The following is a 144179-nucleotide window of genomic DNA, read 5'->3' as shown; positions in this document are numbered from 1 at the left end:
ACAGCATCTTTGAATTTTTTTAAAATCTTTTAATATCCAAACTGCTGCTACAACCCGGGTTTACGCGCACCACTGTGCGCACTCGGTGATGCGCAAAACTCAAAAATATTTAACTCACGCCACAACATAATCTGCCGCTCAGAAATATTTTTATTTAAGTATCAACATTTTTAAATAAATAAATATTTTTCAATTACACTGAAGATATAATTTCAGAGTGATGTGACATTGGGGGGATTTCTCTCCAGCTTTCCATATTTGAAGTCACAGTTCCATCCACATAGAATGAATCTAACCAGTATCGTCACCATGTGTACAAAATACTGTCTCCCCCAAAATACTAATAAACAATGTTGCTATTGTTTTGGGGGGTTTGTCTTTACAAATATGCCTATCATACTCATCGGATTGGCAACAACAAATGGACCGTTTTCAGAAAAAAACTACATACAAAACGTACAACATGTATACAGCTATACAATAATTCAGGGCAATTCCCTGATTAAATATTCTCTTTCTATGTACAGACGACTGAACACAAGTGGAACAGTCTTTTTTGGCTGTATTCAAAATCATGAGGACCAAAATATTTGAGAGAGGAGAGAGTTCAGGGGGAGACGGACAGGTCCACGTCCTCCTTTTCGGATGAGGAGGGAGATATGGGAATGTCATCGTCTTCTTCCTCCGAGCATCTCGCCGTTGACAGGGAAGAGCATTTGCAGTTATGTGATCCAGTCCTTTGGCCGCTGCTCTTGCCCTCCTTTTTGTGCTTCACTCTGCGGTTCTGGAACCAGATTTTCACCTGTTTCTCGGACAAGTTCAGGTATGTGGCGATCTCGATGCGCCTCAGTCTGGAGAGGTACATGTTGGAGGTGAACTCGCGCTCCAGCTCCAAAAGTTGTGTGCTGGTGAAGGCCGTGCGCATGCGCTTGCTGCTCTGAAGTTTGCTGTTGCTGTTTTCTGTGAAAATAGAGGGAGATTGTCAGCCACTGTGATTTAATAAAAACACATGAAATGCAGCTTCGTGCACAGTATTAGACGTGAAATGAGCCTCTACTTACCGATGGAGATGCAGTGGAACTGTCGCGGGTCCGGGACTGAGTACGCAGCTTGGTAAATCCCCGGTGCGTGGCTGAGGTTGGATGAAGAGTGTTGCCTGGACAGAGCTGAGTGACAGTACTGTGAGCTGAAGGGAGAAAAAGACGCCTTGAGGAGCGGCAGTGCTGGTGGAGACGGGTGGAGCTGGGACGCGGTCATGCACAGCGGGCAGAAGCACAGCAGCCCGGCTTTCCTGGAGTGGCAGGAGCCCGGCAGCCCGTGCGGGTGGTGCGGCGAGTGCACGGCGTACGGGAACAACGGTGGGTTGTTCTCGTTCCCCTTGTCGTTTGCCTCCCTTAAAATCAAGGAATCCACGAGAAAAGACCTCGGCATGTTTGCAAACTTGCACTGCAGTGTGGTTGAAGTTGAAAAGCCTGCGCGTGGTTTGTGTCAGCGTGCTCTCCTCGGGACGGTGGACAGCGAAGTGGTGCTGAACGCGCAGTGGAGCTCCTTAAATAGCCGCCGTGGACTCGGTTCGGCCATGTGACGGTTACGCTGTAAGCGGCCAAGAGCTCTCAATAGGGTTTTGTGCCTTTCTCTCGGCATTCCCACTGCACGCTTCCCCATTATTTCACTTGTTAACTAAATGAACTGCATAATGTAGTCTATTCTTGTCAGCCCCACCCACGCCGCAAGAGGCGGCACTGCCCATTCTCCCTTTTATCATCACTCTCATTTTATCATGGAGCACAGCTTAAATTCGCGAGAGAAAACGCTCCTGTCACATTTGGAAAGCCAGTGTATGTATTCAAGTTTTGTCTTAGACATTAAGCAGCCTATTAGGTATGTAAATAGTTATAATTGGGTCTGAATAACCAGGAGAAACTTTCAGAAATATTTACGCACATGCATAACTTTTTAATAACAGGTAAATGATGAATTATTTCCCACCATTTATTTAAGATTGAATGTTTATTATGCCTAATGAGATTATGAGACACTATCATGTGCATGTGTTTTTTTTTTTTTTTTTAATAAATATTAATTTTTGTACATGTATGCATTTGTGTGACTTGTGTGGCTACTTTACTGACAGTTGAGCGCAACACAAACGCAACAGCTGAATGTAAAGTTTATGCATATCCATTTTAAGGTTAATGTGTCATTTCTGGGCACAAAAAAAGGGACAAGTCATCGCCTGGAGGCAGCGCTGTTAAAGAGCAGTGATTAATTCCTTTGCTCGGGCCCCTGCCGAGTCGGGGGAAAGAATATGTAAAAATAACCAGGTTTTCACTCTGCGGCCCTTATTGAATGTCATTGTGGAGGGTTTTCAATGAGAGAGAAAGAGAGTCGAATTAAAGTGTGTGACAGCGGCGGATAGACGCAACAAAGGCGACTCTGTCATAGAGGAGCCCAGTGCGCGGCGCGTGAAGCCCCCGCCTCGCGCTCTGATTCAATTAAGTAATAGGAAAACATTTTCTTTCACTTTAAGGCTCTCTGAACAAGACCTTCAAAGGGACGGGACCCGTAATGTGTGAGTAAATAGTGGAATGTGGTTTCTCTTTCTCTCAGTTCTTAAATAGAGAAAATAGTCTGTGTGTGTCTTTAAATTAAGGATAGATATGACATATTTGAGTATTATTTTTAATGGGGCAATAATGAGCTGAATACAAGTTCTATCGAGACCCCTTTTTGCTTTATTATAATGGTATTGTAGCATATTTGCAAATTTAATGACTCAGATATTGTGGTCTGTTTTGGGCATATTACCTATGAACTGTCTGCTCCCCAGCTCCAAAACATCCCCACATGAGGGTGTGATGCTATCTGTTTTCTCCTCATTAAACAGGCCTAATGTGCTCAGCTTCACACCGCTAATCTTCCATAAAGGCTGGTCCTGTAATTAGGCCTGCGCCATTAAAGTAGGTACAAATTAGCAGCAGTTAAACCCTTTAACGAGACTAAATATCTGTCCGAATGACTGCCATTTTCTTTTTTTTCTATGCTTTCATTTACTGCCAGGAATTACCCATTAACTAGTCTGTCAATCTTGTTGCACTCTGTGAAACCTGTAAATACAAATCTATCGCTTTTATTCCGACTCCTAATGAAGTAATTATATGTTTTCATCGTACCTTAAAAGCTCTTTTATTCTCACAAAGAGTGTGCCATATTGTGCGCAAAAATACAAAATTAAATAGTATGTTTTTCTGCCCAAGCTCGAGTCTGAAATCATGCTTATTCCAGCAGCATGGCGCTGGCAGCTTGATGTATTGCTTAACATAAAGATGTTATCAAAGGCCCTAATTTTCAAATTATGTACAGCAGTCACCCCGTGGATAGGAATAGAGGTTTCATGGGTCGTCACGCAGGGAGGCTCATCCTAATTTGCAATCCCAACTGGAGACTGACAAATAGTTTTGACCTCCCTCTGGAGGCGCGGGCCAGAAGTGCAAAGAATCTCATTCTCCATAATCACTTGTTACTGAGATAAATAATCGAGGGAAATAGCCCACTCACATTATAACAACTCTATTACCTTTTTTTGCACCAGTCCCATGCTAAAAAAATATACATTTATAGCCACTTATGATAAGACTCATGCATCATCACATTTATATCTGTGCTTTTTCCCTACAAACCAGTAACTAGCATACAGCTGTGGGTTGGTAAAGCTTCTTATGTTTGACAGGGGTGAAAGCAATGCCCCTGAAATAGTAAATTATTTATAAGATATTAAGTTGGAACAATTGCCATCACTCAAGTTCATCCCTGATGATAACGCTGACCAGTGCCTGCTGTGCCGTTGGAGAAGCACATTTTCAGGGGCTTTTATGCAATTATACCCAAAGATCTCGTGCCTGATGACATAAAGAGAGCAGTCTGTTTATGGAGATGTAGTCAATATCTCCTTTTCTTTTTGGTATGAATAATTCATAGTTTAAGACACTATCCCCCCTCACTTAATATGTACACACACTTAAACACCCACACATCTCTAATACAAATGATGGTTTTAGCTGACAGTGTAACAGGATTTAAGGTCCCAGTGGGGTTTGGCCCAGCCGCGGATGGGCGCTGTGACTGTCGACGTGACACAGAGGGCCGGCTGCCCCTGCTAATCTCCCCCTGAGGCAACATCACAGACTGCGGATCCTGCTGCACCTCTATGGGCGCACAAAGGCCTGATTATCATTCATATGCTCACCAGAAACACCAGTCCAATAGATAACAGATGACACATAAGTACCAGCTGAATGGTGCAATATGTTGAGGCTGCTGGAGTCTATAGGGACTAATGAATCCTTAAGAGAGAGGGAGGCTGACAAAGAGCTGCAGTCAGTTGAGGTACCACAATGTGACAGATATAAGGCTCCACAGGTGAACATGGACTTGAGTGAACCAGGGAGGGAATTAAATGCTAAACATGTATTAGTCTCAGTGGTAAATATAAGGAGTTAAAGAACCTCTTGTGGTGTTTTATCATGCTGAACAGTATCTGATCGTATCTAGACAGAGAAAACCTTTCAAGGATTATCTGGAGATATTTAAGTGACTATTTCAAGATGATAATTAATAAAAAACTGCTTGGCCTCATAACAGACCAAAAAGCACAGGCGATATTTGTTGCAAACAAATTAAATGAAAGTAAATTGTTTTAAGATGTTCAGCTTTTTTAAAATGTGTATTATATATTTTGTGTCATGAAATGTGTACTTTTTATATTCAAAAAGGTTTCATGTTTTTCTTCTGTAGTGCTAAATTGTAACACAAACCAGCCTAAATGTAAGCCTGTAGTGGGTTTTGTTACTATTCTTTACTTTGACAAACTACAACACTTGAAAGCACAAAACATCATGATTTTAGCTTTATGAACTTTCTCAAGATCCCAGTTTCACTGCCAGAACAAACACTCATTTTTCAGTGTCTGTTATTGTTCCAACAGCAGCTAATATTTCTGGGCTTCTGATTCAAGACATGTCCATGTATTTCATCAATACTTTGTGTAGACGTTTTAGGGGCACACTGTAAAAAAAAGAAAGAAAGAAATAGAACCAGAAATGTACTGTATTATTTTACAGGGTTTTCCTTCTTTTTTTCTACATTAAGGGCAAATGCAAACAAATTAACAAATACAAATATTGACAATACAATGGACGTTAAATTCTGTATATCAATATAATGAGACATTATAGATTTTTTAAATTAAATTGCTTAATGGTCTTGAATGTTAAATAACAGTAAATTATATGTAAAAAAAAATACACATCATGTTGCTGAATGTAGAATTAAGGCAACTTTCTTTTTTCTTACAGCAAAACTTTAAATTTAATGTAAAGAAAAAAGTTTGAAGGTATCTTTAAAAAAAATAAAATGGAAAAAGTCTGGCAGCAAAAGTCATATTAAAGTAATAAAAAAAAGACATTTTCTCTAAAATAACTTACGGTTGTAATTTGATGGTAAGTGTTTGGCAACTTTGGCTGCTTTTTACCATTTTCTTCTACTATAATCTTCGTTTTTTGTATGTGGTTATGTACGTATTTGGAACACCATTAATAAAAGAACGCAGAGACACCAAATGCCCCATTGAATCATCACTTTCACTGTTATCATTACCAGTTTGATATCACAAGTCAATATTTAGCTTTTCTCACTCGCTTTGACTCATTTTCTTTAATTGTACCAGCTGTTTCATGGGAAATAACAACTGTATTGCATGTCTGCAAAACATAGTAACCCAAAACATTTCATTCAGGCTTTAATTCTGTTTAAAGTTTTTTTCTCAATTGTGCAATTGTACAGGTCAAAATGTTAAGATGTTTTTTCACCATTGCAGTCAAACATTGGATATATCTTTTCGTATACAGATCAGTTTTTTGAATGATAGTTTTCTCTGGCGAATGCTATTATGTATTCTTTGGAGATTTTTAGGTTTCAACAGTTGGGAAAAGTTTACAGGGAAAAGTCAATACTGTAAAAAACTGTAAAAGGATATGTACATTGTATGGATGTAGTAAATGTATAAGTGTAGCAACGTTTTACCTGTACTGTAAGCGGAAAATCCATCTTTAAGCTTTCATGTAGGAGAGAATGGGGCTGGCTGCCACATTCATCAGATCTCGCTCCTATACAAAGAAAGTGAAAGTGAAATTTAGATGTTAGATGTCACCTAAAGGGTAATTTCAGGAGTTTTACTGCATTTAAACCAAGAACAATGTTAAAAACCAGCCAAGCTTGATCAGCTGCATTGTCGCAAAGTGTTGCTCAAACGCTGGTTGGCACAGTTATGTCGTCATGGGCTTGTGTGTGTCTGTGAACATGGATGACCATTGAGAGCATCACATTTCACTGTGGATTCCAATAGAGACAGAGTGCCATGCGCATTATTTTAGCACTCTGTGTCTACCAGGAAGGACACACTGGCTGTTAGGAAGCTAATGTGTTAGCAAGCTAAATCACTTTTTACTGCAGACCTTTCTGAATTATCCACATTCTACTACAAAATGAGCTACATAATGTCAAATGCTTTAGCTTAACTTACAGAAATGTAGTCAGTCTGAAACTGACTTTGGACACATGACTTATTGACTAAATGCACTGCATATGTTAGTTAATGTTAAATTTACAGAATTTCAGGATCGCACAGTTTTCCACCTTTAAAACAGCTGATCTCTCATGTCTGTATTAACTTTTACACTTTTAGGGTATAACATTTTTTGTTGCTATCATAGCCGTTTCATTTGGCACTGCTTTTTTTCAACTGTAGAACTCAACCAAAACAAAAACTAGCTACTGGATTCTAAACCGCTGATCTGCAGTAAGCATGTAAGTGCACAAATGCGTAGGAACATGGAAGTTCTGTGGTTGAGAAAAAAGTAGTGCCAAATGAAACTGCTGTGGATAGCAACAAAAATGGTTGGACATATTCTTAATATAGCATACACAAAAAACGGGTACAATTTTTTTTTTTCAGAATGTGCCCTTGTTTAAGTGGTTAAGATAAGTCTTGGTGCAGTCTCCGTCTGCAGCTATACATTAATTTGTTTCCTGCATGGAGTGTGCGTCTAGTTCTCCAAAACTGGGAATGCACAGAGTAGACCATCATCTACTGCAGGTAATACATTGACTGTAGGTAAATAGCCTACCTCATACAAACCCACTTCAAAAAATCTGAACTATCCCTTTAAAATGGAACAACCAACCCTGTGATGGGTTGTCACAAGTGAACCAGAAGTATATGACAGTCAAAATCTTTTGAACGTAACCTATTGGGGATACAGTTTTTGAGGGATTTAAATGAAAGTAAGAAAGTGTGACAATCAACTCTGTTCTCCCCTAAAGTGATATACATGGAGCATAACATAACAAACATAGATATGCATGTAATTTCTGACAGAGTTTGATAACTTAATGGATCATTTTGCATGTGATGGTTTTAATGATCAAAGAATAATTAGTTTTGAAGATAATGACTCCTCATTTTTTATCAGAGATGCTTGAATGAAAAAGAATTTCAAACCTGTTGTAAACAACAAACCAGTTCAGAGAATTCAACATATTGTTCTCATTCAAGAATTGAGTCAAAGCAAATGAGAAAAACTGGAAAATACTACAAAATACAAGCATTAGATTTCATTAGAAACACTATGCCTCAGTTTTTGTGTTTATATATGCACTTTTCATTTAATTTGTAGGATTAATTATGCTACTATTGTTAAGTTACATTTGATATGCACACTGAAAAGCAAGAGGCCACGCTGCACACTGAAACATCTCCGCGTGTGTGAATATGACAAATGACGCATCATACGTCATGCTGACACGACTGAGCTGCGGTTCATTGAGGCGCTTCGTAAAAATCTCCTAGCAACCTCCGTCATGGAGGTCCATTAGAGAGTTGAACTCAAAGTCCCACAGTGTAAAAAGGATTATCGGAGTAATTACAAAAAGTCACATCTACAGTCAGCAGTAGTGGAAAATTCACCTTTAACAAAATGAAAAGATAAACATTATGGATCCCTACTAACAAAAGGTCTTACAAAAGGTTTTAACCTATATACTATTACTATTAACTATACAATTTTACTATTATATTATGTTGTAAAAACATATTTTAAAAAACCTATTATATTATATTGTAATGTTATACTTATACATAACGTTATCATCACACTAAACAGCACACTTTCTACTTTATATATATATATATATATATATATATATATATATGAATGCTGCACAGCAAATATGTTAAAGTAGAAAGTGTGCTGTCTAGTGTGATGATAACGTTATGTATAAGTATAACATTACAATATAATATAATAGGTTTTTTTAATATATATATATACACATATATACGTGTGTGTGTGTGTGTGTGTGTGTGTGTGTGTGTTCTGTATACTTTCTATATTAAATATCTGTTTTTTATACCCTTTACACCATACTGTGTACATCCTCATATATTTATTTATTGTTCATATTACAGACCCTGACTCCAACACCTGCACCATCTGATCATGTTGTAGTGTCTGTTTAGATCACCACCACTATCATAGCATTTATATAAATCTTGATCTGTATTTATTCACACCTTTTGCTTCCGTTATTGCTGCTGTGACAAGTGAATTTTCCCATTGTGGGATCAATAAAATGTAAGCTAATAAATCTATAATATATAACAAAAACAATCTATTTTTCTCTACTGAGCAATATCTATGAAATACAAATAAACCTCCAACAGTAGCCATGTAAGTTTAAAATAATGTGTGCATATGTCTTATTTTTTATATAATATTCAAATTTACTTTTATATCTCTGAAACTCCTGTCTGTATCTTAAACTGCTGTGATGACTGAATTTCCCAACTGGGGGATAAAGACAGTAGATAGGCTCACAGAAAACATACAGCACAAATACAAAATCACATTATACCATTATTCCTAATTATGAGAAATGACTAACAAGAAAATAATTAAAAAGAAAGCATCGATGTGACTGAAATATTAAAATTATTTTCCCCCTGATGGTAAATCTGGTTGCTAAATGTATGCCTCAGTCTGCTGCGTCGAGCCTCTCTGACGTGTTTGAGTCCAGGTCAAGTGCTGCTGTGAGGTGCGTCCTCAGAGCGCTGGCTGCCTCTACACGGCTGGCCACCTAAAGCCTCACTAAGGCTGACAACTGATAATCAGAGAAAAACAGATATCTGACAAAAAGCTTGTTTGGTGCTGGTTGTTAACTAAAAACCCACGAGTTGTGTTTTGGTTTCTTCTTTTGTTCAACATAAATTGCCATGAGTCAATCCTCTTGAGTCCATCTATTGATCAATGAGCTATGTTTTATTTACAGTAACATACGTAACAACTTTATCCATATATAGACAAGTGGAGGAAACCAATTAAAGTATGACTATGTGCAAATTATTCCTATTTTTTAGAGATTTATAGACTTTAAAATGCATAAAAACTGTACATGTAAATAGACAAAATTATCAGGTTTTTTTTTTTACAACAATATTTTGTACAACCTAGAGCTGTTTTAGAATAATACTTGGAGTGATAAGGACATTTTTATCAGTGCTTTTGTCATGTTTTTTGTCTTGGCAGCTGTGCACTTTGACAAAATGAATAGTCAGACTTATAACAGAGTTTGTACTGAATAAAGTATATCATGCATGCAACATTAGGACAGTTTCGAAGCTTAAAAGCTGCAAAAATAAATGCATAGAAAGTCTGCAAATTCAAGCCCTTGTCCAGTGACTGCAGAAACTGATGGACTGATGAACGTCCAGATCACAGCAAAATGAAAAAAATAGAGGAAATACAGGCGGGTGTAGACACCAAAAACTGAACTTTGTCAACAGCTGGAAAACATGTATGGTCATATGAATAGTAAATTCAATTTGCAATTAAGCCTACAAGACCGAGACAGTAATGTGCTTGACCTTTAGGCAAACAGCAGTGTTTCTATTGTAGAGGAAATTCAAGCTATTTTTTTTTTATTTTGCAAAAAAGAAAAGCAAACTAAGGCCAGTTTCCATCGACTGTAAACTTGTCTACATCTCAGTTTTGTCAGAAATTGGCGCCATCTGCAATGCATGACTGTAATCAGCCAGTAAACACAGTAGAAGAAATCAAGGCTTCAAACCTCGACTATCTAACCTAAGAGGTCTTCAGGAGTTTAGTTCAATTTGGCAAGTTTTAATTGTTCTGTCAAGTCAGGGATGAAGATAAATTATATATATTCCCAGAAGACAGCAACAGCAGAATCAGCTGTTCAGTCATGTGAGTTGGTGTTATGGCAGAATTTATTCTGCAAAGGAGTCCCATTTTTGTAATTAATTGTAATTATTTTTTTTCTGATTCTTTTCAGCTTTTTCAATGTGAGCCTTAAAAATACGTATAAAAATGAGTAAAATGAAACATGCCAATAAATTTAGTAAAATGACTGTGATAATGTTTTTTCAAATACTGAAAATAGTTTTATGATAAATCTATATATATATATATATATATATATATATATATATATATATATATATATATATATATATATTGCAAACCACTTATCCATTTGGGAACTTTTTCTACAAGAAAATATTTGTCATTACCCTTATTACCTTTGTTGCTGTAAATCTTAATTAGTATAAAGCTAGAAATCACTGGTATGTTGTTTTTAGCATTTGGAAGTCGCTTGAATTGATCTTACATTTAAATGTTAGCAGAAAACACATGCTGTGTGCCTTGGCCTGTTTTTGACAAGAATAAATGGGAAATAGATGCAAAGCTGACAGTCTGGCCCCTCTAATGAGCCCATTTACATCTAAATGTGATGATTTTATGGGAACTAAAATGGTCAAGTGTGTCTTCCATGAACGTTTTTCAACTTCAAAATAATACAAACAGTACAAAGCAATACTGTTTGCCATCCAGTGTCCATCATATTAATACACACAGTGTTTGTTGTTTGTTGAATTCTCCAACTGTGTATTTCACATGCAAGTCTCATCAATCCTCATGAATGGAAAATAGTTAGAAATTGGGTTTTTGCTTGAAAAAATTGTAAGAAAAACTAAACGGAGCCATTAGAGGTCTAAATATCTTTGGATGATTTCAAATTCCCTTTTGATGTAAATCCATTGGTTCTGCTATAGATATGTCTCAAACTTCCCCTTTGACCCTATTCATATAAAAGCCTTGAAATTCTCTTCAAAAGGGTTTGTTACCCTGCGAAGGTCAGTAGGCTATTACGTATGGCTGACTCACATTTTTCCAAATCAGCAGACTTTTGGCCTAGAAATAACAGGTCAAACCAATGAATTTAATGAACTCTCCCAGACACAATGAATGCCTCTTGCCATTTGAACCCCAATAAAGGGATATGGGCAGGTCAGCCAGCCCTTTCAAGGGGTTTGTACACAAATGTGACAGAATGCAGTTGCTTCAGTGTCTGCGCTGACAAGTTGTTCAAAGTGCTGGGGATGTCAGTGATAGTGCCTTCATCCACACTGCCCCCTTTGTTCCCCATTTTGTGTCTGTTGCTCTTTCATCGACAGTCCCACACGTACAAAAGCGAAAGAATGCAAAGCGTCTTTTGCGATGTTCCATTTGCCTCATTTCTCTCCATCGAATGTTCTGCTGTAGGCTAACATGCAGGAGACTTTATTGTAGGGAAAACAAAGCCGAATTACGGCGAAGAACAACTTCTGATGGTGACTCGCTACTCCTCCCTCCTTTTCACTGCTTTACTTTTCTGATCCTCCCCTCTTTCCCTCCCCTCATTCACTTTCTCCTTCATTCATTGTCACTTCTTTCTCTCTAGAGTTTTCATTTTCGATTCTCTGATGTTTCCAGTAGGTTTGATTTGAGAACGAGCGGATGAGGGGACAGACAAATCGAAGGAAAAACAGCTAAAATTCAGATTATTTCCACTTCTATCTTAAAGTTTTGGAAAAGTATCAGCATCAAGTGTCTCTCACGCCGCTGCCAAGTTGTTTTGTGCGTGGTCGAGAAAAAACATATGGTATTTGTGTGTTCACTTAATTGAATCAATTGGAGGGCCATGGGAAACCACCAAGGGGGGTAAGGGTTAGGGAGGAGGGAGGTCAGAGAGTTAGAGCAGGAGGGAAGGGGGGTGGACCACTCCAAAAACTACTCATGTAACCATTACTTACTAATTTTCAGCTCAGCAGTTCATTATTGCCTCTTTCTCAGTGTGATTCTCTAAACAACAGGATGAGGATGAGCTTCAGGAAAGAGTCTTAAAGGAAGCCAACTCTTTAGACCACTGACTCCTTTAACTTTATGGTTTTCTCATTAATGACCTCCTGTGGTTTGGCCCATTTCCTCCCCATTCAGCTCACATTAGCCTCCCTTCGGAGGTTGCTATTGTTTTCGGATTGTTTTCATTTTTTAGTGACAAAAGTGTTTGAATGTCAACACAAATTTTCAGAACTTTTTGACTTTTTAAAGCTAAACTAAACTGATATTGTTTCCAGCTTTCAGGCACCTGGTGTGGAGAAATGTGAGGATACATTTTGTCCAGGAAAAAAAAAAAATTAGCTTTAACATGGAGATATTTTTTCTACATATCAGACTGTACCCACTCTTTTAAGTCTGTTTCCTGGGTGAGAGCAACACTTTCAGGGCAATGAATGAGAAATGAAGGGGCATTTGCATAAGTAAGAGCCGACCCCCTGTATGATTTTCATAACCCAATATCCCCTTTTCTTCTCAAATTTCTATTGCAGGCATTGTGATTTGGAGTCAGCTTTTGTTTGATTTTTTTCCCCACACTTTGTGGTTGTTGCATTTCACTTCTCTCCCCCCCCTCCCTCATCCTAATGACCTCTGTGACGGCTTTTTACTCCGTCTCACACACTGCTTTTGACTAAACGGGGGAATATATGGCTCGGTCTCAAATTTCTCTCAAGAGTTATGACGTAAGCAGTGTGAAAAAGAGGTTTAGGCTAATTCAATGTCTATATATGACCCATATATGTGAGAGCCGGTGTGATGACGGGTCACTGCCCATCTCAGGGTCCCCCAGTTTTCTGCAGATGCGCTCTATTCAGGAGGCGACACGCGGCGGGACGCTGCTGGGAGGTAGTTACTATTTCTCCATTACCATAGAAACTAACACACTGGCTTTCAGCTGGACTAGGCCAGGGGTCCACTGACACCAACTTTCACACTACTCTAAGTCCTGACAAAACCCCAAATGGATCTCAGCACTCTGAATAATACCCATTTGTACACAGTTCAATGACAGAATGAGCTGCCAGCAAAATGCTATGACACCAAAAAATAAAGAGGCCTCCTTTTAGGAAACTTTTTATAATAAACACAATGATGATGGAAAACACTCGAGTGAAGCAGTCAAGTAAACTACACCAGTTTAAATATTGTGATAGGAAATACAAGCAACAGGTTAATACTATCTAGAGTCATGTTTATCTGGTCCAAAAGCAGTGTAGTGTTGTCAATTTAAGCTGTGTCTCTCGTTTGTTTGACAAATGTGTTGGTGAAATGTCAGAAAATGTACAATTTAGTCCAACCTTAAGAAATAGATGATTTGACATTTTGGGAAATACACAATTGCTTTCTCGTTGAGGATTACATGAGGAGACTGATGACATTCACAGCATGAATCTGCAGCCAGCAGCCAGTTAGCTTAGCATAGTATAGTATAAAGACAAGAAACAAGCCAGAGCTAGTCTTGCTCTGTCCAAAGGTACTAAAAGCTCATACTGTCAATTACATTTTTACAAAAAATTAAGTGTAAAATCGAAAAGTTGTTGTTGTTTTATGGAGGGTTATGCCAGAATAACACTTCCAGTCTCTGTGCTAAGCGAGCTGTGGGCAATAGCTCTTTTATTGACCGTAAAAAAAATATCTAGATTAAAGGTTTACTTCACGCTTTAAGTGACCGTTTGTTTATCAGTTACTCACTCTGTGTTATCTTGAATTCTTGAAGTAAACTTGATTAAGCTTTGAGTAAAGTCTTGATGAATTTAAGTAAACTAGAAACGCATTTGACGACACCAAAACTCTATCGAAACTGCCACAAACTCGCACAAATTATGCTGTTTAATAAGTCTTGTTCATCCAGTCGTATGCTCATTACTTTCCAAACATGCATTTTTGCTGTAATCTTAAATCTATTTTATTTATTTACAACACTTCCGCCTAAACTGTCTGGAGCCCGTACGAGTAGCACGCCTGTTTTAAATAGTAAGAGTTTATCGAATATGCACGTTTTGAGGAAGTTTAGCCTACGACTAAATAAGTGAGATTTGGATTATGAGTTGTGTTAGAGTTTGTAACAGATATTCTGATAACATATAGTTTTGCTGTTGATAAATGCAGCCCTCATTTACTTAGTTAATCAAGAATTTAGTCTGTATTCCAATTTTCTGTTTTCTTCAAGAATTTAAGCTATATAAATGGTGATTATTTCCACAATGCTTATATTGTCAATAGTTGAAAAAAAGTATTGTTGTAGTCAGTTTAATTTCCTTCTCTGCAGATCTGAGCCCTTGTTTACATCTTTGCTTTCTACATGTGCAAAGTTGTGTTGTTGTGCAAAACAACAACGTGAGTTTAATATCTTTTCTTAATGTATTTTGAATGCATGGTATGGTACGGATAATAATATGGAACTTAGGGAGGAACAAGTCCACTGAAAAACTTACACTTTTACACTGATGGGGAGTGGATCGGTCAAGTAGAAACTATACTTTTTTTGATGTCAAAGACATGATAAAACAGTGTCTTTCCTTGTTAACATCCTATCTGCTCTCCTGTTGGTAAATTAGTTTCTGCAGCTGCACAACTCTACGGTTTTAATGTCAGAAACGTTAATTTTCTTGTCCATCCTCAATGTATGATGTATATATTACATGGTATGGGTAATAATTGGGCATTGTGGAAGGTACAAGGTCAGAGTTCACAATTGATCCTCTCACCCCTGGCAGGTGCAGCTCACAGGAGTGAGAGGAGGCGGCCCCTCATCTCTCCCACCTCTTCACGCTGCTCAGCGAGAGAAAGGGAGGAGTGTAAATGAGTGCACTCCAGAAAGCCATCACCTGCTCCCTCCACCCTAAAATCCCCACTAACTCTGCCAGACAGAGATATCCTACAAGCCCAGCTCAAATTTCTCCAACTCCGGTTAATGAGAGAGAGACTGACAGAGAGAGAGGGAAAGAAAGAAAGGGAGGGAGAAAGAGAAGAGGGAATTAAGAATTTTAACTATTAGCATCCATGCCGTGATTTTGTTTTTTCGCCTGTTTTGTTGTTTTTGAGTATGAACGCATTCATCTGCAGCAAAATGTACATTTGTCATGCCTATAGAGGGAACTGAATTGGGCTGGAATGGGTATTGAGTTTGTGCGCACAGAGAGCCCAAGGGTGAGGTTGTGTATTGATGGGTACCCCTCCCAGCTTCTCCCAGATTCCCCCTCCATTGTGACTTTGAGTGAATGTATCCTCTTGCTAAGGGCACTGGAATGTGTCTTCTCAACTCGTGTGATGGATGGGGCCTTGTTTTGCACTCCTCCGCCCCTCCCTCTGAATCCCTCTTTCTCTCCCTCAGCCTTTGACTCTTTCATCACATCCTTTTATTCGGCACCAATAAAAGTCAGTGATTCTTCATCAGCCGTTGTGCAGATCTGAGGGCCGCTGTTATTTTTCATCAGGAGTGTGTCACACATCACCATTCAGCCCCACCGTCACACAAATTCAGACACTGGCACAGAGGCAGAAGCAGGTGGAGATACACCATCAATGAATTAGTCAAATGAGACACTGGGCATATCCTTTAAATTTAATTTAAATACTTCGTTAATGTTGCTCAGTGGGTCTCTATTGCCGTTTATGCACAGGGGTGATATACTGTTTTATCCTGAATGAGATATAAAATGAGTTGTAAAGAAAATACAACTAGTATAATACTACTACTGCTACTACTACTATAACTAATAATAATACTAATAATAGTAATAACAATAATATTAATAAAATTAAAAGAGTAAAAACATAGACAGATGCAAAAGCACATGCTCATTGCTCTGTACCCCATTTTTAGCAAAACATTTGTCTCACGTTTTTGTAATTATCAGGTTATTAAAGAGATTTTTAAAAATACTTAAAAAGATCACATATCTCCTTAAAGATATACATACATATATATACAATTCCTTCATTTATATAAGCCTTATTATATCATATATTTGTAAAAATAGTTTGTTTGTTTGTATATTGTTTTCTATTTATGCTGCTGTTTTTCTGACTCAAAGTACTTGTTTCCTAAATCTCTACTTACATATATTTATTTCTTTGGCACCAACACACCACAACAAATTAAATTTATGTGAAAACCTGCTTGGCATTAACAATGATTCTGATTTCATGTTTTCTGAGACCATCCTAAAGTCTTGACTCTCATTTAGGGCTGACTTACGATAAGCCTCAAATTTCTTTTCGTAATATGAAAAAGGATGTTTTTATAGAGATGTCATTTATACAAATCACATAGAGGAAAATCACCCACAGAATAATTAAACAGTAAACCAATTAACTCCCAATATGTGTAAAAATACCGTTCACCCAGTTGGCACTGACCATCACAACATTACCTCATTACCTGTTTACTGTCGGCTCTCAAATAAAGGCAAAAACATACGCAATACATAACACTACTGCCGCTTGCTCAGAATCATACACTTGGACAACAAGTATAGTGTAGAACAACATAGTTATTCTAACCAACGATGTCTGTTACTAAGGTTTGACTAAGATCTTTTAACATTATGATTCTGCTGAAAATCTATAAATTACAACACTGATTTATCTCCAGCTCTTCACTCATGTTGCTCCAGTACTTTCCATTTTAACACCCTGCTGACTGAGGATTTGCTTCTTTTTTTAAATTTATGCTTCTCCTTGAGCAGAAGTTAAAAAAAGAAAAACGAGAAACCACTTGTTCAGCTCTAGCAGTTAAACATCTTAAACATTAAAACTCCTGTATGTATGTAAAACAACCACTTTGCATGTCATAACAGAGCCTTTATTGGGGACTACCAGGTCTATCAATCAGTGTGCACATCTTTTTTTTTTTTTTACTTTTTAACAATACATCTGAATCAACGCATGACTTGGACGAATAATTACCTGCAGCAAACACAGTCACTTTAGACAGTTCTTTAATAACTTTAAAACCTTCTACTTCACATTGCACATACTGTAAAGAAGTATCACAGATATGATATGTATGCATATTTATTTACAGCCTTTAACCCTAAAGTTGAACAACTCTATCCAATATACTTTCATACATCACGGTGCATTTTGTCCACTATGTATTTCGTATTTCCATTATTTCCCTCTTTGCAGCATAACATCCCAAGATACCTCGCACTCAGACATCATTTCCAGTCAGTGGCCTTGTGGAACGCGAGAGTGTCTCTATTTAAAAAGTATTATTCAACAGAGTGTTACATAAGAAGCTCCAAACAGGAGTCAGGCCTCGCAAATGAATCATCAGCTCAGTCATCATGTCAAACAACGATCCTCTGCCACTTACAGCACTTTATGACATTTTACACAATCTAAAAAGACTCATACACACCTAAATACAGACAGAAGTATCACTTAGATGAATATTAACACATTTTACCCTCAGCTTTATGTGTGGACATGCAGTCATGTCAATACAGATAGCCGTAATTGTAAGCAACCCATTGCAGTTATTGTAAAGGAAAACAGATCGGATGGTACTTGACGACGCATTTAACTGCTTCAAAAACATAAAAAATAATTTAGAGTGAGAAATGTAGTGTCAAAATAGAAGAGACCACGGACAAATAAATCCTGTTACTGAACTTAAAATACTGTTTTGCAGATAATATGCTGATTTTAGAATCACTTCCTTACTTGGAACAACATATTGGCATTGTTGGATTTACTGAATCAAGATTCTTAATTGCAGGAAACAATCTTTTGGGGATTTTCTTACAGATATTGAAATGTAATGTATCCAGTTAAATAATAGACAGATTTGCAGACACTTTTTTCTTGTGTCTCCTTCTTAAAATAAAACAATAATCTGCCTCCAAAGACAGTTTTACTGTTCTGATTTCTGTAAAGCTTTTGGACCGTGAAGCGCTGCATTCAGCCAGCTTGGCTTTGAGAGGAACATCACTCCATACTGCGATCTACTTTCATCTCAGTGAGATCAGCCAGCACCACTCCAGCAGATGCAATGACAAGTATTAAACATTGACGACCAGTTTATTAGGCCTGAATCATCTTTGTACTTATTTTTAATCAATTAGTATTGAAATGTGTATCTAATATTGTGCCCACCATCTTTTACCAACAGGGACAGAATATTAATAAAATATATTTGATGCAATACCATACAATATAATAAAGATATCAAACTCAGATGAGCTAGAAAAAAAAGACTCCCAATCTGCCATTTAAAGCTAAATTGAATGAATGGCAGTGGCTTTTCTCAACTCTGCAATATGCTTCATCAGATTAATTCAATAATAACAGAGAAACTGTAAGGTCGTTGGTGAGAGATGATACACAGTGCATCATTTAAAGCATCTTATTATTTTAAATACACTGAAAAAACAAATATTGTAGAATTTACTTTAAAAATCATTACAATTTTCACAAGTACTTTTTAAGTACATTTTTCTGCTTAAATATCTAGTAAATGTAACTTATTTTTCAAGTAAAATGAACTTACCACTAAACTATAAAGATATTAAGTCAATTCTACATAAAATTATGTTATATTTATTTTAATTAATTAAGTAAAGTCTATTTATTTTTTTCCAAAGGCAGATGGGTATCGCAGCTAGGGTCATGCAGTCATTGCTGATAAAATACAATACATATCAATAATGCATCTTCTTGCTTCTGTGATACGTTTGAAAATAGTATTTCCAGCAATTTCATTTTGTCTACTTCTGAATATTATTTCTTAGTTTCTTTTGTTCAGACAAGGGTAAGTAGGATGTTTTTACCTGACATGTTTCGACTGACAACTTCAGTCTTCTTGTCTGAACAAAAGAAACTAAGAAATAATGTGTTTGGTTGCAATAGAGTTGCTGTTACTGTTGACAGTGATATGGGAAAAAATTCCAGTCCTTTCATACAAAAATGTTGGCCCTTAGTTGTGCTTAAGTAGTTGTAACTTAAGTTTTTGCATGTATAAAAAAAACAGGAGCGACCAAGTGCAAAACATGCACAAACCGAATAAGATGACAAAATGAAAAAATGCCATTTTGTGTCAGAGGTGAAGGGGTGAACTGTATATCAGTGGAAAACCTGCAGGAGGTGATCACGGTGGAGAAGCCAGCCCAATATTTCCTTAAATGTCCATAAACCACATTGTCGTGTGTCCAGAGAAGTGCACGATGCTGCAGGTCAAATATAGAATTATAAAGATATCCCCTTAATGGTTATCTTTCTGTAATATTATGTATTGAGTGGAGTTGGAGGTTGTTGTGCAGTAAGTCAATGTACAGACTGACTTCATAAAGGAGAAAAGCATGTAAATACTCTCATAAAATGACTCATTTTAAAAAGTCATTGACAATGACCATCAGAAATTATTTGCAAAAAAAATGCATTTATTTATTATTCCCTTCAATTTTGTATGATTTAACTTATAAATACTGTATTCTCAAAATAATTTGAATATATTAAGATAGTTTCAAAAGGAATAGCTGTTTGAGTGTCTGTCATATGATTATAAAAAGGTAAATTGTAGGCTGCAACCTTATTGGAAAATGTAGGAATTTTTGAGCCCCTGCGTTACTTTGCCAAGTACCTAAATTTACATATTTATTCATGAGTTAATTTCATTTATTGTAATTTACGCAATTAATAGCAAATATTTTTTAATTTGCATAATTAATAACAATCTACAACAATTTAGTTTGCAAAAAAACAAAGAATAAAAAAAAACAATGGAGGGAAATTGTTAAATGTTCATAATTACAACACACATAAGCAGCCTTATTACTGTGTGATATTTTTCACTGGAAAATAATCATTATTTATTACCATCACATGTATTTAACCTTTTAAATACAAAACGAATAAAAAACATTTACATTCATTTTTCATACTGTTTTTAGTCATACTGAGAGTATTATAGACCCATACAACAGATATCTAACCTTCATTAGTATCTCATTGTGTTTTTACCAGCGCCCTCTGCAGGCTGTCAAACCACAGAGGGAGACACTCCACACTGGGCGGTGTCACAGAAACGTTTGAGAACAAATAAATTTAACTTCCTTACTAGTTATTCGCCTTTTTTAAAATGTTTTCTTTAAGATAACATTTGGGGAAAGATAGTTTAGAAATGTAAAAGCATGTAAAAAGCAGGATGAACATGACAATATGCATTTTTAGAGGACTGCAGCCAGAACAAAATCAATTCAAATTCTCAGTTTAGGAAAAAAAATTCTGAGGAAAAATACATTTTATATCAAAACTCCCTAATACTAAAGATGCCATTATTCTCAGACTCATGCAAATAAAACCACCATTTCCATTTTTCAAAAAATCTTCTTTTTTTCAGCATTTTAAAACTCCTTTTAACTCTTTGAGTCTTTTCTTAAAAAGATGTTAAAAACACAGCCCTAAATTATACCTGCACAATGGACTCTTATTAGTTTTGTTTTTATTGTGCTGTCATTCTGCTCTTGCTCCCACTTCACACTTCACGCTTTACTGACCGTTAGAGGTATGATGGAGAAAAGGAGAGAAATTGAGAAGTTGAGGATATTTGCTGTTGTTTTGTCACGGTGATGTGAGAGGGTCACATGGAGGCAGGGAGCCATCAACAGAGGCTGATTTAGTATCGCCTCCCAGCAGCTGCCTCTCCTGCCTCCAGCTATAACGGTGACTTTCTCCTCAAACTTCCAGTTTCCCATCCAGTTTAAAATTTTGGAAGTATGTATTTTTTAATGTTAAAAAAATAATTACAAATTCACATTCTGCTTTTCTTTCAATGTCTAATTTCAGGAGACAAAAAGACAAATCATTTTGACTTCTATTTCAATTACATTTTTTATTTTTTTTTTTGCTTTTTGCATGTTTCGGTTTATTGTTTATTGTTCACATGCATTTGTTTTAAAATCTTCACTGGACTTACTGTGATGTTTTTTAAATTATTAATTTGATTTATGTGCATTGTACAGTATTTTTTTTTAAATGTGTCTCATATAAAAATATAGACTTTGCTGTTAAAGATAAATGAGAATTAAGCATTAGTAAAGTAAAATATAAATTACTCTGTGGATAATAAGTCCTTCGTCTGCTACTTATTTTTTCAGTGATTTAATCTTTCAGTCTACATAATAACAAACAAAACAGAATGATCAGAACATTTTAGACAGTTTAGGAAATATATAATTCATTTATAATATACATATTTTTTACTTTCCTAAATTTTTATATTCAATTATTATCCTCTATTTCATCCCTGCAATGCTTGCGTGAACATTACCATTTCTATTGTTAGGTAATTATTTGAAAAAATATAGTGTCATCTTTTAAAATTTAAACATAAAATAAGTAATAATCAGTATTAAAAGTATCCTAAAATGTATTTAATCAGCTGAAGTTAAAGAGGAAAATTAATGTGAAAAGGGATTTTTCAGATTTACACAGGAAGTAAAACTATAATTGAAAGCAAACTCAAATTTCTGGAAAAAGAATTTCATCCTTTGGTGACAATATTATTAATTTATACAGATTATTTACAATTTTGACATTTCAAACTGATCTGGTCTGCATTATTGTTTGAATGTAACCTTTTTCTAACCAATTGAAATTATATTTTAACAGACACTTCAGTAGTTTAGAAGGATGACTCATGGCAGGCATATCTTACAGATGTTGTAAGTGATGTGGACGTGTTTATGTGTGTGCACTCGTGCGTGTTTGTGGGTGTGTGCGTGTGTGTATAAGGCAAAAGTCTAAATGTGCATTTTTTAATCAGTCCTGGTATAACCTCTTGAAGCACGGAAAAATGGCAGAGGCATTAAAAACATAAAAGGGAAAAAGGGCAGTAATGAATTTAGAGGAAAATGGACATTAATGGTATTAGCATTACTCATGTTCCATATAACAAATTATTGGAAATTTGACAAGCACACCAAATTATCTCCTCATGCCTGACGGGAGTGTGGTGAAGTCCTCTCTACCTGCTGAGGAAAGACAATTTCTGCTCATTTTACTATTTTTAACAATAGAACCAACCCATTAAGACAAATTAATGTCATTATCAAGTCTCTATGAAAATGACAAATACCACCGTTTCGAGCAGCTTTAGAGGCTATTGACAATAATGAAATTCGCTGTACAGGTACTGAAAAGAAACACTCCAAGTAATTATTTTCTAGTAGCTTGTTTGTCTGCCATCCGTTCATTTGCTTTCAGCTCAATTATCTGACTCTGTGAGCATGTGGAGGCGCATAGTGCTCTGCGGCCCACAGAGCGAGGGCCCTAATTGGGCAATTACCGTTCTGTTTCGGGGCTTTTAGCTCCAGTGGAGAGTGGAGGGAGACCGCGGTGTGTAAAACCATGAGGACCTTACATGCACAAAACCACACATATACACTGTTTAAACAAAAACAAAACCCCACGTCCTCTATACACATAACACAGACCTATACGGTGCAGCTTTAGTGCAGCTCGTGCAACAAACACTAAAAACATAAAAAGTGACAGGAGCTGCAGGCCAAAACACAGTCCATTCAGTGACACATAATGCAGGTGCAACACCGAATTATATGCAACTTTTCAATCAAACGTGATTATGTCATGTGCATATGCATTCTTCCAGGTTTCCCTTTAAACAACATCTCATCTGAGCATCCACCAGCTATAAATAGCTGAGAGTGCTTACTGTATAACCCTGCTGAGTTTTGGGGGGGGGACGGTGGGCAGAGGTTGCAGGTTGCCAGCAGTGTATAGAGGGTCAACAGTGGCTACCACTTAAAAGTGTTGTGCATCATCAGAAAGCTGGGAACTACACGATTCATTTCAGAGCTTAATAATCAGGTTGCAGCAATGCTTTTACCATTTGCAGTGATTTTAACTGCAAGTAAAAAGTCAAAGAAGTTTGATTCCTCTGTCACATCAAAACTGCAAAACTTAATGGACACAAAGGAGAACAACGGGAGGAACAAACTCAAGGAAAGACCAACTAAACGTGTGGAGAAATAAACTGAATGCTGATCCAGTTGCCAGGATAAAACGTTGGCATTAAACGCTTCTGCAAACCACAAACTGAGTGAATCAACGTTTTTAAACTGGTGTGACTCATTCTTATTCCCTAATAAGGTAATAAATCTTTGGTAAAAGAAGTAAAAAATTTGACAGCAAAAATAAACAAAAACTGGAAGCAGTTACAGTTTTTGTAGAGCGCGACGTAAGAATAGGACGTTATTACGTAGGAGATTTAATTTACAGGTGAACTTTTCCCAGTCTTCCGCTGAAGGAGGAGATGTCTGAACTTCTGAGATTCAAACAAACCTCGAATTGAAGAGCCAATCAAAGGCTGAAAAATAGCCGTTAACACTGTCAGGCTCTGCCAGTTAGAAGCAGAAAGGCTAACAAAAATACAAAATAAAGATGCTAACGCCACCATTCTGATCCGTCTGCTAATCGCTGATTTTGGTGCATGGCAAACTCCTCATCAGTAGTCTGGAGGCTCACTGATGTTTCATCTGACAACGAAAATAGACCGGATGTCGACACTTCAGCAGCAGTCTATGGCGGAGTCTGGGAAAACCACATTAAACAAAATATTAATCAAAGCAGGGGTATTTTTATATACTTTGAAACGTGTCTGAAAGTGGATTTTAAGAAAAGTAACTTCACGTTTCACACATGACACGAATGGTACCAGAACACCAGTCTCCTGGGTGAAAGTGACGTTGTAGCAACAAAGTCAAACCTTTTTGAACTCAATTTGGCTGACTGCAGATGTTGATACTGATATATGCATGTATTTATTTTCCACCTAAATGCAGAGAACATCAAGTATCTCCTGCAGTGAAATTATCATACTATTATGCCCTATTGGCAGATGGAGACATACTTTTAAAAATGTACATACTCACTGAGCAAAATAAGAAAACTACTTAGACTTAGGTTGAATATATAACTCTCTCTGCTACCCGTTACGGACACTTTAAAAAAAACTCTGCAGACATACAGTATTTGTTGCAACCGTTTTGTCAAGGGTTCATGTCGCACGATCCCGTTATTTCATTTTAAAGCTTTTATCAGTCGATGCCGATGCTGTGCCGATATCACTGTGCATCCCTACTGTAAATGGGATTAGAAATATGGATCTTCCTACTGGAGCAGAGAAAACTGTGATCGAAATGTGACCAAAATCTGTCGCCACAACCATACAAGTTCTTGTTGGTTGAAGCTAGCTTCTCTGATAGCAACTGTTGTGTCCATGTTGACTGGAAATGGTGTCTACAGGACTGATATAGCTTATAGCAACATAGTCTGACTGAATAATGATGTGAAACAATCAGACCATAGAGATTCTACAGTTTTGTTCAGAATTTACATTTTTGTAAAGCCCGAAAATAATCAGGTGGAAATGTGAACAATGGCTCCTGCACTTCTCTGGAGGGGAATAAAAAAGGTTTTTAATTCGATTTTACTTATTATCAAATCAAATATTATATGTATTATAAATATGCAAATGCATTCTGGTTCTAGCCGGTCTCATGATGATGTTTGTGACACAGTCGCTCCTGCATCTGTAGTAATGTGCAAAAACAGGAGCAAATTCTAGACTTTAAACCTGTGAGATAAAAGTTGGCACCCCGACCCCCCCTTCCCTCCCCATCTCACCCTCCTCCTCACTAATTTTCATATTATCCCTGTGCTGTGCGCTCTCCCCCTCACTTTAACATTCTGTCACGCGCTCCCTGGATCATGTAGCTTGTGTTAATTAAACCCTCTTTCAGATCATTTTCTTGCTCAAGTGGCCTCAGTGCAGCACCCATTAGGCAGAAAGCTCTGTTATCTGAATTTCCAAATGTAGCTCAACATTTATTAAAGTGAAATTCATCCAGTAATTGCCCGCCTCGGTATGCCCCATGTCTCCCTCTTACCTCCAGGGCCACCTGCTCAGAGACACCTCCAACTATTTACCAGCATGACGCAGGGTAATTAGACCTCTCTGACCCCGTCCACTAAGAGCTCGGTAATTGCGTTAATAAAAAAATTAACAGCAGCAGCATGAGGATCATTCTGTAAAAATACCCAGTAATGAAGCATTAGCCTTGATTTTATTTGGATTAAAAACAGCTATAGGTATTTAAAGGTTACAGTGTCTGCTAAAACAATATCAGAGGAGAAAGTTTTTTTTCTTTTTCATTAAATTTCTGTGTAACCAAGGAGCAGACGAGGTGAGTTTAGTACAAATATTTAGGATTTCCATACAGATCGATTTCATGTAAAAGGCTTGTTTTTCAAGCAATGACATATGGTTATTTTACTGCACCTTGCTATGCTTAATCTGCCACAACAGCAGAGAGTAGGCAGCATACAACAATGTTCACAACTGAACTATTAAGATGAAGATGATTAATACCTGGCAGGGCGCATCTATCAACACAGTTTGGTAATCAACAGCCCTTCACTTTATTTTCCTTGAAGAAAATTGGATCACATTATCAAGTTGTATGTTCACTCACAGAACCATAACTGAAGTTCAGCATCCCTCAGTTTATTTCGTGGACTCTGGTGTTCTGTTAAATCAACACAAGGATCTCAGAGTGTATTTGCTGTTCTCATTTTGTACTTTATTTTCACAGAAAAGTATATAATAATGGACTGCTGTAACTGTGAACTCAGTGGAGTTAGATGTTGGTCTATTCAACAAAGCATTGTCCTGTTCTGCAATGTTTCTTTCCCTGGTTATTTATCTGCACTTTGATGCACACAGGAATATAAAATCATGATTTTAAAAGTGCCTTTAAAACAATATGGTGATTAGTGATGGAAATAGTATTTTCATTATTTCACTTAAGTGTTATCTATTTCTAAATGTAATCTGAGTTAAGAGCAGATAAAGCATTAATAATGTAAATTATGTAAATGCAAATACCTCAATAAGAAACTTTTTTTACTCACTTGAGAGTGAGAAACTATGTAGTTTGATCAGCACTACATAAACATGCCAGACATAGATACTGTATGCCAAGAGATGTTTAAAGATAATCATCAATATAGTGACATCCGATGGGCAAATAGTGCAACTGCAGTTACTCAGTGATAGAGCTGATAATTGACACTATGTGCAGTCAGTCTGTCAGACTGTTAAGCCAATTATTCCTCACGGATACACTGTTTGGATCTGCAAAGACCGCTGCCTGCGTTGTTTTTGGTTGCGTTTTAATCTGTTATTAAAATGTTGGCGTAACAAAAAGCTATGCAGAGTTTTTATGCACAGATTATTGCAGTGCAGCATTTATAAAAAATATAAATTCTAGCAAACTTTGCCGGAATACTGTTGGTTATTTACAAGTATGGTTAAATGAACACATTGTGGTAGAAATCTCCTCTTTGAATGTGTGTTCGCCATTTTAAGTTCAGTCCTGACATGGATAAGCTGCATGTCCTCCTGGTTAAATCCTGTTGTCTGCATGACCATTAAGATTCTCGAGAGATTCAGCCTTTAGGGACAATCATTAAGTTACATTTTCTTTAAAACTTCCCCAAATGAAAAAAACCTGCAGTTAAATACCTAAAGCTGTCTATTTGATAAAATCAAGACTAATGCTTAATTTGCATGTGAAGGTATTTGTACATAATGATCATCACACTTCATTTAACATCAGCCCTGCAGATCTCCACAGGCTGCCTGTGGCTCCCCACATTAAACCACACACCCATGTGCTCCATCATCAAAGGGACTGTTCCCACACTCCACACAGGACATCACCGTTATTTGCCATCCTTTGGCAAAATACAAATTAATTTTATATGTTAACCCATTGAAGCCTGGAAAGCGGATACGTCGTTTTGTAGTATTTGTATAAGCTCTCAAATACTTTTTGAATTTCATTTCTATCTGCTACAGAGGCTGAAAAATCTATAATTTAGTAGAAGCGTTGACACTTCTGTTGAATTTCCAGAAAAACTTCAGGTTTTAGGGGCTTATTTTAAAATCGGCCAGAGGTTTTACAGGAAGTTTTAGGCGTCAATGGGTTAAATAATTTTTTTTTTCTTTGTCTTTATTTTTGTTGATAGTTTACAGTTTAGAGACAGAAAAAGGTACGAAGATGTTGAGGTTGACTCAAGAGACAAGTCCCCATGCATATTCCTCATGTGGTTTCCCTAATTCACGTTTGTTGTAAAATAAGGAAGACATCACATGAAACCCTGCTAACTAGGAACAGAGAAAGAGAACACAAACATCTATTTTAAAGTATTAACAATGGTTGCCTGTCCCGATCCTATTTTCATATTGTTTTTTAAATTATTTTATTAGTTTATGATGGTCTTGCATCAGCCTATTTCTCTCTTGATCTATGAACCAGGACACCAAGTGTTTTAGGTGTAAGAAAGGCAGGACAACTTTAAAGTAAGGCAGCGTTTAGTTTTTATGCTCGATGCCAGTGGAGCAGCCTGCACAAGGTTCAGCTGAAAGTGACTTATATTTTATTGTATTTCATATTAATTCTTGTTCTAAATATTTTTTTATTGTCATTTATCCATTTTGTAGTTGTTGTTTTATCTTTTATTTCACTTTCACAGGCTATCATTCAAAGTCCTGTGCATTACTTTTAACAGTAAATCATACACACCCATTGATGAATATTTTGTGTCGGCTACGTAAAAATATATATCAGGTACAAACATGCAAAGATCTGATGATGAATTCAAATCTAATAAATGTTAACGTCAAAATTCTCTTTGCTATACCAGTCATAAATTTAACTTTAAAGGCCCAAATAATTGTCATAAAAGTCCACAAACCCAAAGCAGCATTATCCAGTATCTTTAAATAAATATTGAAGCACAAATTTGCATTAAATATGTAAAAAGAGTTGTCAGTTACCATTTGCAACCAGTCTACTACCCTTGCTAATTTTACATACTACTAATGGCTTTTAATGCTAATTATTGAACAAAAAGTGACATTTTTCACATCATATTCTAAATGAGATAATATACCACATCCGCTTCTAACGCAGCCTTTTATTACTGAAAGGGCAGCTGTGCTCAAATGAAATATTATTTATTATGTATTATCTATTAATTATCTTGAGAAGTTCATCTCTTGTCATAGTCACATTATCGCAATTTCCTTCTAAAATCCCATAAAATTCCAACAGCAGCGGAAGTTTCAGACAAGATTAATGTGAGATCAATGACAATTAGTATCTCATTTTGTGTGTTGTAAATGTATCTCTTTTTATGTGTATCTTTGTTGAGGGACAACATTGTTCCCTGTTCAGTTTCTTTGGTTAAATGGTTGAATAGAGAGCTGGGCCGTGGCCTCGCTCATTACCAACAGGCCCTGTTAGTATTTACAGCATCATGGCGGGTTGACCTCACAGTATTCATAGCTTCACACCTCACACCCATTCACTGTTAGAAAATAAACACAGGCTGCATTGGCCCCCAATAAAGAACCGTTTCCTCTGAAAAGATACAGAAGGTTTTGTGGCTTAACTCAACTTTTTTGTTGGTTTGTTGCAACAATGCGGGATGCTGCACAAGGAAGCTGAATCCAAACGCTAATTGGGAAATGAGGAACATCGCCTTTCCCCATCTTGAATGCTCTTTCTGGCATCTTTTTATTTCCGATCGGTCAACCATGCACAATCATCCACCTGCTACCTCTAAATGATGGACATTTGGGTTTTTTTTCCAATTTCTTTCTAAAAGAATTCAAATGGGTTTTCAAAAATGTGTCACGGAAAGCACTGCCAGGCCACTGGGGTGCTGGATTGTTGTGTTTGGAGGCCTACAAAAACTCTGCAGTTTAAACGCTTTCGTCTATGCAAAGTTGCTTTGATGACCTAATTAAAAGCTCACAATTTAAGTCTTTGGAATTGATACAAAATTAGAAGATTTTATTTTAAAGAAATGTTTTATATCATATAATTACGACAAGATTCATTGCAGGGAAGGATCTTTTTTTTGCATCATTATTCTCATTTTCCTTGAAAAATATATTTAAATTATTTTGGTGTGATTTTTGCAAGAACCAAACCATTCAAATGAAATCACTTTTTTTCTTATATTTTTCTTATATCTGTAGAATACAATTTTAGGGCCGGGACATCTCTGCAGTACCACAAATGTTTTTTTACTTTAACAAATATTGTGCCTCCTGCAATTTGGATATTGCACTAGTCCATATTGTAATTTTGATAATATTTTGATTACAAATGCCTTTGCATGCTTAATAATCATGCTTTAATTTATCCACGTATGCTATTATAAAGTTGCTAAAAAACAAAAACATTTGGAAGTAAACCGATAAAAAAGATAAGATGAAAATAGACCCATTAAAACAACATAAAATTAATCGTCATGAAAATATTTCAGTTGATTTATGCCTGTTCTGACAACAACAAAAAGTCTGATACTATCTGAGCCTCAATCCAAAATGTTCTACGAGCTCAAACATAAATTTGTTATTATTAAGGAGTGGGGGCGGGGTGTAACATCGTAAGTATTATGAAGGAGACAAGCTGGGAGACCACATCAAAGGCCAGGAGCCAGAATCAGGCCAAAGAGCGCAGGGCAATTGTTAATAATTAAAATAATATATTATTATTAATAAATTCTCTGCCATTTTATTTAAGTAGTGTATTAAAAAAATGACCTAATTAAAGAACAAGGACCTTCAAGTCCACTGTCCAGATTTGAAAAGTTCTCCGAACTGAAAAAGTTTCCACTGTATGATTATTGTGCTCGTCAGCGAGAGAGATGCTTGTCCAATCAAATGTTGCATTACCTCCCTCTACCTTACTCCTCAGCAAACACACTGTAGGGCAGGGCTGTTTAGTTAGTTTGGGATGGGGGACAGTTAGAGAGAGCGGGCCCCAAATGAGGGGCTGGAGAAATACAGTATTAAATATGAGTACTTTAACAGCTACAGATACAGTACCGAATGTATGAAAGTGCATATGGGTGGTTGACGTGAACTCAAATTCAAAGTGAAAAAAAGAATAATTCAAAAATATATGTCAAATGACATACAATTATATTCCCTTATATGTGAATAATTCAAAACTGAATGTGTCCATTTCTAATTCTTCATATATTTAGCATATTATTAACTTTTTGGTGTGGCAGTCCTAAAATGTGTCCACCGGTTCAACAAAATAAAGAATGTCATTATTTAATTCAGAGAATGTTGGACAGATAAGACAGATAAGCCCAAGGCATATTAGTTATGAATATTTTTATCAATTTACATTATTTTCAATGATCAATCAATGTAAATTGATAAAAAATATTCAGATCAATACTTACCAAAGGACTACCTTAAGACGACCAGTTCCAAAACTGCACGGAAATAGTAATATTATGAAAATATTTGAGACAGAACTGATCTTGTGTGCAGTCCACAATATATGCATATTAAAACATTAATTTTAATGAAATATTATCAAATTTTAGTAATATTTGTCACTGGGAACACAAAAATTGAGCGTCACGTCAACCACCCATATATAGTGTATTTTAGATACTTCTCCATCCATTCTCCAAAGCCCAGCTGTAGGGTATATTTGAATATTGCTTTGAAACAGAGGTTAGGAAGTTTATAATTTCCAACTTACATTTTATACAAACTATGAGCCAGAACTGTGAGGAGAAACTGAGTGAGAGGACACCTGTGTGACGAGCAGGTGACGGCGCATTATTTAAAACAGTGGTTTAAGACACTCCACTGCAGGACGCTGAGGTTGAAGCCACAGAAGAAAGCAAAGATTAGACTACCTTTGTGTCAAGCAGCATTAAACATATTGATCTTTTGCTGTTCATTTGACTGTGAAATCTTTGGAATCACTGTTTCTAAAGACCAGTGAGTGAGGTTTATCATCAGACCTGCCTCCGAGAAAGTTCGACTCACATTTAGAGTTCAGTAAAAGCGGAAAACTGTAGACTGGTGTTTTACAATCATCTTTAAATTGTTAAATAAGATACAGTCTTTAAATGTTTGTATTTCAAAACATCTAAGTTAAGCTAACAACAATAGCCTCTTCATTCAAGTCTCTAAATCAGGGCTTTGCCTTTGAAGGCCAGGCTGAGAGAAACAATTCTGTTAGACCCCCACACTCAGCAAAGGCCTACAAAGGCCCATTCCTGAAAGGACAAGGAGTTCTGAGAAATAATAGAAAAGCAAATGTTGAGAAATGAGAGCTTAGAAGACCAGACATTTTTATAGAATCTGTAGGGATAGTATTAAATGAAATTCCCAGGAGAGAACATGAAAACAAAGACCAGCAGAGAGGGGTATCGGCTGAGGTCAAATTGTGTCAACCTGAGTTACGTTCAGATGAGCGCACTGAAGTTGACCTGTGTACCAAGTGTAAGCCTGCACCGGCCTGTTTAAAAAGCCCGCTTTCATTCCACTCCCTTGATGTCATTATATCTCCAGTGGGCCATGTGCTTTTAGTTGACAGCCTCCTGGTTTGACGACATTATTTTTTCACAGCCACCCATTGGTGAAAGCTTCCCCAAATCGGCCGCATTTGTGAAACGGCACATTAGTGATCTGGCAACAAATTAGGCTATTCATAAACAATGAACAATGACAAGAATTCCAGTGTTTGGACGATAACTTTCAATGGCCTGTTTGAGTGAAAGAGCACAGACATAAATGACTGTCCTCTATGTATGAGATAGTTTATCGTTACAATTTGTTTATGTGATCCAAAAACTAACATTGCGTTTACATTTTCTATAATATTGGACTGAATTTTCTCAACAAAAAAATAGTTGTAACGTTAAGAGATAAGACAACATATTCCTTTATAAGTCCCACAAAAGGGGAAATTGTCAGCGTTAAAGCAAATGTTATAGATAAAGGAAAAACATTTTTTCAGTGTTCAATTAAGATAAAAAATCATATTCCTACTATCTAAGGATGGACAGGTAGGATGATTACAAATTAAAATGGAGAAAATACCAGACCTACATATTACAATAATGTATGTTATTTTTAATACCTTTGCAGCAGAGAGAAAAATGTGTACATGTGTGTCTATATTTATTTATTTACTTATTTTTTCTTCCTTCTCCCCTATTATATATATATATATATATATATATATATATATATATTAACATGTTTTTCTTCTTATCAATTTTAATTTAAGTGCATTAATTTTATAATTATTTTGTTTTATTTTTTATTTAGGTAATTATTATCCAGAGCTGAATACAATATAGAATGCAATTAGTTTATAGAAGAAATGACAATAAATGTAAATCACAAAAAACAAAAATAATGACATTCCATTTAGATCCACAATAGGTGCATATCCATCTACATGTTTTTAGGCACATTGGTGCATAAAATAACGTGAATGGAAACACATTTGTTTTAGTTTTACATTTGGTGAAGGTGAAGAAGTTAGCCTTTGAAATAAAACAAAATGCGTCAAAGTCAGATGGAAACAGATTTTGCGAATATATGATGACGTACATGAAGCATGTGGTTTCACCGTCCAATGAAGCTTCTGTTCTTCTGAAGAGACAAAACATAGAGAAATATTAAAACTGTAATGTCACACAGATCTGACATCACATTAACACACGAAACAGAAATGTATTTTTGTTAAGTTTTCTACAGTACTTTTTAATTACATCATTTTGCTACACCCTCTTCTTCTGTTGTGGTATTCAAATTGGGTAATGGTTTTCCAATTGGAGAATTGGCGCCACCTACTGATGAACCAATTATTAATAACTTAATGATAGTGGCTAGAAACTAACATTTTCTTTCGCCAATTTCCTTGAAATTTGGTCAATCACGTAATCATAAAAACAGTTGTTGCGCCCTTATGAAAACGTTATGCAATAAGGTTCTCTTTGATTAGAGAACTACAATAACATTTTTGACAAAAAAAAGCACATGTGCAGAATGACACATACCAAATGTAGTGGAAGCACTGGCTTGCAGACACGGGGTTGTATCTGTAATAATTAAACTGTTGACATCTCATTATTTTAATGGTCATGTATAAAAATGCCAAACAGTCTCAGTTGCTGTTATTTAATTCTACCTTGGCTCAAAGAGGACACAAGGGCTGCACGCCTAGAATATTTGGCAGGAGCATCAGTGATGAAGACAGATAACATCTCCATAATGGAGACCATTTCAAGAGTCTGCATCAGGAAAGAGATGAGTGGCTCGAGAGATTTATATCTCTTACATGAGATGTATGGACATTTTATCCCACCTGAAACCCCAAAGCTGTTTATATATTAACTGAAGCCTCTTTTCCAGGCATTTCATGACTTAAAAATATTAATAACTGTAGTGGATTTATACTTTAACTACATACTATCCTAAATCCCCATGCATTAAGGTACATACATTATCCAATACATTACAATCCAGTACTGGAGTGTGACTCTTAAATATATTCATTGTGTATACTGGAAGTGCGAAAAAATAATAATAATTTAAGAGACGTATTCTAAAGAGTGCCAATACAATTGCATATATTATAAATGTAAAAAGAAAAACTGCACTGACTTTTATTAATATTAGTACATGTTTCTTAATCAACATATTACACAAAGCCAGGGACTGATTGTATAATATAGAAACATCTCCACAGGATAATAATGCCCAATTCATTTTGTTAGATATCCACCTTGTGGTTAGAAAGTAGTACAACACCATTTACTGTTTTTAGGAGGCTGCATTATTCAGTGTGTTCATCCGCTTTACACATCATGTCATTCCAACAAAGTGAAATTTTTGTAAATATTGCCAATAAAATATAACATGAAATTATTTTTATCTGCATCAAGGAATAATATAAGAACATTATGTTGCCGGGCAGAACAGTTCAGCAATATTGATCTATTCTGTGGGCTACCACATAATTTGACTTAAAGTCTAAAGTCTGATCTATTGATAACATGAAGAAATTGTCTCTCATCTTAATGTGCACAACAGAAGCAATAAGATGTTGTGTAAGAGCCATGTAGTATTGTTCACAGTTAAGTTAATTGGTCGTGTTAATGTAGAATGTGCTTTGGAGTTTTTATTAAATACCCAATATAGACTTGCACTCCACTCTTATGCAGATTGTTGACTCTATTTTAGTTATAGAAAAGTTACTTCAGGGTGAAGTCAGTTTATAATAATTGGCCCTTTGAATAAGCTGTTTTTCACCCACTACAAGCCTCATCGCTGGATAGCCGACCAACAGGAATGGCACATGGTACTTTTCATGAGTCAGAACCCTTTACATCCTGCAAGAAAGTGGCAGGGTTGATTTTTAACAAGCTACATGCTAAGTAAGCACATACATAAAGATGGTGGCTCTGCTATATGGTTTAATCACTTGCCACATTATCCAATATGCTTGCACAGCCTGCAAATGATAGGTTATTTATTAAATATAAAACGATGACACGCTTCAAGATTGTGTACAGTAAGACACCCAATGAACCCTGCTATGTCCTCATAATTTGTAGAGCAACTTTTCTAAATAAAATTAAGACCTATACCCAAACTGAGATTCTTTCCCTGGAGTCTGGCTCCATCTGTAGCTGTTTCTTCATTTTTGTCCTCTCTGACGGCAGACTGGACTCTACAGTGACTCACTATTACCTCGAGTTACGAATGGGATTACAAAACAGGATGGGTTGGGGTTACCTGGTTAGCGTGTGGTTTCACTAGATATCTCAAAGCAAAACAACACATCGACATCACTCACATAATGCGAACACTGTCACACTTGTTGATTTGTTGTTGTTAAAATATTTCATACTAAAATCTGGACATATCTTACAAATTGCACATTTAATTGATGTAGATGTTGAATGATTTTTCCTCCCACATGTAATTTGGTTAATTAATGTTACATAATGAGGCGTGACACATATGGCACTCAAATAAAAGGTAAACACAGGGAAATCTAAAAGTAAAAAGGTTTGATGTATGTTTAATTTTGTGAATATTAGTCAAATTATGCAATTGAATTGCTGTGGTGCTGCTGTTATTGGGACAATTTACAATTATTTAGGTAAACACACCTGTGGATGTCGTGCTAACTACTATATTTAGCTGCAAGAAGCCTCTAGGGGGTAAAGCAATTCATTTGTTAATAGTCCTCAGAGACAAGATTAGGGTAAAAATTTGGCTCTGGGGCTCAAGAAAGCTCAAGAGTCTGAAAACACGGCGGCTGCTTTAGATTCCTTAAGTTTACATTTTGATCAGATGAAAACAGAGTATTGTTTGTTTTATGATTGTATGAATACAACTCAAGTTTACCTGCCTAAACTAATCTGGATGGGGCAACTCATTCTCTCCTCTTTATATCTCTATTAGAATTGAAGTGCTTGAAAGTCTCTGAGGCCTCGCGTGGCTGCACTTTATGGCCTCGTCTACTTTGCAGCGATATCGTCCTTTCTTCCTACCACCCAACACACACGATGAGATTCCTTCGCGCACACAGTCACACAGGCTTTTAGACACTCATTAGCCCCTGCTAATACAATAAGTGTCACCTTCCATTACATGGTGCTGGGTTGGATATCAGGATTGGAAACCCACCAAATCTCCACACAAGGGGTGCTACCCCCCCATCATACCGTATTGTCTTTCAACTACAATGTCGAATTGTTTTCTCTTGGCTCTTTCAGGCCTAAAATATAAATATGAACACTAAATATAGATTTTCATGCACAAACCAAAAGATTTCACAGAAATATAAACAATCCTATAAATGATCTTTGAGGGTAAAAGTAAAGTGATGTAGATTCCTTCATGGTGAGGATCTTAACTGTTAACTTTGGGTTTTGTTTCAGAGTATGCAGGCAGCTGTTTAAGGATCCACCGCACCCCACCCTATTCAAGCCCGTTGTCTCGCATATGAACAGCACATGCAGGGTTGTAAAAAATCTTAATTAAGACTCCTAATTCTCCGTGCCGTCGCCTGACCAAGGCTGTGCGCTCACGTGAAGCGTTGCTGAACACAGCATGAGGATAGATGTTGTTGGACAGGGACTGTTGTTTTCCTGGCTTTCACAAAAACACGGTGTGAGGGAAATCTGTCACTAATCTTCAAAAACAAAAAAGAGCTTTGATTAGTTAAGCTTATATTTTTACTTGAAAATCTGGCTTTACATGCAAAATTTTCATGAAAAGAGCTATTTCTGAGTAGCCCAAAAAAAAATTATTTTGAAGAAAATATGGAAAGCATAATTATCGTAATATATTTTGTTCATTTTTTTCATTGGTGTTGAATTTCTCGCCAGAACAAGTATTATATTTCCCTTCTAGAGTCTCGGAGAGTCAGATCAATAGTTTTCATGCACATGTTAATGAATGTTCCTCATTATACCGAGAAGCTACAGTATGCTGTACATCACCACACATATAAAAATGTGAAGTGACAAGTGTTTGCCACTGTAAAGGTGATTTCAGCCCTGGGTTTTGTATGTAGCCCTTTGGTTTCGGAGGCTTCTCCCTCTGAGCGGTGGCAAAGGGCATGTGGTCCTCTGCGTGCAGCAGATGCCCCGAAGAAGACTTGCGACAGATGAGTCTAAAATGAGCGTGACATGTGTTAAACAGGCGAAGCCCCACAACACTGACATTTGACAAGATGATGGGCGTAGGCAATCATTATTGTCTCCACTTAAGCAAGCAGTAAATATTCAGGGCTGATGTCTGTGAAAGCAAAAGCCATAATACAAATCAGCCTGAACAGATTTTCATTAATGATTGAGTTGCTTGAATAGATCAAGATCAGACAACGGGCTGCTAACATAAAATCTAATGATGTGCAAATAGCCGGGTGGACCCATATTAAAGATTTTAAGACAGCTATTACTCTTTTGTTAAAATGGTTTCAACTATACCTTTATAATTTAAATGTCTAAGTGTCTGAGTTTTTTAATTCTTCCCTCAGCCACTTTTACTCGTCTCCACACCCTGACAGACCTTTGACCCCTGTCCTTCCTGCCTGACAAAGGTGGCAATGATGGCGAGTTAGGCATTGGGAGGAACATGCCAGGGAGGTGCCCCCTCCTCCCCTCCCCCCTCTACCCACCCTCCAGAACCATTTGGACCACAGGGAATGGGTTAATCACATTAGAGGCCCAGAAGAGAGATGGGAAGTAGACAGTACCGTGACAGCCGGGGTAGCACTGGCACGACTAATCCCGTTAGGCCGAGGAAAAAGGGGGACGCCATCGCGCCTACAAGGCTGAGAAAGAAAAAAACATTTTCCCAGGAATGAGTTCACCTGTATGGTAACACAGAGAAGTTGGCCTGTTGATGCCTATTAGAAGAAACAATCGCACTTGGCACATACAAATGTTTTTTTCATGCTGGGCACCACTTTATTGTCAGCGCGTGAAAAAAAATCAGCAGCAGACAGTGGCATTGCATGAGATCCTCTTTCATGCCGCGGTGAAGCAGCCGCTTTCAACTCGGTGCTATCAGTCTCCCAAACAGTGAGAAGATGGGGAGGGGTGCTGTAAGAAGGATAGAGCTTACTTCATCTGCCATTGTAAGTGCACCCGAGTTCAACCTTAATGTAAACCTTTGCAGGCAGGATATGAATAGGATGCTCTCTATAAAAATATATCCTGCTGGGTAATCCGGCAGATGGCCACAGCAGCGGACACTCCAAGCGCGGCTGGCCACTGCAGGGGTAACAGGGAATGTCCGATCAGCAGCCACTCTTCAGCCATGGGAGATGTGGAATCAAGATTCTTAACTCCCCTTAGCAACGCTGGGAAACAGAGCCGTCAGTTTAGATCCATCAAGTTTCTACTTAATCTCGCCCACCACTTTTTTCTCTCCATTTTCTCTTTTTTGTATCTTTCCCTTTTGTTGTGGGGATTAAGCCAAGTGGTAAAACAGTGATTTAATGATCTTTCCATGGCTATGTGCACCACTTAAACCATGAGACAAACAAGCTGAGGCATTCTAAGAGTCACCCCCTCTAAAGGCGGCTGTTCAGGAACTGTGAGGCTTTTGATACGGCCTTAAGCTCCGGCTGATTATTTTTCCCACTGTCGTGTGATGTGCTGCACACTGCTATGGGAAAATTTAAGGTTTTGTGTTTTGTAAAGGCCCATTGTAAACAGGATGAGAAGAAAACTGTTGGGTAAATACTTGATGATAGCTTTATAATGACAAGGTATGGTGAATTTTATTGACTTTTTAATGCAGCAGAGAAGCAGTACTGTTAAATCATCACAATAGAAAATCATTTGAAAATAAGGTAAATAACTATTTTTACAGACATAAATGTGCTTGATTTCTTTAATCAATGAACTTAACTTCAGTTTTGAACAGACTACTAAACAAACCTCCAAAAATATATATGATATAACTGAAAGCTCCCAAAAAAAGCAACAAGTTCTCACAACCCTTACAACCACATATCTTAGTGACAGGAGAGCAACATGTCCTCATACATTAACATAACGGTCGCAGTGTTACACACCGGGGTTAACATTGTCCAACAGTTTCAGTATGATTAGCTCTCGGCAACAAAACTATGTGGTTAGGCTAAGAAAAAGATAGTTTGGGGTAAAATAACTACTGCCAGATGTGAGGTTGTTACGTATATGACGTAAAACCTGACGCAGCTACGTAGTGGTTATGCACAACAGTTAATGCACAAATGTTTTTAATAACGTTGACTTTTGGTTTCACTTGACATGAGCATTATTCTCCTGGGCCATAGTCCAGTTTGTTTAATTCATCAACCACCACTCCTGGTGGACCACCTTAAGTGAACCTTGTTTTTCTTCATATGTCGTGACTTCACTTCCACCTTTGTCATAATTACTACAGCCACTAGAGGGCACCGCCTAACAGTAAAGGTAAATGTTCTAATAATCTGCTGTACAAATGCCATAAGGTGGAAGAAAAGCTAATAAGTAGACCTCGAGTTCAGTTGTGAATATTACTATGATTATTATAAACAAGTTCCAGAATAATCTGCAAATCTTAATTATAACAGCTATTGAGGCAACATGACAGAGCAAACTTGACCATGTGAATTGGTTGAAAGATCTTTAAAATCTAGGACCTTGGTTTGGAAATGCTTGTCATATCCCCATTTACGAACGAAAGATGTGTTTTTTTAATGGCAATAGTTTTTATAAATGTTTTTACAAAAACGTTAATGGATTATTTGGTTCTTTTGAAAGAAGATCTCTTACCTTGGATATCTAGTAGTAGAAGAAACGGACTCAACAGGGTTCTCAAGTGCTGCTCCTTAATTTCGTCTTCATCACCCACAAAGCTGATCAGCAGGATGAGCTGATGAATGAAAGAACATGTTCATTTAAAGATATTTGTCTTCATGCAAGCCTGTTATCATATATTTCACTCGACAAGAAAAACAAGTCAAGGAAATACATACATTACATTGATTGAGAATTTATTTGAACACAAAATAAAAGACGAACATTTAAAAACAAACGAACAACAATACATACAAGACGACAACACAAAACATTACATCAGTCAGTTAGGGCAACTCCTGTCAAAGATTAATACATATTCATAGAGACGTATATCAGATTGGATCACTTACAGCTGGCTTTAATTACATAATTAGAAATTCTTACAGTCATCTAAAATGACATCTATGTTTAACCAACATAATAACTATTCAAATATTCACATTACCACCAATACCCAACAGATGGCACCAAGTTAAAAGTGAAGGGGAAAAGTTTGACCATCAGAGGACCAATAATGGTGCCTATTGACAGACAAGTTAAATATTACAGACGTGTCATTTTTACATTACCTTCCAGTTTCAGTGAAGTTTGAAATGATTAAAGTATATAGGACTCAGAAAAGACAGATGAACAAAATGTCCATAGTCAACACTGAGATGTCCTCACTTGTAGTCCCGATGTATCAAGCTTAAAGAAGGCTGCAATCTACATTTTCCCTAATGCAATTTATACAATTAATGTTAGTATATTAAATTACGTCATAAGGGTTATTTTCTCAAACTTTGGAGAGCTGCCACCAGAGTCTCAGAAGACAAGGGTTGTTGCGGGATAATCTAAGTATAAACTTTCCATGGGAAATAGAAGGAATTTATGGGAATTAACAAGACATAACAGGAATGCAGATAGAAACAAACCATTTTCAATATCATAAACAGACATAATCCTTCAATTTGCCAAATTAATCCATTAATTTGCCAAATGCATACAATGTGAAATGTGCAATGTGGTTAGTTAGCCATCTAGCAAGTTAACTAATGGGGAACGGTGCCAATAATATGGGCTGTGTGCAAACTTGGGGTCTAAAGTGAACAACAAATCTACACAAGAAATGTTTTACAATAAACAATGAATAGAAACAGATATATTAAAGTTACTCAAATTATAATTTGCATGTCCAATCAAGCTGCTTTACACATAGTAACAGCTAGGTAGTTAAAACAAGTTATAAACTGTTTTGTTGTTTTTTTTGCAAAATATCATTTAAATACAAAATATATTCATGCCAGTATTTAATTGAGCAACTTGTACTCCTTGAAGTAGGGCTGGATGAAATGGCCAAAATATTTTTTAGACTTTTTTTTTAGACTGTCTCAATTTAGACAATGTATTTGTATATCAAAATATCTCAATTCATTATTCAATTATGCTATTTCCGCTGAAAGACAATAAATGATCACATTGCATTATTATCTAGCCCTAGTCACGGTTAAACTAAACTTTAACTGTCCCTTTCATTAAATGCTGGTACTTAAGCAGGGCTGTCATAGATACCCAACTCCAAAGACAAACATTTCCAACACAATAAATTAAGCATTTAAATTTTTAATGACTCTACCAGACATGGATACCTTAAGTAATAAGATCCCAAAATCCCTTCTTCCTCTGTGGGTGCTTGTCTAATTATAACCATTTTGCTTCTAAATGAAGTTTACAGACAAGAAGACAATGTGTCTCTTTCATGATTTGGAGTTAAATATTTAAAATCGTAAAGCTACACATTAACAAAAACATGAATGATTTATACACTGTTGCTAGTGACACAGTTCAGTGTGTGTAAGTGTGTGTGTTCGGCACACACTCAGTGGGTAATAACTGGCAAGGCATTGGCAGTGATCAATATGGAGGAGGACTAGAAAGCCATAATAGGAGGACAAATATCAGAGGAGAGGCAGTCTGTGTGTAATGGATGTTGGAGGTGTTGGGCCTGTGTGCAGTAAGTGGGTAAGCTGGTGGTTGGCCACATTGTATGAAATCAACAGGGTCAATGACGGTGATAATGGGGAGGGTAAGTACTGTATTGGGGTTAATACTTCTGAGCTGGCCAAGAGATTATGGCACTATCTAAAATATGGAAGACCCCTCAGCATAAGGCTTTGCTCCAAGGCTCAACAGCAAACTGACATTGTTGAGGGTACATTTAATGGAAAATATTAAGTCTGTTTTTTTTGTTTAATTCGTTTTGTGCACATAACTTTACTGTACATATGCAATCCAATGATCGGCCACGCTGCTCTTTCTTTCACTGAATTTGATTTCCTGCACCTGCCTTTTGACGGGAAAAATATGCATCCCATCATCATCATCATCTGCACCCTGATAAAAGTCTTATGTGTAAGCTTCTCCTCATGAATCCCTATCACTTTAAGGACCGAATTTTACTCCTTACATTCGAAGCACTCCACTGTCTGGTCCCACCAGAATAATTTAACATGTTGGAAAATACATTTGGAGCTGGTTAGCATAGCTTAGCATAAGGACTAGAAACCAAAACATATCTGGCCTAGTTCTTGAAAAGTCTTTAAAAAGCCATTATTTGTCTTTAACTTTTTACCGATGTTATAACTTTGATTTTGTGCTTCGTACACTTACTTCTGTTTTTACTGTCTCTTCAATCCCTCTTTCCCCCTTTACTCTTCCTGTAGCACACACTGTAACTTCTGTTTTGAAAACTACCCTGTAAATGAAGTGCTTTTAAAAAAATGCATACTCAGCACTCATGCAAATAAACTTACTTACTTTTCACTGACCTCAAATGTAGATTACAACAACATTAGTTGCATTAAATGATAATTCTATGAACCAAGCAATACTCTGACTTACAGTATCATGGCGTGCTATTTATTAAGATTTAAGCCCCCATATCTGGGTTACACTAGCCCCTCCTGCAATCCAGATGATGCCATCTGTGAGAAAAGAGCAGTGTGTTTATGTGTGTGTTGCTTTCAAATCTAACATTGAGTGTCTCTTTACACTATTAATGCAGGTCATCACAACTAAATGTTAATAGACCAGAAGGAACTGACATACTACTGTTAATGGCCACAAAGATTGTTGAAAACAAAAATTGAAGAACTGTGAAAGTTTAAAAAGAAATACTGTACTAAATAATACATTTTTTATATCAGCCGCAATACACAAGGAACAATTATGAGAGTACATGGGAGGTTTCAGAACAAGATGCACTTTTGAAGCTAAAAGTACTTAAATTAAATACAAAATTTAATTAAATTTTCGTGCTGAAACTGAAGTGAAATAATCAATTAGTTGATCAGCAGATAAGCTATCAAAGTCAGGAAAACTAGCTCTCTGCAAATGAGGATTTGCTTCAGTCTGTTCTATTACACTATAAACTATTATTGAGTTTTGGAGTCTTGGACAGTGAAGTCATTGAAAAACTTAATGTTAGGTTGTTGGGAATGATGATTGACATCAATATTTTTATGAATACACTCACCATTAAATTGATTGAGACACAAACCAAGAAGCCCATTAATCAATAAATTTAGTGTTCAGCAAAGCACAGCTTTCATTGATTAGTTGATAGTCTTAATTATTAGAAGTTGTCACATTAATATCCAATTCATAGAAGGCAACTAATGACTTGTAGTCCACAATAATAGGACTACATCCAGAAATAAAACGCTGGATGTCAAACGGCTGCCATGATGGCTGTGATTGGATGACAGGAGTAAATCTGCTGTAAATCCCCTCATGGCTCAAGCTGTGATTTGGATCAGAGAGATTTGTTTTCAGAGTGAACTCCGCCCTGCAGAGATGACTACTGTCAATATCCAACACAGGAGTGCAGCAGGCCAGCGGAGAGTTTGTTTAATTTGGATAAAACTGCTTGGACCTGACGTTAACTGCTCCTCTCGACGTGCTGACGTAAAAAAATAACGTCAACTAACAAGCTAACGCAACGGAAACTCTATGGTAAGTCACTTAAAAGCAGTGTTTTTCTAACATTTCTGGTGCCACTAACATGTTGTTGGATATCTAAATGTTTCGTTTATGTGTATTAAAAAAGTTACCTGCTGCTGTCAAACAGAATTAACAGCTTTGTGATTAACAACCGCTTCAGAGAAACTCCAAACAGAGAGTACTGTTAAGCTAGCATGTTCGTTGCCGAGTCACATTTTAGCGCCCGCGAAGTGGATTCTGGGAAATTGATGCTTGCGTGCCGCCCGGAAAACACGAATTTTATATTTTCATGTAGTTTTGAAAATATAATTACTATGTCAGCTGTGATTTTGTACGACGGCCACATTAGCTTATAGCATTACATTAACCTTTCCTGGTAACTTTATTCTTCTTTCTTTTTCAATGCTTTATTGAAAATTACAAAAACAAACATTCCTGGCACGTTTTTCACAGTACATATCTTGCATAAGTGTAGAAAGAATGCTAGGTGAACATCAATCAACAGTAAAACTTATAATAACATCAATATTGTAAATTCAGAGCAGTTGAAATAAAAATGAATACAAAAATAAATAGACAAAATAAAATACATATAATACAGTCTAAATGTTATTTTCAATAAGGGGGATTCAAATTAGTATTAACTGTTCATTTCAGTGGGAACATTTTTCAAGATATCATATAATTTTTGTGCCTTTGTTATTGTTAGGATTTTTAGAGATTTTAAGTACAATTTAAATTCATTCATGAAAACAATAAATTTGGGCGATGATTTCATAACTCTATTCTTGTGGATGAAAAATTTTGCTAAACAAAGGAGTACGTTGCAACATAGTTCATCGTTTTTGTTTTGCAAAAGCATACCGTAATTAATTAAATATTTTCAACTTTAATCTTGTAATTGATTAAATATTTACGACTTTATTCTTGTAATGAGGTCGATATTTGCAACTTTAATCTCGTTATTAACCAAACTATATTATTTTTACAGTTTATGTGAAAGGCTGGGCGATTTTATTTATATAGCACATTCACTTTTCATTTTTTGTTTTATTGTCCCTTATATGATGACGTGCATAACTGATTATTTATTAAATTGTCATCTTTTTGTCCTGGCTAGATGGTTACGACAGACCTGATTTATGTTTTAGGAAAGGCCCTTTCTTTTTTGGCAAACTTTAGTTGTAAATCAAAGGAGAAAAGACAAGCTGTTTATTTGTGATTTTGTCATTCACTCCAATGCAACGACTACATGTTGTAGTCATGTGAGTTCATGTGGTCTTGGCATCGGCAGTTTTTCACACTAACATCAAATCAATCAATCCTAAAAGAAGAAAAAGGCATCATGACATCAAATCATTATAAAAGTACATTTACATAAACATAAAGTTATGCAGTTGCAATGTATGAAATTAATGCTAATTTAGATTTTCGTCAAATGGCGTGATAGACCGAAAATTATTTAACCTTGATTTAAAAGTATGAGCAATTGCATATGCATAATATATGCAAATTAAAGCTGCATAATTGTAACTAGCCTTCTTGAAGAACAATTAATTGCCAAACGCATATCAGGATATATAACACATTAAAACAGGGTTGTTGTAGAACTGTAAATGGTAACTGTACAGATAATTACTTTACTCAAATGACTTTAAGTATCAGGAACACTATATCAGTCTGTGATTCCTTAACTCTCACATTGACATAGTTTCGACTAGTCTACAATATATTAACTGAAATTCATTCATTGCTTACCCATCTACCATCTGCTTAATACACAGGTGAAAACTGCGTGCTGTGGTTCTTAGAAACTGAGGAATTGACCCTGGATTTCATATGGTGCTTTATATTTATTTAAAAATGCTGAATAAATCTATATGTCCTATAGGGCGGGGCGGCAAAATTGTGTATCCTGATTCAGGTCATTTCATAACTCGATAATGATACCTATCACAACATAGCATGGTAGTTTAATATATTTTCAAGGATCAGAGCATAAAGCGTTGTCCGAATGACATAAATATTGCCGTTTTATTGTCAGTAAAGCAGCTCGAGGTACTCAGCTGGGTGATCAAACATTCACTGGCTTTCTGTGGCCACGGTGCATAGAATAGGAAAATTATGGCAGTTGTGGTAAGTTGATGTTCTTATTGTTGCTACTGTGCTGGCTCACCCCTACCTGTAATTGCTGGCAATCACTCAATCCTTTGTTTCAACTCCATGTAATAAAGGAGTGTAAAGTGACTTGCAAAATCAATTAAAATTTGCCACCTGTATTGTCTTTGCACCTCTTTTATCACATTAGGCTCACTGAATAAAACAGCTGTTGCTGAGCATGTTTAATCCTTTAAAAATACCCAATAACATACAATAGGTGCACCACTTTGATAGGTGGTGATAAATTGTGACATTCAAACAGCAAGTGACCCAATATTCAACACAGCAAACAAAATCATAAAAAGTTTAATTTTGATTTTGATGTTGTCCATTTCACTTTTTAAACTAGTATAATCAAAACACAAGGAGAACACACCGCTGACTTGAATAGGAAAATCCGTTTGGTAAAACAGTTTTCAAATTCACTATTTGTATATTTTATTGGCTGTTCATTGTATCTGACACCTGTGAAAATAAAGAGAAAGTGCAGAAATACTAGAAAACAATAACAGTACAGAAACAAGTGCAGGCATTATATTGGTATATTATGCAGCAACTGCTATAAGGTTTTATAATTCACAAAAATAACTTTGCTCTTATGTCTGTGTTGAAGCTGCTGTGACACTGTAATTTCCTATAAAGGATTAATAAAAGATCTATCTATCTATTAGACTGCATACTTAATGCACAGATAAGTGTGACCTGCATGCAGATTGGATATTTTGATATATTATGGCTATTTGTGTGAGTTGTACCCTGCAGGTTGTGCTGTTGTATCCAGTGAGCTGTCAGAGCTGTCCTCTGTCCTCCAGCAGGTGCTGTGGCCGCGATGTGAGAGGGGGTCATGCCTTTGGTCAAGAGAAACATTCAGCCTCGGCACCTGTGCCACGGCGCAGTGCCTGATAGGATTGGCAACGAGCTGGAATGTGTAACCAACAACACGCTGTCCGCCATCATCCGCCAGCTCAGTAGTCTGAGTAAGATAAGTTTCTCACTATTGGCTGTTTATATCAAAGCATGTTCTTTAAAGTTCGGGTAAAGCAAAAAAATATATGTTATCTGAGTTTTCCAGTGCGTCATCGAGCCCTGATTTTAGACATGCCCAAAAAATCCTGATCACAGAAATGGGGGAAACGGTTTAATTGTTTAACTAGTTTTTAAGTCTTTTTACATGATTTCAGATATTATTTAGTAAATTGTAAAAAAAATGTTTTTTTTATACAAACCTGTGATTTTACTTCACCTGGACTTTAAAGTGGATTATAGGAGGGAAGCGGTCTGACCTGTTTCAAGTTTTAAGCAAAATTACCCCAAATTCTTTTAAAACAAGTCAATTAAAAGTCAAGATATTCTGGATGGTAATAGTTAAAGCAACCAGGAGGTTGTTTGTCATCTGAGTTAATATTTTAACCCCATTTGGTGAAAGACAACACAAAATCTAGCACATTTTCATTTCATCAGAAGCTTTCTTGAGGGTTTTCAGAGGATTTGACCATGACATGTTGTCTTACTTCTACACTGTGTAAGGAGTGCTTACATTTTCTTAATCTATGGAAGGGGATTATCAGAAAACAATTATCATTTATCCCAATGTCACTTAATTTTAGGTTTCTTACAAGCCAAAAAGCACATTAAAGGCAAATTATTATTTGTTTATTAAATCAATGATTACCTGTTTGAGAACTAACTTCTATCTACTGTGCACTCTTAAGTAGCTAATTTAGACAGAAGCAGAGTGGTTTGAATAGTTAATGATGTGTGGAATTATCCTTATAAGCATTGTTGTGTACGTGTGACAGTTTATGCATTGTGAGACAGAGAGAAAAATGTAGTGGAAAAAGACTATTTTTGGAGCAAATTTACTCCTGGACATCTGGCCCGTGGGTGCTCTGATTAGTGTGTGTATGTGCGGATTTAGTGAAGTTGCAGGAGCTTAGAGCTTACAGTAAAGCTTTGTATCCCAGGCAGATAAGACGGAGAGTGAGTGGGCGGAGACACAAACAGAGGCAATCTAATGATAGCTTTCACATTAAGTGGATCTGAGCTGTTTGAGGTGTGCCATTAATGCTGTCATACGCAGGGACCAAACACTTAATGCATGTGTGTAATCCAGAGAAATAGACTGCAGAATCATCATAAGATATAATATTTACTGTGTCATGTAATGTGATACACTTCTTTCTTCACTGCAGAGCTGTGAAACAGCTTTCTATGTTTTAACCAGAGCCCAAATTGCACCAAAAAGGGTAAAAGGTGTGGGATATATTCATATTTGTACTAGGGCCGCACATATAATCAAATCACAATTGCACATCCCTCTCTGTTTTTACCTGTATTTTGTGTTTTTTACCTGCACTCTCTGTACTATTCCTACTGTTTTTATCAGGGACTTGATAGTTTTATTTATGTGTGAATATTTAAAGTTTTATGTGTGGGATGCCTGGGAAACGTTTTCCCATTTCCCACTGTACAACTGCTGCAAGATGACGATATAGATTTTGTAATTAATTGGATTGAATATGGACTAGTGCAATAACCAAATTGCAGGAAGGTACAATATTTGTTAAAGGCAAAATACTTTCACGATTAAGTATTGTGCTGCAAGATGTCCCAGCCAAGAAATTGTTTACTACAGACTTAAGAAAGACTTGTTTTAAGTACAGATCACACCATGATCATTTTAAAATAAAAGTTTCAATAAAAAATTGAAAAATTATGGAAACAAATATTCCCTCCAATATAATTTATCAAGTATATTGCATATTGCAATCACAATTGTTTTTCAAATAATCGCAATTATAGATTTTTTCCCAAATCGTGCAGCCTTCATATACTAGTGTATCTTGTAGAGGTGACCCTGAATAGTCACAAAGTCAACGATTAACGATTCAGTTTAAGTAGTCTCACAGTTGAATAATTGAAAAATTTGGTTATGAAACAAAAGATGATTCTATTCTGGCGATATGAAGTGCTGACTGTCTGATTTTACATAGAATTCCTTGCCTTCTACTCATGTGGACAACAATCAGAACTGAGTACTGGCACTGATATTAATGTCTCTTTTTCATCATTTAAATTTCTGTTCTTTGCTCTGGTTGCAGGTAAACAAGCAGAAAATGTTTTTGGGGAGCTTTTTAATGAGGCCAACACCTTTTACGTGCGTGCCAACTCTCTCCAGGACCGTATAGACCGCTTGGCCTGTAAGGTCACCCAGCTGGACTCCAGCGTGGAGGAGGGTTAGTTCACTGGAAATCATCTATTTGTCTACTGTGTGATTTTCACTCTCACATGCATTGTATTAAACTTTACATCCCTGTTTTACTGTTTGACAGTGTCTCTTCAGGACATTAACATGAGGAAGGCATTCAAAAGCTCTGTTGTCCAGGACCAGCAGGCTTTGTCCAAAGACAGCACTCCCAACTCTGTGGCTGAGATGCACGACGGCTGCGACCTGCCTCCTCCCCTCAGCACCCTGACTGCCTACAGGTACTGCATGTGATGTACAAGCTACTGTTAGAAAAATTGCATGAGGAAACCTTGAAAATTGATAATCTGTCACCAACAGAAAAAACCTCACCATTTTTCTGCGCAGTTCGTTGATGGGGAAATGAAGAGCTGGAGACGTCCAAGTTTCTCAGTTTAACATAGTTTTATTACAATACGTCAAAAAATGTGCACTATACAGAGAATCTCCAGGTTCAAAAACTCAAAAAAAATGTCCCTGAATACAAACAGACGTGTTTCAGTTCGTGAAGTCTGAACCACGACTCTCTCCCTGAACCCATTAAAATACTAACATTTGTTTACAAAACATGCTGGTCGATTTCCTCCAGGAAGTCCCGCCTTCTTGATCGCTGATTCGCCAGTTTTAATTAATACAACGCCACCTGGTTGCTTGCTGCCCCAGACAAGGCCATCCTGACGTGGCCTCTTCTCCAGAACATTCAACAAAAACCTCCTGCCTTGTTATGTCTTACAAAGATATTATGTCTACAAAGCCAAAGGATTTTCACTGTCTCACATAGATTCTAAAAGTCTAAAAAATATGAAACAGACAATGAAATATATGTTATAACATTAACACACAAACATAATCATTGTATCAAAATCATATTGCCTGATAAATATAAATGCATAGAGAGAGATATTACACCCAAGGTTTGACCTTTGATAGTGACCTGCGTCACTCATAGAGACAGAGAACAGAGACAGACAACAGAGAAGCAGAAATCAAGCATAAAATCATTTACCAATATAGAAAATAATCAATTATTTTAACACTAGAAACTCCTGAACAGTTAGGCTACATCTCTATTCCATGTGTGAAATTGTTTTTCAAATACAGAGAGGATTCCACTGATGCCATGAAATTCTACTCCGACCCGTCATACTTTTTTGACTTGTGGAAAGAGAAAATGCTTCAGGACACGGAGGACAAGAGGAAAGAAAGGCGGAGGCAAAGGGTGAGAGCACACTCTACTTCTCTACTTCTCCTGTTTTATTTCACATATTCATTTGTGGGTTTTGATGTCCTTTCCTGTGCCTCCACCCACCTTACACAGGAACAGAAGCGATGTGTGGAAAGCAGCACCCTTCAGCGTGAGGTCAAGAAGGTGAGGAAGGTGAGGAGTCGCAGACAGGAGTGGAACATGATGGCCTTCGATAAAGAGCTTCGTCCGGATCACCGCCATCCGCAGAGTCTCCGCCGAGGGGCGTCGTCTGAGGGCTCGCTTTCCCCAGACGGCAGGTTAGTGCTTCTTTTCTGATAGAAAGTAGAGGTGCAACAAGGGAATTTTTTAAAATGGAGTCAACATTTAAAATGCCACAAATGGCACAGTTTTGGAGACATTTTACAGTGATAACTTGCTCTTTCTTATACTGAATATTAGCATTGGGCCATATAGAGAAAATCAAATATCAAAAAAACATTTGAGCCAGTGCCTCAATATCGAGATTGTATAATTGACTTGGTGCTTTCATATTTTTTTTTATATAGAGATTTTTAATAAATATTCATTAGAAATGTGGATATAATGACCAAGTAGGTAAAAAAAGAATATATAACAAATATCAGTGTCTCGTAGCTTCAGAAAAATGATATGACATTACTGTAATGCAGCCTTTAAAACCATAAAAAGACAATATTTAGTCTCATGTCACAATATCAACATAAAAATATATCGCCCAGCCCTACTGCATGTGAAATGTTTTGAGCTAGTTTTATATTTACTGGAAAGTCATGCATGGCTCATGTTCTTCCATAATGAATGAAAAAATATTAGGAAAATATTGTAAAAAACAATTAAAATATCACATGGATTGTTCTGATGACAAGTGTTCTCTCCTCTCTGTCCCTGTTCCCTCTCAATTTTTAGTTTTAAACATTGAAGACAATAATCTTGAAAATGTATTTAAAAATTAATCTGTTATATGTGGAAACATTATAGTCAAGACAAAAAGCATTTTTTTTGTAAATTTTCAGTGGAAATTAAAGGCAAATATTTGGAAGAATAAAATCGGAGCTGTGCTTTAAATGGGTAGACATTAAAAGGAGACTCCTTTTCTTTTAAATGAACAGGGCCCGGTGGCTCAAAGAGCAATGTCTCTGTTGTGTAAAGCTTCAGTTTTGATTTTATAACAATAAATCCACCATCTGGATATGTGAATGCATCTGTATGAGAAGCTTTCAGTTTTTTTTCTGTTTTTCATTGTTTATCCAGGCCTGACCTCCCAGACTACCCCATCCCTCCAGTGCCTGCCCACGCTGCTTGTAATCATGCCAAGTCACATGATTATGTGCCCGGGAACGCACACCCCTCGCCACCTGTGGAGCATGAATACCACAGCATTGATGTCAATTACAAGAGGGTAACCTACGCCACAGCAGAGCCTCACCCCACAGACCGAATGAACGGTTCAATACGTCCACCTGCGGATTACAAGTACGTTTTTGTTGCGTAATCAGAGAGAGTATTCAATTTAATATTTCTTTTTCCACCACAGCATAATCCTCTTTCTTTTATTGTCCACCAGCTCTCTGCCGCCGCCTCCTGTTCCGGGCCCTCCCATCCCGTCAGCCCAGACAGCCTTTGGTTTTCCTCTGGGTGCCCTTCCACCAACACCACATAATGGAGTTCTGCTAGTAGGCCCGGGCTACCCGCTCCCACCTGTACCTCCTCCGGGGCCACACATGTTCCCTCCTCCCCCAGGACCCCCACCTCCACCTCTCCCTCCCCCCGCTGCACCCTTACACCTGGCAGGATACGGGGAAGGCGGTAGAGCTGAGAATAAACCTGTGAGAGACGCTAGAAGTGACCTGCTGTCTGCCATACGCATGGGTGAGTCAGGGGTTTTTTTTGTCAGATAAAAGCAAACATGATTGTATAAACTATAACCTGGACGTGACAGATTGTACTGTATGTGTACCATCATTAGGCATCCAGCTGAAGAAAGTCCAAGAGCAGCAGGAGCAGCAGAACAAGCGGGAGCCGGTGGGGAACGACGTGGCCACCATCCTGTCCCGGCGCATTGCGGTGGAGTACAGTGACTCTGAGGACGACTCTGAGCTGGATGAGAACGAGTGGTCAGACTGACCAAACACAGTGAAGTGCAGAAAATGGCTCAGGTTTTCTTTTATTGTATCCTAACTGCAAATCAAGCAAAAAAAACTAAGTGAACCACTCTTTGGCTCCACCTAGTGGACTCTAGGTACTAGCCCATCGCTGCCAAAGCACCTGAACTTCATCCTGTATTATTCATGTGCTGCCAAATGGCCAAAGGAAATTGTATAAGAAATTCTTCTGAAACACATGACTTTGCAGTGACGAACTGTGTAACTACATGTTTAGTTTCCTACCACTGATGAAATGTGAGTCGTCAGTTTTCTCACAGTTTGTTCTAATAAACTGTCCTCTCCTGAACAGACTGGCACCTTAAACACACTATACCCATTCATGAAATGTAGAATACCATGCAGTAGACCTAAAACTGATGTCTCAGTTCTAGGCCCTTTCAATGAAGGCATTTTGACATGTCGCAGTCGGAAAAACACACTCATTAATAATTAAATGATTGGCTGCATTCCATTTAGCTGCTTCAGTTTCAGGATCCTGGTACTGTGCAAGCTGGCTCATTGTCACAGCTTACCAGGACACTTAGACATAACATAAAGGAAGTTAAAATCTCCCTTTTTCTATTATGACATGTCAAAATTGTGTAGGAAAAAGGGCATTTTATTTATAAATGAAACCTTGTATTTAAGCAATCATTTAATCACAAAATTACACATCCCTGATGATATTTTGGACTAAATGTGCTCTTTCCTATTTTATGTTTGATCAGTAATTCCATTCAACATTTTGTAATTGCTACCTCAATTTGTGACCATTTCACTTCCACGCGCCCAGTCTGAATACAGTTTTGTTCTGCCAATTCAATTATTATTTTCTGTGATGTGTTTGAAAATGTTGACAGATCATTTAATTGTTTTCAGTATTAGCTTAGACACTGTATGAATCAACCTACCAAAATAACATACTAAGGCTGATCTCTGATCCTAACCATGTCCTGAACACTTAATATGAATTATTACCATCAAAACCTTCTGTGAATCGGTCAATCCTAAAACTAAATATGGAGCTTAATCTCAGATCAGATGAACCTTGAAGGGTCTTAAATATATCGTCTTCAGTGATTATGTTGTCTTAAATTGTGTGTATGTGACCTGACAATAAAGCATTATTATTATCACCATCATCAACAAAATCATGTTATGACTGTCTGCTCCTTTACTAGTTTCTTCTTTTTTTCCTCATCATTTTTTTTTTAACTAAAACTCTCAGATACAGAGATCCATAATCCTAACCTAAATTTAAAAAAAAAAAATTATGACGTTGGTAGTATTTTAGTTCATATGCAGAAGCCTGGGTCTGAAATTATTTTTCCACAATTTTGTTTTGTATGCTACTTCTGAGAACTATGTTGAATGCTTTTAAATATATATATTATTTAATATAATCTACTATGGTGGCAGGTGAGCTGAATTTCTATGCATAACAGCAAATCATTTTTTGATTATTATATTTTGGGGGTATTTAGTAACATCAAAGCAGATTATCCAATAAGAGATGCTACCCAATAGTTGGACAAAATTTAGTATAAATTAATTTATTCTACAGTTCATGTGATTTTTAACATTGATGTATGTGCATGTAGTTATGTTAGTATGTGTATTACAACATATAATAATAATATATAATATATATATAATATATAATATTTAACAAGCAACAATATATTTGCAATATCTGTGCAATACAAAAATAAAAATAGCAGCCGTTTAAGTATTTTATGTATATAATGTGTATATGATGCATGTATATTTATGTATGTATATAATAACTTTTTAATATGCAAATGTGTTGATGCTTTGAGGACTGAATTTCCCCACTGAAGGATAAGAAAAAAGTATTATATTTTCTTAAAAGCTAAAAGCTAGTAATTATTATCCAGTAAAAGGCGAAAATATAGTATAATATTTAATGTATATTTATATACGTATTATATAAGACGTTAAGATTGAATTTAATTGAATGTAGGATATATTTAAAGACTAGTTGGTTAGTTGAAGTGAACGTTTCATTTTTGTCCAGCAGAGGTCAGTAATGCGCCTGGTGGAAGTGTTAAACCGGCGGAACTTATCGTCGACTGAGAAACCGTTGAGCTTCGGACGCCATGTTGGCTCCACCGATAAACCAACCCGTTAGAACGGAGTGTCCTGTTTGAGCCACAATGGAGACGTTTTCTTCCCGTGACAGTCTGGTGCTTGGCAGGTGATTAACACAGCGAAGCTCCTCCTCAGCCTGCTACGGTAAACACAAACCTGGAGAACAACACATTAAGACAAGGTAAGCCGTTTAAATTAGCGGTAAAATATGAGGTTTTAGATTTAGATCAGTTTGCTCTTGAACCAAATATCGCGCGAATAAACGTTAGTTTAGCTCAACCTGTTTGTGATGGGGATGATAGCTAGTGATTGCTAGCTGGTAATCTGACTTAACGTTATGCGCACACACAAATCAGCTTTGCTGTGTGTATGTGGTTACAAACATGACACCATCTGGATAGCAAACATGTCCTCAGCGACGGACAGGAGTTAGTTTACGTTATCTTTACCTGCTGAAAGGGGAATGTATGAAATGCTGTGCAGCATCAGCTGAGTTAGCTTGTGACCTTACAGTGACAGTCATTTATTCAGTACAGAGTATTAGTGGCACTCTGTAATGTGGAAAAGTGGAAATAAATAGTATACATTTATATCTCAGGCTGCCATATTCACTCTGTATTTATCATTGATGTTGGACATTATAACATTGGATATATTAATGTAAACACTGTGCAATTTCTTGTGCAATATTTCTACACTCTGTTGCATTATTATCTCATGTTACCGTGCAATATGAACATTACAACCTTGTGCAATAATGCTTTCTACACCTTGTTTACATCATACCTATAACAATCTATTTCTGTCTGTTGAGGGGAAAGAAACCTTTTATTTATGAATGGAACTTTGAAGCATTTAATCACAGAAATTACACATCCCTGATAATATTTTGGACTGGATGTGTGTGTAAGTATTTTATGTGTTTGATGACTAATTCCATTCAACATTATATTAAAATACAGTTCACAATAGTACTGTGGAAAAAGTTTTAGGCAGGTGGGGAAAATGCTGAAAATAAGAATGCTTTCAAAAATTAAACATAAAGTGCATAGTGAATGAACAGAAGTAAAATCTAAAGCATCAATTCTTTGAGGTATTTTAAATATTAACAAGAATATAAAAGTATTAACAAGTTGAGCAAGAAGAAGTATAAAAAAGTAAAAACACTTTAAACAATAACAAATATTTTATTATGCTATTATACTTTTAAATTCTCCCCCTTTTTTATTTTAAATTTATGCAATTTTTTACACTACCCTTATTTATACTCATCACTGCTATACACCTGCTGCTGTAGCGGTGAAATTTCTTATGTTATTAGCTAAGATGAGGTTCTGCATGATGTAAGTTTTTGTCTGCTGGGTGTGTTGAATTTTAATGAACAGCATTTATGTCTCATATCTATCCCTCTTCTTTTTTACAGAACATAAGCTATTAAGATGGATACATCACAGCTCCCTAAGATTGCGGATGCAGAGCGAGAAAGCCAGTTTGGATATGTACATGGAGTTTCTGGACCAGGTCTGATTCATGACCATATTGCATTGTTTAGCATCTAATAGATGAAAAGTAAAGAAGCATAAATGTATTCACTGGAGAACAACCATTTTCCCTGTTTTTCTGCATTAATGAGATAATAATTTCAGACTTTCAGACAAAAAAGGTTTTAATGGGAAACAAAGCAGGATTTTGTTTTTCAGAATGAATTATCAAATATATTTACAAAACAAGAGCAAGACATTTTGCTTGAAAATTCTATTTATTTTCTGAATTAATGAGATAATTATCTCATTAATTCAGATAGCATTTATTATTTGCTTGAAAATTCTCCTCTATTTTCTGTGAAAACGTTTCACAGAACATTCAATCATTACGTACACAAGCCACTCACAGTAAGTCATTTCTCCAGCTTCTACAGGATATGTAAGACTAAAACGGTGAGTGTATTATTGAAAACCTTGCAAACTATCATGGCTTTGCCAAGGAGCAGACACTCTGGATACAATTTTGTGTTAAAACTTAAAGACAAAATTATACAGCAAACCACATTGTCGTCCTTGCTCCACAGAATGAATGAAAAATGCAAGTTATGTTCTTATTATGTATATTACTTTATGCTAGGTGGTTCACATGTGGTTCGATTTCTCATTATATTCTATTAAAACAACATTTTAAAAGCAGTTTGAATGTTGTGCAAACAAAAAACTGTAAAATCTGTGGAATTTTAGATTTTTAGAATATTCCTTGCCCAACAGATATGTTCATGCATCAATTATGTGTTCCTATAACAGTGGTGACAGCTACTGCGATGGCAGGAGCAGCCATGTACGAGCTGGTTCGTGTCGGTCACAGTGAGCTGGTGGGAGAAATCATCCGTTTAGAGGGAGACATGGCGACTATCCAGGTCTACGAGGAGACTTGTATCCTTTCCACTGCCACAGCAAATGGCAAATTTCAAGACAAGACTTGTGTGTCAACGTGCCTGTGTTTGTTTGGTTTTTTCTTAATTAATTGCCACAGCTGGTGTATCTGTTGGGGACCCTGTCCTCCGGACGGGAAAGCCCCTCTCTGTGGAGCTGGGACCAGGAATCATGGGCTCAATCTTTGACGGTATCCAGCGTCCACTAAAAGACATCAATGACCTCACTCAAAGTATCTATATCCCAAGAGGAGTAAACATTGGTGCTCTGAACAGAGACCTCAAATGGGATTTTACCCCTGGACAGAGCCTTCGGGTAAGAATATGACTGTCAAAGTGAAGGGAGGATGTGTTTTCTCTGCACCTGTTCTGACTAATTTCACATAATCTCTCCAGGTGGGCAGTCACGTGACAGGTGGCGATATCTACGGCATGGTGTTTGAGAACTCCTTAATAAAACACAAGCTGATGCTTCCACCTCGCAACAGAGGCACTGTCACCTACCTAGCCCCGCCTGGAAACTACGACATTTCTGTGAGTGTTTGTCCTGAAGCTTCTTTGTTGGATCAAGATTTACAGTACAGGCCAAAAGTTTGTACACACCTTCTCATTCAATGTGTTTCCTTTATTTTCATGACTATTGACATTGTGATTCATCAAAACTATTAATGAACGCATGTGAAATTATGTACTAAACAAAAAAGTGTGAAATCACTGAAAACATGTCTTATATTCTAGTAAGCAAAGGGTGGTTACTTTGAGGAATCTAAAATACAAGACATGTTTTCAGTTATTTTAAGTACATAATTCCATATGTGTTCATTCATAGTTTTGATGCATTCAGTGAGAATCTACAATGTAAATAGTCATGAAAATAAAGAAAAACGCATTGAATGAGAAGGTGTGTGTCCAAACTTTTGGCCTGTACTGTATATGGGACTTATTATCTAATCTTTATTTCTTTGTTCAGGACGTGGTTCTGGAGCTCGAATTTGAAGGCGTGAAGGAGAAGTTCACCATGATGCAGGTGTGGCCCGTACGACAAATCCGCCCAGTCACAGAGAAGCTGCCTGCCAATCATCCACTGCTGACTGGTCAGAGAGTTCTGGACGCGCTTTTCCCGTGAGTGGTCGAGCATCTTCAGCCTCGATTTTAACTTGTGAACATAATAAATATGTTTATAAAACAGTGAAAGCACAAATGTGGATCCACTAATTTTCAGAGTTTTTATGGGTGCTAGAAATCCTTAAACGCTTGAAATTTAGGGTCGTGTTTTCGAGGTTTAAAAAGTGCTTAAAACTCCTTAAAGTGTAGCATATATACAGTGCAGGCCAAAAGTTTGGACACACCTTCTCATTCAATGCGTTTCCTTTATTTTCATGACTATTTACATTGTAAATTCATCAAAACTATTAATGAACACATGTGGAATTATGTACTTAACAAAAAAGTGTGAAATAACTGAAAACATGTCTTATATTCTAGTAAGCAAAGGGTGGTTATTTTGAGGAATCTAAAATACAAGACATGTTTTCAGTTATTTCACACTTTTTTTGTTAAGTACATAATTCCATATGTGTTTATTCATAGTTTTGATGCCTTCAGTGAGAATCTACAATGTAAATAGTCATGAAAATAAAGAAAAACGCATTGAATGAGATGGGTGTGTCCAAACTTTTGGCCTGTACTGTAGGTTGCCAAGTCTACTTACAAACATGAAACTTTATAGTGTTTACATTTGTCACCCTTCTGTAGAATGCTGTCACAAAACATAATTTTGGTTGTTTACAGCAAAATAAAATCTAATTTAATGTGATTAGGTTAAATAATCAGTACTGTTAGGTGCTGGAAAAAGTCTGAAAATCCTTAAAGTGTTCTAATTTGACTTTGGAACAGGTGTAGGAACCCTGTGTTTTATGCTGAATCTATGCTGTGCTGTGTAGTTGTGTGCAGGGTGGCACCACTGCTATACCCGGAGCCTTTGGATGTGGAAAGACTGTGATCTCACAGTCGCTGTCCAAGTACTCCAACAGTGACGTCATTATCTACGTCGGCTGTGGAGAGCGTGGAAATGAAATGTCTGAAGTGCTGCGGGATTTCCCCGAGGTAGGCGGAGAACGGAAAAGTTTCAGATTTGTCATTTGTGATTTCTACTTCACTTTTAGCTTCTTTTTATACTTGAGGTGGGCCTATTTATATGTATACCTAATTATTGCAGATTTCTGCAAAAAAAGTTTTAATGGGGAACAAATTCTTATCATCTTTTTCTGAATTCATTTTATTATCAAATGTATTCATAAAACAAGAGCAGGACATTCTGTTTTTGAAAATTCTGACATTTTTCTGAATTAATTAGAAAAAAATATCTTTAATCAATAAGATAATTATTAATTATCTAAATTTGGAAACTTTTCACAGAACTCGTATCTATGTTTTTCTAAAGAATACATAAAATTAATTACTATTTCTACTTCACTTTTAGCTCCCTTTATACTTTAAGGGGACCTATTTAGCTTTGTTTTCTATCACTTATATAATTATATATAACAGCTGGATGTTCGTGTTAAACATGGCCAAATTTCAATGTGGTAAAAGTACACAAAACTAATCCCAGTAAGCAAAAAACCTGTTTCCAATATTTTTTTCTACTTGGATTTCTTTAAATTGTCATCTGCTCCAGGCGCATTATTGCTGTGTTAACATTAAATAAATTGCTACATGCTAACATCTTGGAAACCTGTAATCTTGGTTGCAGATGTTAATTTTGCCTCAATTTCGTTACACATCACATGCATGTTTGTTGGTGTAGTTTTTGGTTTTGAACCTTTTATTGTATTGTGTAGAAAGTGCTGCTATACTAATGTCCCGTCATGTCAAAAGCAGAAATGCGGAAGGACCTGGAAACACTGACCACTCAGAGCTGCAGTATGAGAACAATAGTGTTAAAATGTTTTTATAACATTAAAGTATGTAAACCTGTTCTGGTAGAAACCCAAAATACATGTATGAACTTGACAATGAGCATATATCCCTTTTTTAAGAAAGACCTAATAAGTAAATAGAGAAAAAGAAGAAAAAAGCTTTCATACTGTATTTTAGTGACACTGCTCTTGCCCAACAGCTTACTATGGAAGTGGATGGCAAAATTGAGAGCATCATGAAGAGAACAGCACTGGTTGCCAATACATCCAACATGCCTGTGGCTGCCAGAGAGGCCTCTATTTATACAGGTACCAACCACTCACTTTACACTGTTTGTTTTAAATGCTACTATATGATAATTAAGAGAATTAAAAGGAAAAAAACTAAGTTAATTTCTCGTTTCTTTGTCAGAAAAAAACTTAAGCACCCTTACATCTCAATTTGAATTATGTTTTAAGTAGCATTAGTAACATTAAAGAAAATGTTTCTTTCCTCTTTGTAATTGTTTGGAGAATCCAATCTGTAAATTGAATATACTTGCCTCTACAGGAATCACACTGTCTGAATACTTCAGAGATATGGGCTACAATGTGAGCATGATGGCCGACTCGACATCCCGATGGGCCGAAGCTCTGAGAGAAATCTCTGGAAGATTAGCTGAAATGCCTGCTGGTAAGTTTGTGATGCATGTCATTTATTAATGTGTTTTTGTGGGGACACTGTGAGACAGTTTATGTATGTGGTTGTCTGTAGACAGTGGCTATCCTGCTTACCTGGGCGCCAGGCTCGCCTCCTTCTATGAGCGCGCCGGACGTGTGAAGTGCCTGGGAAATCCAGAGAGAGAGGGCAGCGTCAGCATCGTAGGAGCGTGAGTACACCATCATATTAGCACAGAGAATTATGTGTTACTTTTTTTTCTCAACATCTAGATTCAACACATACATGAAACTGAAATCAACCTAAAGTAGATACATTAAACCCTCCAAATCCCACCATTCTGCCTGTAGGATTAAAATGTACATTTTCTTATAAAGATTGCCAAAAACAGTTTCTCCAAGAAAGAAAACTCTAAAAACAGGCATTATAATCAAATTTTTTACTTTCCGGCAGTCCTTAAACAGATAATAGGTTACAAAAGTTTCAGTTAGAAAAAGTCACCAAAATGAAACTTAAAATTGTGATATTCCTGTCAAAATCACTTTATTTCTACATGTCTCATTTAAAACGTTGCCAAAATATAAACTGTTTGGAATAATTAGATCCAGTTAAAAACATTAAATTCTGCTCCTCAGCACACTTTGAAGCCATGATTGATTCTGCTGAATATTTGTCACGTGACAAATATTCACTGAAAATCTGTTTACAAGGAGCGGAGAGGAGAGGACAGAAGAGGTTGTAAGTAGAGGTTATAAAAATGTAAATAGTTCAATTTGTATAATATGTGGAGACATGTTTTCCCCCAATATTCACAACACATGTGGACACTTGGTAAAGTGTTATATATATATATATATATATATATATATATATATAAAATCCATTCTATTCCAATTTGTTTTTCCACATGTTTTTTTGCACAAAAGACATATTTTTGAGTAATTCTCACTTTGAGCCTTGATTGCGCTGATTCAAAAAAAAAAGTGCAGGACCTATATCATGCAGTGAAATACCACAATGCCTGAAATGGCTTGGGATTCTGAGGGTTAAAATCACAGATAACACATTGAAACTGTATTCCATATCTTCCATACAGCTTCAGTTCTTTTTTCAATAGTAATTTAATTTAATTTGGAAATAAGAAAAGTAGGCAGCCTGAGAAAACAAACCTATACATGCAAAAGTATCAATTATTTTACTGACTTGTCCTTAAAAACTGTGAATTCCTCTTAGTGTGTCTCCACCTGGTGGAGATTTCTCAGACCCCGTCACTTCAGCCACACTGGGAATTGTCCAGGTAAGCAGTGTGTATTAGCTCCTCAGCCCTCTATCCTAACATTTGACTGTGCAGTCAGTATTTCTTTATTCAGCTTCATTTCTCTCTGGTTAGGTGTTCTGGGGGTTGGACAAGAAGCTGGCTCAGAGGAAGCACTTCCCTTCAGTAAACTGGCTGATCAGCTACAGCAAGTACACGCGAGCTCTGGATGAATATTATGACAAACATTTCCCTGAGTTTGTTCCTCTGCGTACAAAAGCCAAAGAGATTCTGCAGGAAGAGGAGGACCTGGCTGAAATCGTGCAGCTTGTAGGCAAGGTGAGGCGGTTAAGATTATAGAACAGTGGTTTCCTGTGAGTTTTTCCCAAACACACACATTTTTACAGCCAGTTAATTGATGCATTTCATTTGTTATACCTGTGTTTTATAGAAACAGATAGTTTGTGTTGGAGCTTTAGAGTAAATCATTTAACCCATTGAAGCCTGGAAAGCGTTTACGTCGTTTTGTAGTATTTGTATAAGCTCTCAAATACTTTTTGAATTTCATTTCTATCTGCTACAGAGGCTGAAAAATCTATTATTTAGTAGAAGAGTTCACACTTTTTTTTCCAGAATTTTTCCAGAATTTCCAGAAAATTAGAGGCTTTTTTTAAAATCGCCCAGCGGTTTTTCAGACCTCAATGGGTTAAATTGTTAGCATGCTAATTAAAAACTCAAAAATCTCATTTTGTTCACAGGCTTCTCTTGCTGAGACTGATAAGATCACTCTAGAAGTTGCAAAGCTGATTAAGGATGACTTCCTGCAGCAGAACGGTTACACCCCCTATGACAGGTGAAGACAGAAACACATAACGTTACCATTCTTAAATGGACCGTTTTTGTGTTCCTAAGGTTCTCTCAATCCAAACGATAACAGAAGACAGACTTTGTTGACGTCATGAAGTAGCGTGGGATCATGGGGGTTGCAGTAGGACATTTAGGAGCTTTTTATCTGGAGCCGAATTATCTGCAGAAATTTAATCTCCTCTCCAAAACTAATGGCCCTGATGTTAAAACCAGTAAAACCACTGAATATTGCTGTGTCATGAGAAAAATCTGTTTCTTTGAAGCTGTTTGGCTGCTGGCAACATTTTCTCGTTTGTTTCTCGGATAACTTCAGATCCATCATTCGGTAAAAATATATAATTAAAAACAAAGTTTAAAAATCTAAAGAGTGCATAGTAAAATGGATAAAAAGTAAATGTATAACTTATTACTTTGATTAATACTACAGATTTCTCTGTGTTTGAAGAGTTGTTAGAACTTTTGGGATAATCATTTTCACATATTTTAGAAGGTGTATAGAATGTATTGAAAATATTAAATACAGAGTACAGCATTAGATATTGATGTAATGTACATAACTTGTAAAAAACTAATCAGTTGCTATGAAGTCTGATGTTCAATTTCTCTAAAGATTTTTCCGTCACTTGATCACTTAAACTGTGAGCATGACACATTCTTCTGTCCTGACATGCAGGTTCTGCCCTTTCTACAAGACTGTCGGCATCCTCTCCAACATGATCTCTTTTTACGACATGGCCCGACACGCGGTGGAGTCCACGGCACAGAGCGACAACAAAATCACCTGGGCCATGATCAAAGAGCACTTGGGAGAGATCCTTTATAAAATCAGCTCAATGAAATTCAAGGTACATGATTGTTCCATAACCCTCTGAGCCTCATGATGTTTCAGGTTGTTTTTTTGCTCTTTTTACATTTTACTCTCTCTGGCCTTGTATTTCACTACAATATATAAGTTCTATGGAATTGGCACAATCCCGACTAGAAGTGGAAACAACTCAAATATGTTTTTGTGCAGAATAACACAATTATGACATAGATCGTTAAAAAAGATTCTGCAAAATTATTTTTTAAAAATTAGATTTTTCTCTACAACACCTTTCAAGTGCCCACAAGTGTCATGTATTTTGTAAAACAAAATGTGTCTCCACATGCTATACATATTGAACAATTTCCTTTTTACAACCTTTACTCACCTCTCCTGTCCTCTCCTCTCAGCTCTGTGTAAACAGCCTGCAGTTCTGTCAGATTTTCTGTGAATATTTGTCACGTGACCGTTCGTTTCAGCAGAATCAATCATGACTTCAGTGTCGCTGAGGAGCAGGATTCAATTTTTTAACAGGGTGTAGTTATTCCAAACAGTTTATATTTGGCAACATTTTAACTGTGACATGTGGAATAAAGTGATTCTGACAGAAATAGACAGAAATATCACCATTTTAAGCTTCGTTTTGGTTACTTTTCTAACTAAAACTTTTGTAACCTGTTGATCCGTTCAACGACTGTCAGAAGGTTCATTACATTACATTACATGTCATTTAGCAGACGATTTTGTCCAAAGCGACTTACAATAAGTTCAGTAATGTTTATTTTACTTGTACGATAAGCTGTATTTTTGCCAATCTTTTAAAGAAAACAGGTTTCAGAAGGGGGGGAGTTTAGAAGGTTAATTTGTGGGGGGAATTATCTTTTCCATGTTTGTTTTTATGTTATGTTAAAGAAATATCTTATTCTCTGTGTAGGACCCTGTGAAGGATGGTGAAGCTAAGATCAAAGCAGAATTTACCCAGCTGCTGGAGGACATGCAGAACGCCTTCAGGACTCTGGAGGAATGAGCTTCTACCTCTCTGTTCCTCTCCCCGGTGCAGTGCAACATAGTGCAGGTTGAATGGCCCGTGTTCTGGATGTCTGCCTCAGTCATGTGAACTCTTTTATTCCTCTGTGTTTACGTCCCCTTATACATTCCTGCACAAATTTCCATTTAATCTAGTTGATTTTTGACCTTGAAAACGCAGCACTGGAATCCCTTTTTCGAAACTTGAAAATACAGTTTGCTCAGCGGACGTAGCAAAACCTTCAGTCAGCACTCTGCATAGCACTTATAAATCATCATGGTGTGGTTAAAATCATTGAGCCCCAATCAGGTGATTAACTTGCACTCAAGCTGCAACAAAAAGTGGAAAGGGATCTTTCTTTTCCCCCAGATGTGTCGGTGATCAATACAGATTATTAATCAAATGGGAACATGCACATGGTTAAAGGGACAGACGTACTGTACCAGGGGGTTAAAGGCATTCTTCCACCTCTTACCTCTTAAGTGTGATAGTGATGTTGTGGACAATATACTTGATATTATGTGCAAAAATGTGAATGAATGAGTCAGTTAGAGTTGTGTTGTAACAGATGTGTCACTATTATATTCGTGGTACGTTGCTGTGTCCTGAAATAAATGTAAAGAAATGACTTAAGTTCATTGTGTCACTAAGATTTTATATATTTTAGTTTTTGGAGTGCCTAAAGGAAAACATCATCCCCAAAATTATCATTTGTATATCAATTACACACCCTGTGTTAATTTTTGATAAACATTTCATTTTTCTTGCATGTTTAAAAACAGAAAAAAATCTTTATGAATTCAAATAAAAGGGGACTGTGAATAACAGTAAAACTATATTTATAAATTATCACAAAACTCATACAGTATGACCCGAGACCCGCCTCTTTTTCTTCTTGAAGCTCAGATCTCTGGACATCTGTAGTAAGATGCTGCATATGTTTTATCAGTGTGTGGTGGTAGTGTGTTGTTTTTATGCTGCAGTCTGCTGGGGAGGCAGCATCACACACAGAGATGCAAGGCGGTTGGACAGACTGGTCTAAAGAGCTGGTTCTGTGGTTGGAGCCAGGTTGGACACACACATAACACTGGTTATTATCAAGAATGTTTGAAGAAGAATAAGAATAGATGTAAAAATGACCAAAAAGGACACAAAATGACCAAAAATGGATGTAAAAATGACCAAAAAAAGGACACAAAATTATCGAAATAGACACAAATTGACCAAAAACAGATGTCAAGATGACCAAAAAAGACACAAAATGACCAAAAATAGATGTAAAAATGACAAAGAAAGACACAAAATGACCAAAAATGGATGTAAAAATGACACAAAATTATTGAAATAGACACAAATTGACCAAAAACAGATGTCAAGATGACCAAAAAAGACACAAAATGACCAAAAATAGATGTAAAAATGACACAAAATTATCGAAATAGACACAAATTTCACTGGTCTAAAGAGCTGGTTCTGTGGTTGGAGCCAGGTTGACCACACTGGAGGAGGTGGTGGAGAGATGACCTGTCAACATGTTCTAGTCCATCCTGAAATACCAGATCATCCGCAACACAAAACCTTTTATGGACCAAAAAAATCAGCAGTGGACGGCTCCTCTCTCTCCGTTGCAGGACAGAGAGATTCAAAAGATCCTTCTCTCCTCCAGAAATCAGACTGTCTCATTCTTCAAGAGATTCTACCAGTCTAACTGAATTTCCCCTCAGGAATGAATAAAGTAATTTTGATTGATTGACAGATGCATTTCCACTAAAATCTTACCATTTAAAAAAACCTTCTTGGATGAGTAAACGTGGCCCACTTATTCTTCAAAAAAAGTTTTCTTCTTAAATTTATGGAGACACATTTTAATTTTGTGGTGAAGTGTTCCTTTAATGTATTCTACACATCACTTGTAAAATGTAGATTTTTCTCTCCAGAAATTTGCAAACTTTAATTCACAAAGCAACCTCCACTACTCTAAAGGCCTGCTCGATAAAGCAGGAGATAAATAAATTTGATCACAAATAGTAGTAATAATAAAATGACAGAGGAAGCAATCTATATATAGCCCTTTTTTGCTTTTGCCCATGCCTTTGAAACAGTTAAGAGTATCAAAAATTCAACTCTGCAGCTCATAAACACACAGATATTCAGTGAAGGACTCTCACCTCTAGGTGGTGCACATGCTTGAAAGCTGCAGGGTGATATTTTACAATCTACTAAACACTGTGCTACACTATAATATATAGTTTATATGTCTTCTAGCTCAAGCTACAGTATGTAATGCTTTAGACTGAGTGAAATATTTAAGTCCAAAACTCCCACGTGTTCATACGTCTGCACTGTCACATCAAATGCAAATATTCTAAAGTCAGCTTAAATTATACAGCACATTAATAAAACAATACACATTTGAAAAAGACTCAAAATTACATGAATAAAATGTCTCTCTGCAGAAATCTCTAGTTTGCAAGCATTTCTTATACTTTTTTTCCAACATGTTTTTTCTCAAAATGTTCCCCTTTGTTTTTTCCTCAATTTCTTTTCTCCTACTATAATGTTACTATATTTTGATTGGTGCACAGAAAAAATAGCTTTTTGTTACAGTTGCTGCTGTATAAGAATAGAAAGGATTACTACTGTAAACAAAGTGTTTTCCTTAAGAGATCGCCAGAATACTTATTGTAGAAAGAAAGTGTGAAAACAGACATTATCATCAAAATTTGAACTTTCAAATGGTTCTTGAACAGATCACAGGTAATGAACATTCCTGTTAAAAAAGAAACCACAACAAAGCTTAAAATAATTTAGATCAAAATCACTTTATTCTACATCTCTCATTTAAATGTTGCCATGGAAATAGACTGTTTGGAATGACTAGATCCTGGTAAAAACATTAAATTCTGCTCCTCAGTGACACTGTGAAGCCATGATTGATTTTTTTAGATGAACAGTCACTTGACAAATATTTGCTGAAAACACAACAGACAGAACTCCAGACTGTTTACACAGAGCTGAGAGGAGAGGACGGGAGAGGTTGCAATTAGAAATTGTAAAACTGCAAATAGTTCATTATGTATAGTATGTTGAGATACAATTTATTTTTCCAATATATATGACATATAAATTCCGTTTTATTCCAATTTTTAAAAAAATCATTTTTCAGAGAAATTCAACTTTTTTTTACGCTTTTTCATAACTGTATTACATAATAATAAAATACAATTGAGTTGTACCCACTTCTAGCCATGACTGTGCTGATTCCATAGAGGTGCAGGATTTAAATATTGTAGTGAAATACAATGACACGTGAGTAAAATGTAAAAAGAGCAAAAAACACCCTGATATGGCTTGGGGTTCTACTCCAGACTGTTTACACAGAGATGAGAGGAGAGGACAGGAGAGGTTGCAATTAGAGATTGTAAAACTGCAAATAGTTCATTATGTATAGTATGTTGAGATACAATTTATTTTTCCAATATTTATGACATATATAAATTCCATTTTATTCCAATAAAAAAAAAATCTTTTTTTCAGAGAAATTCAACTTTTTTACGCTTTTTCATAACTGTATTACATAATAATAAAATACAATTGAGTTGTACCCACTTCTAGCCATGACTGTGCTGATTCCATAGAGGTGCAGGATTTAAATATTGTAGTGAAATACAATGACACGTGAGTAAAATGTAAAAAGAGCAAAAAACACCCTGACATGGCTTGGGGTTCAGGGTTAAACTAGGACTTCTAGTACGCTCAAAGAGAAAGACCTGTTTTATCAAACGTGACATAAAAAAAAAAAAATCCCCTCTGTTCTCTCCATTTGTCATGCTTTGTTTTCATTGCAAGACAGAATCTGTTGTAGTTTGCTGATGTGTAATCTTCAGCACGCCTCCTGCTCCGGCCTGACTCCCGGCATTAATTCCTCCAAAATAGATTAGAGGCAGTATCTCGGGTTCCGGGCTCCATCAAGACTAATGGAAGCATAACCCACAGGAGCAAGAGCAGCATCTTTTCTCTGCATTGATTCAGTCCATCCAGACTCACACTGGTGCGGATGTTAAGAGGTTTCAGTGGTCTCAGGATACACCAGCCTAAAGCCTACAGTGCACCTGTCTTTTTTTCCTCTCATTGTTCACTTTGTCATGACTGATGGATGGATTTTTTCATATTTTGCTTCCAGATTTTGGGGGATTCTCCATCATCAGCGAACTCACTGTTGTAACCAAATGTGAAATTTTGTCTTTGGATGATATTCAGTGACACAGTGAAGGAAGCAGCAGGATAAAGATTGGATTCAAGCCCCAGTGTTGGCAAACAAGCTGTCTGCTGAAATGTTCATGAGCAAGAATCTGAATACAAATTCCTAACAACTGCAGGGGAGCTGACCTGTATTTAACCCTGTTCTCTAACCCACTGCAGGGCGGGGTTGCAGAGAGCACTTACCTATGGAAGCCAACTTCCTCCAGTAAAAGAAAAAAAAAAAGAAAGATCCTGTAAGTCTTCATAATGAGAACATTTCTGCAAAATATTAACTCTGTATTTTAAAAAAACGAGAAGTATCTTTTTGAAATAATGACTTATTCTGAAATAATGACAAACAATGAGTAACTTTCTCAAAGTATTGAATTAGCATCTCAAATTAATGACTAGAAATTATGACTAAGTATCTAAAACAATGAGCAACTTTCTCAATATGACTGACCTATCCCGAAATAATCTAAAAAATAATGACTTAGTTATGCAAATAATGAGAAACTTTTTCAAAATAATAACTTAGTATCTCAAAAAAGGTAACCTTCTTAAAAAATATGTCTTACTTATCCTGAAATAATGTTAGTATCTCAAAATAATGAGAAACTTTCTCAAATGAATCACTTATCCTGAAAGAATTACTTTTTATTTGAAAATAATGGCATTGTATTTAAAAAGCAATGACTTAGTATTTTACAAAATGATGGCTTAGTATTTCAAAAATAATGGCTTAGTATTTCAACATTATGACTTTGTATTTCAAAATAATGGCTTAGTATTTCAAAAGAATGGCTTAGTATCTCAACATTATGACTTTGTATTTCAAAAATAATGGCTCAGTACTTCAAAAATAATGGCTTACTTATCCCAAGATAATGACTTAGTATTTCAAGATAATGACTTAGTATTTCAAAATAATGGCTTAGTATTTAAAAAATAATGGCTTACTTATCCCAAGATAATGACTTAATATTTCAAAAATAATGGCTTACTTATCCCAACATAATGACTTAGTATTTCAAAATAATGACTTAGTATTTCAAAATAATGGCTTACTATCTCAAAATGATGATTTAGTTTTGCAACATCATGACTCAAATGAATGACTTATCCTGAAATCACTAAGTCATTATTTTAAGATACTTAGTATCTGAAAATAACGACTTGGTATTCCAAAATAATGGCTTACTTATCCCAACATAATGACATAGTAGTCTATCTCAAAATGGTGAGAAACTTCCTATAAGTTAATAATTAACTCATTATTTTTATCTTACATTGTTTGCCATTTGTGATACTAATCGGTCAAAAAGTTTAATGCATAAAAACACAGGGATCCCCTGGTTTTCCCTCTGATCACACACACGCGCACGTGCACACACACACACACACACACACAGTTCCAGAGTTTTCTGTGTGGTGTGTGAGCAGGAAGGTCAGGTTGCCTGTGGGAGGAAATGTGATCCCAGAGGGTGGGGCCGTCCTGTGGATCATTGCTCACTCTCTCATCTATGAGTGCCTGTCATGTTTCTCATATTCACCCTCGTCCAGCTCAGGGTGGATTGTCAGGGCTTCTGAAAACACCTCAACATAGCCTGTCAGCTGTGGACAGAGGCATGATAGACTCTCCTGGCTCTCCGCCTTCACCAACAAGTTGAGCTTGCACCTATATTTACCAAGCCACTATTCAAACTTCAAGCTGTGAAGAAGTGCAAGAGAACGACTTGTGAACTATTTAATGAGGAGGATAGTCTCGGGGGAAAGTGAGCCGGCAGATGCAACACAATATCAAACCACTTGTCAGGAAGGAATCCAAGTTTCAGCCTCATGTTTGGGACCCGTCCACCGTGGGAATCCAAGAAATGAAAACCATCTCGCTGCTCTGATACGGTGTCGTCGCCGCCACAGCAGAAACATGCCAATTTCCTTTTTCAACACAAATGAGTGATGAGAAAGTAGGCTGCTGTTTTTTTATTTTTGTCCCTCAGTCATTACAGGAGGAGCTCGCTGACAGAGGGGGTCGTCTTGACTTAATTTCCTCCTCATCGTTTGCTGAAGATCACATAACTTTTACTTGGAGAGAGTAAATGTGACATTTCAGCCCTTGTGTGTTGACGGTTTTGTATTTTGTTTGCGGAGACAAAAGGTAAGTTAAGAGAGAAAACTTATTTTGGCTTTGTGAAGGTGGATTGTTCTACTAACAACTAGAAAATTTGGATAAATAAAATAAGTTGTTGTTGGTTAATAATGATGATCATTACTAGATAATGCAGTCTCATATAAAGTGCAACATCTGTTCAAATAGGAGACTATAAGACAAACAAAATTCATATTTTGTCTTCCTACTTATTCATTTTTTTCCAATATGACAAAATAATTCACACTGACAATAACTCAAGTTCATCTCAAGTGTTGCGGACATGGTTTTGCTGGCCCAGATAGTCTGTCCCCCAGGACCCTGTGGCCTTGTTTCAAAAAATTACACTCAGATCTCTTGGGAACTGAGAATCCTCTGATTTTAGACATTATTAACTCTCATAACAACCAGAAGACTTTGTAGTAAGTGCCAGGTTCAGGTTGAGTGCACGAAAGACTTCCTGTATAACACTGTAATGTGATTTAGGGTGAGTTTTTCATATGTATGTGTGTGTGACTGTGTGACTGTAACTGTGTAGTTCATTGCTCAAGGAGTTTTTTAAGTAACGGCCTCTTTTGTTGAAACGACAGCTTGTAAACTTCAAAGTCATCGTTAGCAAGCCATAATGAAATGGGAGAAGTTAAAGCCTCCAGAGCCAGATGACCCTATGTGTTGCTGTGAGTGTGATAGCGACCCGTACGGATGTTGCTGTGACTGTGAAGATCTGGATGAAGCCTTTAACAGGTATGAAGGGCTTGAGGAAAAGGGTCAGTACTGAGAAGAATTTACTGAAGTGTTGTGCTGGAAAGTTTAAAGAATAAAATACTGGTAGGCTAAATGTCATTCAAATAGAAGTAGCACTTTTGTTTTAAAAGAAGGGTTCAGTATCACTTTTAATGGCTGCTCTAAGAAATAATAATAGATTGATGCCACTTCATTGTCTGTCAGGGAATATCTTGGAGCACATAACCCTACCGTCAAACGGCAAACTATTGTTTCTTCGCTCCTGACAATACCAATACCAATGTATTGATATGATATATTGATATTACGTACATGTTGTCAGATATGCACCAATATGACAACTTTTTTACAGAACATTTAGGACAAAAAACTATGCTTGGTGATTAAGAAATAGTAACATTATCATCTTTATTCCTTCCTCTATCACATTATGTCTGTTCCATGTAGCATTTGGTGCTACATTTCATGTATTAAAAGTGCCACACAAATACAGTTTATTATTATTATTATTATTATTATTACTTGCTAATGGCTGAAAAGCAACAGCAAGTGGACAAAAGGTGTGGGACTACTTCTCTAAAGCTGGTGATGTAGTCATCAATGTATGACATTGTATGTATGATATTTAATATTATGTAATAATGTTAAATAACCTTCAGCCTTCTGAGTACCTTTGCATATTCATATTGGTGTAAAATTGATGCACAATCCTCACAGAAAAAAGGTCCATTTTCATTCCAGCTCAAAATTCTGTATGAATATAATTGGAATCTGTGAATTTTTCCTCTCTTAAGTTGGTATTGGTCTAAAAAAAAATCCCATATCAGTCCAGGCTTATTCCTGTCTGTAGCTTGGTATTTTACTGGCAGACATCAGAGTGGCACCAATCTTTAAGTCTAGCTTTAGGGAAAAAATTTAAAATAAAAAAAATGAAAATGTGAAATGTTGTACTATTCCTTTAATTGTATAGATATTAGAGTTTTTTTTGTAGTGGGGTCCTCAGTTAAATTATTTCAAGCCATTAATGTCAGTTACATGCTGCATATTCCTTAATAAATGTATGCAACTAAGCACAAAACAAATTATTTATTGCCAAGTAATCCATACATACAAATCGGAAGCCTTACAGCTTATGATCAACAAAGAGTTCCACCTGAGATTTCCTGCCGAAGTAAAAGAAAACAAAAAACAAAGCCAACATCTTCCTTATTACAGATTCAATGTAAGTTACACTGTAAATCTTAAAAACAGTTTCATACTTTCACTTGTGTGAAAGCAGCATCACTGATTTTATGATTTTTTTAATATCAGAAAGTGAAAAAAACAAAAAAGCCATCACTTTTATAATGATAAATGTTTAACTTAATGGCTGTATTATCTGCAGGTGGCTCAAAGACCGACCACCTAAAGGTGCATGTCAGTCTCCTGTTCTCGGGGCCATGATAGACAAACTGGAGATCTCCATGATCCCGGCCCTGGTGCTGCTCCCTCTCCTGCTGCGGGTTGCAGCGCTGCACTGCCTGCTGGGTGTCATCATCCTGACCGCTCTGCCCGTCCTGGTGCTGTGGTACTACTACGCCACGCACAGAAAGAAGAAACGCACCCTCTTCTTCCTCTCTCTGTCTCTCTTCTCCTTGTTCTACATGTATTACCTCTTCATCACAGAGATTTTACCTCGGGGGGACGTCGGCCAGCTGCAGCTGTGCACTGTGACCTCTGGGATGATTGTCACAGTCATCTCTCTTATTCACACCAAGAGAGGCCCGGGACTGGTGACCACATCCCTTCATGAAGTACACAGTCTCAGTCAAGAGGCAAACAAGGACACCACACACCTTAATGGATCCATCCAATCAGCAGCCTCCTCAGAGCTGCAGAAAACAACAGAGGCCCTGGCAGAGAAATGGAGCCGCTGTCCTGTGTGTAAAATAATGCGACCCCCACGGGCCGGACACTGTCGCACCTGTGGATCCTGTGTCCAGCGCCTGGACCACCACTGTATCTGGTGGGTTGGATACAACAGATGCTTTTATATTGCCGTAACAACACATCATGACAACACAGAAGATGGATTATATAAATGCTCTTAGCAAAAACTCCACCAATCTCCTGTTTTCTTCCACAGAGGAACTAGGTTACTATCAGATTAGATTTCAAAGTGCAGTTAAATTGGCTGATAATTGTGTAAAGTGCTTCTAACACCAGGTTAAAACTGTCCTGGTGGCATACCACTAGGCCTAGTTCCAGTCCAATTTGGTCCAATTTTCCTGCATGTCTTCCCCTCTGTCTCCCGTCTTCGCTCTGTATCTCTTTGCCACCAACAAATAAATCTATGAAACAGGCAGATAGAAACATTTTCCCACAGAAGATATGCTTGGTTTTAATTCTTGAGAATTTAGTTTTCTCTTGACATCTTTTAACAATAGAGATGAATGGAATTAAGTTTGTGGTGCCCAAGGCTTTGCAAACTAATAATTTAAAAACTCTGGAGCAGTGCTCCTTTCTACGGACTAGATAATAATAATAATAATAATAATAATAATAATAATAATAACAATAATGTACAGAGTCAGTGTGATGTCACTCATTGGTTTGTAATTTGCTGATTTTGCAGCAACTAACTCTAATATCTGCATTTTGGCTGTCAATATCTTGGATAAAGGCCTGTTGTTTTTGCAACCGGTACATGTGCAGAACAGATCGGGAGCCAGAGTGATGCAACGTCACCAGCTGGTTAGCACTAGGCAATCCTTCTTCTTAATGAACAGCCGACTCCTTAAAGTGTCTTTTAGACCAACTGAACACTGACTAAGACTTTTGAAGTGACCAACGTGTTCCAGTTAACTTTGATATTATTAATAATTTTATTTGAGAATTTGTTTTTCAAAAAAGGTAAAAAAAAAATCCTCCAAAATGCAACATTAAGACACTAAGACGTTGAGGAACACCACAGAAAAATCCATGCTGTAAGTTGGTATTTAAAAATTAAGATTTCTGCAAGAATTGCATTTTTCAGCAAACGGATGGCGAGCACTTCTATCCTCTAAACTGCTGAGAAACCTTCTTATTATCAGTAAACCTAGGAAAGCCATACAACTTCTGGATGCTCTAGGTCTGTAGTTTGTGGTTGTAACGTTTCATGAGGCTGTGATTATCCTAGAGGTCACAGCAGCTCATTTTATACAGTGAGGGAAGTTTCAAAAAATGCTGTCACTGCAATGAAATGGCAACTTTGGAGACTAACATCAGGGCAGGCCGTACAAATGCTAAAAAGCAATTTGGCTTTTAAATATTTGTTTTGCATCATTTTACATACAGCAGTAGGTCTCTGGGAGGCAGAGAGTTGGTGCTTTAACTAAACTGGTGCCTTGTGTTGTGCGTCTGTGTTGAGGTTTTGTAGGATAAACAGCTGTGTCGGACAGGCGAATCATCGCAGTTTCCTGCTGACTCTCTGTGTGTTCGTGCTGACCTCTCTGTACGGGATCAGTTTGGTGCTAAAGAGCCTCTGTCCTCGACAATATCTAATGACAGCTCTCCTCTACTGCCCCGGCGTCTACACTCAGTCCAGGTACCACTCTCTCTATGTCCTGCCTGCATCACCACTGCAGGGACTAAAAAACTAAATGTAAGATAGATGACTCATCAATATTGTAAAGCTTCATACACATTCTTGGTTGATATTATAAGTAAATAAAGTAAAGTATAAAGTATATCTATCTATCTATCTATCTATCTATCTATCTATCTATCTATCTATCTATCTATCTAAGTATGATCAATAATGGCCATTAATAGAACTAGCAATGATATAAATTATACACAAATGTGTCTCATGTCTTTTTCCCCCTTGTACAAAACAATTTAAAGATTTTATATTTGAAAATTATTTATTGTCAGTATTTTCAGCTTGTGTCAGTTAAATTACAGTGTTTTAACACTTTTTTATATATTTATTATTGTTTACTCTGTCTTCAGAAAATTGCATCAAATGGGATTTTTAACACAATTTAAGAATGCAATTTTCTATCCATCTTTATATTTTTTATGCCTTTGATTGTCTCGTATACTACAGTTCAGATTGACTTAAACCATGTTCACAAAATTAAACAACAAGTTTATGGTTATGTGGCAAAAGAATTGTAACATACAGGAATGAAATTTAAGTTTTGTACTTCAGTACAATGTTAAGTTACTTGTACTTGAGTATTTCCATGTCATGCAACTTTATACATCCAAATCTCTGCAGCTCAGATGGAAATATTCTGCATTTACTCTTACTCTATTTCATTTATTGATAGTTTGTTCTTTGCATATTTAGAGTTGTAATACAAAATATAAAATCAATTAGTACATTATGATACATTATTACAGATCAAATTACCCAGCATAATATACTTAAATATTAAATAAATATTTAAAATGAGATCCACTTTTCCCAGCTGCAACATTAAAAACATTTATGCATCAATAATTATTGTCAAGTAATATATGATGTATTTATTTTTCAAATTGACCATTCTGCATAATGAGTGTGTTTACTTTTGATACTAAATATATACTGATGCTAATACTTTGGTATTTTTTCAGTAAAACATTTTTACCACACTGTTTTTACAACTTTTACTCAAGTAAAATATGTGTACACTGTAAAAAATGTTTGTAGAAATAACAGTAAAATTCTGTCAAATACATCAGAAATAGGGCGTAAAATTAAAAATTGTATATCACCGTATTAGACACTTTTAATTACCGTAAATCATGGAATAGCACAAAACTTTTACTTTTTTCTGTCATAAACTTGAAGAAACACACAGTTTCGCTGTAAAAATATAACATTTTCATGCAAAATGTATGGAGAAATACCATGATGTGGGAATGAATGACACAATTACCCTAAAAATAACAGGATTATTCAGTCTAAATGACAGTTTTGATATGTATCTGATATTTACATTTAAATTGAGAATAGAAAATCCACTCACTGTATTTTTTACGGTGAAGTTCTGTTACCACAGCTGCTGGTAATTTTCCGTAAATTAAACAGATTATTTTTTACAGTGTACTTTTCCACCACTGCACTCAGATTAAATGTTCAGCTGACAGGGTGCCAGTTAAAAATCAATTTTAAATATTATATTATGTTTCTGTAATGTTGTCCTCACTGTCTCTTTATCTTTGCAGCACTGCACTTTGCTTCACCTGTGCTTGGTACAGCAGCATCGTCACATGCGGACTTCTTTACCTGTTGGTGGCTCAGGTTCTGAATATCAGCTTTAATGTGACAGAGCGGGAGTCTCAGCTGGCTCTGAGGAACAAAACGGGCCAGAGCCGCCTGTGGGGACTGGTCGTGGTCACGGGAGAGTATTCACGTGGCTTCTGTCAGAACTGGGTTGAGTTCCTCACTATGACAGATGCCTCAGCGGCTCCTCGCTCCAGCCTCACTGACTTGGTCTAGTTTCACTTTATCCCCTGCAGAAACATCATGAAAACAGACAGTTATTACAGCATGTGTGAAGAACTACACCTCTTGCATTTCTTAGCATATAGCGGCTGATGTCTTCCAATGCATATTGTATTCCAGCCTCCTCATATGAGAGCCAGACCGATATTTTCAGCCAATATTTGCGTATCAAAGCCATACCGGTATCTATCGGTATCGGTATCGCTATCTATTGGCATATAAATTGTCCAATATGTGGTGATATGAAAACTTTTTTTCATATATATAAAAAGCATAAAACAATTCTTGGGTTGACTAAGAAATGGTGTTGGCTGTTCATTTTATTTTTTCATTTATTCTTTTTTTTTAAATTGTCAGAAACTGACTGACATACAGACTGAACTTTCAACACTGGTATTTATTTAGCATTTTATTTATTTACACACATTGCTGATGTTTATTTAGCTTTTTAAAAACCTATTCTTTATTTAAATTGTGAGCAATTGACTGAAACTGAATATACAGTACTAAAGTCTATTCAGCTTTTTTTCTCAGTTATGTTATGCAATACACTGTGTGTATAATATTGTTGTTAAACAATTGTAATATTGCAAAATCAGTGCACAATCCCACAAAGAAAATGTTTATTTTGTACTGCAGCTCTGTAACCTCATTATATCTGCCGCCATACCGGTTATTAATGATTTTTCCCCCTCTAAAATCATTATCGGCCTCAAAAATCCTATATCGGCCAGGCTCTACATCATATGCTCATACAATACATTAAAACTATTTTAACTGTAAAATAAGTCACAAAAGCATATCAAGATGCAGTTATTGATTGCTTAGAAAAAATACAGAATCATTGTTTTGGGGTTGGAAATGGTTGCACAATGTATGCAATGAAATAACTGCAGGCACTGCCATGTTACTGTACTTTTTTTTCTACCTGCAGAATGTGAACTTTGTTTATTCCGTCAGAATTGTTGACTGCATGTCAATTCTAAATAAAAATCTTGAAATAAATGACACTGTGGAATGTAAGTAAGAGAAGCCACTACTTTATAGAGATATGTAGATATATTTAGACTGGGTATTCAGCACTAAATATAACAAAACATGGATTAAACTGGCACAGTCGAACAGTGTCCTGCAGCTGTGAGTCAGTGGTGTGGGTACAGTCAGAACTTCCTGGAGCCGCTTCAGTCATTTTTACTGTTATGACTGATGCAATCAGTATTTACTCAATATTCTCGTCTGCAGCGCTCTGCGTTATTGATTTTTTTTTAATGCAATGGTTTTTGTCCATTGCTGTCTCATTGTGTCAGCGGTGCTGCTTTTACACTCTCCAGGCCTGCACATTTCAGGACATGCAGGGACTGTTTCACAACTCTATTCACTCTCTTACAGTATAACAAACAGCAACACAGTGTTTAAACTCTCCTGCAATGACTCTGGGTTTTCCTTCCTAACACTTCCCATTATTGCCCATTTATCCATCCTCATAATGCACATCCTGGGTGGAACAATCGATCACCTTGTTTAAGTCAATGCATCTCCTCCATTTAAATCACTATCAAGTGTATCTGCCCCTTACTTCCAAAGCAGAGACTCCTTTTTTTGAGTCTGGCCTTTCCTTTAGTGCCACCTGCTGGCCACTCTGTGCACTTCCCCACCCAGTGCTAACACTGTTAAAAACTGCAGCTTTCTACTTTTTATTCCTTCCTCCATCAAAGTACAGTACAGGCCAAAAGTTTGGACACACCTTCTCATTCAATGTTTTTCCTTTATTTTCATGACTATTTACATTGTAAATTCATCAAAACTATTAATGAACACATGTGGAATTATGTACTTAACAAAAAAGTGTGAAATAACTGAAAACATGTCTTATATTCTAGTAAGCAAAGGGTGGTTAATTTGAGGAATCTAAAATACAAGACATGTTTTCAGTTATTTCACACTTTTTTTGTTAAGTACATAATTCCATATGTGTTTATTCATAGTTTTGATGCCTTGAATGTGATGGGTGTGTCCAAACTTTTGGCCTGTACTGTATGTCATTACAAGAAGCATAGAGTCCATATAATGTTAAGATTAACACCTGTTGTGAACAGGTAATTGAAGCAAATATTCAGAAGTTTTAGTCTAGTTAGTTAAGTTTATTTACCCCGAACATAAAATTAAAATAAATATACATATTTATATACACATACTACAATAACAAAACAGCAAATAATGTACAGACTTTGTATGTCCAAAAAGGAGTATGGAAAACAACAGCTTGTCCCTTTTTCAGTTTTAAAGATAAAGGAGTCTTAATGGTAACCTATTAATATACACTGCAGTACTATACGCACAGGAAAGACATTGTCCCTGGCTCCTGATGCAAAACACAAGGCCTAAACAACAAGCTACCAAACCAGAAACAATAGTGCAATAGCTATAATAATAATAATAATAATAATAAATACAAGTAATGTAAATACATTTAAACAAATGCAAAGGTAAGTAGTGCAATAAACAACTGCAACAGCAGTTTGAGTCCCTGAGAGTATAAATAATGAAGTGAGGTAGAATATAATATCTGACATTACTCTGTTGAATTCTGACCACCAGCTCATTATGTAAAAAGATCATTTGTTTCTGAATAAAGTTCTCACGATATCCAACTCGTAAAAAATAAATTGAAATAAAATAGTTTGGTAAAAGGTTCACAATCTCTTTAACCCTGTGAATTATGACTTTTGGTGAGACTCCAAATCAGTGTTTAAAAGTACATATCACACCAAAAATGCAAAATATTAATTGTATCCTCTTGCCTGAACTTCTATTTATCAATCTAGATTATTTTGGTGGGAGTTGTGAGTGGCTGAAATATAACAAAACTAGTAGATACTTGACTCCTGGTGCTCAAATAATTAAAAATAACCAAAACAACACTTAGAAATGGTGTTGGATATTTAATTTTATATTTATTCTGACTGACTTCATTTAGGTGTTTTTAAATTACATGATTATTAATTTCCAGAACTGGTTATGTAATACATTGTGTGTGCTTGATATTCTTTAATATAGTTATTATAAATACATAACTAAAATCTATATCTTAATCATATTATTGTTTTTAGTGCAAGCCTATTTATATACAGTCTATGGTGCAAGCACACACCATCCCTAAAAAAATCCCACGATTATTTCCCTGACTGAGCCAACACAGGATAATAAACCCAAATGCAACAAGCCGGAGCAACTCTGGAGGGGAAAAAAAAGTCTTTACTGGTCTTACCATGTTGAAGAAACAACAGAGGCAGGCAAAGGCACCCAAAACCCCAGAAACTGGTCCAAAACACAAAGTTTACTGGGAAACAGACAGACAGTACACAGTAAATTCTGGGTAATTGGGACCAGGTGAACAAAATTACGGGCATGGCAGGTAATAAAGCGGGAAAAGACAATGGGGGCAGGAAGTGAAGTAACAGTGGGTGCCAAAATAAACCTTAATTTTCATGACCTGATTCCAATTTTACACAAACTTTTTTTCTCTTATATAATTACTATCAATTCATTCTTTCTCTCTTTTGCCCCCAGTGAATGTATGCTTTGTCCCTGTACAGAGTGTGAGTGTGCATGCCTGCACACAGGACAGAGTTATCTGGTGACAGATAAAGAGAAACTTTGATAGCTTCAGGCAATGAGCTGTTAACAAAATATTCGGTCATATTTCCACTGTGATGATTTACAGATTCGTCCTTAAGAGCCTGGGGAATTCAGGTATTCATGTTTGGGTGTTGAGCCAAAGTTGCACAATTTTAATGCTGCATTAAAATTATAACATTCAAGCTTTAATTATTAATAAAGTGGGAGAAGCTGTTTGTGACAGCTTGAGACAAAGAACTACAGTTGTATCTACAAACTGGTGAAAAGAAAAGTCAAATTAACTTGTAGTTAAAGTCATGAATTTGACCAATTTAGTGAATCAAGAAGGGATATATTAATCACAAATGCTTCCAAGTTGAAAATACAGGATTTCATTTTTCCCCCCACTTTTCCAACATGGCATTAAATCATTTTTCACCGTACAAGAACTATTACCTTTGCAGTTAATTTGAGCTTTTGTAAATCTGCATAACACTTAAATTTTAACTAAGTATGTTGCCAAAATGTAAATAAGAGAAGAATTAGTACATTTGCATTGTAAATGTGCCTGTTACAACCTTAGTTTGAGGTCTAGGGGTCACAGGAAGTAACATATTTGGTAAACACAAAACTATGCAGCAAAATGGCTGCTTGGACTCTAAGTTAAACAATTATCACATGTATTTACAGGCAAAGGAATAAAGAGATAAACCAACTAATGTATTACATAAACAAACTAAGTAACAGAAAAAGGAAGCAGCTAAATCTTCAGGGTCTCCAAGGCCAAAATAAACAAGTCAATCACTATCTGGAAAATAAGATTCAGCTAAACCTACCAAACAAAACAGACAATGCTAAGCTCCATAAATAAGCAAAAACAGGAGAAAACTAACAAAAATGGCAGAGAACTCCTACCAGGCTTCCAGACACAAATAAACAAGTTGACTCAATATGTAGCTGTAACACAAAAACACAGAGCTGTTAAGGACAGGCTACAACACAAACTATATGCAGTCAACCAAAACAGGTCAGTGGCGAGAGAGGGAAGATCACTGGATCTGGAGGTTGATAACATTTCCCCTGACGAGCAGATCACACTCAGTGTGAGTGAACCAGGTATGCAGGACCTGAAACACACAGAGAGGAAAACACACCTGTCCTCCAGAAAGAGGCTAGAGAAAATCAACGGCCATAACAGTGTCCTATATGCAAATTTCTGCAGCTGCAGGGTTCTGTATGAGCTTGTCTTTATACAAATCTGCAGGTATAAAATACTTCTCTGACACAACATTGCTGTAGATTTTTGTTTTCTCGGGGTAAAAGCTGCACCTGTTTGAACTGGAAAGGTATGTGGGTCGAGGGGGAGTCTTTGTACTGTGGCATGTATCTGCCTGCACCACCTGACTCTTTCAAACTGATACATCTCCTCCTCATCACTCCTGGATTCATATTTGGGGAAAGGATCCTGCAGAAAGCTGAGAGCAAATGTACCTGTATTGGAAAAACAGTTTTCAATAAAGATTATAAGCATTGGCATTCAATTATACTTAAAGTCTCAAAAAGTAAAAGTACAAATCATGCAGTAGGGTCAATTCAGAATGATCTGAAAATTGGTGCCTCAATGTAACAATGCAGCCATAGTGAGGCCACTTTGAACAGTTTTAAACTGCTGGATAATTTAATCAAATCTAATCTTCTAATACATCATGATATATTTCCAAAGTAACTAAAGCACAAAATTAATGCAATGAAGTACGGTAAAATAAAATTACACTATCCATCCTGCAGTGGGGAAATTCAGAGATACTGCTTAGAAATAAAATAATTAAAAAAATACATTATATATATATAGGATGTGGGATATGGACAAAACATAAAGAATATCTATAAATATATCTGTAGATTTACAAAGTATAAAACAGTGGAGTGACTTGGAGTTATTCTTGTTTTTGGAATAAGTGATTGTGGTAAAATAAATACAAATTAAAATGACAAAAAAAGGAGAGTGATATAACATGATTTCATCGAAAATTACTTGTCATTCATACTCATCCATACAAATACAAAAGGATTAAAACGAATATGGCACTGTTTCCTGTGGGCATTTGACTCGCACATTACATGGTGTCTGAAGACAAAATGTGTACAATAATACAAAAAAATTAAAGATTTCTGAATGATATAAATCATATTTCAAGGTGAATTGGAGTAGAGACAGGCTAAAGTCCTATTTAATCATGTTTGTTTTACATGATGTATGTCCAAATGTAATTTGTACAAAGTGTAAGACACTTATAAATGTATTATATGGATCCTTTTCATGCATTTCTTTGCATGTAATGTCCTGAGGCAGGTAAAGACACGCATCTGGCAGAATGGCCAAAGATGAATAAGGAGAGGAAAAGTATTTACAGACTTTGAACTCACAAAGAGACACGAAAGTTTCCCAGGAAAGCATTTCAATTCAGCACACGGTGATGCATGATTAGTTGTCTCTGTGTGTTTACCTATCGCAACTGCTGACGGATGAATTTGATTATTCTGTTGTCTCTGCCACAGAAAGCACTAGAAGGCAGCCACACCTTTGTTTACCACTGTTATTGTGGTTTTTTTTTTGTAAAGTTTATGCTCACAAATAAGAGGCTGCAGAATGAAATTATAATATCAAATGTAATCTTGACCCTCTTCTTCTTTGGGTTATGTAAATTAACCTGCCTGCTGTCTGGCTCTGAAACTGTGTGTGTGTGTGTGTGTGTGTGTGTGTGTGTGTGTGTTATTCTGACGCTTCACATGTTTGAACCCATCCTAGCTCCAGGGTTTGTGTGGGAGAGGGTGTATGTGTGTGTGTGTGTGTGTGTGTGTGTGTGTGTGTGTGTGTGTGTGTGTGTGTGGCTGGGCTGGTGGGTAGGGAAAAGATAACCTGCCTCTGCACTATATAAAGGTTTGTCAGCAGAACTTCAGCAACAGATCTTCATCCACTCTCTCCTTCATCATCGATCATCTGCTCATCAGTAGCGATGGCTTTCCTGCTGGCAGTGCTGGGCGCCGTGCTCTGCTCCTTCATGGTTTCTTCTGAAGTCCTACCGCAGGCAGACTTCAGTGTGCAGGGGGTAAGACACATAACTGGGTGAACTATTATCCTCTGTTTTATCTGTCACAATATTGATTTATGGTGCCCGTTGTACAAGAAAGGGTTTCGCTGGCAAGTGCCACATTATTACATTTTTAAAGAAAGTTATTTGATGGCATACATCAACTGGATAAAGTGTTTGTCTTTTTTTTTTTTATTCTTTTATTTTGTATGTTGAGCCCGAGCGATATGGGATTTTTGAGACAGATGCCGGTACTGATTAAAGAGGGGGGAAATTAATCGTTAACTGATATCTTAGGCCGAAATATCCCATTTTTAAGTTGGAATTAAAATAGACCTTTTTTATGCCACAATTTCATCACTCTGCAAATGTACATAGAGAACAATTTTCCCAAACATAAAACTTTATAAAATAATATTTAACTTTGTTATACAGTATACAAACACTGTATTACATTGTCAGCCAATTGTATAAATGATAACTTCAGAAGACAAAGAATAAATAGTTGTAAACTATGAACTTATAGATAGAATGGAATAGAAAAGAAAATATTTATTGTCATTGTCGCATGAGCAACGAAATTAAGTGCATTCTTGTCAGTGCCAGATTTAAAAAATAAAATAAAATGAATGCAAAATAAATAAATAATAGGAATATGACAAATCTTTGTGCTTAAGTTTGTGGTGTTTCTGTCACACTAAGGTGACATTTAAGTTGAAAAGGTGTCATTTTTCTAAATCTGCAACACAATTTTGCCCACCAGCGGACAAAAGTGTGTATAAATCTGAAGTTGTTGGGATATGGATTACCACAAAAATACAAATACATTTTAATAACGCTCTGTTTTAAACGCAGACCACAGTGACAGTTACTGTGAGTATACATGTTTATGTCTACCTCGTGTGTCCACAGATGGCAGGGAAGTGGTACCTGATTGGTTTTGCCACTAATGCCCAGTGGTTTGTCAGCCGCAGAGCCAGCATGAAGATGGGCACGGGCCTGATGACCCCGACCGCTGATGGGGACCTGGACATGTCCTACAGCAGTCTGAAGTGAGTGTGAGAGGACGGAGACAAAGAGACGAGGTTAAGAAAGGACGTGTTTATCATATGCAGTGGTGCAAAAAGTATTCAGATTACTTACATACTGTGGAATTACTTCATCATAAGTAAAAGTCCTGCATTAAAAACTTACTTAACCCTCTATGGTACGCATTAAGATGCCAGTTAGGAAAAAAAAGTTTGGAGTGATTTTTTGTCTTAAAATAGACTAAATAAACATATCCTGAAGAAAATTTATGATTTTTTTTTTTTTTTTTTGGGAAGTTTTTGGGGTTTGTTGCCCGTAGGCAACATTGTACCATAACAGTGCACAAGTGAAAAAGAGAGGTTTTTAAATTAATTTTAACATAATTTATTTAATAAACACGTGTAAAAGATTCAGTAGCTTTAACAGGGTACAATACATACAATTTTAAATTTAAAAACATTATTAAAGGAACTTTTTTAACTGGTTTCTTGTCTGAATGTTTGCTGTAGGCAACATTGTAACATTGAACCAAATTAAAACATTGCTATTGGTTCCCTATATATTCTTCCCTCTTTTTTAAAGTATTGCATCTCTCAAAAACATGCATTGTAGAAATTTGACAGGCCAAAAATTGTTATGTTGCCTGAGGGCAACACTGTACCATGGAGGGTTAAGTAAAAAAAACAAAAGTATCAGCATCTAAATTTCCTAAAAGTGCTATGCACTCCATTATGCAGAATGGACCCACTCAGATTTTTTTTTTAAATACTTGAAATACTTTTTATGTGGTTTTTATGCAGCTGGCAGCTAAATGTAGTGGAGTTAAAAATTAAAATATTTTTCTCTGAAATGTAGTGGAGTAGAAGTATAAAGTTACATAAGCAGAAATACTCAAGTAAAGTACAAGAACCTCAAAATTGTACTAACGTACAAGTACCTGAGTAAATGTACTTACATTACTCTCCACCACTGATCATATTTAAATGTTTTTCTTTGCAGCTCTGACGGCAGTTGCTGGAAACTGGACAACCTGGCAAAGAAGACTGATGTGCCCGGAAAGTTCACGTACACAAGTGAGTATTAATACTGGACACACAGAGGCATGCATGCAACACTCACAACAACCATCCACAGTATTCATGAATAGATTAACCGGGCACAGGCCCAGGAGCCAAAATGTGACAGGGGCCTCCACCTGTTCAATGTCACTCAAAGAGACAACCAGGAAAATACACAAAATGAAAACAAAGAAACAAAAACGGCTACAAAAGTTACAAAAAGACTGTAGAGACCACAGAGCAGTGGTGGAATGTAACTATGTACATTTTCTCAAGTGCTGTACTTGAGTACAATTTTGAGGTACTTGTACTTTACTTAAGCATTTCAATTTTATGTAACTTTATACTTCTACTCCACTTCATTTCGAGGCAAATATTGTACTTTTACTCCACTGCATTTTTTAGCCGACAGCTTTAGTTACTTTTCTGGTCAAGATTTAACATAAAATATATGATATTTAAATGATTTAAATTGGTTAGATATTTTTAAACTAAACCTTAAGAAAAGTAATACACTGCTTACATAAATATATCAATAATAATAAACTAATAACATATTTAGAATCTGAGTAGGGCCTTTCTGAATAAAATTAGGGTGACGCTTTATATTAAGGTCCTTGTAATAACCATTAATTAACAAGTAATAAGGCCCTTGTAAGTCCTTACAAGATGCCTATTAACATTATTGTGTGTTTATAAGCTTATATAAGTGTTAATAATGGCATTACAAACGCCCATGACCCACCCATTATGTCTTTGCCATGCCTTTATTAATCTTATTTTGTTTGCTTAATGATATTAAAATATACTTCATTGCTCATCTATTATAAGTTAGTAGTTTTTGCAACTACCGGATCTAAAGCGAGAACAATGCCTTATTAATTGTTAATTAATGGTTATTAAGGACCTTATTATAAAGCGTTACCAAAACTACTTTTACTTTTGATACCTTAAGTACATTTTGATGCTGATACTTTTGTACTTTTACTTCAGTACATTTTCAATGCAGGAGTTTTACTTGTAGTGGAGTATTTTGGCAGGTTGGTATTAGTGCTTTTATTTTGCCAAGGGATCTGAATATGTTTTCCAATTTATGATCTCTTTACCTCCTCTCTTCTCCAGGCTGGGGGGATGTGAACGACATGTGCATTGTTGAAGTAAAGTATGATGAGTACGCCCTGATTCACAACGTTAAGAGTAAGGGGAGCGACAGCACCGTTGTCAACAAACTATATGGTAAAGTTATCATTAATTAACCAAGATGAATTGAATCTTCAGTAGAGTGAGGCATACTGCAGCAGGTTAATATCACGCTGTGTGACAGGCCGTGGAGTGGACCTCACTGCTGATCTGCTGGAGAAGTTCAGGCAGTTCTCTCTGGAGACGGGAGTCCTGCAAGAAAATATAGCTTTCCTTCCTAAAAATGGTACGTCACATCAATGCAGATTTCACTTTAAAAAACAAGCTTCATATTATGTACTACTCGCCTAACTGACTGTTTGTTTTTTAATCTTTCTTTAGCGGAGTGCCCAGCTGCTTAGTTTTTCTGAACTGGTCATCTTACATCAACAATGCTGTCTGAAGACTGGATCTATCAATGTCACTGCAATGACTCAGTTCAGTTTATTTTTTATTTTATTTATCTGCTCTTTCAGATGTTGTATCAAGAAAAGCTCCCAATGCAAGTAAACATGATTTAAAACTTGGCTATCTACCTGCAGTATTTAATAATGACCTCCTTCAGACATGTTTGAGATACATAAAAATGTTCTGCCTAAAATGCGTCTGATATGGTTATTCCACATAAAAAAAGTTAAATTATTCCTTCTCTTGAAAAATCCATAATTTATAAATGTGCAGAAAAAAAAGGTACAATGTGCAGGATTTGTCTGTTGCAAGTAAATTAGTCTGAAAAAAGTTTTAAAACTAATTGACCAAATAAATTTTAGATGAGGCATTTACAAAAAGTGAAAAGAATTATGCAAACTGGGACACAGCAATATGTTTTGATGAACAACAAAGACAGTGAACAAAACTTTGGTTTACAAGAAAACTCAAAAGGCTTCAGTCAGATATGCAGAAAGAAACTCAGCAGATGACTTTACACGTCTAGTGTCAAATGTATTATTCTGCACAATGAAAGTCAAACATCCAACAACAAGCAATACATGTTTTTTGAGCAGAGGACTTCAAATTTGTTGGCAAAAAGAAGACAAATCGGTTAAAATACTTTGCTTTTATTACCTTTTTTTAACAAATACGTTGAAGTACATCCATAACAACACAGCTCAGATTTCCTTTTTATCAAGTGTTTACATCTACACGCTTTGTACAGATTTGTATACAAAACAATAATTTACGTCCCATAGAAGTCTAGTTACACTTAACTATACAACAACTTGTAAATGAAATAAATATAAAAACAGGAATAATCACATGTGATAACAAAACAAAAAATGTAAAAAGCCATAGTACAAGTACACCACCAGCACCTGTCTTCTGAAGTTGCATCTAAAAAGATATACATTTTCCCTTTCTACTGGCAAAAGTACATCTGTGAGGGCAAAAACAAAATGTTCAGTCCATAGTTTCAGAACAGCAGCACCAGTTACACTGTATGATTCCCATTTAGGCCAGACAGTTATATTGGGATGTTATTTTTTTGACCCAGCCTAAAATCAGACACTTGTCAATTATGCTTTAATTCTGTGATTTAACAGATATCATGTCAACTCATGAGAAACAGGTTTGTTCATAGAAAAAGAAACCATCTGCTCGTACAGCTTGTGATCAGTAATAATCAAAAATCATCACAAATTTCAAATTAATGGGATTTCTATACCCAGGTAGCATTAATGGATTAAAAATACTGTCAGTCAGGACTTCATCGCTACTGCTTTGGGTGTTCCAAACATCTTACAGTACACAAACTGACTCGAAAAACAAATATTATTGGTATGATAATCAAGTGATGGGCTAATGATCGCATCGTGATATTGGTGCATATGTGAACTTTTTTTCACTACCATGACACATCCACTATTTCACTGTGTATTTTGTGTTAATTCAATGATCGTAGACTCTGTGTACAAAGCTAAGCATGATTGTTTCTTTTCTCTGAGTGCTGTACACAGGCGGCCTTGTGTTTTTAACAACACAACGAAAAGCACTATGTTACAGAGTGGTGGGGTTGGAGCACCGGGAAGCACAACAAATGCTTTGTTTGTCATTCACTCTTCCACTCACTCACATTCTCTCTCACACACTTTCTCGCTCATACACAACCAGACTTGATTACTGCATTCATCATGATCTTTACCAAGATGGCAAGTGCTACTGGAAACAGGTTGCTCATCCATACTGCTGTTTTTAGTACACTTTAACAAAATGACGCAAACGTTTTTGCAAATTACACCTCAGTTTTGAGACAAATAATTAGGACCATTGTGATTGACAACTGATTGCTGCCTGCAAACTTAAACATGTATATCTACAAAGAGACATCTGCACAATCTGCCATGCACACTGTTACCAGCAAAGGGACATGCAGTTAAAAGTGCAAGTCTACGGAGGGGTTCTTCTGTTGCTAACTCGGACAGAGCATTAATGTTATGTACATGTGTATACATTTCTGAACAAACATTAGGCTGAGGTTAAAAAAAGAGCAAAACAACAGAACAGACTAAGTGCAGCACACACACCATGTTATTTCAGTGTGGCTGGTGTCGTGCTGAGGGTGCAGAGATTAGGGTGTGATGGTTGCTTCAACATTGTTCTTTGTTGCGGCACAGTATTTGGCTCGGTCAGAGTCACTCTGCCTGCACCACATCCTTGTGGTGGCGCATGATATGCTGGTTCTTCTCCGAGGGTCGCCGGAAGCCTTTCGAACAGATCTCGCAGCGGTGCGGATAGTCTTTTGTGTGAATGGAAATCACGTGTCGCTTGAAACCCGAAGCGTCCCCGGTGCTGTAGTCACAGTACTGGCACTGGTAAATTCGCCTTTCTTTTTGTCCTTTGCCAATAACTACAGTCACACTGCTGGCTAAGCTGGCGGCGCTGACTCTGCCAGGCGGACCAGAGCTGCTGGACCCGCTAGGTGCAGACTTTTTAGGTGTCGCAACAGGAGTGTGCGTCTCTGTCCTCTTAGACTCACTCTTTTCAGGAGAGGCCTGTTGCTCCTTTGTGTGGACAGACAAAATATGGCGACTGAGAACAAAAGGGTCTGCAATTTTGAAGTTGCAGTGTCGGCACTGATGGAGTTTCTTGGTGCGGTGGGATACTGAGTGCTTCTTCAGTTCAGACGGCCGGTGGAAGCCTTTACCACAGATGGCACATTTGTGTGGGTAGTCCTTGGTGTGAACAGATATGATATGGCGTTTCAGGTCACTGGAGTTGGAACTTTTGTGATCACAGTGGGCACAATGGTGGGTTTTATTTTCCTCATGTGTTAGTCCGTGCTGCATTAACTCCTCCTCCTCTGCAAAGGTTTGGAAACAGCGCTCACATTTGTACGGCATCTCTTTGCTATGCTTAGTCTTGATGTGCGTCTTGAGATTGGAGGAATCGGCCGACTTGTAGTCGCAGTACAGGCAGGAGTAAGGCTTCTCGCCCGTGTGTGTGCGCATGTGTTTCTTCAATTCTGAAGGGTGTCGAAAGCCTTTTCCACATTCCACACAGATGTGGGGGAAGCTTTTACTGTGAACCGCCAACAAGTGCCGATTGAGCAGTCCTTGCTCAGCTGTTTCATAGTCACAGAACTTGCATTTATGCATCTTGGTGGGTGTCGGAGGCGGCTGGCTCTTGGGCTCTCGGTGGTGGTGCTGCAGTCTGTGAGAGAACAGCGCCGCCTGCTGGTGGAACTCCTTGCCACACATTTCACACTCGAAAGGGGCCTTGCTGCTCAGAGCGTGCACCTCCATATGGTTGTGGAGGCTGGCTTTCTTGTTGGTGGTGAAGTCACAGTCTGTACATTGGTACTTTTTCCTGGTCAGAACATCCTGGTGGTGATTCTTAGTGTGGCGTTTCAGGAAGCCCCGTGACTTGAACTTTTTACCACAAAGCATGCAGGGGTAAACTGTCAGAGGCTGACCATACGGACCGATGATGATGGCTGGAAGAAAAATGAAAGAGAGATGGAATTACAACAAGCCCAAAATGTTGTTTATCCAAATAAACTTCCTCCCCTCCCATTTTAGTGTTTAAATCCTTTTAAAATTTTAACAAATTATGTATTTCAAAACAGTAATACACACCATAAATTCTCACTTACATAAACAATTGATATTAATAACATGTTTGGCTTATAAGCCATATAGGAAATAAAAATAATCTTCAAAGAGTTTTATGTGACGTACAGTCAACACAAGTGGAACTGTAGATAGACTGTAGGAATAGAAAAATATTAGATAATATATATACATTTAAAAAAGGTGCATTTATTAAGAAGATTTAGCAGAGCACAGCAATGCAAAACACACAAAATTAGCAGGTCCTTAGTATTAGAAGCAGAGCAAATAGCAAAGGTTGTAAGTAATAGTGTATATCCATCTATATCACATGTTGAAAGGCTAAGATAACAGTCAGAGAGGAATGCACAATAAACGGCTAATAAGCCCGTGCAAAGGACAAATGATATAGCAACTAAATGTGTCGACACAGCCTTGAATGTAGTCCAAGATGAGAGCCAACAGCATCTCCCTTTGCACTGATATTAGATAACCACTTCAAAAAGATAGATAAATGCTGGATAGGTAAAGAAAATGACAAATAAGCCCACTTAAACTTGCACAGACATAAGAATGTTTATACCAACAGCAATGAACGTATATTCAGACTGATTTTACTACGTTCGTCGTAACTTTTTGAGCATGATTAACTGTTAAATGTTAACTTCCAGACAAAATGATCAACAGAGGAGTCATCTAGCTAAGAATGACGACTGAATACAAATTAGGAATTATAGACAGCATTTGAATCATTAAAAAAAAAAAAACAGACGACAGAATTGTTTCATTTCAAATGTTAAAAGATTTTTGGTTTACTTGAGTGATTGTGTAGATTAAACACCAAATTATGTAGAAAATAAAGCATTTAGCATCGAGTATATTCCAATTCAAAAATTTTCCAAAATTTGTACCAACCGTATATTTATAATGAAAATAATGTTATTGCAGATTTCAATTTTATAAATCCTTTATGACACTGCCAAGCTCATCACACATGATGCAATGAAATAAAGCGCCGGCCTATGACGGCAACTTCCAGATGAATGAACGCATGAACTTTGTGTTGCTCTTACCCGTCTGCACCTGACGAGGCTCCGATCTTCTCTTGCTCTTATTTCGTTGCCTATTGATTTCATCGACCCCGTCAGATTCGTCGATGTGCAGCAGTGCGCTGGCTGCACCGTTTCTGTTCTCACAACTCTCACTATCGTCAGCACCTGTGGAACCGACACAACGTCTTTAATGCAAAAAGTAACAAAACCAACATCTGTAAAGCTGAAGCCAAGACACTCTAGAGACGTGGTTGATGCACAGGCTTCCAGTGTTTGTTTGTTTGTTTTTTTAAATCAGTTTAATAGACAAGGGTGCTGACCATAAGCAGCTGCCCAGGCCACAGGCATGAAGTCCTTGCTTAGAGACACGCTGTCATACGAGCGGTCGTGAGTTACTGGCTCTTCCCCTCCTACCACCACCTCCATATAAACCTCATCAGTCACCTTGGACCCACCTGTAGATGAGCCCAACATGTACAAAACCAAAAAACTAGCAACGTTTTGTTTCATGACAGTCATCCCAGCTCGTCGGATCTGAACAACTCACCGTGGTTTCCTTGATTGTGATGAGAATCTCCGACTGACATGTAAACCATCTTCTCTCTGAGCGTTTGGCCTGAAGACTCGGTTAACGCCACACTCTCCGTGTCTCCATCGCTGATGTCAACAGATTCTCCTACAGAATTAATACACATTTTAAATCCTCCACTTTCTGGCAAATCTACCAGAAATTATGTGTTAACCTGTGAGAATCAACACTCAAAATCTTTACCAAGTTATATTTTAGTTAAAGACATTTTTTATACTTGCCAAATACCACTTAATACTACTTAAATGTATGGAAGTCAAGGAGAGAAAACAAGTTTGGCCACAAAAGTTATTTTGTGTTTTTTTTTCTTTTAAGACAATCAATAGATATGTTCTTGCATAGTAAATAAATATTCTCATTATTTACGCTTGGTGGTTGACATTAACAGAAACTGTAACCAGTGAGCTAGAGAACAGACTCTTATGTATTTTGTTGTGTTTGATGTATTTGAAGGAGACAATTTAAAAGCCTTTTCAGGAGCAAAACCCACAGTGTTTTAAAGATCAACTGCTAGAGATTTAAAGCTAAAATGCCACTCACCCATATCATCCTCTCCAGAGTCAGCCTTGAAGATGTACACCTTTATCACTTCCTGTCCATCCTCATCCTTCTCCACTTCCTGGTCCTCCACAGCTCCCTCCACCGTTACCTCTGTTCCATCTTCTGACACCATTTTGCCAGCTTCGTCCACTAGTGAGAAGGAGAGACAGAATATTTCATTAAAGACATGCAAGTGTGTGGAATCTGACAGTGTACACATGAATGGGTAATACCTCATCCCCATTTGCGTTTATTGAAGCACTGAACCGCAAAAGTAGTTTCAATCTGTCTTGAGTACTTTCGGATGCTTTTACTCTCAATTTTTTGGAGCTCAGATAACTATTGCAAGACGCTTTAAATGACAGAGTAAATGGGGTACAAGTATGCTTTCAAGTGGAACAATAGCACATTTAAATCCAACCCCACCACAGCAGAGATGTAAACTTACATGATATCATCAGATAATCTCCACAGCCATCTTGATCGTCCTCCTGCTGCTCTGGGTCCAGCCCATCTTCAGGGATGTCTCCCATAGCAACACCCTCCTCCTCGCCCTCAAGAGCCATCACGCAAGTTTCCACTGCGACATCTTCGTCCTCATCGCAGTGCACATACTCAGAAACAACATCCTCAACAGCATCCTGGATGACTAGCTCGTCGGGGGCAAACCTGTGAACTGCCATGCCTTCCCCCTCGCCTTCGGACACCAACACAGTCTCTTGAAGCTCCACAACAAACTCCTGCCCACCGGCACCACCCTCATCTGTGAGAAACAGGATTACCCAGGTAATCAGATCATTCTGTGGGGATGTTTAACATGGCAAGGTAAAGGTTGCGACTGATTTCCAACCCACATCATGCAACCATAACATAACAAACTTTAGCTATTATATATTTTAGTTATCTTGCTAATCAATTACCTACTTCTTGAAACACTATCATACTTTAAATAAAAAAAAACCACACATGAATACAAGAATGTTTATTTACCCGATCCGTGTAAGATTATTTTAGGCTCTTCAGAATGTATTGCAAGCCTGGTGACATCCTCATCCATTGTCCTCGCGCTGCATTTGTTACTGGACAGCTAAAACCAAATGAAAGAGAGTTTAAATGTTTGGTGACCAAAACTGTTGGAAACAAAGCCAAACAGAAGAATCATGCCAAACCCATTAACCTCAATGATTAACAGATTAGTTACTCATTATCATGTTACTCACTAAAGACTGTGTCACATATTATTTCATATATATATACTCGTATTGACAGGATGCCCAGCTAGATGACAAGACCAATGCATTTCAGCTCACCTTTGTCAACTAATTGCACAATGTAAAATGATATGTCAGGACAACTGTCTACAAAAATGTCATTTTTCTTGTGAATTACATATCAATACATGATACTGATTATTTTTCTTCATCACGTAATAAAGTAATTTTTTTTGTGCTACAAACAAAGGGTGACAAATGAAAGGAAACTACAGCAAATATTCACGTTTCAAAGTGTAAAAACTGTAAGTAAACTTGGCATCCTTTACATCCTAAATTTAAACCAGTTTCCAACCTTGAAAAGACCAAATTAAAATTTAAATGTTTAAGAATTTCTAGAACCTCACGTGTCCATGCACATTAATTTCTTTGATATTATATGAATTTTGGAAAACCGGATAATGCCGACCATCAAAACTGATTCTGTCATTGTGTGTTAATCTGAACAGAATCCAATCATTTCTCTTCCAGATGCGCCCAAGGAAAATCACAATGAGCTCGTCATCTTTTGCCTGCTGAAGAAACAAGTCGAGTGTGTCTTTCATTTGACATTTTAATGTGTTTCACATGATAGACTACTGGCCTGGTGTTACACAACTACTGCAGCCCGACCACCAACTTTACAGCTAATACATAGCCATTCCACAAAGACTACTGCCAAGTAATTGTTCTCTAACTACTGTTTGCATTATTTCTCTGGGCTTCATAACGTTGTGCATACATTAAATTTGCTACTCGAACTAGGATAACATTTCAAACCTCGAAACATTGGTGGCAACAGAAATGTGTTAAACTATAGAGAAACATGTACTGAAGGAGGGCATTAAAGGATTCATTTTCACTTACCAATACTTAGTCACTATTATTCAGTTTGGAAACTTTTAATAAGACACCTTTGACTTGCATAATAATTATTTGAGCTAAACAAATATATTAGTCAGCTGATATTGGCCTGCAAATAGATATAAATGTAAGTATGTGTTGTCCAATATGAACCTATATTAAGCTTTCTCCAGAGCATTTAATGAAGGAAATTATGCTTGAGGTGATTTAGAAATAGTGTCATTGTCATAGTTTGTCCAGCAGAGCACTGGAAAAATGTTCTTGCGCCTAATTATATCTGCAATAGACAAGACATCGTATGTACAATAAATAATGTTAAATATTCTTCAATAAATGTATTTGTTTAGGAAAGCAGCCTTCTGCGTATTTCTGCAGTCATATTGTTTTATATTGTTCCACACAGAAAAGTTGTGTTTTCATTCCAGTGGAAAAATTTAACCATATCCATAATCAGTGAATTTTCTCCCGTCTTAAAATCTGTATCTGTCTGGCCCCAGTCTGTGTATAATATATATATATATATATATATATGTGTGTGTGTGTGTGTGTGTGTAGAAGCCTGTGCTGTGTCTGTTGCTTTTTAATAATGAAAACAATCTACAAGCAATTGTAACAACACAAGTACATACTTTTTACTGCTTATTTTCAGACATGTGATATTTATGTTGTTTATGGTAAGAGGTGCTATATTTTTCATTTTATTGTTAATGTTTTTTAGCTTATTTATTACATGTTCAAAATAAAACAAATTCTAAATATGAGAATATAAATGTCAGATGTTATTCTTGTTTTATATCCCACTGTACTTTGTTGTACCCTGCTGCTGCAATGAACAAGTTCCTCTGTGAAGAGCTTAATTTGTTTTGACATTTTATCCACATGTATTTACACACCACAAGATTAGGTCACCTGATATTAAAAGAAAAATGCACTGTTGAGAATTCCAACCTCAATGGCAAAGTGAGTGGATCTTTCTTGATTAAATTACTGTTTAAAAGATTGATTTTTGCAGGGTTAACTTGTGTCTGCGGCAAAGGGACAGCTAGTGAAATGACCAGTGGCATAATTGCCATGACTGCATCACAACCTCAGCTGCAAAAAAATAAACAAATGTCTCAGCCCAATTGGCAGCACCTTCTGAGTGGAGATGAAGGTGAGATCACACAAATATCTCCTCTCACACAGAGACAGAGAGTGGGATGCAGAGATGTAAACAGTGTTATGAAGCCGGGGTGCCATTTAATTTCCACTCAATGTACCATCCCCCACCTCCAGGTGGAAAATGATGACAACGGTGTGCAGAGATGTGGCGCACAACACAGCACATCAGTGTGCTGGAAGATGCCGCCAACACTGTAAAACCCACCGGGGGCGACCAGGCTACAGCAGCTCCTCACTCATGTAGACTGAACACTAAACACATGTAGACTAAACACATGGTAAACCCCGATAAGGTGATTAAGCAGCGTTAGCACTGATTACACACGCAAAGAACACAGTCACAACACATTCGGGACATGAGATCGTCCAAAGATGCATGCAACAAGATAAAACGACATTATAAATAAGAAATGTGGCACTGGGACCCCATGATTGCGGTTATGGAGTAAGCAGCTAGCGAGAGGAGGCTCGCTCGTTTTCTACAACCGATTTTCATCACTTAGCGTCCGCCATTTTGTTAGCTTAACGTCTGGATAAATGCTAATTTTAACGGTTACCGAAAACACACCTCAGCGATGATAAAATGCCATTTATGCTATTGATAAAGGTTATAATGCACATTAACTCTTATATTAGATAATAATAATGTTAACAAACGACGACTAGCGTCTGCAGATGTGCTCTACTTTCAGCGGGCTGGCTCGCTAACCGGAGAGGCCTGAATGGCCAATTATGGCCTCTGTGAGGCCCGAGAAGAAAAGGCCCAACCCTTTGCGGCCTCTCGGTGACAATGAAGAAATAAAGTAAAATACCACATGCATGCAAAAACAAAGAGGCCTAGTCACGTAAAAATGCAAACATATCTCTGCAAACGGGCACAACACGAGCAGAAACGAGCCGCGTACCAGAAGTATGCTGCAGGATGGCCTCCGTCCGCTGCTCGGCTCCCAGGCCGCCTGGCTCCCCCACACTCGGGCTGGATCCAGTCGGGGATTCTGTGTTATTTGGGCGGGCCGGAGAGGAGCAGAGAAGGAGGGGTTAGGGGTTGTTTGTGGAGCTCCGCTGAAAGCCAAGCAGGACGTGTGGAGCCAGGTGTTGTCATGCTACAGCCCCCTGCTCCTCCAGCTCCGAGGCCGCCGTCAGCACGACACGTCACAGCCCCACAGCAGCAGGAAAATACGGAAGAGTTGAGGGGGAAATCACACGGCAGGCACCAAACAGGCCATAATCTGAGCACCGCCGTCTCACGGTTATGTCAAAATGTGCACTGCAGTGTTCATTTTAATTAGTTTATGCCCCGAGGTTGGTGCAGCTAGTAATGGGTTGATTAATGCTTCTGTCCCCCTTAAAAAAACAGCTGGCTTGTCTGCAGCGGAGAGTTGGATAATAAAAACTGATTAAACTATGACCTCTAGATCAGGGATGGGCAACTTAAATGCTGGAGGGGGGCACACTTTTTCATCGACACTACCACAGGGCCACATATAGGACCGTGCACTTAACCAGATATGACGAAACTGCGATTTTAAATATGTTTACAGTGCAGTAACTTAACATATTTCATGCTCAAATGCATGTATAAGAGTATAAATAGGAATACAAAAGGTTTGAAGCAAATAAAAAATAAGTACTTACTGTGATTTATTTATTTTTTCAGTGCAAGATCAGCAGACCAGCATTAATTGCAAGTAATTTTTTGCATTTTTACACTGCATTTTTAAGATTTCATGCTCAAATGCACGTAGTTGTGCTGAGGGCCACTTCAAGTGAGGGTGCGGTCTGTATGCGGCCCCCGGGCCTCCAGTTGCCCATCCCTGCTCAAGACGAAGAGCATCTAGCATTTAAACAAACCGCTCACCTGCTACCAATGAAACACATTGACAGCATCAGTTTCGTTCTGAGTGTATTGGTTCTGCACACTCAACATTGTGTACAAATATAAGATTTTTTTTATTTAATTTGTAGTTAATTTGTAGTTATTATTAATAATAATTAAATGCCAATAAATCACAACTAGGGGAGGATAAAGTTATTGAAATAACCTACAGTTATCTTTTTATGTACTTGTGTACTTACATTCCTCATTTCAGCTGGAAATATTAAGTACTGCTTTTATCGGATAGCTTATTCAGCTCTATTACCTTACAATCTGCCTATCATTCTATTTTATCACTATTAACCAGTATGTAATATATTTATTAGTTCCAGTTACATAGTATTATAATATTATAATATATAATAACTTATAAAGACAGCACTAAGCTCTTACATTCCCTTGATAATGCTTCTTTCATTTAATGGAGAATTTCAAAACAGGGATTTTTGCAATTTTCATTTTATTAGCCCAAAGAATGTCAAAACTTCAACCACTGATTATTTTTAATAGTACAGCCAAAGTTGAATTCCTGAGTACCCTTTAAATAACAGGTTATTTCAAAATGTTTTTATTATAATGGCAATACAAAATAAGATGCAAAACAAAAACACTTCCTCTGTAAATAATCACACCGATGTTTCCAACCTGGGGATCAGGGCCCAAGAAAGTGTCAAACAAAGGTGTCTGGGATGATTGATAAATTAGGATGAGGACAAGACATTTTAATACACAAAATCATGTTTATTGTTGTGATGTTTCTAAAAAATTTTATGGAATTTTACCATTAAAGTACCATTAACTCATATGTTTGTTCAGTAATCAGCAGAGGTCCTTCAAAAGATACAATTTAATATCAAAGATAACCATTTTATATGTATTTATTAAAACTGTGTCACATCAATGACCACAATAAAAAAACGTGATTATCACCAGTAGTCAGTACAAGCGAAAAAACAGTAAACTCTATTTGGCCGACATTTTCAGCAGATCGTCCTTCTCAATCTCAAAAAGACGCCAGCCCTCCTCAGAGGAGAGATCAGCCGCTCCTCTCCGCTTGTAGAACTCGATGGACTTTGTGTTGTTTTCTGCTACAATGAAGTGCATGCCACTACAGCGAGTCTTCACTGCCGTCTACAGGGGAAAGAAAAACAAAGGTATGAGGTTTTGAATACAGTTGAAATGATTTTGCATCTCCAAAGAAGCTTTATGTGAACTTACCTCACTCAGAACCTTCAGGATTTGTGAACCAATTCCCAAACCTGGTGAAAGATTAAATGTACCGTGAACAGTAAGTTCATGTTTCTCTGTAACTCATTTACTTTTACCACCATCATATAACTGCACTTCTTCTTACCCCGAAACTCCTGCATGACATAAAAGTCCTCCAAGTAGAGCAGCTTCCCTATCCAAGGGTCATATGTAAAATAGTACATGGCAAAGCCAATCACAGTGTACCCTAGAAAAAAACATTAAAAGTTAGATTTTAAGGGTTCTCTTATTTCTTAAAAATATACACAACTTTCAGAGTTTTTTGTTAGAGTTTTTACCTTCTGAGCTCTGCTCTTTGGGGACTTCGGCCACCAAACAGTGGTAGAATGGATGATCTCCAAAGCCGTCTTCAAGTAGATCTACAAGTGGGACATGGACTTTATAAGAATGTATGAAGACTGAATACATTTTTGGAAAATCCTGGAAAAAACAAATACAAAATGCATTCTTATAGTTCAACATTAAGTGGGTTAAAGTACCTTTCTCGGTCAACATGACCTTCTCCTCCATCTCCTCAAACTTAGCAAGTTCCTAAAAGGCAAAAAAGAAAGAACAAAACCATGACGTATGCTTGCAAGGAGAGATTTACTATCAAATTAGGTTAAAACACAAGGCTTTAACATCTGGCTTACCTTTATGAGTCGCATGACATCGGGCACGTCGTTGGGTTCAGCTTTCCGTAATATAAAACTGGCCATTTTCTCTTTTTTCCCTTTTTTCCTTTCCTTATTAATCCTCTGAATGTGAATAAAAGCAAAATTTGTTTCGTCATTCGCTCCTCAGGAGTTCACCCCCGGGCAAAGAATTCAGATAGCATATACAGAAGTACATTGGCTGTGTCAAACAAGTGTTGCAGACGCTTCAGTATCTTCCCTTTATATATCTGTAGAGGAGGTATACCTGTTCAAGAATCCTTTTATGGTCAAATAGTCTTTTACATCCTGTTTTCTGCTGACTCCTTATCTTTATGTTGATCACTGTGCTTCATTTGAATGTTGTTTAAAAGGTAAATATTAACCAGACCTGGAAAAACACGGGACAGGTTTACACAATGTACCTATAAAGCTGAGTAAATAATAACGTATTAACCCACGTGTGTAAATGAGTGTGTAATGTATACATTTAGCAATAAAATTGTTCTTTCTGTAGGTCACATTTGCTTGTATTCAAACTGGCAGTGAAGCATGTATTTGCATAGCTGCAATCATAAAAACAAGTTTTATTGAGCTATAATTGTCAGATTTATATAATATGTCATAAATGTGTTCAGACAGACTTTTATTTCTTTATATGTGGTTATGTGACTGCTGGTTATGAAACTAAGCTGTTTATTTAATTAATCAGGTTTTATGATACTGTTATTTATTAATTTGGGTTTAAATGTGTCTGTACATTCATTTAGTTCCTTCTTTCTTATCTTTTCCCTGTAAAGCACTTTACCTCTGTATCTGATGAGGTGCAATATAAATAAACTTGTACTGGGACACTTGAGGTTATCACCTGCCAGGAATGAGCCAGTGACAGATTAACTCTTTATGCGACGGTTTAGTGACAAGGCTGTGATTTGGCGACATCTTTTGGTGTGAAGATTAGCCAGAAACACATCTTAAAATTAACATTTTGAGTCTTTGTTCACACTCTAGTTGGCCTTGCACAATAGGCAACATCAGCTCGAAATTGCGGTGCTTCCCTAAAATCATAAGCATACTGAACTTTATCATATCTTTTACAGACACTGACTAGAGTTAGTGTCTAGTTGTAAATGGCTTTTTGCAACTTGTTTACTTGCTTTACCACAATGGTTCTGCAACTAAAAACATTTTTTTTTGCTTTTGCACACATTTTAGTTGCAAGGCCTGATCATGCAATCATATTCTTTCCAAAAAAAGTTAGATCATTTGTATACAAGTGATATGCCAGTAATGCAATTCCTTTGTTTTAAAAATCAATTCATGTAAACTCAAGATTTTTTTCTTTAACTTTGCCAAATACCATATAAACCCATATGTTCCCACATGCAAAAACCTCAACATGGGCATGTTATTTGACACATTTTGCACTACTATTACACTTTTAGTATTTAGGTCAAAACAGTAATGTGATGTTGTTGACCATCTGTGAAGGAAATGCTGTTCAACCCAAACCATATGCAAACTTATTATGTCCTTTGATTAAATGCTAAGGGGTAGTTGTCTACTGAGGGCTAGTTACCTAGACATGTAAAGTCTGCTCTATATTCCTCACATTTATTTCTACCAAACTCATATCAGTCACCATAAGTGGTACAGCAAGTATGCTAATATGTCTAAAGTCTCTTTGTAATCAGTTGTTGTTGCTCATGTGCATCTGGCAGCCACAGGGTGAATTCACATCAGTAACAGCTGTTCATTCCCAGTGTGATGCAGGTTATGAAACATTCTGCACTCATGAAGACTACAGATATGCACAGAGCTAAAACTGCCATTTTCAAGTGGTGTGATTAATCTAAAAAGAGCAGACAGACAAGGTTTTTTTTATAGAAACACATTTTATTTGGACTTTTAGTAAGTGCTCAATGTCACAGACTGGGAAGATGGGAACGCACATCAGTTCAGTTTATCAAAATACTTCAGCTTTCCTGAAGGGTCGGGAATGATCTGCAGGACAGAATTAATTGAATTAGTTCACAATAAATATTACATATGATAATAATAAATACACCAGACAATAGAAATATGCTACAATATGCTATAAACCTAGTCCACTTTGTGTGTACTCCAATTATTCTTTAATTTACAGTGATTTATATCCTGCAAGGGCACAAACTAAATAGTCAAGTTTTGCTCACAGTATCGGCCTATTCTCTTAACGTATATGTGGAATATAAATGCTTTTCTTCTTGCAAAACAGACAGTATTTGATATTGCAATTGTGAGACACATACAGATTGATATTCAAATACATTGTACTGATTTATGAGAATGTCTAGTTATTATAGAGTGCTGCAGGGATGACATATTTTTGGAGGCCAACCCAGATTTTGGAGGCCAAAAGCACAGCAAGAGTTTCACAGCAACAAAGCTGATGATGAAAACCTCTGTAGTTTAATTTAGCAACTGCCTGTTTTAACCCTCTGAAACCCAAGGTGTTTCAAGGCAGTTTTTGCTCTTTTTACATCTTAATCACTGTGGACTTGTATGCAATTTAGAAATTGTTTGCATTTTTACTACCTCTACTTGCAACTTAACTTGTCCTCTCCTCTCTGCTCTGTGTAAATAGCCAGCTGTTTTTCCTGCCATTTTTCAATAAATATTTGTCACTCAATAATTCATCTCAGCAGAATGAATCATGGCTTCTCAGTGTCTCTGAGGAGCAGAATTTAATGTCTTTAACAGGATCTAGTTATTCCAAACAGTTTGTTTTTGGTTACAATTTAAATGAGACATGAAGAATAAAAATAAAATCCCTTTAGATTGTAACATTCAAAGACTGTTGGAAAGTTAAAATATTAATGATAAAGAAAATATATGCTCCAATCCTACGGCTGGAGGTGGGGTTCAGAGGGACACATAAAAGCTTAAAAATCCACCTGTGGGGTATTTACTGACATGTTTATGTTGTAGAACAAAACGTGAACATATTTTAATCTTTTGTTAACCACAGGCCTTATTTCAGCTTTGACTTTGAGATGAGGAAACAGAAAGTGTTTGGGGCTTTTATGACTCATTCCTGCAACACTCTTTAGAACAACACTAGTGACCGAACATTCAAATCAGTCACAGCATCGTGATACTCACTGTGTCACTGCCTGGCTTCCATCCAGCTGGACACACTGTAAAATAAATAAAACAATTCCAGTCAGATAAGATAAACAGAACAAAGAAACCATTAGTAACTGCTGTTTCAGTGAGCTCCTCGTACCTTCTCCGTGTTTGTCAGTGTACTGGAAGGCCTGCACCAGCCGCAGAGTCTCATCCACAGATCTTCCAACTGGAAGATCGTTCATGGTGATCTGCCTCAGGATGCCTTTGTTATCGATGATGAAGAGCCCCCTGAAGAAAGACACACAAAGAGACAAAAGCAAGACTTAAACTTCTACATGGTTGTTAGAATAAAAATCTTGGTTTTAGAAATATAAAAAAATACAAACATGCATCTAAAAAAAGGAGCATAGTAGGTCCATTTTAGGTTGACTGCCTATAAAACCGTACCTCAGTGTGTGTCCCTGGTCCTCAAGGTAGACTCCATAGTCTTTTGAAATTTGGTGAGTGAGGTCAGACAACAGAGGGATTTTCATTTGTCCAAGTCCACCCTGCTTCCTGGGTGTATTGATCCTGTTAATATCAAGAAGTGTGAGAAAAAATAAAGCTCTGTTGTCAAGTTGTCAGTTTAGCTAAATCATTTACAGTAAAAAAAAACAACCTTTAAATTTTAAAGTATTTTAAACATTTTTCCACTTCAGTCAGTCTACTGGAGTGTACATCAAGTATTGGCTGTCTGTTAATGCTCTGAAGCCCAAGCTGTTTTAGGTGTTTGCTCTTTTAGCATTTAACTCACTGTGGACTTTTGTGGTCACCTTTGTGGAATCATCACAAACATGGCTAGAAGGGAATATCTCAAAAATGTATTTTGTACAGTATGATAGTTGTAATGCCATGCATAAAATGCAAATTGATCTCTCTGAGAAATTATTAATTTTTAAAATTGGAATTAAAATGGATTTTATATATACAACACTTTTCAGAGTCCCCACAAGTGTCATTAATATTGAAAACAAAATGTGTCTCCACATGCTATACATATGGAACTATTTGCATTTTTACAACCTCTCCTCTTCCGTCCTCTCCTCTCTGCTCTATGTAAACAGATTTTCCTTAAATATTTGTCACGTTCGTCTCAGCAGAATCAATCATGTCTTCACAGTGTCGCTGAGGAGCAGAATTTAATATTTTAACAGACTCCAAATGGTTTACTTTTAAGCTTAAAAATTGTTTTTGTTACTTTTTGTAACCTAAAGTTTGTAACTTTGTCGGAAAGTTCAGATTTTGACGATAATGTCTGTTTTTACAGTTTCTTTCTACATTTAACAGTGTATTTTTGGTAATTTTTTAAAAGAAAACAAGGACAGCGAGCTTACTCACCAGGCCAGGTGGGTAAACTGGGAGTCGACAGAGCAGGCGACCACCTCTGTATTGATGGCTTGAAACTCATGCACACGATCGCTGAATGCAATGATCTCAGTGGGGCACACAAATGTGCTGCATAAAAAGAAACAGAAAAGAACAAACATGTACATAAGAATAGAGTCTAATATGCAGCAATAAAGGATTATGTGACGGGCTCCTCAGATGTTACTCACAAGTCCAGAGGATAGAAGAAGAAGACAAGATATTTGCCTTTGTAGTCCGACAGCTTCATCTCCTTGAATTCTCCATTAATGACGGCTGTTCCTTCCCAGTGTGGTGCAGGCTTTGAAACTTTGGGTAGAAGAAAAATACATCGATTGGTAGAATCAGGATTTTTTAAAACTCTTTTTAATCCATGACATGTGTTTTTGATAATGCAAACGACAGAAAGAGACAGAAAGTTACAGAAGTGCTTTAGCCTTTAAATGGCGCATTGAGACTTTTCAGCATTTTTACACTTCTAAAGTTTCTGAGTTAATGCTAATAAAAGTTTTGAGGCCATAAGCTTGTTAACTATATCTAAACTGAATTGTCCAGTTTAATTCTCAGAAGTACTTTGAATAAAATAATAATAAATATTACGGCTACACAATAAAAAAAAAAAAAGTCAAATTGTGATTGTTTTGCCCAATATTGTAATTGTAATAGGAACCACGACATTAGATGAAAAGATGATTTTTGCATCATTATTCACATTTTTGTGTGTTTTTTTGTTAGAATTCAGAAGTCGGTAAAATATGATTTGTTGGCCAGGACATCCTGCAACACCACAATACACATATGTTGCCTGCAATTTATTTGGATATTGCATTAGTTTATATAAATGTTTTGACAACATGTTGATCATTTGTGCAGTTCTATTAAATATTGCTTTGCATTTCATATCCTTTGTTCCAAATCCACTTTATAATTACGAAGGCAACAAGGCATTTTTGCTGGGATACATATTTAATTCTTTCTTTGCTAGCTGCAGTTTTCCTCCATCAGACATAATATCATGCCAGCATTTTTTGCACATGAACTAAAACTGGAAGTTTATCTCAATTAATGCAAGCAAATGAGTGCAAATCCAAACACTTAGTTTCCATTAAAAATATATATTTAAATGATCATGATGTGATTTTGTGAGATCTGTCCACAACAAAGATTTTGTTCTTAAGTATGCAGAATATAATTTGTAGGCTGAGAAATCTTGCAAAAATGCAATAATTGAGTAAGAAAGGTATTTCTCGTTGAAATGTTTCCATCATTATTATTTTCTCTCTTTGCTTACACATGTATATCTTATCTATCAAACATATCAGTCTATGGAGATGTAATAAAGAATTTTGGTTGTGATAGATAAAATAAAGAAAAAATCTTTTGAAATCTCTTTGACAGCTGCAGTTCTCCTTCATCCGACATAGATTTTTTAAAGACTTTTCTTCTCACGCTTCATATGCACTAAAACTGGATTTTTTTTCTCAATTTAAAAATTGGCAAACAAGATCAAACCCCATGTCTGCTTGTGCACAAACACTGCACAAGTGTGGCATGGGGGTAAAGTCTCACAGGTCATGACGACACATAACAAACAGAACTGTATAAAAAAAAAAAGAGGTGCACAGGTGCCAGCACTATAATGACTAACTTAAACACTTACATATTACACTGCATATTATATGGACTCATATATAACCACGTGAGATTGAGGGAGGTGTTTCTATTATTTTGTCCAACCGTTAGTGTTATCATGAGCAGTCATGTGTTGCAGATGGGCGGAGGGAGGAAGGCAAACCAATGCATATTATAGAATGACGTGTCCTACAAAAAGCATCTGATTAAAAGTTAGGCCTCATGTGTGAGCCACATTAATTAACCCTTTAAAACTGACACTTAAACTTCATTAGAGTTAAACTAGAAGGCTCACACAGATAAATATAAACACAAGCTGCAGGAAGAGCTTCTGTATGTGTTTCTTTTGTCCCAGCTGCAGGATCTACGTGCAGAAGCTGCTGGAACACATATCACTGCGCACTTTGATTATGCAAAATACTAACTTGGCACCTCCAGATGAACTCATGAGACAAAACTCACTCTTGGCTTTGCTGAGGTGCAGGGAATGGTCAGACACGGGCACGCGGAAAGCCTCCCCGGGATAGACGTGTCCTCCCGCGTAGTTGTGACACTGGGAGTTTTTCACATTAGCGCCTTCCTCTGCAGACGCTGTGGTGAGGAGGAGGAGGAGAGCGGCACAGAGCGCACGGAAAAGCTCCTTCTTTATGTTACTGTGCAAAAGAAACTCCATTGTGTCGTCCCTTTGACAGTTACCACTGACTGGCAATGTGTTTCAGGCTTTTGGCAGGATTTGAGGAGACTTCTTCCTCCTCTTCCTCCTCTACTTCTTCTTCTTCATTCAGGTTTCGCAGCAGCTGGCGTCCTTATTGTTGCATTACTGCCATCTCCTGGAGCTAATTAGCTCCTGATGCCACCTTTAATCTGCTGTGCGTTTCAATGCCCATACTACCATGCTATTTAATATGGAAGAAAAATATTTAATATGAACCAATACATAGGATGTTATATCAATATGCAAGCCAGCATGCTTCTCTAGATATTCTGACCCATATAGGCAGAAGGTCAAAGTTTTAGGTGTCATGTTATGATAAGTAGTAGATAAGTTGTCCCACTTGTATGCATATTGCATGCAATACTCTGTAGGCCAGCTGCAGTACAAATAAAAAGTAATTTTAAAAATAAATAAATTGGAATGCAGTTTATAGAAAATATTTAAAATGTAGTTAAATAATTAAATTAATCAAATATAAAACAAAAACATCAATAAAAACTGAGATAAGTTTGAATGTGAATTAAATACATGATTATCTCACTAATTCAGAAAATAAACTGAATTACCTAACACATTTTTTATTTATCTAATGAGATAATTATCTAATTATTCTGACAAACAGCAGATTTTTTTTAAGAAAAACCTTTTCTTAGAATTCTGAGATAATTCTTGCATTGATTTAGAAAAACAGATATTTTTTTTCTCAAGTGAATGCATTACGCTTTCATAAAAAATAAATACTGCCTTGCAATTAAAAACTCTTAACATGCCCTTTCTTTACCTACATGCCTCTGCAACAAACAACAAATAAATAAACAAATAAAATTGCCATAATTGAAAATATTCTTTCTTCCTTTCCTCCATGTCTCCCTGCTACATATTTCTTACACAATATCAGTACATAATCTACTTTTAAACGATTAATATTTATCAGAAACATTTTTTTATTTTAATATTTTATTAAACAAACAACAACTAAAACATCCACATATACAGTACATCAGGGTAATTGTGCACCATAACTTAAAAAATAACACATTATTATTTATTATTTATTCATTGTTTTTTTTAAGATACAAAATCTGATCTATACATTTCTACTCTGTGTTAAAATGTTACAAACTACAAAGGAGTAGTGTGTAAGGTGGTAATAAACTTTAGCTAACAGACTTCAGCTTGGTCCATGGGTTTTTGTCTCGCACCTCCAGGGGAGGATTGTTACAGTAGATGTGGTTACACAGATCCTCCAGTGGGGGTTCAGGGTTTGTCACGGCAAAATCTGCAGCTTCTTCAACGTCTTTGATAATTCCCACATCGATCTCCTACATCAGTCAGACACAAAAGAAACAAAAGCAATGCACAGGAGGAAACAACCGTAGCATGTCATTTCATTTTTTATTTATCATAGAAAAACACATATATACTTATATATATATACAGTCATGGAAAAAATTATTAGACAGCCATTTTTCTTCAATTACTTCTTCATTTTAATGCCTAGTACAACTAAAGGTACATTTATATATATATATATATATATATATATATATATATATATATATATATATATATAAATGGTGGTCTAATAATTTTTTCCATGACTGTATATATATATATATATATATATATATACGGTCATGGAAAAAATTATTAGACCACCATTTTTCTTCAATTACTTCTTCATTAAAGGTACATTTGTTACAGTTTTTTTATAATGATTTTGGTTATTATCAAGAAAACCATGAAAATGGCTAGATATCAGCTCTTAAATTAAACTCTTATGAGATATTTTTGTTATTATCATTATATATGTCCAAACAAAAGTACCTTTAGTTGTACCAGGCATTAACATGAACAAGAAATTGAAGAAAACAAGGGTGGTTTAATCATTTTATCCATGACTGTATATCTCGTTTTTTTTTTTTCTCTATCCTCCCCAGTTTAACAGTTTGAAAATACTTTCTACCTTGAGCTCCTCCACGCTGGTCATGTTGTTGCTGAGCAGGCGCTCCCTCAGTATGCAGATGGGATCACTTGTTCTGCTGACTTCGTCGACCTCTTCCTGCGTGCGATAGCTGAGGTGGGAGATATTTGAGCTGAGATGTGAATGGCATTTTGACAGCTCATATGAAGAGCTAAACATGAATGAATAATTATGAGTAGTCATATGAGGCTTAAATATTACATATATATTACATATAAACAAAACAAAGTACTAAATACAATTAAGAAATACATTTAGCAAATGTTTGTGTCTCTTGTTTAATTGTGCTTTGCAAACTTGCTAAACTTATACATAGGATGAATACGCAAGCCAGCATGCTTCTCTAGATATTCTGACCCATATATTATATACCCATTTATAATTACATAATTATCTCATTTATTTTTTTTTGCTTGTTAATTGTTTTTTTCATGAATTAGCTTTTGTTTTCACAAATTAATAAGATAATTATCTGAGGCTTTAAAGAAATAAATAAATATTCTAATATATTCTAATAATCTAATTAGTTCTGTCAAACAGAGCATTTTTATTCTGAGAAAAACTTCTCAGATAATTATTATTATATATTTAATAACTTGTTTTTAAAAAAGGCGTTAGGGGCACTGACCCCCATTGCCCACCCATAGAAACACCATCTTCCTTATAAAAACTAAGGCGATATTACAAAGCACTCAATTTAAATAAGGAATTACACACATGGACACATAAATAAAGATATGAAATAGACCATAATTAAGGGCTTTTTACCTCAGTGATTTATCCCCCTCTCTATGTCCAATAAAACGGTAAGTCTGAAGCTCCAGTATGATGGGACCCTGAGTAACAGCACAAGAAACAGAGAAATTAAATAAGGACACGACAGAATAAATCAAAATATGTGAAAGTATTTTATAAATGATCAAAAAAAAGTTGTTAACTGACCTTTCCTGATCGGCAGTGGTCAGCTGCAAACCTGGTCGCCTCACGAACACAAAGAATGTCCATCCCATCCACCTGCAAACAAACACACATTTTGCACAGGTTTACACTAAAATTAATAAACTCTAGATATTGAGATATAATCCCTTGAGAGATTATGTATGATGTGAATGGCTGTGCTTGCAATCATTTTGTAAATGCTGTTGTCTTGAGGTCATGGGCATGTTTTTGTTTTGTTTTTTACACAAAATTAGGTTTGTTATCCTGAAGAAAACTACTTTATTTCCTTGTTAAAATTAGCATTGTTATCTCAAGGAATATATTTAACTTATCAAGAAAAAACAAAAAGTCCTTCCATTGTTGCTTCAAGTGTGGGTCAAATCATCTGATTTACCATCTGCCCCCTAGTGGTCAAAACATCTTTAACCTTGCAGACAATTAGAGTTCCTCCAAAATGAGGAAAATCTCAGTTAAAATAAATAATTCAGAAACCTACCCTGAGTCCAGGAATGACGTCTCCTCTCTTGTAGAAGTCTGTATTTGCACTAGTTCGCTCCATCGGTGTAAATTTACCAAACTTGTTGTTCTCACAGACGAAAATGACGGGCAGCTTCCAAAGAGCCGCCATGTTAAAGGTTTCAAACACCTGACCCTGTGGAACAGACACATCAGATGTTTGGTTGTTTTTTAATTAAAAAATAACATTTCTCTATTGAGACCCTCATGGATAACATCCTATTACTCAAAATTGAAGTCAGTTTGTGGATAAGAACACTCTTTGTTTACTCTGAGTTAGTTTTCTACAAATATGTTCAATTTATGAACTTGCAAAAACATTTTTTATGTCAAATACCTGATTGGCTGCACCATCACCATAGACACAAACACTCAGTGCACTCTTGTCCTGATACTTTAAAGCCAGAGCCAGACCAGCACCCACGGGAACCTCAGGGGGAATCCAGAAATAGTCAAAGTTGCATTAAATTTGAATTTAATTGTAAAGCACATACACTGTTAAAATGTACCTTATACAAACAGTTGCAAGATAATATCTTAACCCTCTGAACCCCACTTTATTTACACTTTACTCACTGTGTCCTTGTATTTCACTGTAATGTATAAATTCTGCAGCTCTGTGGAATCAGCACAATCATGGCTAAAAGGGCACAACTAAAATGTCTTTTGTGCAGAATAACACAGTTATAATGACATAAATCATTTTAAAAAAAAGACACAAAAGTTTAATTTCTCTGATCATCTAAAAAAAATTGGAATATAATGGAATTTATATATACAACACTTTTCCAAGTGCCAACAAGTGTCATGATATTGGGAGAAAAAATGTTTTTCCACATGCTATATATATTGAACTATTTGCATTTTGACAGCCTCTATTTGCAGCCTCTCCTGTCCTCTCCTCTTTGCTCTGTGTAAACAGATTTTCAGTGAATATTTGACATGTGATCGTTCGTCTCAGCATGTAGAATAAAGTGATTTTGACAAAAATATCACAATTTTAAGCTTTGTTTTGGTTACTTTTTCTAATGGAAACTTTCGTAACCTTACGATTCGTTAAATGATTGTTGGAAAGGTAAAATTTTGACAACAATGCCTGTTTTTACATATTTTTTTCTACAGGAAACGCAGTATTTTTGGCGATCTTTTAAAGAAAACACAACACACAACAGGTTTCAATCCTTGCTTGAAAATGGGGTTCAGAGGGTTAAAGCTGAACAGATGTAGGGCCTATATTAAAATTAACATGAAGTTATTTTCATTCCTGTCTGAAAGATGACATTATTTGTTGACTCGGTGGAGGAAAACAGATAACTGAGCTACAGATGTTGTAATTGATTGAAATGATTACCTGTGATGCAACAATACCATTTCCTCCATAAAAGGTTTTAGTGAACATGTGCATGGAGCCTCCTCTGCCCTTTGAAATACCTCCTCTTCGGCCTGAAAACAGCGATGTGGGAGCAGTGAAAACAAGGAAAAAAAACATATTCAGGAGGATCGATAGTATTTAAAACTTACCAGCAAGTTCAGCCAGGATTCCCTTCAGGGACCCGCCCCTGGTGTAAATGTAGCCATGATTACGATATGTAGCGATCAGGGGGTCTGTTGAGTTAACTGATGCATCAATACCAACTGCACAGGCTTCCTGTCAAAAGAAAACAAAAAGATTTTTCTTTTTCTCATCAGGACTAAGTAACAATAGTATTTACGTTGTATAAGAGGAGATTATTGTCCAATAGGATTCATCGTCTCAGGATTGTGAACATCCGTACAAGATTACAGATTTAACAAGGGCTGAGTATCCATTAAAACACCAGTAATCTTAAAGAAATGCATATACCAGTATTCTTTTCTACTTCATCAGTGTCCATCATGTAAATTAAAGCATTCAGGAGCATAAATTATGCCTGCCACTGTTCCTCCCCATCCAGACTATATTTACACAAATATGCATTTATTTTATAGCCATTAGTCTAACTCACCAGATGTAGCTCTGTCCTAGAATATTGGTTTAAAGAAACACAAATCTCAAGCCTTAATCTCCAGGTTTGAAAAGTGAAAAGCCAATGTAGAAGTGCCATAAACATGCATTCTGTTTAATGGCCAGCAGGGGGAGACTCCTCTGGTTGCAAAAAGTCTATTTGTATGTAAATCAATAGGAAAACTACCCTACTTCTCACTTTGCACTCAAATTAAAGAATGCTTGCATTGATTGGATGTAAGATTTTTTACTTAATCTGGGTATAAAAAGAATCGAATAACTGTGTAAATTTTGATACTACTTAGTACTGTGTTAGTGGGCTGCCAATACCCAGTATTGGTCTTGAAGTAGGAAAGCAATTTTGCAGGTGTATGGCTTTCAACATGAATCAGCAACAATGTGCTGCAACTTACCACTATTATCTCACATGATCTTAGTAAGTATGTATTCATTTTGGCAGACTGTTCTGAAACAAAGGGAGCCAAATAAGCTAAGCTAAGCTAAGCTAAATAGCTAAATAAAATACTTGGGCTTTCTGTGCCTCTATTTTGAAATATCACCCACAACATCCAATTGTCCATTTGACAGATTCTCATTAACATTATTATTTTATATATCACCACCTCACATTTATATAGCAAACTTCCCAAGCTTCAGTTTGATCCCAAGATGACCTTTCTATCTTGAAAATTACTCTTGCCGTGGCCTAATATCTGTCAGAAGCCTTTCTGCTGTACTCCACCTGGCCATTGTACAAGTGGCAGGCACCTCTGATGATCTTCTGGCGAAAGAGCTGTCCAGCCTTCAGCTCTAAACACCTGATCGTCTGCATGGCGTGGTAGTACCGCAAACCTTCCTGACGAGTCAGAACCACCTGAGTGTCCAGGGCCTCGTTCAGCCTGTGGACATCACCTTTCTACAGGAGGGGATATAAATTAGTAATAAAGACGTGCTGTGCGTCGTGTGCATATTTGTTTGACAAAAGTGACAAAAATAAGTGTTTTACCTTTATTTCAAAGGTAGCCTGAGTGGTGAAGTCAGCATATGTACGTGCTGACATTACCACTACAGATCCCTGCAACAGGAGAGATTAAAAGTTTAACATTCAGAGTTATAGCCCACATAATTGTACAGATTTTTAAATTGATTTTACCTGAACCTACATGTTATTCTCTACCATCAGGGACAAAGCACACAGTTTAATATTTAGTACAATGGTGGAAAAGTACATTCACTCAAGTATAATTCCCACAGCTTTTACTTTACTTGAATATTTCCATTTTATGTAACGTTTTACTTCTACTTCAGAGCAGACAGCTTTAGTTACTTTTCAAGTAGGTTTTAAACCACATTATATTATATTATATTATATTATATTATATATAGACATACTTACAAGAAAATTAAAACAAAAATCAGATACTGATACTTCCCTCTGTTCTGTAGGAAACAGATCATTCAGGCTGTCTTTTTATCACTTCTGGATTATGCTGATGTTATCTATAGACATGCTTCTGCCTCCACTCTCACCTCACTGGACTCTGTTTATCACTCTGCACTCCCATTCATCACTGGTGACAGTTACTCCACCCATCATTGACTCCTATACAACAAGGTGGGATGGGCACCTTTATCTATGAGACGAGACATGCATTGGTTCCTCTTAATTTATGAAGTCTTGATAGGCGACATGCCACCAAACCTCAGTACTTTATTGAACTGGTCATATAGGAATTATCCAACTCGCTCTAGTGATTAATGCTTAATGATCAATGTTCCCCCCAAAAAAATACTGAATTTGGAAAAACTGCTTTTAGTGTTTCTGCTGCATTTGAACATCTTACAACATTCACTCAAACTCAACACAATTATCACTACGGGCCAGTTTAAAACTATGATAACCAATAACTCTGCCCTTCACTTTAACTGTTTTTAATGTTTTTGCATGTGTTTTGTCTGTGCTGTTTTGTGTTTTCTCTGTACTCTCGACATCATTGTAAATGAGGGGTTGCCCTCAATGAGTCCTCGAGAAAATAAATAAAGGATAAATGAAAATGAAAAATATTAAGTAGGTAAGGTGAGCCGTACCTTTGCAAAATAAAATGCTGCTTTCATAAATGCAGCGTTCTTATAACAATTTGGAATATATATAACAATCTGCATAACAAGCACTTTTACTTTTGATACTTTACTACATTTTGATGCTCATAATTTTTGTACTTTTAAATAGGTTCAGGTTTGAATGCAGGACTTTTACAGTGTGGTATTTGTAATTTTACTGAATTAAAGGATCTGAATACTTCTTCCACCACTGTGTCGAACACAGATTCAGCATGAACAGTGCAGGTCTATTTTCTGTTTTTATAGTGTATAAGAAGGCCCACTTACTTTTCTCTGAGGAGATGACCGCAGGACGTGGGAGATGATGTTGAGCATCTTGAAGACCAAAGCAACTGATTACTGATCATCTCATTACAGTCATTTCAGCAAGTAAAGCAGGTTTCTCTGGTCAGGTCACTTCTCCCACCATGAATACACAGACCCAGGTGCCTGTGGTCAGTTACACAGCAAACTGTGGGTACAGGACATACTTACATGACTGGTGACCATTTATATATTTGTTTAACAGGGACAGGGACATTACAAACAAGAAAGAGAAAAACAAACAAACAAATTAAAATTAAAATATAGTAAACCATACTAATTAATACTAACAATTACAGGCAACAACAAAGTAATTATAGTAATTTATGAGGTGTGAAATCTTAAAAAGGATTTGATGAGCTTTTTTCTGCATTGTTCCTCGTCATATTTCAGAGGGATTAAGATCTTCCTTTTCATTTTACGAAGGTTAAAAACTGGATTTCAGTAAAAAGAAAAAATGTCTAAAAAACCTGGTGGAAAACCTTTGTTTGCAACATAAACTAAATATATATATGTATGGAAAGTATTCAGACCACCTTAAATTTTTCACTGTTTCATCAGCAAAATCATTTAAGTTCTTTTTTTTTCCTGAAATGTCCACCCAAAATGTAAATTTTTGCAAATGTATTAAAAAAAGAAAAACTAAAATACCACATGGTCATTAGTATTCAGACACTTTGCTGTGACACTCATATATTTAACTCACGTCTTGTCCATTTCTTCTGATGCTCCTTGAGATGGTTCTACTCCTTCATTGGAGTCCAGCTATGTTTAATTAAACTGATTGGACTTGGTTAGGAAAGACACACACCTGTCTGTATAAGACCTTACAGCTGACAGTGCATGTCAGAGCAAATGAGAATCATGAGGTCGAAGAAACTGCCCAAAAAAGCTCAGAGACAGACTCTGGCCCAAGTTACAAAAGAAATTCTGATGCACTCAAGGTTCCTAAGAGCACCGTGGCCTCCATAATCCTTAAATGGAAGAAGTTTGGGACGACCAGAACCAGATTGTTTATTTTGCCTCAAATTATATATTGTACTTTTCTTTCTTCTTTCATTTTTAATTTGACAGCCACCTACTCCTTTGCTGTTCTTTTCCTTTAGTTTTAGAGGAGGGGAGGGGGTTTGGAGCCATGCTTGTATATGTGTGTTCTGTATATCTTGTCTCAAAATATGATAACCATATGATATAATTTCCATCTCAAAGCAACACATTGTCTATGGATAAAAAATGTATATCTTTCAAAACAATTCTGGTTTTGCCACCTTTACTAGTGTGTCCTGCTAAATGAAAAGCGACTGCATTAGTAAACCGATAAATACCTTTGCTGCAAAAATAAAAGTGCATTGAGTAAAGTTAAATTTGGAACAATTAACCCAACATATAGACAAAGAGGAGCACACAAATACAGTATCATACAGTCTTTTTATTACAGCGGTGCACATAAAACCAATGGAGCGTTTTCCTGCATCACCTCAATGTAACAGTTTACCTCAACAAATACTCCCACTGTAGGCTTATTTCAGTTGTATTAAGACAGGAGTCAACATTTTAAACTTTAATCTGTCTTCATAATTCACCAAGTACTTCCCACATTACAGAGAAAATAACCTTCCCTTTTTGGTACCCTTTAAAGGGTTACAGCATGTATTCATTCAAGGAATGACTGAGAATTAACATTGCAGCTTTCTGCTCGCAGTGTTAATATACAGTTTTTATTTTGCTACCTGAGGTGTCAACGCAGTACATATTTTAGTGTTTAAGTACTTGATAAAAAAAACAGACTGAAATTCAAAATGTCCCCTGTACATTTGAGCCAATAGTGTAGCACTGCTGCTGCGATCAAATAGCACAAAAACAGTTTCTGATCAAGAAATACAAGTAGCACACAAAGCTACTGAACCAACAGTACTTAATCCCACCTCTTTGATTTGGAGACCTAATGTGAACGGTGAAGCTTAGCAGATGAATGCACTCTGACTAAAGAGTTACCATGTTTACATTCAGTGTTGCTGCAGGCAATAGACGGTTCAGCTTGAGTGTAAATATTTGCACAAGTTTTTCATCAGAACCTGAAAACAAAGAGCTTTTCAAATATATGAAAATGAGCAGTTTGTTTGTGCCATGAAACTCAAACAAGGCACCTGAGCACCAGAGTACCTGCAACAAATAATGAATGTAAACACACTCGGTGAACACGTCTTCTACCATTCGGACGCACAGAAGCAGCTGCTCGGCTTGGAGTGTGGCACGGACACGAGGCGACACATTCATCCTCTAAACAACAACACAACATCTGCCAGGCACGTTTGGTTTGGCAAGATAAATTAAAACCATTCCCTTGGTATTCTTCAGCCTCTCTTACATACAATATATTGAAAGAAAAACAGAAGGAGACACTGAATTTGTTGAGTGGCAACATTTTACCCTCCTGCTTTTAAAGGGTTAAAACAAACAACCAATTAACTCAAACTGAATAATTTATCATGTACACTTCAGTATAAAGAGTACAAAGTCTTTTTTTTTTCTTTACAGGTCTTTATGAGATGAACAGTGATGAATGGATATTTGCTTTATTACACCTCAAACGGGGCCAGAGATCGACCTTTAAGCAAGCTAAATTTAAAACTGACTCACATACTTGGGGCAAGATTTGCAATTTATATACACACAGACTTTAAATATTCTTAAAGTCTTTTCTTTAAATAATCCAATAATGTCAAAGGATGCTGAATTTAGTTACTAAACAAATAATGAATGCTCTATGTGTTGAGTTGGACAAAAATATCAATAAATATGAGACTAGGGGAACTGTGACGAAAAATGCATTTTAGGTTGCAATTTTTAGAGTTCCTGTTAATCTTTTCACTCTGAGAACATCTTTGTGAATATGTCCCTGCTGTTAAACTGGACAGGATTAAAATTAAATAACTTGCTGACGGTTTTAACTCTGGATCCGAGGCAATAGTTGATGGTACATTATATGATGTGTGCGTATAAGATAGGGGCAGGGGGCTTATTTATTATTAGGTGGAGGATGTGATGAAAAGAGGGGATGTAAAAAAACTAAACACTTTAGCTGACAGACTTCAGCTTGGTCCACGGGTTTGTGCCGCGCACCTCCAGGGGCGGATTGTTGTAAAAGATGTGGTTGCACAGATCTTCCAGCGGGGGTTCAGGATCTGTGGTGGCAAACTGAGCTGCATCTTCGATTTCCTTCCTCACCGCCACGTCGATCTCCTACAAACACAGGTAAGACAGGAGGTTAAAGTAATTTGTCTGATTTAGTCAAAGAAATGTAGTTATGCAGGTGCACGGTTTAGTAGATAAATAAAATACATATAAATAATATTAATCTATATGAATATATGTCTAGAAATAATTAAATTAGGTCTTGATCACTGAGGCACCTATAGCAGACATATATATATATATATATATATATATATATTATTTTTTTTCCTATTCAACTAAAAGCTAAAAACACTTTCTGTGGACAAAAACCTGCAATGAGTCCTCCATGTTTGCCTGAGCTCAGCTTGCAATCGAGTGTCAACCAATAGCCCCCTCTTGTGTTTAAAAAGTGAACTGCAGCTTGTGTGTCAACTCTTAAATCTCTAGAAAGAGGAGTGCAGCAGAAATCTGTCTCATGCTTGTGCGCTACTCGGACATGTGATGGTTCATGCATAAGCTTTTTGAATAGGATTTAGCAAAAATGCATGTAGAAATGATACTGGATGAGTTGTGTGTGTTTAATATAGTTTTCACTATTATAAACTGGGCCCCAAATTTACTTCAATTCATCAAGAATTGTTTTACATTTTTAGGACACAGTGGAAGAAATACACATTTTCAAAAGTTTTCTTTTTAAGAATTCAAGGTAAGTCCTAACTGATATGCTAATACAAATGCCAGAATTAAGATGTGAAAGACTCTGAGACACTGGCCAATCAGTGAAAACTGGACTTTTTCAAGTGGGGGGCTAAAACAATAAATAAAAGCAGTGTTTTAAACAGTATTAGGTATATCCAGGCAGACAGTGTTTTTTTTTTTTTAAATAGTAAAGCTTGAACATGATCTAGTTGAACCTGAAAATGAGCGAAATATATAATATTTAATTAAAAAAAAGTAATGAGTAATACATTTTTTAAAAATCTAAATAAAAAAAGATTTCAAAATTGCAAAGAACGATTCAACTTTTAAGATAAAAAAATACTACCTTGAGCTCCTCCACGCTGGCCATGTTGTTGCTGAGCATGCGGTCCTTCAGCATGGAGATGGGGTCACTCTTCCCACGGACCTCCTGGATCTCCTCACGTGTGCGGTAGCTGAGAGGGGAGAGATTGTTGCAGGGATGTTGTAGGGATGCACTAATACAGTAATTTTTTTTAGAACTGACACCAAATCAAAATGCTGCACCTTAAATTTTTTTGAATATCTTGATAACCAGAAACTGCTACTTTCACTAACCACAATCAATTATTAGTCATGTTTCCATGAACAAATTTCTCTGCACATTTTGAAGATTTGCATGAGAAAAGCTTGATGAAAAAAAACACCAATACTTAGCAAAACTTTTAAAGATGTGCATAAAAAGGTTTTATACTCGCTTGTGGTTATTGTATTTTAAAAAAACAAAAACTTAATGCACTAAAACAGGGGGCGGCAACCTTTACTAACAAAAGAGCCATTGTTGGCCAGAAAAAGAGAAAAAATGTCAGAATAGAGCCACAAACCTTATTTTGGGCCTACTAAGTCTAAATTAGCCTACCAATAATAATAATAGGTCATGAGCATTTATTATGATTTTCGAGGACCCGAGTGCAAATTAGAAACTGGACACCAAAGAAATACCTCAGGTGATTTAAAATTGAAAGGGAAACACAAAACAAGACATGAAGTTGGCAAAATTGAGAGTTTAAGGCACCAGGCCGAGACTTTCATAAGCTATGAGGCACATTTTAGATGATGAAACATTTTTTTAATGCTGTATTTAAGCTACGCATTTTTAAAATTGTAGAATACAAATTGCTTTGGGCCTACACCAATGATGAATGAAAATTTAAATGTAAGGAAGTAATTCATTCATGTTTAAATTCATATAATTTGTTTGTCACAACCACAGGGAACCACTGCAGATGGCCTAAAGAGCCACGTGGCTCCAGAGCCGCGGGTTGCCTACCCCTGCACTAAACAGTAGATGGAAATGATTTTTCCAGATAAGTTCTGATGTAGCAAACATTGAACTATAAACAATTATAAGTTGCCCAATTGAATCCAATTCCTGAAGACTCCTCTCCATTTTCTCTTGTGGGTGGACAAATCCGATTAATAATCTCTATTTTGTTGTTTACTGTTTACTGATGGATTAGCCTACAACACATCACACTGCCATCTTCTGACCAAAGTACGTTTATGCAGCTTTGCTCATTCCCTCTAGAACAATTGATGGAAATGTCCCTAATTTGCATTTTCTTTAATGCAGCATTTCAAAATTTCGCTTCAAAATTCAATTCGAAATACCATAATATTTGTAATTTTTTTCTCACTAGAACAAAATGTAGGTGACTTAGCCGTGATTTGTGGTGTTTTTACATTTATCTGTCCATTTGTCTGCTGAAGCCAATAGCAACATTAGTGTCTGTTCAGTTCATCGTTAGGCTGCAAGGCCACTACAGCGGGAAGGAGAGTACATGAAGACTACTGTGGGACAGTGGCAGAAGCGAGGGGCAGCGGCACAGTGAGGATAGCATTTGCAGGTCAGTTTATTATAAACACATAGATAAAATTGTTATGAATCAAAAAAAAGGGAAGGGTTTTAAAGGTCAGTTACAGCAAATATTTCAATTGTAACAAATTTAGGAAAAAGGGTGAGGAAGTGTGATCTTTTACCTGATACCAGGGTCACTCATACTGTGTCCGTGGTAGCGGTAGGTCTGAAGCTCCATGAGAATGGGACCCTGATGAAAGACAGGACAAAAATCACTTAGCCAGGAAACTGCTGTCCACATTTCCTGCCTGATAATAATTGTTTTTAAACTCACCTTCCCAGACCGGCAGTGATCCGCTGCAAACCTGGTTGCTTCCCGAACACACAGAACGTCCATCCCATCCACCTGGACACCAGACAACACCTCAGTTAACATAGATCACATTAAGGCACACCTGGTTCAGCTGGTTAAGTGTTGTTTATTTCATTTCAATTATATTTATACTTGCTTTTTATGTATGCTATTGGTCCTTACTTCTGTATAACATGTGATCTTAGTGTTATGATTTTCTGTTATAACTATTTATTACAGAATGATCAGATTAATGAGGTTAGAAGCCACATATCAATGTTTACTTTGATTGTCTGGATTGTGATATAACTCAATAAAAAGGGTTAGAAAATAAATAAAAATTTCAGGATTAATTTTTAGTACTGAACTAATCATATCAAACCCTTTGTTTAATCAGGTTTAACATCACAAAAACAGTCAGTGCTAGGTTAATGGAAAAGATGATTAATAAACAAGTTTAAGGGTACTTTACTTCAATTTCTTTATAATTTTCCATATTTCTATTTTTACACATCTTTAATCTTAAGACTTGTTGCATTTTAATTTTATATAGTTCTTGTTGTTTTTACATACTTATTTCTATTTCTCACACAGGAGCAACTTTAACAAAAGCAATTTTCCCCCCAGGGATCAATAAAGCATTTCTGATTCTATTAATTTAGAAAATGAACATCATGCTGTATTAAAGAAGATTGAAACTGAGACCAAAAAGGAATAAGAAAAACGTTTAATGAGGTAATAAATCAAGCTAGAAGTAGATTAATTTTCTCATTAACTCATATACAGTCAAACTTCCTATTGCAACCAGTCAAGAGAATGCATGTTTAAGGCACTCATCACTTTTTAGACCCAGAGGTTACGTCAATGTTTTTATACAGTCCATGGCTGTATAACAAAGCTGTGCAAAACTAACATTCTACTGTCTAGTGGATTTTATCAGTGGGGGAAGAAAAGTTACTGTACCCTGAGACCAGGAATGAAGTCTCCTCTCTTGTAGTAGTCTGTGCTGGCTGCAGCTCGCTCCACTGACGTGCCCATGCCGTACCTGTTGTTCTCACAGATGAAGATGGCAGGCAGCTTCCAGAGAGCTGCCATATTGTAGGTTTCAAAAATCTGACCCTGTGAAAAAACAAAATAGACTTCTTTTAACACGGTACAAAGATGATCTGTATTTTGTTCCACTTGATACATTACATTAGACGTATACAGCCACGTTAATATGACAAAGTCTATTTAGGCAATATTTACACAGTTAAGGATTCATCTTATTTTAGTTTTATGGGGAGTTGAATTTCTCCTCTTGCAGCAAACTTTACATCACTGTGCTGAATTTTAAGCTGTGAACTCGGTGAGCAGCTGAGGTGAGCTCGGTCACAGGTTGTCTATAGGGTCAGTAGAAGCTATAATATGTAATATATATGTACATTTAGCAATAATTTTGCAAGATAAGCAGGGATGGTTGGTTCGGTAGGAGCATTAAACCTTCATATTGGAGAAAAACTGTCCTCGTCTTTTGAATGAAGCTTCTTTTGATCCCATCCAATAATTAAACAAAACTAGACTAAAACTGCAGGGATTCCTGTAACATACCTGGTTGGCAGCACCGTCACCATACAGAGAGACACACAGCTCGTTGTTGCCGAAATACTTGCAGGCCAGAGCCACACCAGCACCCAGGGGAACCTGAGGAGAATTCAGAGTTGAGGGGTCACATCGTATGAACCTTAATTAATAAAGGAGGGCTGCAAGAAAGAAATATTTTCATCACTGATTCAGCCAGTTGTTTTCTTGATCAATTGTTTTCTGGTCTACAAAATATTTAAAAAATAGTTGAAATTGTCAGTCCCAGTTTCTCAGTCCAGGGTTATGTCTTTAAATGTTTTTTCTTTGGTCATCAAAAACCCCCAAAAATATTCAGTTCAATTTGATACGAAACAGAGAAAACAGGACATCTTCATATTTGAGAGGCTAAAAAACAGCATTTCCTGCCATTTTGCAAGAAAATTTACTTTAACAATGGATAGAAAATTGTTGGCAATTATTTTTCTGTTGATCTACTTAATCGTTGCAGTAATAGTGTATCTAGTGTAAAAAACTCCATTCAACAAAATGACGAGAAGATCTTATGTTCACTGACATGTTGTTATAGGACTGTATGGTGCTTTGAGTTCAGTAGCAAAGTATTGCAGATAATATCAAGAATTTTCTTTCTTTTCAGATTCTTGCCAAACATTTTCATTTTTTTGCAAAGCTGTGGCAGCATCCAGGCACAGATAAACATGTTTGTGATAAATGTCATCTTCCCTTTTTTCCACTAAATTTTCACAATATCAGAAAACACTATCAAAGCAGGTGCACTAGTTAAACCTGCTTACTGCCCTTATCAAGATTATGTCTGACAGCTGACAGCATGCTGGTAGGACAGTTTTGTTTCCACCCACAGCAAGTAAACAGTGTGTTGTCACTCCAGCCTTACAGAACAAGTGGCACAAAAAATCAATAATAAATTGACCAATCTGCTGATTGCATGATTTCTGTAACATACCTGAGCTCCAACAATTCCATTTCCTCCATAGAAGTTTTTACAGTACATGTGCATGGAGCCCCCTTTGCCCTTTGCAATTCCTCCTCTTCTGCCTGTAAATAAAAAACAAAACAAATTTGGGATAAGAAAGCTGAAAAAAGGCTTTTTGTATCTTGAAACCAATCATGTTTGGAGCACTGGAGACGCACCGGTGAGCTCAGCCATGATCTCCTTCACCGTCCCTCCTCTGGTGAAAGTGTAGCCGTGGGCACGGTACGCAGTGATCAGGTGGTCTGTCAAATTAATGGCTGCTTCGATACCGACTGCACAGGCCTCCTACAAGGAAAAAACCAAACAGCTTTGTTTGTTGTTGTGTCTGCGCCACAAGACTGTAAAGATATTAATTATACTGAGTTTCTCACTAATCACTGGGCATCAGCTTTTAAAGTTACTGTATTTCTACTCTATACTTCAGGAAAAATTATAGCACACTCCACCTGGCCGTCATACAAGTGGCAGAACCCTCTGATGATCTTCTGCTTATACAGCTGATCTGCTTTCAGCTCCATACGCCTCATAGTCTGCATGGTGCGGTAGTACTGCAGACCCTCATCACGAGTCATTACCACCTGAGTGGCCGGGCTATCCTCCAGCTTGTGGATGTCGCATTTCTAGAGGGATGAAAATACCCATAATGATGCAAAAAATGCCACGTGCATTAATCAGTTTAGCAGAATATACAACTGTTTGACACTTACCTTTATCTCAAAGGTAGCCTCAGTTGTGAAGTCCGCATATGTGCGTGCTGACACAATGGCTGCAGCTCCCTGTTGTGGGAGACAAGGATATTTTTATGAAAATGATATATCTGCCAACACTTAAATAAATAAATACCAAATCATAAGAGGACACACACACTCAAGTCTTTGCAAAAATTGTTTTCTTTTGCAACTTTTTAGTCAAAGACTTTTTTCAAGGCGAGGCCAGGTTTTGTTGTTGGTATGTTTTTTTTTCTCTATTTAGTATCAAAATCAAATTATTCAATATTCTGCAAAGCCTTTTCTCCAATTAACAAAATACACCAGAATTTGACATAAATTAAAAACACAAGAAACGGTACTGACGCTTAAACCAGATAATAAGTCTTTTTGACAGTTTTTGATACTCTGTGGACTACTACTACTAAATGGACTACTAGCAAATACATATATGTTGCAGGAGGCTCAAAATATGTGTCGAAATACCATTCTGGATTGAGCTAAGTATTCTATTCTATTCAACTCAAGACATAAAAAACCCTGTGCTTTGTGCAACAAAAACAATGCTAATTTTAATATATATTTTTCAATAGAAATGAAAACAATAATGAGAAAATTATCATTCCTACCATGGGTCATTCATCCCTACATATAATATAATTGAATATTTAACGCAAATCCATATTTTTCAGTGCAGGTCAACAGCCAACTACAGCTAGCAGTCATCATTGTGATGGATCATATTAAAGTTTATTTAAGAGCAACTGTATTCAACCAGTTGATACAGCTTGTTAGGATGTTTTAGGAAAGATTCAAGGACCTTCCAGCTAATTTAGGAAGATATTACATTAATGTTTTAAACAAACTGAAATAAATGTTTTAGGTAAAATATATACATCAAAATTGACTACAAATAGTTTGTCTTAATAAGATGTGGTATTTCATTCTGTTTAGCAGGAAAGTCAACATCAGAATGGACTAAAAGAGAAATGAAAATAAAAATAAGTTATCATTTTTCTCTCATGTGAATCAGCTGCCATGTATCATTTTTAATAAAACACAACCACTGCCTTCATTATAACAACAACAATGGAGTTAAACTTAGTAATATGCATTTAAAAAGTTAAATTACTGGACACTAAACACTGAAGCTATCATGAATACTTTAGATTTGTGTGCAGACTTTAGCTGTGTTAGCCAAACAAGCTACCACTCGGCCTTACAAGGTCAGAACAGCGATGACAGTCTTGTTTTTGTAGTTTTAAACATCGGATCTTAGAGTTAGACCGTAACGCAGTGTTTAGCTAAGACAGTCCACAGTTTAAATGTCTATATACTTACATTTCTCTGAGCGCAGGCCCTCAACACGTTAGAGACAGTGGTCAGCATCTTTTTACTCAGCTAGCTCACCGCGGCTCCGTCCTTCTGACAGCCTCTGTCCTTCCGGCTCCGCTCAATCTTCTTCTACGGCCACAATACCGGCAGAAAAAAACTCTGCTGCCACCACGCCTCCTCTGGTGGGTGTGAGACAACACATGTATGACAGAATAAAGTGGAGGGATAGATAGATAGATAGATAGATAGATAGATAGATAGATAGATAGATAGATAGATAGATAGATAGATAGATAGATAGATAGATAGATGGATGGATGGATGGATGGATGGATGGATGGATGGATGGATGGATGGATGGATGGATGGATGGATGGATGGATGGATGGATGGATGGATAGATAGATAGATAGATAGATAGATAGATAGATAGATAGATAGATAGATAGATAGATAGATAGATAGATAGATAGATAGATAATTAACTTTATCTTATAATCTTGAGGTCTATTTGTCAAATTAAGTTGTAATGCTTTACCTCAGTTTAAATTGGTGCATATTCTTAAAAGCAGTTGACCCACAGTCAACCTGTGGTAAGAAGTGTTTCAACAATCCAGGAGGTTTTTGGGACTGCGGGCGAAGCTGCTAAGTGAAGTCTGCAGTATGCACTTTGGTTGAATGGCACTTAAAGACAATGTTACATTCACTCAGTGCACAGAGGGTTGGAAGAAGGGGGAGGATTTTGGGGCCCATTGCTTTTTTATTTGCTCAAGGGCCCCAAACCGGCTGCAACCATTGCAAAGGCTTTTAGCATTGCCAGATACTCCCAAGGTGGCTCTTATTCAAAGTGGTGAAAAATGTGACCTGAAATGCTATAGATGGGGCCACACAGCTGTGATAGCAGAACACGGGGCGTGTACGTGATATGTACAGATCTGTGTGTATCATCTGGCCTTAGTTGCCAGTGTTCAATGTGTGCTTTTTTTCAAAATTCATGACCTGCCTAGACTTATCTAAAATACAAACAGAAAATGCCAAATAGCAACTATACTTTTAATCCTCTGCTCTTTTTAAACTTTACTTACTGTGGCCTTTTACTGCAATATATGAGTCCTGCAGCTCTATGGAATCTGCACAATCATGGGGAACTTCTTGAAAATGTTATAAAGACATACATCTTTAAAAAAAGAAAGAAAGGGTGTGTGTGCATATATATATATATATATATATATATATATATATATATATATATATATATATATATATATATATATATATATATGCTCACACACCCTATATATATATATATATATATATATATATATATATATTGGAATGAAATTATATATACATATACATACATATATATACATATGTTGGAAAAAACTGTGTCACCACATTGAACTATTTGCAACCTTTACTTCCAACCACTCTTGTCCTCTCCTCTGTGCTCTGTGTAAACAGCCTGCAGTTCTGGCTGATTTCAGTGAATATTTGTCACGTGACCATTCCTCTAGCACAATCAATCATGGCTTCACAGTGTCTCTCACGGTTTATTTTGGCGACATTTCAAATGAGACATGTAGAAAACATTGATCTATGATACTGCCTGTTTTTACGGTTTCTTTCTACAATAAACTGTGGTTCGGGGGGGTTTTGTTCAGGAAAAATATGTTACCCAATAGGCTACCTTTTCCTACTCACTGGTGAAATATAGGAGTTAGGGGGACTAATCAAGATTTTATTTATTATTTCATTTAAATTGCATCTACTAAATTTACGTCTTTGTGTATCATTTCTGTCGGCCTCTGAGCAAAGTATGTGATGAATCAGTTTATATGATTACAACCTTATTTTTTTATTGATAAAATCTAGTTAGGAAAGAGCTACAGTGTTGCATTGATTAATGGGTGCAGACTCGGCCTATAGGCGAGCACGCTCTGATTCTGCGTGTTGTCCTTCTGCCCGTCATGGCTTTAAAGCCAGCTTCATTTGGTTTGGACCCGGCTGAGCTGTGTGCAGAGAGGAAATCTCCCCCCATCTACCGGTAATGTGCTGATAGTCTGGAAACAGGGCGGGCTTACGCTGCGACGCGCAGTGTGGTGCTCGGTAGTAAACTCGATTGTGTGCGCATCACCATCATCCAGCTCCAGCATCTCTCTCCTCCATCCATCAATCCATCCATTAACACAAGACTCTCCTGTCCTGCTCATTGACCTTCAGGTCCTCCAGTTGAATGGTGCATGGTTGTTTTTGTCCGCTGTGGCTGCGCGTATTGCTGCTGACGCTGAGCGAAGCGGATACCTGTGCTGCATTGGCATCACTGCAGAGTGTTTTGGGGTGACAGCGCGTCCATTCATCGGGGTGTATTGTGCCTGTGACAGCTAACCATGGCGAAAACAGTCACATCATCCGGTGCAATAACAGGTAAGCTTCATGCAACGTTAACGGAGGCTCGGTATCGTCACGCTATCGGGCTTTGTTGTTGTATTTGCGCCGCGATTTAAAGCAGACTCATGAATGACGCAATTGACATTTCCACTGCTTTATGTGCGTGTTGCTGTGCTGTGCAGTCGTCATCCGGCTTCAATGTTTTGTTAATTCGCTGAGGTTGTTTTCAGTGCTGAACATTTTTATTCCCTTTATAATAAACCCAAAATCTTAGACCTAAAGCTTTTTTTTTTTTTATTTCCAGTTTTTTAAATCAAAGTGACAACTCGGGTGTCTTTTGTGTGCTTCTTTCTTCAAGCTCATTGTTTTTCATTTTCTCACTGGAGATATCACATTACAGATTTAATAAGTGTCTCTTTAAAGCAGAATCAGGCTGCGAGTGTAGCCTTTTTTTTTGTAGTGACGTGACTTAATCAGATAAAAGGGTTCAAATGGGTAGAGAGAGAGGACGCAGGGCAGACCCATGGATTACTTCCTACTGTGTCTGTTTTAGGAAGCATCAAACCATTGTGTGATGACTTTGTGTTGGTTAAAGATTGGGTCATTGTCTCATGTTGCATTTACCCTCCACGCCCTGAAAGAATGAGAAAACCTCCCTGAAGGTCCATAATCAAATTTGACAATTGTACAAGTCTGTACTATTCCAGACACGAGAAAAGACTTTAAGTTGTCACAGTAGTTCACTACTTTATTAAGAAAGTACTAGAAAAAGACTCAATGCGGCTGCTGGAAGCACTTTATGTTGGAACTTTTAGACCTATTTTTATTTATTTTTAAAAAATGTCTTTGGTAGGATTTTGTACACATATTTTTTTCCCCTGCAGCTTCTATTTTTTACAATAACATGTTAACCCTCTGAACCCCAAGCTGTTTCTGGGGAGGTTTTTTTTCTCTTTTTAACTTCAAGTGGAATTCCTCTGATAAACTATTTTTAAAATTGTATTATACATTTAAATTTATGTATTCAACACTTGTTCATGTGTCTACAAGTGTGATGGATTTTGGGAAGAAAAAAATGCATCTCCACATGCTATCCATATTGAACTATTTGCATCCTTACTTGCAACCTCTCCTGTCCTCTCCTCTGTGCTCTGTGTAAACAGCCTGCAGGTTCTCTCTGATTTTCAGTGAAGATTTGTCACATGGTTTAGAGGGTAATATGTCCAAGAATAATGTCTGGACAGCTCTGCAAGATACAAAAATAACATGGAGTATTCACCTCAAAATCATGAAAGCTACAGTAAATACTACTGAGTTAATTATAGGTCAAAACATGTTCACATTGAAAAAAGGATGAATGTGTACAGTTATATGTTAATTCAGCAGGGAATAAAAGTTTAAGCGAGGAAAGCATAATTCCTATTTGACATCAGCCAAAACATATTTAAGAAGGCCTCAGTGTCGTCAGCTAGGTATACACACACAGCGCCAGTATAACACAATAAACGCCCTGAATGAGAGAGAGTAGTTCACTTGACCACATGAATTACCTCAGCAAATGACTTGCACATACTGAGTCAGTAGTCAGTAAATTTGTGGAATTAAACTTTTTTTTCTTTCTATGACGATTGAGAGTCTTAACAGCTCTTAACATACATATAACATAAGAGATTATTCCAACAATTATTTTGCCTATTTAATTCCCCTATGTCACCTGATATATACTGATATAACATACAATGTATTAATCATACTTGCTTCATATAAGTTTTTTTTAAAGTATCACAAAATAATGATAAATCATATTTATCATATTTTGAATAGTTATATCATTTAAAGTTTCTATAACTTAGGTCCTAAATACATAAATAAATTACTTTAAAAAATATCATCTCATAATGATAAGTGTATGTTGTTGTATATTTTTCAGATAATGAAATTACAGCCAATTAAATATTGGTAAATAATTTAAAGACAAATTGCTTTAATTCTATATCAAGTGTAGCATCTACACTTGATTCCGTAAGTGGTTTTATGCACCTTTAAAGTTGGTTTGTGATCTACCAATAAGGTACATTAAGCGATGTCAAAGCATTTAATTTGAATAGGCAGAATGCTCTATAAAAGCCAAAGTATGTTTGTGATTATTTTTGAATAACTAGAAAAAAGTGATGTCAGATTTGATCAAAACTATTGAGTATTCAATCGTCCATCTGTGCTCACTACCCTTTCTTTACCTCAGATGTGCAAAACTTACAGCTTATGAACTTCTTTTTAAAATACAAAAAATGTAAAATAATTGGTTATTGTATTGGTAATGGCAATGACAAGCAGGTAATTATAGGTATCAGCAGAAAAAAATAAATATTGTGCACCCCACTACTGCCTTGTGTGTTTTTTTCTCCTTTCACACCTTTTACTCACCATACTCTATGTATTCTTTTATTTGTTTTAGGGGAAAAGATGGCCCCACCGTCCATCACTCTACTTCCTGAGAAGAGATCTCCGACAAACGGTCACAGCTCTCCAGCCCGAACCGGGAAAACTAGTGAGTAATCCTCTCCAGCTTCTGTCACATGATGCACTCTTCCTCTGCAAGTGGATGGAAATCACTGACCACACAATTATTTGGATTATTGCACATTCACCAAGAGAACAATTATAGCATGCATGATATAACTCTCCAGGATTTTACATGTGTTTCAGTGTTGCTCTGTTATCAGCAGCAATAATAACTGAGAGAAGCATTCAGCATGTGTACAGTGACTATCACACCAAGGACAGCTTCCTCCCCTCTCTGCATATTGCTGCAGTTTTTGCCCTTGGCATGGGGCTGCTTGGCATTTTGCAACACAACGCATTTAACACAGAGCAGCCCCCACGCTGAGCTGCAGATATGTTCCCCTCTGCTGGTAACAAAGCAGCACTGCAGGTCAGTACTGTGGCGTTGATGTTATTCCTCTTTGGACAAAGTGTGCTCTCTGTCCTTCTGTCATGCTGATCCTAGCTCCATCCAACACAGAGAAGAAGCCACAAATAAACGGACATGCATCACCTTCACACTTAGCAGCAAATGCAGGTAAACAAAGTAAGTTGCTTCTATTAAATAGCTCTTTCTCTCTCCTTTCACTGCTTTTTTTGCTCTCTGACATCTTAATTCATTTTGCAGTTGTGGAGGGTTACATGAAAACAGACGACAGGATGCGATTAGCCAAAGAGAGACGTGAGGAGAGGGAGAGAAGCCTGGGTAGGTGATGTCCTTTTCTTCCTTTTTTCAGTGAAGTTTCCCTCCCTCAACATGACATTTTTCTCTCCACGGTTTAATTGGTCATGGAATGACTTTGCAAGCTAGTAGAAGATGAGTTCACTGAGATTTTTGATATGATGAGCTATGTCACTCACGTGGTAGGATGGTCTTGCCAGGCTAACTGTTACACAGAATTGTCCACAAAAGTAGGTCAGTTAATCATGCAGCTCCTGCCTCATGATGACAAGGATTTCTATCTTCATGATAGTCTGGAGAGTGGATGGACGGATACAGAATAACTATAACTCTTAAAAGTTCACACAAAGGTTAAAGATTTTATATGTTTAGTGATATGAAAAATACTCACAAAAAGGAATTTTAAAGGCAGTTTAAACTGTATTAATCAAATTGTTGACTTTTATTTCTTCTATGCATGGATGGATCCAAATGTCAGGGACCCCCTCTGGCCTTCACTGGCAAAAAGTCACTCTAAGAGGAACATATATTGTCCATGAAAGATGCAGAATGACCAAAAAAAAGCCACAAATCAATTACAAGGAAATGCAAAACAACTTCACATGAATTCAAATGGGTACAAAGAGACACCATACCAACAAACAAATACACAAAATGACTACCTGGGAAACAAAAACATGAAATGATGCATAAAGGCTACAAAGAGATGCAAAACAAACCCACCACAGTCTGTGTAGGAGAGGTGGTGGAGCCTTGTGCATGTCTGTGCCCAGAGGCCTGTTGTCTCACAATCCGCCCTGTCCTCTGTGGTGTAGAGTATATTCTGAATAGTAAAAAGCCACCGGCAACAACATCGGCCCATTAACTCTGATGTTTTATCTATGGAACCTGGAGGATAATTTGTCTTGTCTCTCTCAGCGGCCCGCGAGCAGCTGATCAGGGAGAAGGAGCGCAGAGCTCGGCTGCAGTACGAGCGCACAGTGGAGGAACGCTGGAGGCGGCTGGAGGAGCAGAGGCAGAAAGAGGAGCTCCGCAGAGCTGCAGTGGAGGAGAAGAGGAGGCAACAGCTCGAGGAGGACAGGGTCAGCTAACTTAACCAAAAAAATGTCTTGAAGAATGAGGAAAGGACTATTGCCTATGTGTCTAATTTGTGTGCAATATATGTAAAAGATCCATCCATGTGTCTTTTCTCCTGAGCAGTGTTAAAAATGACAAATAAACAAAGCCTGTAGTGATGTGACAGTGTTCAAATAAAGATGAGCTCTGCTGTGTTGTGTTCAGGAGCGACTGGAGGCCCTTATGAAACGCTCTCTGGAGCGAAGCCTTCAGCTGGAGCAAAGGACCAAACGCTGGAGCAGAGGCTGCCCTGCAGGAGCAGGTAAGAACACAGCTAACAGCTGCAAGAGACGATTCTGAATATAAGAGGCATGGGAGACAAGTGTGAATGATGTGAATCTGAAAAGCAGCAGGATATGGAAGAAAAGTTATCCAGAAGGATTACATTCTTCTGTATTTCTGTGAGACGGTGTGTGTGTGTGTGTGTGTGTGTGTGTGTGTGTGTATGCAGTTTGTGTATGTAGAAGGAGACCCTTCTCTTGGCCTGATCATTGCTGACAACCTGGCTGCTGAAGTACGCATGAACAGAAATGTGTTCCTGGTTTCCCACAGAGACAGGATGGAGTTACATATCTGCACTGGTGTCTATGTAGCACTAAATATATATACAGAGGTGTGACTCAGAGTAATATGACCTGGACTCGAGTCGGACTTGTTATTGTTGACCTGCTATCTCCCCCTTAAAGATCCACTGCCCTCTAATTCTTAATAAAAGGGAGCAGAAAACGAAATTGTAAAACCTAATTGACAAATAATGCCCTTTAAATGGCATTATATTGGATGAAGAGTTAATTATGACTTGATGATACTAGAAACTGAAAGTTTAGGACTAAAAAAAAACTTGAAATGTTACTGTGGTAGACAGTCATGCACGCAGATGATGTCTGTTTAATTTTCATTTTAATGAACCACACAGACATCATCTGCATGCATGACTGTCTACCACAGTAAAATTTCAAGTCAATTTATTAAAAAAGTACAGAGCTTTAAATCAGACCAACAAAATGCATGTTTTGTTTACATTACACCACAGCATCCCTGCTCGTATGTGAACTCCCATCCAGGTCTGTACAGCTGGATGAGGAATTGCTCAGATCAACTGTTCATAACGCTCTGTCTGCTCTGCTCTGCTCCGCCCGCTGCCTATAGGTGACAGTGAGAATGCCCCACTCCCTTTCTCTGCTGCCTCCGCCTTTTCCCATGGCATTGCCTCCCCCCTTCCTGCTGTCAGCGAATCTGGTAAAGTTAAGCCCCCCTTTGCCCTCCCAAATGTATTGGCCTTTCCTGTTCATCCAATAGTTATCATGTCTGTGTTTGTTGGCCCTTTGGCGAGCTGAAACTTCAACTCAAAACAAAGGCAAACATGTTGTTTCTGTGACGCATGCATGTTAAGCGGCTCTGTTGTTTGTGCAAATGAGATCTTATTTCTTTTCTAATCTTTTCTGCAAAGTAATCTGAGTGGTCTGCAGGCTTTGGTGTGGTTGCTGTGTTTGTGCTCTGCTGCAGTGGCTAATATTTCTAAGTCAGTGTGGAAGTGCAACACTGTGGAGAAAGGCTTGAGGGATGCAAATCAACAGTGCAGGAGAATTTACTGTAATATCTACAAAAAGGTCTTATTATGATCTAACCTAATTTCTCATGCAGAATCAAGCTGAAACATATCCACCTTCCCTGATATTCTCAAGGGACTTTCATTCTTTCCTCTCTTGTAGAGGCAGACACTGCAGTATAACTGCAAGTGGACCACCATGCAGATAAAAGAGGACAATAATAATACACCAGCATCAGCAGAATCTTGTTGGCGGAAACATTTTTTTCTCCTTAACCCTCTGAACTCCAAGACGTTTCAGGGCATTTTTTGCTCTTCTTACATTTCACTCACTGTGGCCTTGTAAATATATTTTTTGCATAATAACACAGTTATCACGACATAAATCATAAAAAAAAAAAATTCAAGTCGAATTTCTCAGTTTTTTTAAAAATACACTTTTCCAAGTGCCCACAAGTGTCATGAATATAGACAAAAGTTAATTCTATATCTCCACATGCTAAACACATTACTATTTGCATTTTTACAACCTCCACTTGTAACCTCTCCTGTCCTCTCCTCTCTGCTCTGTGTAAACAGATTTTCAGTGAATATTTGTCACGTGACCGTTCATCTCAGCAGAATCAATCATGGCTTTACAGTGTTGCTTTTTAACAGTTTTTTCCCCCAAATGGTTTATTTTTGGCAAGGTTTTAGAAAAATGTAGAATAAAGTGATTTTGACAGAATTATCACAACTTTAAGCTTCGTTTTGGTTACTTTTTCTAACAGAAACATTTCTAACCTTTGATCGGTTCAAGGACTGTAAGAAAGGTGAAATTCTGACCACAATGCCTTTTTTCCCATGACAAACAGTGTATCTTTGGCAATCTTTTTTAAAAAACACTTTTTAAAAAAAAAAACTCTGGGGTTCAGAGGGTTAAATTCCTATGCTATTGCTATGTGACATGTTTTAAGTAAACACATATGTTCATTATGCATAACTCTCTCTTTCAATTTTCCCTAGAGGTCCGGATTAGTTTCTCCAGATTAGTAACCTCTCAGTAATTACAAACAGGCTAAAGGACACGGAATCAGAATGACTTGATAATCTCAACGATCTTAAACACTAGAGGTATTATTTTAATAGTTTTTTAGGTGCGTTACAAGTATTTTTGCTTTGATAACCTTTCAAAATGAAAGAAGCTAAGTGGTGCTGGATCCCTAGAGCAGAGGGTTTTTGGAGATTATAATCGCACATGACCTAGAATAGAAATAAAATAGACACAGATACAGTCATCCCCCTGAGGGGGCTGCACTCTTCAGAGATTACTCTTTACAGATGGTGACAGATGGATGAGAAGTTACAAGAGATGGCAAGAAGACTGTTTCTGGTGTTGTGCGATGTGATCCATGTGTGGGGCCGTTGCTTTTGTGATTGGTCCGTGTATGTTTTCGTTTGCTGTCATTGTCTTTGGGTGTGGCGAGGAGAGAAATGCTGGGAACTGGATTTGGGATTATTGTTCACAGTCACCGTGCTGGCATGTGTGTGCTTGTATCACACTGCATAGCAGCATACAGACTCAGGATTAATTCCTAAAGATGATAAAGGCATTGACACACCCAATCTGTCTGACTGTTGCTGAATCAGACATACTGACAGTTCAAAGACAAAGTCAATACCCTGCCCTCAGTTTGGTCTAATCAAATTCTGGGAGATCAATTACTTTTTTGGCAGATTTGTCCGATGGGACAGAGGTGCTGTGAACTGATCTGGACAAAGCTCAACATGCGACAAAGTAACATTTTCTAGATTAAAGTTGAATGTTTGCAGGTTTTCTCCCCAAACCAAAAGCTCATTACCACAACTTCAACAAAAGAAACATGGCTGCATGTTTCCCTAAAATGCAGCTGACCTGCTAAATGATTTTCGCTAAAGAAAAGAGTCTGTAAGCTCCAGCTGGGTGCAGCACACACTAGCCAGTCCAGCCCCTCCCCTGGCTACTGTATCACTATCCCTCTGTCACTTGTGATTTGCCATCATCTGATTTGATGAGAATGGTGTTTGTCATCATGTAGCGCCCTGCAGCCCTCACAGGTCACCTTTCCGTGGTTCGCTGAACCCTGCAGATCACAACAGAGCTGGACTTCAAGGAGGATCTCAGTCCACCCCAAACACCCCCAAGGTCAGAACTCGCACATGTGCCGTACCTTGACGTACTTGACTAACAGGAATACTTCACCTGCAAAATTGTTTTACCTTGAATTCTTGAAGAAACTTTCTCTCCAACATGATCTCACAGAAATCCGTGAAATAGCCACGGATTTTGCTTAACTCAAAATCCGTGGAATAGCCACGGAATCGCTCAAATTTCCGTGAAACTGACACGGATTTCGCTACAATGCAAGTTAATGACAGTCATATTTTTCTGGCATGATCTTCACCACAAAGTGATCATGTACATTCACTGAGTGAATATTTAGAAAATAAAACATATATTTCTCGCTAGAAATGTGATCAAAATCCATTTTTATGCAGAAACAAAGTCAAAATATTAATTTTTTCACTAAAAATGAGAGAACTGTCCGCCATGTTTTTTGTTCTGACCGCCGGAACTTTGAAAGTCACGTGACTTGGAACAAACCAATAGGAAAAAATATCCATGGAATAGCCACGGGATATGACTGTCATTAACTTGCATTGTAGCGAAATCCGTGTCAGTTTCACGGAAATTTGAGCGATTCCGTGGCTATTCCACAGATTTTGAGTTAAGCGAAATCCGTGGCTATTTCACGGATTTCTGTGAGACCAGGTTCTTCTCTCACATGACATTGTGCAACTTTTGTGCTCAGCAAGACGCAGAGGAAATGTTTTCAAAAGTAGGTTTTTTTAGTGAACAGAAGACAGCATAAATGAGATTTGGATTGTACTGCACGAGTTGTGTGACAGTTTGAAAATAAATGTTTTGATCTGCTGATGTTGAATGCAACCCCAATTTACAACAATTCATTGAGAAATAACTCAGTTTTTGGATTCTTTGTTTTCTTCAAGAATTCAAGGTAATATCACAGGGGTAGTAATTGATAAACAAATGATCGTATTACATGTGAAGTATTCCTTTAATGGATAAAAGCTCCAAGATCTTGTGTCTTTAATCTGTCCAACGCTGCTTACAGAAAGAGCGGCTGCGCAGGGAGAGAAGAACTGGTTCTCCGTGTTGTGGATCCCCTGTGAGAAGATCCGAATCCCCTGCTAGTGTCACGAGACACTTGGCTTCCCCGACTACCTCCAAGTAAGATTATTTGTTTGGTGAAAGGTGGACAAAAGTGGCTGATACCTATATTTTTGCATTTTACTCACTGTGTCACATATCACTGAATATATAAATCCTGCACCTCTATGGAATCAGCATAATCATGGCTAGAAGTGTGAACAACTCAAAAATGTCTTTAGTGCAGAACAACACAGTAATAATGACATAAATCATAAAAAATGCAATAATATGCTGGTAAAGTTATGTTTTTTTAAATAGGAATAAAATGGAATTTATATATACAACACCTTTCCAAGTGCCCACAAATGTCATAGATATAGGAAAACTAAATTGGCTCTCCACAACCTTCCAACCTCTCCTGTCCTCTCCTCTCTGCTCTGTGTAAACAGCCTGCAATTCAGTCAGATTTTCAGTGAAGATTCTACCTTTAAAAAACTCCTGAAGACCCAGCTCTTCACTGAGCATCTTCTCTCCTGGCACCACACGACAATTCTACTCCTTAAAGAATTGTCACTAGCACTTATTGCTGCACTAATGGCTCTTATTGCACTATACCTTGATTGTTCCCCTTTTTTCCTGTAAGTCGCTTTGGATAAAAGCGTCTGCTAAATGACTAAATGTCTAAATGTTAATGTAAGATTTGTCATGGGGACTGTTTGGCACTTAATGCTTTTAATAGGATCTGGTTATTCCAAACTGTTTATTTTTGGTGAGGTTTTAGAAAACATTAGAATAAAGTGATTTTGACAGACATATCACAATTTTAAGCTTCGTTAGGAGGACTGTTGGAAAGGTCAAATTCTGTTCACAAAGTATTATCTTAAAATGTCTTCTTCTTTCTACATCTCTATCTGTGTGTAGGCTGGCATCTAAAATGCGTTCCCAGTCTCCTAGCAATTCACATCAGTACCATTACTCTCCAACAAGACATCGCTCACACCTGTCTCCTGATGGTCTGCGGGCAGAAGACAAGAACAGCGACCAATCCAAAGTGGTGAAGAGGAATACAGACATCAACAGCACGAATGAGAAGAATGTGGTCAACAATGAAATCGCCAAATCCAAATCATCTAAAAGTGAAACCTTGGACAAGCATCTCAAAGGTGAAACATCTGAAAGAAATCAGTCCCCAGTCAGGAAGGAGCACATGTCCCCCAAAGTGGACTCCTCAGAGAAGAAGACGCAGAGCAACACTCAGGATGGAGACAAGAAAAAAGGTAACGTGTTTTTACCTTTTGCTAAATTAAGAATTAGTAGTACACTCATCTTACACCAGTCTGTCTGTGTTTGACAGAGGCAGCACCATGTGCGTCCACGGGGAAGGTGGCAGCTGGCACAACAAACGCAGAGGAGGCAACCAGGCTGCTGGCAGAGCGAAGGCGCCAGGCTCGAGCTCAGAAAGAACTGGAGGAGAAAAAGCGGGAACAAGATGAAGAAGAGCGGTGAGTTTGTTGAATAAAACATGAATGAAAGACAGCATTGAATATTCTTTAAATGGCTTTAATAAGTGCATGCACCTGCTGATCAGACTCAGGGAAGAGCAGCGGAGGAAGCAGCTCGCACAGGAGCAGCGACAGCAGGAGGCACAGGCTCAACAAGTGAAGGAGGAAGAGCTTCACAGGCTGAAACAAGAAGAAGACAAACGAAAGAAGGAGCAGCAGGAGAAGGAGCTGCAGACTCAGATGGACAAAGAGGTGAGAGATGAGAGAGATCTTAACCCTTTGGGGCTATTTTGGCTGTTTTTGAATCATTTTCATTTTGCCTGTATATACCGCTTAAAGTGTTTTTTTTACCATGCCATGTTGGTTTAATTGTTTTCATCAACATTTTTAACCCAAAAAAACATAAAATCGAATTTTGAAATTGATGGGTTTTTTACTTTCCAAAACACAGTCATGCTCAATGAAGAATTTTAAATGTTGCAAATGTGAACACAGTTTGCAAATAAAACATATAACACATACATCGAGGATAACATCTGGTTAGATTTGTTATACTAAATATATTTGACCTTATCTCCAGTTTTACTTGGGCTATCATCATCAAACACAAACTAACATGGAGTTTCAAGCCAGAAGTTTAGAAGGAAGTTGATGGCAGGTTTGGACATTGCTTTGTTTTTATGTCATGACATCATAAAGAAGTCATGTGATTAATCATGCCGGCATGATCAGCAACTCCAGAGGGTTAAAATGCCAGGCAGTTTTAGCTTTATTTGATTTTGAATTGTTTCTTGTCTTTTCTTATGAATGTTACATCATATTACATGTGTTACATCTTTTGCATGTTGTGTAAGTTGCCTGGTCTGTCTTAACAGAAAGAAAAAAGCCAAGTCCTGGCTCAGGAGGACGCAGAACGTCAGCGGCAAGACAGAGAGCTGCAGAAGCAACAAGAAGAAGAGGAAAGACAACTAAGAAAAAAGGTGATTTTAAACAGAAATACCCGCCTAAGAAAGGACAGCCCGAGCATTCACTGCATGCTGCACTTTAAATATTTTCAACTCTGAATTCTTGAGGTTTCACACTGTGATTGATTGTTTCTCTATTTTTGCAGAGAATTGAGGAGATCATGAAGAGAACTAGGAAGGGTGAAGCTGACTTGAAGGTACTGTAAGAGACGCCCCCCTCCCTCCGTTCTCATACAGTAGTCCCGCTGCCTTTAAGCACCTGCTGATTGTTGATTGTTGATATTTTTCAACTTTTAATTTATTAAAAATCTGACTTTCTGTTGTTGTTTTCTTTATTAAATTTTATCGTTGGTGATACTTTGGTTTTGTGTCCTGATTGACTTGATCGTCTCTGTTCTGCATTGAACCAGAAGGAGGAGCAGGTGGAGACGCAGCCCGTCTCACCACCAGGTTAGTATTTGGTTCTTCAGTCGCCCTGCAGATACTTGCGTTTGCCTGCTGCCCCTGCTTACTCTGCCCTTCTCTGTATGCCTTGCAGCTGTAAAAATGCAAACAGGGCATGCATGGTTTATGATGTGATTCATTTATTCGTTTTTTTGAGCATGTGCAGTACCGTAATCTCAATTTTTATGAGTTGGCTTGTGTGGAATCTCAGTCTCGGACCTATGCCAATATTTTTCCTTGTTATTGTGTTGTTATGCAATAAGTCTGATGCTTTGGCTTTGGCTATTCTGAAGAATGGATTTTGAAATAGGTTTTACAGTGTTTCCTGGAATATAGAGCAACCAGCCAAGGTCTTTCCTCTTGTTGCTGATAGGGCACCTTTTACTGTAGAGCAGTGCCTGGGGAGCTGACTGTAGAATTAGCTGCTCTTGAAAATGTCCTTGGTAGATTTATTCAGGGACTGCTCTGCACAGTGTGAGCTCACACGTTATTCGGCATGTCCAGTGTTAATTCTCAACTGATATGGGTATTTACAATTGAGCCATTGTCAACAGTTAGTATCAATAATGCTGAAAATATGCAGAGGTGGACAGTAACAAAGTACATTTACTTTAGTACTTTATTTACCCCTCTGAACTTCAACCTGAAAAGTATGTTTTATTTGAATGATCACCGAAAATACACTGTTTATCATAGAAAGAAACAGGCATTATCGTCAAAATTTTAACTTTCTGACAGTCCTTGAACGGATCAAAGCATAAAACACAAAAAAACACTTTCACATGTCCCATTTGAAACGACACCAAAAATAAACCGTTTGGAATAACTAGATTCTGTAAAAAAAAAAAACTTTGATTCTGCGCTCCTCAACACAACTGGGAAACTGTGATTAATTTTCCTGCTTCAATCGATAATTTGAATAATATTCACTGAAAATTTGACGGAACTGCTGGCTGTTTACACAGAGCAGAGAGGAGAGGACAGGAGAGATTGTAAGTAGAGGTTGTAAAAATGAAATAGTTCAATATGTAGTTCAATATATCAGCATATGTAGACCCAATTTTTTTTTCCAATATTCATGACACTTGTGGCACTTGGAAAAGGGACATATAATTTGTCAGAGAAATTCAATGTTATAATTCAACTCAACATTTTTTCTTTCTTTATGATTTATGTCATTATAACTGTGTTATTCTGCACAGAAGACATATCTGAGATGTTCATACTTCTAGCCATGAATGTGCTGATTCCAGAGGTGCAGTGAAATACAAGGCCACAGTGAGTAAAATGTAAAAAGAGCAAAACACATCCTGAAATAGCTTGGGATCAGAGGGATAACTCAAGTAAAAAATTTGACTGAACAACTTTCACTTGTATAAGAGTAATATTTGACCAGGAGTATCTTTACTTGTGTACTTTTTCCACCACTGTTATTTTTATGTGACATCTCCCATTTCTGGGAACAAGAACAGACTCAAGTCGACTCAAACGAAATTCAGCTGATGCTACCTGGACAGACCGAATAGAGTGAAGCCAATGTGATGTTTTCATTCTCTGCAGGTGAAGTAAAGACGGTTCAATCTAATACTCAGGTGAATGAGCAAGCAATCAAAAAGGTTGGGTTTCAGGTTAAAGAGCAGGTCACAGTAAAGGAATGTGCTACTGTGAAGAAAGAAGCAGCTACAGCAGCTGCAGCTGCAGCACAGATGGACACTCAGAAGAGTTTGCAAGTCAAAAACAACACTCAAAAAGTGACACCGACACACAGTGTTCCTGACAAGAGACCAGACGCCAAGCAAGCCTGTGACGAGCATGGCAGAGAGGGCAAAGCCTGCGTTCTCAAGCAGCAGGGGAGAGAGGAGGACATGAATGTGAACAAGCAGCACAGAGCACATGTTAAAGCAGTGGACCAAATAAATAAAGAGCTGACAGCAGATGCCAAAGTCCTCAAAAAGGATGGTGGGATGATGAATGGAGCCGTGAACAGCGGAGGAAGTGCCTTGAAGAGAAGCCATGTAACTGCTGAGGTAAGCAAACAGCAAAGCCAACGTGTGACGACAGCTGCTAAAGGAGGGCCCCAGATGGAGGTTGTTAGACCCCCTGTGGCCCCCCTGCCGCTGGGACACCTATCCCCACCTGTCATCAAGCTGGAGCCGCTGGATGTGAAGGGATCCGGTGATGAGGTGCAGTCTATGGAGGTCAGGTGAGTCATCAGGTAACCCTGTAGGATTATAGAAGTAATTACATACTTCAAGGACACAAATGTTTAATCACGTTATATTATTATTTATATGTTCCAGCCCTGCTTCAAGGGAAGAACTGATTTCAATCCCAGAGTTCTCACCAGTCAACGAGATCCAGCACAGCAGTGTGAGTAACACCCGCGCTCTGGAAGACCTGATGGACCTGACAGGCAGCGTCACCTACCCAAAACTGTCCTCTGAGGGCAACATAGGCGACTGCAACAAGAACCTCATTGAGGGTGTTGTTAGTCCCATGTCGGACTCAAAGCTTATTGGGATGACGCCGCCATCCTCAAATAAACTTAGCATCCAGTAGTGTGTTAATCTCTCTATTTTTCTTCCTATCTCGCTTGCCTGTCTTTTCCCCTCTTTCTGTCACACACACTCACAGGATGCTGCACTTTAAGTGTGTGCACCCGTGTCAATCATGGATGGATTATTGAGAGGGCCCACTGGGCACAGGGGTGAAAAGTGTAAGCCACCAGCTGTCCTCTTCCTACAAAATGTCACTTAAAGGGACAGGTACCAACCGGGAAGAGAGTCAAAATGATGAAGAAACAAAAGTTCCACACAGAGTCAAAAACAACTACAAATAGATACAAACCCACTGCAAAAAACAAAGACTGGCAAAGACTGCTAAAAGGGGCAAAACAACAAGAAAGAGGCTCGAAATGACAGACACACAAAGTAACTATAAAGAGAATCAAAATCACTACAAAGGCAAAACTACAAAAAATAACTACAAAAAGAGAGAAACAACTCTAAATAGATTTAAATTGGCTAAAAAGAGACATGAAGTGACTCAAAATGACTGCACCCAGAGAAAAAAATAAGGACAAAAAGACAAATTACAAAGTGACTCAAATTAACTACCAGGAGACTCAAAAGGACGGCAAAAAGATGCAAAACAACCACTGACAAAAAAACAAACAAACAAACAAAAGACCAAACTGCAAGGAGAACCAAATAACGACTACAAGGGGAAATACAACCCCAGACAAAAGAATAATAAAAATTCAGCAACAATTAGAAAGTGACTCAAATCCCCTACAGTGGGACTCACAAGGACTGCAAGAAGTTGCAAAACAACTCCAAAAGACCAAACCAAAGGGAAAGAAAATAACGACAAAGAGACACAAAACAGGAACAAAAACAACTGCTAAACAACTATAAAATCTGTGTGTTTTGCTCCTCTGTAGAGGAAAGATGGTGGCGGGGTCTTCGGCATGCCTGCGCCCAGGGGCCCGCTGTCTCATGATCCACCCATGGTGTCAATACAGTTATGGAAATAGAGCCATAGAGATTGACTTAAACAAAGCATAAAACCATGACTTGCAATATAAAGAAAACATATATTCTGTATTCTAATCACGTAGCACCAGACCACTGAAAGTATGAGTCTACTGTGTGTGTGCAAGACGGTCATAGAGAGGTGTTTTTTGTTATTAAAATAATGATGAAAATGAAGACAAAAATCAGGGTTTTGGATATTGTAGACATTTAGAAAACACGCTATTGCTAATGTATGATAAGAATCTCTAATTCTCCCTGCAGACTCCTCACTGGGCCCCAGTTCAGGCCTGCTCAGAGCACTGATGACTGCATTTGTACCTCTGCCTTTCCCCTTAAACCTTTAAATTCAGCCTGTTGCTGGGAAAGGCATGACTATTTCATTTTCACGAGAGCCTCATTTTTAATACTTCAAAAAAGCCCTTCCCAGGTAATGTTAATCATGCATGTGTTGATGATTGATCCAGCTGCAAATTGAATTTCCAGCAGAACTCCTTCACTTTTCCTAATCCCACAAGGCCTAACCATGTGGCATTGTTTGGATTTTTTTGATTTAATGGCAATGAGATGATTCCCTTTATCCTTTTTTTAATCTTTAACTGGGGCTTTCTAGCTGCACGTGTGTGAGGAGGATGAATCCAAAGCTGAATGTTTGCGCACTGAGAAAATCTTAGCATCAACA

At 37.0% G+C, this 144179-nt stretch overlaps 11 protein-coding genes and 1 long non-coding RNA gene across 17 annotated transcripts in view; 5 read left to right on the top strand and 7 right to left on the bottom strand.

The window, feature by feature from the left end:
* The window catches only part of LOC131987220 (uncharacterized), a 47726-nt gene extending 3975 nt beyond the window's left edge, over positions 1-43751 (bottom strand). Inside the window, exons 1-3 of the long non-coding RNA XR_009395743.1 lie at positions 43613-43751; positions 39495-39594; positions 6082-6164 (exon numbers count right to left, since the gene is read on the bottom strand). This is a non-coding gene — a long non-coding RNA (uncharacterized LOC131987220). The remainder of the gene's footprint in view (positions 1-6081; positions 6165-39494; positions 39595-43612) is intronic.
* Positions 158-1661, bottom strand: gsx1 (GS homeobox 1). The gene is made up of 2 exons (XM_059352404.1): positions 1062-1661; positions 158-960 (listed from the first exon to the last, which is right to left on the bottom strand). The coding sequence occupies exons 1-2, from the start codon at positions 1429-1431 to the stop codon at positions 608-610; spliced, it is 723 nt and encodes a 240-aa protein (XP_059208387.1). The 5' UTR covers positions 1432-1661; the 3' UTR covers positions 158-607.
* On the top strand, positions 43341-53414 carry LOC131987218 (actin-binding protein WASF3-like). The gene is made up of 9 exons (XM_059352403.1): positions 43341-43514; positions 46475-46639; positions 48764-48898; positions 48995-49148; positions 50008-50125; positions 50225-50409; positions 51383-51604; positions 51696-52000; positions 52098-53414. The coding sequence occupies exons 2-9, from the start codon at positions 46507-46509 to the stop codon at positions 52253-52255; spliced, it is 1410 nt and encodes a 469-aa protein (XP_059208386.1). The 5' UTR covers positions 43341-43514; positions 46475-46506; the 3' UTR covers positions 52256-53414.
* A 1009-nt stretch (positions 53415-54423) lies between these two features.
* Positions 54424-64972, top strand: LOC131987069 (V-type proton ATPase catalytic subunit A-like). Its single transcript, XM_059352217.1, has 15 exons — positions 54424-54568; positions 55811-55908; positions 56679-56807; positions 56908-57122; positions 57203-57340; positions 57777-57928; positions 58750-58912; positions 59928-60036; positions 60278-60400; positions 60482-60596; positions 61619-61682; positions 61776-61979; positions 62399-62493; positions 63181-63352; positions 64247-64972. The coding sequence occupies exons 2-15, from the start codon at positions 55827-55829 to the stop codon at positions 64337-64339; spliced, it is 1854 nt and encodes a 617-aa protein (XP_059208200.1). The 5' UTR covers positions 54424-54568; positions 55811-55826; the 3' UTR covers positions 64340-64972.
* Positions 64973-71352: 6380 nt separating this feature from the next.
* Positions 71353-77921, top strand: zdhhc23a (zinc finger DHHC-type palmitoyltransferase 23a). Its single transcript, XM_059352006.1, has 4 exons — positions 71353-71474; positions 72859-73479; positions 74875-75042; positions 76656-77921. Exons 1-4 carry the CDS (start codon positions 71356-71358, stop codon positions 76927-76929), a joined length of 1182 nt encoding a protein of 393 aa, XP_059207989.1. The 5' UTR covers positions 71353-71355; the 3' UTR covers positions 76930-77921.
* Positions 77922-83570: 5649 nt separating this feature from the next.
* zgc:153704 (Lipocalin-like) lies at positions 83571-87273 on the top strand. The gene is made up of 6 exons (XM_059352077.1): positions 83571-83663; positions 84558-84697; positions 85674-85747; positions 86855-86968; positions 87057-87158; positions 87254-87273. The coding sequence occupies exons 1-6, from the start codon at positions 83571-83573 to the stop codon at positions 87271-87273; spliced, it is 543 nt and encodes a 180-aa protein (XP_059208060.1).
* Positions 87274-87953: 680 nt separating this feature from the next.
* On the bottom strand, positions 87954-97760 carry LOC131986657 (zinc finger X-chromosomal protein). The gene is made up of 7 exons (XM_059351720.1): positions 97319-97760; positions 94129-94225; positions 93587-93901; positions 93139-93288; positions 92557-92685; positions 92031-92174; positions 87954-90842 (listed from the first exon to the last, which is right to left on the bottom strand). Exons 2-7 carry the CDS (start codon positions 94193-94195, stop codon positions 89542-89544), a joined length of 2106 nt encoding a protein of 701 aa, XP_059207703.1. The 5' UTR covers positions 94196-94225; positions 97319-97760; the 3' UTR covers positions 87954-89541.
* Positions 97761-99042: 1282 nt separating this feature from the next.
* On the bottom strand, positions 99043-100432 carry LOC131986759 (diamine acetyltransferase 1-like). The gene is made up of 6 exons (XM_059351864.1): positions 100191-100432; positions 100038-100089; positions 99837-99917; positions 99644-99745; positions 99508-99548; positions 99043-99420 (listed from the first exon to the last, which is right to left on the bottom strand). Exons 1-6 carry the CDS (start codon positions 100254-100256, stop codon positions 99253-99255), a joined length of 510 nt encoding a protein of 169 aa, XP_059207847.1. The 5' UTR covers positions 100257-100432; the 3' UTR covers positions 99043-99252.
* Positions 100433-102065: 1633 nt separating this feature from the next.
* On the bottom strand, positions 102066-107116 carry prdx4 (peroxiredoxin 4). The gene is made up of 7 exons (XM_059351893.1): positions 106800-107116; positions 104897-105014; positions 104679-104795; positions 103749-103871; positions 103459-103589; positions 103335-103369; positions 102066-102194 (listed from the first exon to the last, which is right to left on the bottom strand). Exons 1-7 carry the CDS (start codon positions 107008-107010, stop codon positions 102144-102146), a joined length of 786 nt encoding a protein of 261 aa, XP_059207876.1. The 5' UTR covers positions 107011-107116; the 3' UTR covers positions 102066-102143.
* A 930-nt stretch (positions 107117-108046) lies between these two features.
* On the bottom strand, positions 108047-115776 carry LOC131986781 (pyruvate dehydrogenase E1 component subunit alpha, mitochondrial-like). 6 transcript variants are annotated; one of them, XM_059351890.1, is made up of 12 exons: positions 115606-115763; positions 114864-114911; positions 113482-113550; positions 113218-113391; positions 112013-112139; positions 111843-111934; positions 110829-110921; positions 110472-110627; positions 109979-110050; positions 109805-109872; positions 109019-109127; positions 108047-108374 (listed from the first exon to the last, which is right to left on the bottom strand). In XM_059351890.1, the coding sequence occupies exons 2-12, from the start codon at positions 114909-114911 to the stop codon at positions 108210-108212; spliced, it is 1173 nt and encodes a 390-aa protein (XP_059207873.1). In that variant the 5' UTR covers positions 115606-115763; the 3' UTR covers positions 108047-108209. The 6 variants fall into 6 exon arrangements, with proteins under 6 accessions (XP_059207873.1, XP_059207870.1, XP_059207869.1 ...); XM_059351887.1 differs by having other exon boundaries at positions 114864-115074; positions 115606-115761; XM_059351886.1 differs by having other exon boundaries at positions 114864-115047; positions 115606-115761.
* A 532-nt stretch (positions 115777-116308) lies between these two features.
* On the bottom strand, positions 116309-125709 carry LOC131986758 (pyruvate dehydrogenase E1 component subunit alpha, mitochondrial-like). The gene is made up of 11 exons (XM_059351863.1): positions 125588-125709; positions 124247-124315; positions 123986-124159; positions 123698-123824; positions 123510-123601; positions 122555-122647; positions 121928-122083; positions 120947-121018; positions 120795-120862; positions 119122-119230; positions 116309-118142 (listed from the first exon to the last, which is right to left on the bottom strand). The coding sequence occupies exons 1-11, from the start codon at positions 125633-125635 to the stop codon at positions 117978-117980; spliced, it is 1173 nt and encodes a 390-aa protein (XP_059207846.1). The 5' UTR covers positions 125636-125709; the 3' UTR covers positions 116309-117977.
* A 1762-nt stretch (positions 125710-127471) lies between these two features.
* On the top strand, positions 127472-143068 carry map7d2a (MAP7 domain containing 2a). Its single transcript, XM_059351098.1, has 17 exons — positions 127472-128008; positions 130428-130520; positions 130980-131060; positions 131142-131219; positions 132114-132277; positions 132477-132573; positions 133461-133550; positions 135918-136024; positions 137016-137131; positions 137975-138330; positions 138408-138555; positions 138642-138807; positions 139431-139535; positions 139667-139717; positions 139931-139970; positions 141525-142167; positions 142265-143068. Exons 1-17 carry the CDS (start codon positions 127972-127974, stop codon positions 142521-142523), a joined length of 2631 nt encoding a protein of 876 aa, XP_059207081.1. The 5' UTR covers positions 127472-127971; the 3' UTR covers positions 142524-143068.
* Positions 143069-144179: the final 1111 nt, after the last annotated feature.

The sequence above is a fragment of the Centropristis striata genome, chromosome 15 (genome assembly GCF_030273125.1).
Source record: "Centropristis striata isolate RG_2023a ecotype Rhode Island chromosome 15, C.striata_1.0, whole genome shotgun sequence".
Classification (NCBI taxonomy): Eukaryota; Metazoa; Chordata; class Actinopteri; order Perciformes; family Serranidae; genus Centropristis; species Centropristis striata.
Note: the sequence above shows the minus strand (reverse complement) of the source record. Positions and strands in the feature narration are given on the sequence as shown.

Bases quoted from the DNA above. Each gene is read 5' to 3' on its own strand.
- gsx1 (XM_059352404.1), bottom strand. From the start codon at position 1,431: ATGCCGAGGTCTTTTCTCGTGGATTCCTTGATTTTAAGGGAGGCAAAC. The intron at 961-1,061 runs GTAAGTAGAGGC...CTATTTTCACAG, and splicing joins GTTCCACTGCATCTCCATCG to AAAACAGCAACAGCAAACTT.
- LOC131987218 (XM_059352403.1), top strand. From the start codon at position 46,507: ATGCCTTTGGTCAAGAGAAACATTCAGCCTCGGCACCTGTGCCACGGC. The intron at 46,640-48,763 runs GTAAGATAAGTT...CTCTGGTTGCAG, and splicing joins CCGCCAGCTCAGTAGTCTGA to GTAAACAAGCAGAAAATGTT. The intron at 49,149-50,007 runs GTACTGCATGTG...TTTCAAATACAG, and splicing joins AGCACCCTGACTGCCTACAG to AGAGGATTCCACTGATGCCA.
- LOC131986758 (XM_059351863.1), bottom strand. From the start codon at position 125,635: ATGCTGACCACTGTCTCTAACGTGTTGAGGGCCTGCGCTCAGAGAAAT. The intron at 123,825-123,985 runs GTGGAGTGTGCT...TTTTCCTTGTAG, and splicing joins GCCACTTGTATGACGGCCAG to GAGGCCTGTGCAGTCGGTAT. The intron at 122,648-123,509 runs GTATGTTACAGA...AATTCTCCTCAG, and splicing joins ATGGAATTGTTGGAGCTCAG to GTTCCCCTGGGTGCTGGTGT.
- prdx4 (XM_059351893.1), bottom strand. From the start codon at position 107,010: ATGGAGTTTCTTTTGCACAGTAACATAAAGAAGGAGCTTTTCCGTGCG. The intron at 104,796-104,896 runs GTGAGTAACATC...CTTTTTATGCAG, and splicing joins TTCTTCTATCCTCTGGACTT to CACATTTGTGTGCCCCACTG. The intron at 103,872-104,678 runs GTGAGTAAGCTC...TGATATTAACAG, and splicing joins CAGTTTACCCACCTGGCCTG to GATCAATACACCCAGGAAGC.
- LOC131986759 (XM_059351864.1), bottom strand. From the start codon at position 100,256: ATGGCCAGTTTTATATTACGGAAAGCTGAACCCAACGACGTGCCCGAT. The intron at 99,746-99,836 runs GTAAAAACTCTA...GTTTTTTTCTAG, and splicing joins CAAAGAGCAGAGCTCAGAAG to GGTACACTGTGATTGGCTTT. The intron at 99,421-99,507 runs GTAAGTTCACAT...TTTCCCCTGTAG, and splicing joins TCCTGAAGGTTCTGAGTGAG to ACGGCAGTGAAGACTCGCTG.
- zdhhc23a (XM_059352006.1), top strand. From the start codon at position 71,356: ATGAAATGGGAGAAGTTAAAGCCTCCAGAGCCAGATGACCCTATGTGT. The intron at 71,475-72,858 runs GTATGAAGGGCT...TATTATCTGCAG, and splicing joins CTGGATGAAGCCTTTAACAG to GTGGCTCAAAGACCGACCAC. The intron at 75,043-76,655 runs GTACCACTCTCT...TTATCTTTGCAG, and splicing joins GGCGTCTACACTCAGTCCAG to CACTGCACTTTGCTTCACCT.
- LOC131986781 (XM_059351890.1), bottom strand. From the start codon at position 114,911: ATGCTCAACATCATCTCCCACGTCCTGCGGTCATCTCCTCAGAGAAAA. The intron at 110,628-110,828 runs GTATTTGACATA...TCTGTTCCACAG, and splicing joins GTGATGGTGCAGCCAATCAG to GGTCAGGTGTTTGAAACCTT. The intron at 109,873-109,978 runs GTCAGTTAACAA...GCTGTTACTCAG, and splicing joins ACCACTGCCGATCAGGAAAG to GGTCCCATCATACTGGAGCT.
- LOC131987069 (XM_059352217.1), top strand. From the start codon at position 55,827: ATGGATACATCACAGCTCCCTAAGATTGCGGATGCAGAGCGAGAAAGC. The intron at 57,341-57,776 runs GTGAGTGTTTGT...TTCTTTGTTCAG, and splicing joins CTGGAAACTACGACATTTCT to GACGTGGTTCTGGAGCTCGA. The intron at 60,037-60,277 runs GTACCAACCACT...TTGCCTCTACAG, and splicing joins AGAGGCCTCTATTTATACAG to GAATCACACTGTCTGAATAC.
- zgc:153704 (XM_059352077.1), top strand. From the start codon at position 83,571: ATGGCTTTCCTGCTGGCAGTGCTGGGCGCCGTGCTCTGCTCCTTCATG. The intron at 83,664-84,557 runs GTAAGACACATA...GTGTGTCCACAG, and splicing joins CAGACTTCAGTGTGCAGGGG to ATGGCAGGGAAGTGGTACCT. The intron at 86,969-87,056 runs GTAAAGTTATCA...GCTGTGTGACAG, and splicing joins CGTTGTCAACAAACTATATG to GCCGTGGAGTGGACCTCACT.
- LOC131986657 (XM_059351720.1), bottom strand. From the start codon at position 94,195: ATGGATGAGGATGTCACCAGGCTTGCAATACATTCTGAAGAGCCTAAA. The intron at 92,686-93,138 runs GTGAGTGGCATT...TTAATTCTGTAG, and splicing joins CTCTGGAGAGGATGATATGG to GAGAATCTGTTGACATCAGC. The intron at 90,843-92,030 runs GTAAGAGCAACA...TTTTTCTTCCAG, and splicing joins GCCTCGTCAGGTGCAGACGG to CCATCATCATCGGTCCGTAT.
- map7d2a (XM_059351098.1), top strand. From the start codon at position 127,972: ATGGCGAAAACAGTCACATCATCCGGTGCAATAACAG. The intron at 138,331-138,407 runs GTAACGTGTTTT...TGTGTTTGACAG, and splicing joins GGATGGAGACAAGAAAAAAG to AGGCAGCACCATGTGCGTCC. The intron at 139,718-139,930 runs GTACTGTAAGAG...GCATTGAACCAG, and splicing joins AGGGTGAAGCTGACTTGAAG to AAGGAGGAGCAGGTGGAGAC.